Genomic DNA, 121,896 nt, shown 5'->3' with positions numbered 1-121,896 from the left:
TCTCACTCTCCCTCTCTCTGTGTCAAATAAATCAGATTAAAAAATGTTACAAAAAAAGCAGGAAGGGAAAAATAAACTAGCGAATATGCTGAACACATATGTCATTGTTTAGCATATTTTTACTCTCACTTTCAAGGTGAAGTTGGCTTTAGGATTGACCCATGAAACCCTAAGAAAGAAAACTCTTCAAGACGTACTGTGTAGATCATTAGCAATGTGCTGAACACAGACGCTGAGCCATCACCTCACCACATTTAATAACCACACAGACTTCCTTAGAAACAGTTTCTGGCAGAGAATTGGAAACCTGTAAAATGTCCTTGGAAGCAGTGAAGGAGCAAACACTAGACCATGGAGGCTGCCCGTGTTTGCTCTCATCGGTACCCCAGTCGCCCACTGCTTTCTCTACGCAAGGCAACTGGCCAAGTCTGCACGTTAACTCTGGACTGATGCGGAGGCGGTCTGAGGCTTGTCCATCATCTGAATGTGCAATGTGAGCAGATCGATCAAGGCTTCAGAGCCGCGGAGGCAGAGGGTCTGCAGGTTGCAAACAAATGGCCTTACTAGCCAGAGAGCACCCTGACACCTCTTCTGACAATATCACTCCCCTGCTTCAAGGCCAGGTAAATTGTAGTATTTAAAAATAAGTGTAGCTGGGGATGGAGGCGCACACCTTTAATCCCAGCTCTGGGAGGAAGCAGTAGGGTGATCACTGTGAGTTCGAGGCCACCCTGAGACTACAGAGTGAATTCCAGGTCAGCCTGAGCTAGAGTGAGACCCTACCTCGAAAAACAAAAACAAAACCAACCAACCAACCAAACAAACAAAAATTGATGTGAGCTGGAGAGATGGTTCAGTGGTTAAGGCACTTGTTTGCAAAGCCTCATGGTCTGGGTTTGATTCCCCAGTACCCACGTGTACAAAGTGGCACATGCACCTGGGATTATTTTTCTTTTTATGTTTTTTTTTTTTTTTTTTTTTTTTTTTTTGTTTTTCAAGGTAGGGTCTCACTCTGGTCCAGGCTGACCTGGAATTAACTCTGTCATCTCAGGGTGGCCTTGAACTTATGGCAATCCTCCTACCTCTGCCTCCCGAGTGCTGGGATTAAAGGCGTGCGCCACCACGCCCGGCTATTTTTCTTTTTAAAACTAATGTAATTTTTTTTTTAATTGACAACTTCCATAATTACAGACAATAAACCATGGTAATTCCCTCCCTCCCCTACTTTCCCCCCTTCGCAATTCCACTCTCCTTCATAGCCCCTTCCCTTCTCAATCAGTCTCTCCTTTATTTTGATGTCAAGCATAATTTTCAGAAGCAGGACTCCGCTCAGCCAGCTCAGGGCTTGGTCTGGGCCCTTGGAGGTCAGTTCCCACTCTTCCTGGGCTCACTGCTCCTGCGGTTACATAAGGAGGCAGGAGAGGCCCAGCAACCTGGCCGCTCTGCCTGGCTGGGTGGCTTCCGGATGTTGGCAAAGGGCTAAAGCGGAGTCTTTCTCTCGGGAGCTTTCGCTCCTGCCCCCCTTGACCAGCAGCCGAGTCTCTCTTCTGATGGTCACCTGATACTCCTTCAGCGGCCCCAAGAAATCTAGCCTTCTCCTCCAGTTTCTAGCTGCCAGTGCCCCAACTCTCATCTGCATGGCATTTTGTTTTGTAGATTGGTCGTTTTGTTTTGTTTGTTGTTTCCTTTTAAATATTTAATTTATTTATTTATGAGAGAGAGAATAAGCATTTCAGGGTCTCTAGCCACAGCAGACTCCAGACACACGCGCCACCTTGTGCATCTGGCTTACATGGGTGCTGGGGAATGGAACCAGAGTCCTTAGGTTTCAGAGCTCAGTGCCTCAGTGGCCAAGCCATCTCTCCAGCCCCTGATGTGTTTTAGAGACTGGGTCTTGCTGTAGATAGCCCTGGCTGGCCTGAAGCTCTGTAGACCGGGCTGGCCTCACTCATCCTCCTGCCTCGTTACTATGTTCTGTGCTCAGGTGGTACACAACCACTTCGTTTCCTAGGCTGCGGCCAACCTTACAACATCGAAAAGGAACTGCCTCACTTTTACTGCTTTGAGCCTGTCAGTCTCTTTATTCAGAGGTACAGATTTCGGACAGTAGCCAGCCTAGGTCTGTGTACATACCTTGCAGCATTGGACTGTAAGACTGGACTGTTCTAAAATAACAAATTTTAGGGTTAGGGAGCTGGCTCAGAGGCTAAAGGCACTTGCTCGCAAAGTCTGCAAGCCCAGGTTTGATTCTACACATAACACCGGGTGCCCAAAGTAGCACATGCATCTAGAGTTTGTAGCAGCCAGAGGTCCTGGCGTGTCCATAATCACTCATCTGCTTAGAAGTAATCATATACCATGACGGCAGCAGCCTGGCTTGCTAATTCAGGCTGTTTGTCTACTACAAAGCACCCGTTTTAGCTGGCATGGCAGCACATTACATTTCTATAGTCTCAGTCCTCAGGAGGCCAAAGTGGAAAAATTTCCAATCATAACCTGTACTGCATAAGCAAGACCTTGTCTCAAAAAAAAAAAAAAAAAAGAAAAAAAAAAAAAAACAGACAGTTAAGGCGTTTGCCTGCAAAGCCAAAGAACCCAAGTTTGATTCCCATGGGAGCCAGATGTACAAGGCGGCCCTTGCATCTGGAGGTGAACTGCGGGGCTAGAGGTCTTGGTGTGCCAGTTCACTCTCTCTCTTCTCAATCTGCTGCTTTCTTCCTCTCTCTCAAATAGATAAATAAAATGTCTTAGAAATAAAGACACAAGCCAGGCATGATTATAAAAAACATCCCATGGTTATTTTTTTATAATCATGGGAAATGCTAATAAAATTTTTTTTAAAAGTCCCATGGTAATACACTTCCTCCCCCCCCTTGAAATTCCTTTCCCCCTTGAAATTCCATCCTCCATCATATCCCCTCCCTATCTCAATAAGTCTGTCTTTTATTTTGATGTCATGATCTTTCCCTCCTCTTATGATGGTCTTGTGTAGGTAGTGTCAGGCACTATGAGGTCATGGATATCCAGGTCACTTTATGTCTGGAGGGAGCACGTTGTAAGGAATCCTACTCTTCCTTTGGCTCTTACATTCTTTCCACCACCTCTTCTGCATTAGACCCTGAGCCTTAGGTGTGATCAAGATGTTACTCGGTACTCTAGTCACTTCTTTCCAGCACCATGATACCTTCTGAGTCATTCCAAGGTCACTGCCATCTGAAAGATAAGATTCTCTACCCAAAGTGAGAATAGCATTAATATAAGGGTATGAATATTAAGAGAAGTGCTTACTGGGCAGTTTGATAAGCATAGTATATACACTTATCCAGACATCAGCAGATGTTACACCCCTAGGGCTCATGACAACCCCTGTTATAAGTTTTCAGATTCAGGGATGTATGCCCTCCCTTGGAGCAGGCCTCCAGTCCAATTGGAGGGCAGTTGGTGTCCACCATGACAGATGTGCCACTATTGCACCTGTTGGCTCATTTGGCCAGGCTGGCCAATTATAAGGCTTGCAGTGTCCACTGTTGAGTATCTTTGCTGGTGGTATCTCTTCCTCCCATTGAACTGCATGTAGAATGGCTTCTTCCAGCTTTCTGTCAGTTGGTCTACATGGAGGATGTTATCAGCTCAGTTCCAGCAGGATTTCTCAGTGGCCTTGCAGCCCAAGTATGTGGAGTCTTCAGCAATAGGTTCTTACCATCGATTCCTGGTAGGAAACCAAGGGACTTGGCAATGGCCTATAATGTTTTGGGGGCATCAGGGACCTCCCTGGCCAACAACTCACTGGAAGGTATCCCATCCCTGGCACTGAAAATTTTCTGGCAATGATCTATGGCTTCTGAGTGTTCCATTGTCCAAAATCGAGGATTCCATATGATTTATTTATATCCTCTTAGATTTTGATTAGTCTTCCCTCCACCTTTCCTTTACTCAATCTCCTCCCCTGACCTCAATTTGGGCCTTTTCACCCCCATTAATCTATTCTTCTACTTATATATATACAATATCAACCTATTAAGTACCCTCCTCCCTTCCTTTCTCTTCCCTTTGTATCTCTTTTTTAGCTTACTGGCCTCTGCTACTGAGTTTTTTCCTTCTCACACAGAAGCTCAATCATCTGTAACTATGATGAGAGAGAACATGCAGTGCTTGGCTTTCTGGGCCTGGATTACCTCACTTAGTATAATCCTTTCCAGATCCATCCATTTTTCTGCAAATTTCATAACTTCATTTTTCTTTACTGCACAGTAGAACTCCATTGTATAAATGTGCCATATCTTCATTATCCACTCATTAGTTGAGGGACATCTAGGCTGGTTCCATTTCCCAGCTATTATACATTGAGCAGAAATAAACATGGTTGAGCACGTACTTCTAAGGAAATAGGATATATGCCTAGGAGTGCTATAGCTGGGTCATATGGTAGATCAATCTTTAGCTGTTTTAGGGCTGGAGAGATGGCTTAGCGGTTAAGCGCTTGCCTGTGAAGCCTAAGGACCCCGGTTTGAGGCTCGGTTCTCCAGGTCCCACGTTAGCCAGATGCACAAGGGGGCGCATGCATCTGGAGTTCGTTTGCAGAGGCTGGAAGCCCTGGCGCGCCCATTCTCTCTCTCCCTCTATCTGTCTTTCTCTCTATTTCTGTTGCTCTCAAATAAATAAATAAATAAAAATTAAAAAAAAAATCTTTAGCTGTTTTAGGAACCTCCACACTGATTTCCACAATGGCTGGACCAGATTGCATTCCCACCAACAGTGGAGAAGGGTTCCTCTTTTTCCACAACCCTGCCAGCATTTATGATCATTTGTTTTCATGATGGTAGCCAATCTAACAGGAGTGAGATGGAATCTCAATATAGTTTTAATCTGCATTTCCCTGATGTCTAGGGAAGTAGAACATTTTTTTAGATGCTTATATGCCATCCATATTTCTTCCCTTGAGAACTCTCTATTGAGTTTCATAGCCCATTTTTAATTGGCTTGTTTGATTTCTTATTATTTAACTTTTTGAGTTCTTTGTATATCCTAGATATTAATCCTCTATCAGATATATAGCTGGTGAAGATTTTTTTTCCCATTCTGTAGGTTGCCTCTTTGCTTTATTCACAGTGTCCTTTGCAGTACAAAATCTTTGTAATTTCATGAGGTCCCAGTAGTTAATCTGAGGTTTTATTGCCTGAGCAATTGGGGTTGTATTCAGAAAGTCTTTGCCAAGACCAATATGTTGAAGAGTTTCCCCTACTTTTTCCTCTAGCAGTTCTAGAGTTTCCTGTCTGATGTTAAGGTCTTTAATCCATTTGGTCTTAATTCTTGTGAATGGAGAGAGAGAAGGATCTATTTTCATCCTTCTACAGATACATACCCAGTTTTCCCAACACCATTTGCTGAAGAGGCTGTCTTTTCTCCAATGAGTATTTTTGGCATTTTTATCGAATATCAATTGGCTATAGCTACGTGGACTTACATCTGGGTCCTCTATTCTGTTCCATTGATCTACATGTCTGCTTTTGTGCCAGTATCATGCTGTTTTTGTTACCATGGCTCTGTAATACAGGTTAAAATCAGGTATGGTGATACCACCAGCCTTATTTTTGTTGCTCAGTATTATTTTAGATATTCGAGGTTTTTTGTGATTCCAAATGAATGTTTGGATTGTTTTTTCTATTTCCATGAAGAAAGCCTTTGGAATTTTAATAGGGATTGCATTAAATGTGTAGGTTGCTTTTGGTAAGATTGCCATTTTCACGATATTGATTCTTCCAATCCAGGAACAAGGGATGTTTCTCCACTTTCTAGTGTCTTCTGCAATTTCTCGCTTGAGTGTTTTAAAGTTCTCATTGTAGAGATTCTTTACTTCCTTGGTTAGGTTTATTCCAAGGTACTTTATTTGTTTTGATGCAACTGTGAATGGGAGTGATTCTCTGATTTCATCCTCTGTGTGTTTGTTGTTAGCATATATGAAGGCTACTGATTTCTGTGTATTTATTTTGTATCCTGCTACATTGCTGTAGGTTTTTATCAGCTCTAACAGTTTGCTGAATACCAAGTATTTTTATACAATGGATTTTTGTTTATGTTGATAGTGCATTTTGTTTATGCTATATAAGTGAGGGGAAGTGGTTTTGTTCCTGGAGCTGAGGAGATGGCTTAGTGAGTGAGGTGTCACTGCATAAGTGTAATGACATCATTTGAGTCCCCAGAACCCAAGGGAAGCCCGAGAAGGTGGGGGTGTCTGTCATCTCAGCTCTCCACTGGCACTGTGAAGTGAGAACAGGGGAGTCTTGGGAGCTCCTAGGCCAGCTAGACTGGAGCATGCAGCAGTGCACCAGAGAACCCGCCTCAGATGAGGCGGAAAGTGAGCGCCAACACGTGGGGTCGTCTTCTGGCTTCCTCACACATTCTACGACCCGTGCACACCCTCACTCACACACATGAGCACACCAATGACACAAAAAAGCATAATTTAAAAGATGTTCTTAATGTACTATTCATCGCATATATTTTGAAAGTATTATCATTTTTATTATTTTTTAATTTTTTTGTTTATTCTTATTTATTTGAGAGAGACACAGAGAAAAAGAGGGGGAGAGAGAGAGAATGGGTGTGCCAGGGCCTCCAGCCACTGCAAATGAACTCCAGATGTGTGCACCCCCTTGTGTATCTGGCTAATGTGGGTCCTGGGGAATCAAGCCTCGAACTGGGGTCCTTAGGCTTCACAGGCAAGTGCTTAAGGGCTAAGCCATCTCTCCAGCCTGCATTATCATTTTTTAAAAGGAAAAAAAAAAACCCAACTTACCTTGGTTTTCTGGTTTTCTCTCTGGGCATTCTAAGTAAATCTTCCAAATGTTTGTTTCTTTCTTCCAAACTGAAGGAAGAAACAATTGCATTCTATAACTGAAATGGACTTTAGAGAGCAATGTTATCAATTTATTAGAGGCTTTGAGTAGATGCTATAAGAATTAGGAGCTAAGATTTTTATCTACAATAAAGCTACTTACCCTGCTATATATTTTATAACCAGATTTTCTTACACTACCATTAAATCTATAGTTAAAAGCTGGACATGGTGGGCACACACCTTTAATCCCAGCACTTGGGAGGCAGAGGTAGGAGGATCACTGTGAGTTCAAAGCCACTCTGAGAATACACAGTGAATTCCAGGTAAGCTTGAGCTCGAGTGAGACCCTACCTGAAAAAAAAAAATCTGTGATTAATCTATACTTTATCCATATATCTAGTAAAGGCTAGCTGAATGAAATACTGGTATGCCTTTAACTGAAAAAGTTGCCAAAATGTTTTCCAACGTGACTGACTATGCCGTATTAAACCCACATCCTTGCTGAGCTTGTTATTGTCTGGCCATGTAATGTCAGATGTCTTAATACAAGAAGGTAGTGGATCAGGAGGCTTGGGTTTGTATTTAACGATGTCTTTTCAAGTGCTTGTAGACCATCCAGATTTCTTTTTCCTCCCTCTTTTCTTCCTTTCTTTCCTTCCTCACTTTTTCCTTTGGACTTTTTACATATTTTAAAAATATTTTTATTTTTATTTATATTTGAGAGAGAGAGAAGGGGTGCACCAGGACTTCCTACCACTGCAAATGAACTCCAGATGCACGCACCACTTTGTATGTATGGCCTTATGTGGGTGCTGGGGAATTGAACCCAGGCCATCATGCTTTGCAAGCAGGCATCTTTAACTGCTTAGTCATCTAACTCTTTTTTTTTGGAGGTAGGGTCTTTCTCTAGCCCAGGATGACCTGGAATTCACAATGTATTCTCAGGCTGGTCTCAAACTCAATAATCTTCCTACCTCTGCCTCCCAAGTGCTGGGATTAAAGGTGTATGACACCACACCTGGCCCATCATTTATTCATTTATTCGTTTATTTTCCACGTAGGGTCTCGCTTTAGCCCAGGCTGACCTGAAATTCACTATGTAGTCTCAGGGTGACCTTGAACTCATGGAAATCCTCCTACCTCTGCCACTCAAATGCTGGGATTAAAGGTGTGTGCCACCATGCCAGGCTCAAACACTCTTTAAAAAAATATATTTAATTAATTAATTTATTTGACAGAGAAAGAGAGAGAGAATGGGTGCACCAGAGCCTCCAGCCACTGCAAATGAAATCCAGATGTGTGTACCCCCTTGTACAAATGGCTAACGTGGGTCCTGGGGAATCAAACCTGGGTCCTTTGGCTTTGCAGGCAAATGCCTTAACTGTTAAGCCATCCCTCCAGCCCTCGCTTTTTTTTTGTTTTTTGTTTTGGTTTTCCGAGGTAGGGTCTCACTCTAGCTCAGGCTAACCTGGAATTCACTATATAGTCTCAGGTGGCCTCAAACTCACGGTGATCCTCCTACCTCTGCCTCCCAAGTGCTGGGATTAAAGGTATGCACCACCATGCTTGGCTTCAAACACTTTTTAATCAAACCCAGTATTTTTAATTCTGTGGACTTGGGTTATAAAGAATGTTAAAAAGAAAAGCTATGGACTTGTACTCTGATTTTTTTGTGATTTCTGATTTAGTTTTGAGTGGAAGAGCTTTAAGGGAGATGGCCTGTGAGCAGAAACTAAGCACAGTTGCGGTGAAAGGGCCATGCATGAACTGTACCTGTGAATCTGGTATCTGTGGGAGGGAGATGTGGCATTGAAGGGATCTTCTGTGACTTAGTAGGCACTGTTTTGTATTATGAAGAGAAGTAAGCTAACATGGAGATGCATGGTGATGAGAGGCTTCGTGAGCCTTGGTCCCGGAGCACATGATGGCCAGGCATCATGACCCGATGTCTAGGGCAGAGTAGAGTTTGTAAGGAGGGCAGCCAGCGCAGCAAATGAGCTAGGATGTTCTCCTGAGAGCATTCACCTCTCACTAGGCTCATGTCATGGTGGAGAGGGGAATGAGGTAGAGAGAGCAAGTTCCAAATTTCCTAGGAATGTGTTCCAAAGCCAGGAATGTACGAGGCCAGACTCCCATTCCTAAAACGGACCACCTGATCGCAGATGTTAGCAAAGTAAATGCTATTTGGAAGACATGGGTGTGTAACCAAGAAAATCACTGTAGCACTGTGGAAAAGCTACCTAGCTCAGACTCAAAAGACAGCAAGTGGACCTCTAGGAAATGGCACTTGAGCAGAGAATGGAAGTGATGAAGAGACTGGGTATTGCTGTTCCCTATACAATATAGCACATGCTAAAGTCAGGAGGCAAAAGGAATGTGGTACATTTTAGAAACTTTCTTCAGTATTGCAAAAAAGAAAAAAAAATCAAGAGATAGCTCAGCAGTTAGAAGTGCTTGATTGCAAAGCCTGGCAGCGCAGGTTCGAGTCCCCAGTACCCACATTTGTCAGATGTACACAGTGGCACATGCATCTGGAGTGTGTCTGCAGTAGCTGGATGCCCTAGCATGCTCATTCCCCTCTTAGTCTCTCTCTGTTTTCTTTTTCTTTCTCTGCCTACAAAGGAATAAATAAAAATATTTTTTTTACAAAATCAAGGGGATAGTGAGATGAGATTGAAAAGGCAGGAGGTAGTCTGATAATGAAGTTGGCCATGTTAAGGATTTTTGCTTTTACCTAAAATGGAAAAAAAAAAAAAAAAACCAAAGTATTTTAATATACAAAATGGCATGGCCAGATTTATGTTGTAAAAAGATCATTCTGGCTGACTACATATACAACATGATCTTCACCAAATTCTCTTTATTTTTCAGAAAAGTTAAATTTTGTTAATGCCATTTGCAGTAGGCATATTTCTAAAGTTCAAGATATGCAAAATGAAAAATTATGGTTATAGCCAATAAATATATTTTAGGAAAAATACCTCAGCCACTACCAGATTTATTTATTTACTTTTGGTTTTCCAAGGTAAGGTCTCACTCTAGCTCAGGCTGCGTGGATTCCGCTGTGTACTAGTAAATGTGAACAGAGTCTATAGACTAGCACCATGTTGAAGAATCATTGCTCTGGGGTATGTGGTATGAAGCTCTTAATGATTTCAAAGACAACACACTATATTTAACAAAAATACACCTTCATGATTATATGACAGATGACTTGGTTTAAAAACACATCATGGGCTGGTCAGATAGTTTGGTGTTTAAGACACTTGCCTGTAAATCCTAAAGAACAGAGTTTGATTCCCCCAGAACCCACATAATTATTGCCAGATGCACAAGGTGGATCATACATCTGGAGCTTGTTTGCAGTGGCTGGAGGCCCTGGTGTGCCCATTCATTCTTTCTATCTCTATCTCTCTCTCCCTCTTTCTCTCAAATAAATAAATATTCCACCTGTGTGTGGTGACATGCACCTTTAATCCCAGCACTTAGGAGGCAGAAGTAGGAGAAACACTGTTAATTCAAGACCACCCTGAGATTACATAATGAATTCCAGGTCAGTCTGGGCTAGAATGAAACTCTACCTCAAAAAAAAAAAGTTTGTTTGTTTGTTTCCTTGTTTGTTTTGTTAGTTGGGTGTGGTGGTACATACCTTTAATCCCAGTACTCAGGAGACTGAGGTAGGAGGATCACTGTGAGTTGGCAGCCAGCCTGAGACTACATAGTGAATTCCAGGTCACCCTGGGCTACATAGACCAAAATAAATAAACAAATGAAATAAAATAAATGCATCACAATCCTAATAACTTAAACAATCAACTCACAGGATATCTGGTGAGGGTTCTTGACCTGTCAAATACTAAGATCAACTGGACAGTTTGTGAAATATACCAATGCCTAGTCATGAACTGGTATTTTTAATTAATTATTTATTTATTTATGTATGTGTGTGTGTGAGAAAGAAAGAGGCAGATAGAAAGAGACAGGGTGGGAGAGAAAGAGAGAATGGGCTCCTCCAGCCACTGCACACGAACTCCAGACACTTGTGTCACTTTGTGTGTCTGGCTTATTTGGGTCCTGGGGAATTGAACCTGAGTCCTTAGGTTTTGCAGGCAAGTACCTTAACCACTAAGTCATCGCTCCAGCCCTGAACTAGTATTTTAACTTATTTGATCTAGAAGTGAGGCCTATACATTGGTATTTTAACTTTTAAATTTTTCTGGCATTTTAATATTTTAAAAATTATTTTTATTCATTTGCTAGCAGAGGGAAAGAGAGATAGAAGAGAGACAGATAAAAAGAATGGGCATGCCAGAGCCTCTAGCTTCTGCTAATGAATTCTAGATGTATGTGCTACTTTGTGCATCTGGTTTTACATGGATACTGGGGAATTGAACCCCAGTTGTTAGGCTTTGCAGACAAGTGCTTTAACCTCTTAGTCATCTTTCCAGCCCAGGATTTTAATTTTTATTACTCTTTTTATTGAGTCAAGCCCAACAACTGTCCCCCACTTTTTTAATGGAAGAAAGCAAGAGAGAGAAAGAGAGAGTATAAATTGGCATGCTAGGGCATCAAACCATTGCTGTTAAACTCCAGACCCCATGCGCATGTGTGACTTTGCATGCTTGTGTCACTGTGCATCCAGCTTACGTGGGACCTGGAGAGTTGAACATAAGTCCTTAGGCTTTGCAAGTGCCTTAATGGCTAAGCCATCTCTCCAGCCCTGTCCCCCGCCCTCCCTGGAGGTAGGGTCTCACCCTAGCCAAGGCTGACCGGGAACTCACTCTAGTCCCAGGCTGGCCTCAGACTTACAGAGATCCTCCTGCCCTTGCCTCCCAAATTCTGGGATTAAAGGCATGTGCCACTACATCCTGGTTTGAATTAATTTTAACTCTGAGTATGCAAAATACAAACTCCAGAAAATGCTCATTTTTATCCTGTCATTTATAAATATGCAAAATAGAAGTTTGCTTAAATTTATTTTACATATTAAGGTAAGAGCCTACACAGAAACATATACATTTGTTCTGCTTAAGGCCTACTTAGGAATAAACAGCTGTGCAGATTATTGCACATCTGAAAGCACAGTGTGTAACAGACTGTATATAATCATTAAAGAAGTGAACCAAGCGTGTTTACCCAACTCGGTCATCAGTGTGGGTCAAAACACGAAGACAGAGTTTGCTGTTCAGAGCGGGCAGCTGCGGAGGAACCTTGCGGTTCTCACTGGGAACCTTTAGAACCGCGAGACTCAGCAAGGCTGCCATCAGGCTACTGAACATTTCCTGTGCCAGGTTTTCCTCCTCTTCTAACATTGGAATGGCTTTTAGAAGCAAAAGGAACACGAGGGCTCACTTATCGAATATAAACACAATTCAAGGGGATTCCCGTCTTCCCTCCTCTCCTCGTGGATCCTGCCTGTGCTAGGAGCTCCACAAAGTTTCAGCCACCCCGTAGGCATTTTCCACATCTAGGCTAGTCAAGTTGGATTTGGAATGAGAGAAGATTGGGTCTCAAATCCCATCTGTTCTTTGATTTTTGCCCACTGGATTCCTCCTTTCTCCTGATTGTCCACTCACAAGCTGACTTGCTGGGGACCTGACTGTGACTATAGCATTTGCCAGCTGTCTTCTCTCCAGGCCCTGTGGGATTTAAGTGTGTCTACCGTAAGGCGAGGAGCTGCACCTGTGACATGGGAAAGGCCAGCGCCTCGTGTGTCTGGCTGGTTCAGCTGAGCCGGGGAATTTCCACCCACGGTTGTGGCTCTCTCGGTGGTGAAGGTTTCATGTACCTAGGTGGGCTGCAGCTCTGCCTCCAGAGCTCTGTGTAAGTAGCCACACGCGTGAGTGGCTGTCCTCTTCCCCAGCCACAGCCCTTCTCCCCTCTGGCAGGCCGGGAGTCTGGGAAACAGAGCAGCAGGACCTGGACTGCATCTGGTCCTGCAGGGAGCAGGAAGCTGGGCCCCGGATGGGGATGCAGTCCTGAGCGTGTCAGTCCTGCTGCCCAGCAGTGCCCCAGGACCCAGCTCTGGGGGAGTCCTGTGGGGAGCTCCGGCCCCAGGGCAAGTCCTGGGGGGTTTCACCCTGGCCCAGACTGACCTTGAACTCACAGTGATCCTCTTACCTCTGCCTCCTGAGTACTGGGATTAAAGGCGCATGCCACTATATGTGGCTTATCTCCTTAATAAAAAGTTGGCTCATCAACATAAAATATCAATGTTTTGCCAGGGCTGGGCTATCTTCCAGTAAGTTGTTGGCCAGGAAGGTCCCTGATGCCACCAAAACATTACAAGCCATTACCGAGGCCCTTGGTTTCCCACCAGGAATAGATGGTAAGACCCTATTGCTGAAGACACCACACACTTGGGCTGCAAGGTCACTAAGAAATCCTGCTGGAGCTGAGCTAAAAACCTTTTCCAAGTAGACCACCTGACAGAAGGCGGGAAAAAGCCATGCTGCATGCAGTTCAATGGGAGAGAGAGAAATCACCAGTGAAGATACTCAACAGTGGACACTGCAAGCCTTAGATTTGACCAGCCAGGCTAAATGAGCCAACGGGTGCAACAGTGGCACATCTGTCATGGTGGAAACCAACTGCCCTCCAATTGGACTGGAGACCTGCTCCATGAGAGGGACTACATCCCTGATACTGAAAACCTACAACAGGGGTAGTCATGAGCCCTAGGGGTGTAATGTCTGCTGCTGTCTGGCTAAATGTATATACTATGCTCATTAAACTGCCCACTAAGCACTTCTCTTAATGTTCATACACTTATATTAATGATACTCTCACTTCTAATAGAGAAGCTTCTCTTTTCAGATGGCAGTGACCTTGGGATGACTCAGGAGACATCATGGTGCTGGGAAGAAGTGACAGGAGTGCTCAGCACTGCAATATCTCTATCGCACCTTCCAAGGCTCAGGGTCCATTGTGGAAGAGGTGGTGGAAAGAATGTAAGAGCCAAAGGAAGGGTAGGACTCCTTACAATGTCCTCCTTCAGACACAAAATGGCCTGGATATCCATGACCTCATAGTGCCTGACACTACTACCTACATAAGACTGTCATCAGAGGAGGAAAAGATCATGACATCAAAATAAAGGAGAGACTGATTGAGAGGGGGAGGGGATATGATGGAGAATGGAAATTCAAAGGGGAAAGTGGGGGGGGGGGAGGGAGAGAATTACCATGGGATATTGTTTACAATCATGGAAGTTGTTAATAAAAAATAACTTAATTAAAAAATATCAACTGTTTTAAGGAAATAGTTAATTCTAAGCCAAATGTGAGTAGTAGCAAGTTATCCTAAATAACAAGTACCCTCATTTTTCCTTTTTCCAAAGATCAGAGAAAAAGAATTCAGAAGCCAGAGAGTAAAATTAAACATTAGTGCATATTTACAAAATTAAAAGCTCATTTTTATCAGCTTACTGTGCAATCTGAGAATGGGATATCTCAAGTCTTTGGTCAGCACATTCGATAATTTCTTCATATGATGTTACCTAGAAAAAACAAGCCAAATTATTTTCTGGTAGCTTCTAGTATTTTATTTAATTTTTTATATTATTCTTTTTATATCTAAGTTAAATTTTAATTATTTGCCTATGATAAGTGAAAATTTTACAACAGGAGAAAGATCCTCTATTTTGAAATCAGGAATATGAAAAATAATAGTCAGAAACACTTGTTAGGCAAAAAAAAAAAAAAAGTGGAGTACCAAAAAAAAAAAAAAAATCATACACCTCCAGTGATCTCACTATGCTATCTTTTTTATTTGTTTGTTTGTTTGTTTTATTTTTCAAGGTAAGATCTCTCTGTCCCAGGCTGACCTGGAATTCACTGCGTAGTCTCAGGGTGGCCTTGAACTCAGGGCCATCCTCTTACCTCTGTCTCCTGAATGCTGGGATTAAAGGCGTGCATCACCACACTCAGTTTGACTAAGGTATCTGTGTAACAGAGAATGTAGTCTGTCTGGTTGAGGTTAATGCAATTTTCTCTCTAAATAGTTATGTTTATGCCACAATTAGTCTGCTCTCACCACCTGTCAGATGTTTCTTTTTGCAGTTGGGGAGATTCAAAATTTATCAAAGCGATGAGAATAAGTGACTGTTGAGGGATCGGTGCTAAAAGAGACATCTCTATTGCCTCCTCCAGGGCTCAGGGAACATTGCAGAAGAGGCGGGGAAGAGTGTAAGACCCAGAGGCCAGGGAGGTGCTGTGGCACCTGTCTTCTGGACATGAAGTGGTTGTTGCACTCACAACCTCTCAGAGGCTGTCCTTTCCTGCAAGACCGACCCCATACTGGGCCCATTTTGTCATGGATCGTGGAGGAAGGCAAGGGGGAATGGAGGGAGAGAGAGAAGGAAGGAAAACATCACAATAGAAGAGACTAGTTAAAAAGAAGAAAGACTGAGGGGGAAAGAGGTGTGATGGAGGGTGGAGTTGCAAAGGGAAAGTGTGGGGGGGGGGAATTACCATGGTTTATTGTCTGTAATTATGGAAATTGTCAATAAAAAAATAAGAGCCGGGCGTGGTGGCGCATGCCTTTAATCCCAGCACTTGGGAGGCAGAGGTAGGAGGATCCCTGTGAGTTCAAGGCCACCCTGAGACTACCTAGTGAGTTCCAGGTCAGCCTGGGATAAGAGTGAGACTCTACCTCACAAAAACCAAACCAACCAAACCAAACAAACAAACAAACAAAAAAGATCCAGAAGAAAGAAGGGGGGCCAGTGAAAAAGAAGGTGGGACCGAAGGTGGCAGAAGGGGATTATGCTCAAATACATTACGTACATGTATGAAAATTATCAATAATTTTTAAGTTAATGCAGTTTTTTAAAGAACTAGAGCTGGACCAAGCTTGGTCGAACGTACCTTATTTGGAAGACAGAGGTAGAAGGATTGCTGTGAGTTCAAGGCCAACCTGGGACTACAGAGTAAGTGTCAAGTCAGCCTGGGTTAGAGTGAGACCCTACCTTGGGATAAAAGCAAAAAACAAACTACAGCCAGGAATGTTGGCTCATGCCTTTAATCCCAGCACTAGAAGGCTGAGGTATGAGACCTGTGAGTTCATGGCCAGCTTGGACTACATAGTGAGTTCCAGGTCAGCCAGGCCTAGAGTGAGACCCTACCTCAAAACAAAACAAGAAACCAGGTGTGGTGGTGCATGCCTTTAATCCCAGCATTTGGGAGGCTGGGATAGGAGAATTACTGGGAGTTTGAGGTCACCCTGAGACTACATAGTGAATTCCATGTCAGTCTTGGCTAAAGTGACACCTCAAAAAACCAAAATAAATAAATAAAAGGGAAAAAGAGATTCTAACTTGCCTCCAACAAAATGGATAGATAGGACCAGGAGTGGTGGAACACACCTTTTTTAAAACTAACAACCTCCATAATCATAGACAATAAACTATGGTATTTCCCTCCCTCCCCCACTTCCCCTTCACAAACCCACCCTTCATCTTGTCCCCTCCTTTTCTCAATTTGTTTCTTTTTTATTTTTATGTCATCAACTTTTCCTCCTATTACATTGGTCGTGTGCAGGTGCTGTGAGGTCATGGTTATCCAGGCCATTTTGTGTAAGCAGATCCACCCTTCCTTTGGCTCTTACAGTCTTTCCTCCACCTTTTCTGCAATGGACCTTGAGCCTTGGATGGTGTGATGCCTCAGTGCTGAACACTCTTCTGTCCCTTCTTCTCAGCCATATGGTGTGGTGCACACCTTTAATCCCAGCACTCGGGAGGCAGAGGCAGGAGGATTGAATGAGTTCGAGGCCACCCTGAGACTACATAGTGAATTCTAGGTCAACCTGGGCTAGAGCAAAACTCTACCTAGAAAAAATGGGTAGACAGGCACACACAATGCTCCTTGCTGCTTCCGGCTAAGAGGGGACCCAGTGAATGCCACGATCAGTAAAAGGGCTCAATCTAACACACGTGTGACCTGGGGTACTTTCCACACCCAGGCCACCGCCCACATTGACAGGCGCTCGCGCTGAGCACGGCCCGCCGCGTGGGGCGCGGCTGGAAGCGGGACTGCGCTACCTTGTTCAGCAAGCTGCCCACGCGGCGGTGAAACTGGTCGTTTTCGTCAATGAGTTTGTCGCAGTGCTCTTCTTTGCACTCCAGCAGGCTTCCCAGCTTTGTGATCTACGGAGAAACGTCAGTGAAAATCCTGTGCGGGCCGGAGAGCGCCTGCAAGCTGCGAGGCCGGGATGGGGGCTCCGAGCCGCCCGGGAGCTGGTCCGCAGGCGAGTCGTGACACGCGGCGGGCCAGATCCGGCTTAGATGCAAGGACCTGTAATGAGGATTTCTCTTGCAACAACCTGGGTTCGATTCACCAGGACCCACATAAGCCAAACGCACAAAGTGGCACATGTATCTGAAATTCATTTTCAGTGGCTAGAGGCCCTGCCATGCCTATTTATCCATATTCTTTCTCTTTCTCTCTCTGTTTATAAATAATAAATAAAAATATTTTTAAAAATCCTTTAGAATATGAGAATAGAATTCTCTATCAAAAATTCTCTATCAAGGGGCTTAGCAGTTAAGGCGCATGCCTGCGAAGCCTAAGGACCCAGGTTAGATTCTCCAGGTCTCACATAAGCCAGATGCACATGGTGGCACATGTAGCTGGCATTTGCAATGGCTAGAGGCCCTGACATGCCCATTCTCTCTCTCTTCCCCTCCCCTCCTTATCTCTCTCTCTCTCTCATAAATGAAAAAATAAAAATCAGATCTTAAAAAATATCCTCCTGTCAAGGCAGGCATGGTGGAACATGCCTTTAATCCCAGCACTCCGGAGGCAGAGTTATTCTATCAATTCTGTCCTTCTAAAGAATCTTGAGTACACAATGTTATGTAGCAAAATGGATGGAACTGAAGGACATTATAGTAAGTGAGATAACCCCGGTGCAGAGGGTAAATCTCACATACTCTCTTTCTTATGGGGATACTTTACACGGTTGAACTGAATATGAAAGAGGTCACGAGATGATGAGGAGATTAGAGAAGAAGGAAAGGACGGGGTTTGGGTAGCAGGTGTCAGAACACAGGTGAGCGCAGAGAGATGGCTCAATGGATAAAGCAAGTGGGAGCAGCTGAGTATGGGTCCCCAGAGCCCACATAAAACTGGACGCTGTGCCGGGCGTGGTGGCCCACACCTTTAATCCCAGCACTTGGAAGGCAGAGGTAGGTGGATCGCTATGAGTTCAAGGCCACCCTGAGAATACATAGTGAATTCCATGTCAGCCTGGTCTAGAGTGAGACCCTACCTTGAAAAAAAAAAAAAAAAGAAAGAGAGAAAGAAAGAAAGAAACAACCAAAAAACAAAAAAACTGGACGCTGCAGAGTGAGCAAGTGGGAAGCAGAGATGTCACCCAGAAGCCTGTGGCAAATAAACTCCAGACACATGAACACATGAGCCACTTTGTGTCTGGCTTTACCTCGGTACTGGGAATTGAACCTAGGTTGTCAAGGCTTTGTAAGCAAGCACTTTTTTAAAAGTTTTATTTATTTATTTATTTTGTTGGTGTTGGTTATTTATTTATTTATTCATTTGAGAGCAACAGACAGAGAGAGAAAGAGGCAGAGAGAGAGAGAGAGAGAAAGAATGGGCGCGCCAGGGCCTCCAGCCACTGCAAATGAATTCCAGACGTGTGTGCCCCCTGGTGCATCTGGCTAATGTGGGTCCTGGGGAATTGAGCCTCAAACCACAGTCCTTAGGCTTCATAGGCAAGCACTTAACCGCTAAGCCATCTCTCCAACCCCTAAGTTTTATTTATTTATTTGAGAGATGCCAGGGACTCCAGCCACTGCAAACGAACTTCAGAACATGTGCCACCTTGTGCATGTGGCTTCTGTGGGCCCTTGGGGATTGAACCTGGGTCCTTTGGCTTTGCAGGCAAGTACCTTAACTGCTAAGCCATTTCTCCCAGCCCACAAAGTACATTTAACCACTGCACTCCAGCCCACATTGTATGAATACTATGAGCAAATTGTTTGAAGGTTAATCATTTCTTAAACTTGTTAATAAAATGGTGTCCAGTATGAAGATGATCAGAAAGTAACAAGAGCAATTGCAGCACCAGTGGAGACCGGAGCTCCGGCCCCAGGCGGGCGGGGCACCCCATGATCCCAGCCCTAAGCAAGGCAACAACACAAGGTCACTGGGGCTCTCTGGAGAGCCCTCGAATGAGGGAAAACGGGCTGGGGAGATAGCTTAGCAGTTTGCTTGCTTGCAAAGCCTGCCAGCCTGGGTTTCATTCCCAGTTCTCATATAAACCCAGATGCACAAAGTGATGCACGCATCTGGAGTTCATTTTGCAGTGGCACAGAAGCCTTAGCATTCTAGTACTCTCTCTCTCTCTCTGCTTGCAAATAAATAAAGAAAAATATTTAAAAGGGGTGGTAGAAAGATTGCTCAGTGGTTAAGGCACTTGCATGAAAAGCCTGATAACGGAGGTTTGATTCCCCAGTACCCACAAAAATCCAGATGCACAAAGTGGTGCATGTATCTGGAGTTTGCAGCAGCTGGAGGCCCTGGCATGCCATTTTTTTCTCTTTCTGTCTCTCTCTGCTTACAAATAAATAAATATTTTAAAAAACAAAGGAAAAGCAAGCTCTAGGTTCAGTGACTCCGTCTAAAGCAAATAAGGCAGAAGAGTAATAGAGAAGAACACCGACCCCTCCTGTGACCTCTCACATGGGCACGTGGGGTGCTGGCATCTGCACATATATGTGCATACATCACACACACATGATCACAATATAGCATGCTGTGCATACAACACACACATGCACGCACTCACGCATGCATGCACGAGGAGATTACAATACAACAGAAGGTCCTTCTTACCAAGAAATCAAGCTCCTCATTCAGACTGTGGTACGTCTCCAGCCTGGCTGTCAACACGAGAGGCACATCTTGGACATTCCCAGCATCATCTGCTTCCAAATCGGTGACCTGACATGAAATACACCTATGTGCCTCTTCAGCGCTTACCTGCCCTTTTACTCTAACACCTGACACTGGGAATTCTAACTTATCAAAGACAGGGCTGAGGGATGTGAGGCTGAACTTGCATAAGTGCAGAGTGTAGAGCTCAAAGACTCAATACATCTGCCAAGAGAACATGGAAGTCTGCAGCTGGACTTTCCCAGGTTGAGACAAAGTATAGCAAATGAACTCACCTCAGCGATGTGATTGCAAAATGCTTTCTCACTGGCAATCAGCTCTTTAAGGGTTGCAATTCTGTTTTTATGTTTCAATAGCTAAAGGGGAAAGCATTTTATATTTCAGAGAAAAAACAAAATTACCTTCCACAACACTTATGCTAAAGTCATCGACAATGCATGGTCCAGTCTCTTCTGAGGAAGAGTTCCCATGGTAGACCCAAGACTAATATACTTAGTAGAAGCAGCTAGCAAGTTTCCTGGGACCCCACCACCCCCACTCCCTATGGCTCACTGAGCCAAACCCATTCGTCCACAGCATGTGGTTTAAACTGAACACTTGCTTGGTTTGGGTGGATGGAATTTTGGTACAGGCAGGGCAGAGGGGGTCCATGTGTACCACTCTCATAGAGTATGTAGAGAAATGGAAGGGTTCCCAAGATTCAGATCCTGTAACTGCTGCTGCGACCTCAGCCTTCCAAAACAATGACATGGCCGTTGGCCTCATCCTCCTGTCTCTAGAAATACTCTTGCCAGTAGTGGCAGCATGGCAGCAGCAGAAGTTAAGACCCCCTTCCTGCTCTATCTCAAGAAGCTTCAGATGGCATCTTCCGTGGGCAATGTGGCTGACCGCACAGAACCGATGAAGTGTATGCTTCCCTTCCCAGGGCTGGCTGAGTTGGTCCATCAAGGACGCCTGGCAGGAGATTCTGAGGCAGCTGAGAGACGCTGCATGCAGTGTGGAGACAAGAGCCTGGCAAGACTGATGGACTCAGTACTTCCATCTATGCACTTGCAGTGTCGAAGGCTGGACGGATCTGCTCACTTTAGCTCCTGGCAATTGAATAGAATCGCCTGCTAGCAGAAGCCTATTAGAATTGGGAAATGCGAGCCGGGCGGGTGGTGCACATGTTTAATCCCGGCACTCGGGAGACAGAGGTAGGAGGATTGCCGTGAGTTCGAGGCCACCCTGAGACTACAGTGTGAATTCCAGGTCAGCCAACTACAGTGAGACCCTACCTTGAAAGACCAACACAAAACAAAACAAAAAAGAATCTGGGCATGTGCATGAGGAGAGGGCAGTTGCAGGGAAATGACTCAAACCCGATTTCATGGATGCTTGTATTAATGTGGTGGCAGTGCTGGTGGCCGCAGGTGACGTGGAAGCAGCAGTGTAAGCGTGCGTCTCTGCTCTTCCCTGCAGCCCTGATTTGTACTGGGTTCACAGTGACCTGGGAACCTGCTCCAAGCCTTGGGTCACTTGGAGGAAGCCAAGGTGCCATGGGGGTGAAACCTCCTATTCCATGTGCAAGGTGCCTCCCTGAAGGGAGCTCCAGGCCAGACCTAGGGCAGACACACCACCTCTACCTCCTCCAGCAAAAAATGCACCAAAGTCACATGATGAGAAATACAGTAATAGGTTTTGTTTATTTATTTATTTTTATTCATTTGAAAGTGACGGACAGAGGCGGGGGAGAGAGAGAGAGAGAATGGGCATGCCAAGGCCTCCAGCCACTGCAAGCGAACTCCAGACATGTGTGCCCCCTTGTACATATGGCTAACATGAGTCCTGGGGAATCAAGCCTCGAACCTGGGTCCTTAGGCTTCACAGGCCAGCGCTTAACCGCTAAGCCGTCTCTCTAGCCCGGTAATGGGTTTTAATTGACACAGCAAAAACAATTTGCCTCCATGCCCGAATATTCTGTCTTATGGCTTCAGAAACAACTTAAAATAATTTTTCAAGGGTTGGAGAGATGTGTTAGCGGTTAAGGTGTTTGCCTGCAAAGCCAAAGGATCCCAGTTTGACTCTCCAGGACCCAAGTAAGCCAGATGCCCAAGTTGGTGCATGCATCTGGAGTTCGTCTGCAGTGGCTGGAGGTCTTGGTGCACCTGTTCTCTCTCTTTCCCTCTTTTTCTCTCTCAAATAAATAAATAAACACATTTTAAAAATAATTTTTCAAGAGCTGGTCATGGTGGCACACACTTTTAATCCCAGCACTTGGGAAGCAGAGGTAGGAGGATCATCATGACTTTGAGGCCACCCTGAAACTACATAGTGAATTCCAGGTCAGCCTGAGATAGAGTGAAACCCTACCTTGAAAAACCACAACAAACAAACAAAAAAAAAACAACAATAATAGTTTTCAAGCCAGGCGTGGTGGCACACACCTTTAATTCCAGCACTCAGCAGGCAGAGGTAGGAGGATGGCTATAAGTTTGAGGCCACCCTGAGACTGCATAGTGAATTCCAGGTCTGTCTGGGCTAAAGTGAACCTACCTCAAAAAAATAAAATAAAATTATTTACAAGTAAGTTATATAAGAGAATGTTTTACACTATAGCCACAATTTGAAGATAAGTAGATGTTAATAAAGATATTAAAAAATATTAGAGAGGGCTAGAGAGATGGCTTAGCAGTTAAAGTACTTGCCTGTGAAGACTAAGGACCCAGGTTTGATTCCCCAGCCCCCACATAAGCCAGATGCACAGGGTGGCACATGCATCTGGAGTTCGTTAGCAGTGGCTAGAGGTCCTGGCCCACCCATTCTCTCTATTTGCTTCTTTCTCTCTCTGTATCAAATAAATAAATTTTAAAAATTACTAGAGATAATTTACTAGTTAAAAAAATGTGGAGCACTGATCTCTGCTGAGCTTGCCTTGCAAATGACCCCTCATGCCTGGGGCGACAGCTCAGTGCTAGGGACTAGAGTGCAGGTGGCATGACTCCTTCTGGACTCCTGGGAGCCCACTGGCTTCCTTCCGCCTCTGCCTTTTCCTGGCTGATTTTGCCATAAGAATTCCTTTTGCTATAGTAAATCCTAGCTGGTGTAACTGGATGCTGAGTCCTTGGGGTCCTTTACCAAATTATCAGACCCAGCCTTGGGAGTTCAACTGTTATTACATTCAGGCTATGAAAATTCTTTTTATCCCCTAGAACTGGAAAGTCGAACCCAGGGCCTCATACATGCTAAGTAAGCCATCTAACACTGAACTACTCCAGCTAAAAATTTTTCTTTAAAGAGAAAAAAAGGGGGGGGGGGCTGGAGAGATGGCTTAGCAGTTAAGTCTCTTGCCTGCAAAGCCTAACAACCTGGGTTTGATTCCCCAGTAACCACTTAATGCCACATGCACAAAATGGCGCATGCATCTGAAGTTCATTTGCAGCAGCTAGAAGCCCTGGCGTGCCCATATTCTCTCTCTCCTTGCAAATAAATAAATAAAAATATTGTTAAAAAAAGACAATTTCGGGCTGGAGAGATGGCTTAGCGGTTAAGCGCTTGCCTGTGAAGCCTAAGGACCCCCGTTCAAGGCTCGATTCCCCAGGACCCACGTTAGCCAGATGCACACGAAGGTGCACGCATCTGGAGTTTGTTTGCAGTGGCTGGAAGCCCTGGCGCGCCTATTCTCTGTCTCTCTCTATCTGCCTTTTTCTGTCTCTGTCTGTCACTCTTAAATAAAAAATAAAAAAAAGACAATTTCATCTGGATACAATTTATAATTCTTATTTATTCCTATACTATTATAATAATAAATAGTCAATATTCAAATTCTCCAAATACTAGTGAGGCAGACTGCATTGCATAAAATATTTATTATGAAATGTTTCTAATACTTAAAACGAAGAGTGAAAAAAATTGAGTGGATTCCCATGTAACTAACACTTGGCTTCAACAATTAACAGGCAATGGCTCTCTGTGCAGACGCTCAAGATGCCAAAGTACAAGCGGGCCCTGGAGGAGGAGGAGGCCTGGGCTTGTGCTGTTGAATGAAAAAGGCCAAGAAGATGGAGTCCCATTTGGGAAAAGGCCTAAGAAATTTGGTGCCTGACCAACCACCATCCAGCTTCAAAGGATGGCCGCCAGACCTAGTGGCCAAGGGCTCTGATGTCAGTGGCTGAAGGCGCCACAAGCTAGCCCCAGTCTGAGCTGCTCCCACAGCGGACTGGCTGCTCAAGCTGGTCCACAGGGCAGATCAGAGACACATCAAGAGAAGCAAAAGGCCAGGCAAGGTGGCGCACGCCTTTAATCCCAGCACCTGGGAGCCAGAGGTAGGAAGATCACCATGAGTTCAAAGCCACCCTGAGACTACCGAGTGAATTCCAGGTCAGCCTGGGCTAGAACAAGACCCTAGCTCAGAAAAAAAAAAAAAAAAAAAAAAAGGTGCAATTGAGTGTTTTGTTATTACCTTCTTTATTTAACTTACTCTTAATTTTATCCCTCAATCCCTATACTACCACACCAAAAAAGAAAGGAATAAACTCTGGGAACCCCTGGTCTGACATCCAACAATCTGTTTGAAATGTTTCCACCATCCCAAGTGACAAGGTCTGAAGTCACTTCCGGCCTCAGGGGCCAGGGGAGCCATGGAAAAGTGAAAAGATGGTCCCATCAGAATGTCTGTAGCTCACTACGGCTTCCTGCTATGGATGAGTGATGCGTTAGATATCCATTTGCTTATCACGCGGCAATGGGAAAGCTAACCAGTTCCCCAAACAGCTCTCCAGTAGGTGTAAATCTTAGGAGACTGGTCTGTGACGCTGCCGATGAGACACGTTTTGGAGTAAGGAATTTCCTACCTCTTTATCTAAATCCTTCTTTTTCAGCTGAAAGCTCTTGAGTTGGAGCAACGCTGTGTCGGCAGCTTTCTTGCTTGCTCTGTCGTGTTCAGAGTCAGGACTGCTGCTATCCTAAGGGCGATAGTTTGAGGAACTAGATTAAAAGATTTTCTGTGAAGCTAAAATGAGTTAAAAAAAAAAAAAGGCAAATGAGGGGCTGCAGAAATGGCTTTGCTTACAAAGCCTGACGGTCCAGGTCTGATTCTCCAGTAACCACTAAACCAGATGCACAAAGTGGCACAGATGTCTGGAGTTCGTTCACAGTGGCAAGAGGCCCTGATGCATCCATTCTCTCTCTCTCTCTCCTTACAAATAAATAATTTTTTTAAAGACACATGAAACAAGCCCCTTTGAAGAAATAGGGGTTCAAAGTAAAGGAGATAAAATCATAGTGAACCCCAGTCTTCAAATGTTCTTCATACATCCCATAGCCAAATGGAAAGACAGCATACTCATTCACACTTCTACGAAGATGTTATGAAGACAGAGTCGTGTAATGGCCAAGATGTCACTACTCATCTGTAGTAATTATCCATGCTTACACAGTCACAGGTATAACTGCCCCTTCGTCTAGCCAGTTTATATATCTAAACTTTAGATAGATGGCTTGCTTGACACCTCAACAACTCAGACATCCTCAACCATACTGAAACTAGGTATTTCAATAGTAGCCACAATTAAAATAACTGACCAGTTTAACCTAGGAGTCAAAGATGTAAGAAGCTGGGCTAGGGAAATGGCTTAGTGGTTAAGGCATTTGTCTGCACAGCCTAAGAACCTCAGTTTGAGTCCCCAAGACCCACATAAGCCAGATGCACAAGTAGGTGCATGCACCTCTGGAGTTTCCTTGCAGTGACTGGAGGCCCTGGCATGTCCATTCTCTCTTTCTCTCTATCTGCCTCTTCCTCTATCCCTCTCTCTCTCAAATAAATAAACAAATAAATAAAATATCTTTAAAAAGGGCTGTATTTGAATTCTACTACTTAACATATATGACACTGTGGACAAGAAATTCAAGTTTTTTGGTTTTCTGAGGTAGGGTTTCACTCTAGTCCAGGCTGACCTGGAATTCACTATGTAGTCTCAGGATGGCCTCAAACCCACGGCGATCCTCCTACCTCTGCCTCCCGAGTGCTGGGATTAAAGTTGTGCACCACCACTCCGGCTCAAGACTTTTTTTTTTAATTATGTATTTGCAAGCAGAGAGAGAGAGAGAGAGACAGAATGGGCACAACAGGGCCTTTTACCACTGCAGATGCTTGTGCCACTTTGTGCATCTGGCTTTATGTAGGTACTGGGGAATTGAACCCAGCACTCAGACTTGGTACGCAAGTGCCTTTAACCACTGAGCTGTCTCCCCAGCCCATGCTCAAGTCTTCCACAGCTTGGTTTGTACTTCTGCGTTAAGAATAAAGCCAGCAGGACAAAGAACAGCGTGTGGGTGAGCAGGACACTCCAGCATCCTTGGGGACAATAAATAGGAGTGCTTCATGGACCTGCTGAGTCAGCTAACACTTGCTGAGAGCTCGTTCTGAACATGTGAAACACCAAGTCTTTGGTCTCGAAGATTCTGCTAGCTGGTGGGGTGGAAGAATCAGCATAGGCCAGCTGAAATCTTCTGGGATTAGTGTGCCTGCTGCAAGAGCTGAGGGACAGAGGGCACACTACCAGGAGTCTGCAAGAGAAGCAGCCAGTGGATGAGCCTGGAAGTGAAGAGCAGCCTCGCAACAGGAGAAGCCCGTGCACACTGGAGAGCAGCCGCGGCCAGTGAGGACGGCGCAACAGGGCAGACGGAGCCGCACCGACAGCCGTCTTTCCTGCAAGCCGTGCGCACATGGGCCTCCGCTCTGCATCCTGCGTCCTTCAAAGGCTTTGCCTAGTTTCTGGCACTCAACAACTGTGAATGCTCCACAACCTTGAGTGAAATCAAAGCGGACACAACAACAACAACAAAAAAGCACACACTAGTTCTGCCCTGGATCAGGAACATGGCTTCAAGCTATGCCTATAGATTTCAGCTTGGATGAGTGTGCTTACGACTGAAAAACTGCACGAGAGGGGAAAGGTTAACTTGACCATCGAGCAAGTGCATGCCAGTTCAATATTTTCCTGGTAAGTGCAGTGCTTCCCAGTACAGAGGGGGTCTTACCCCTGCTGAAGACTGGAGACTGAGGTGAAGAAAGGCCAAGTCACACTGCCAGGAGCAGCAAGGCCAGAATTCCCACTCACTGACACTCCATTCTTCACTCTATTGATGTACACAGCTCCCTTGGCCCCAAACTGTTTGGGTTGTGGTTTTTGGTTTTGGTTTACAAGGTGGGGTCTCGCTCTAGCCCAGGCTGACTTGGAATTCACTCTGTAGTCTCAGGGTGGCCTCGAAATCATGGTGATCCTCTTACCTCTGCCTCCTGAGTGCTGGGATTAAAGATGTGCTCCCAGCTATTATGGCCTGCTCCCCCAAACTATTTTTTATGAGACTGACACACTGCCTATTATGCTAAGGAGGCAGATCCCAACTATTTCTTTTTTTTTCTTTTTTTCAGTTGTTCAAGGTAGGGTCTCACTTTAGTCCAGGCTGACCTGGAATTCACTATGTAGTCTCAGGGTGGCCTCAAACTCATGGCAATCCTCCTACCTCTGCCTCCTGAATGTTGGGATTAAAGATGTGGGCCCAAACTATTTCTTAAACCAGGTAAACAGCCCAGTAATACAGTCTCATCACTATCAGCAGACTGACAATCGCTCTGACATGTACAAGTGCTAAGGAAAGGGTCACTTGATAGTGTTACCATGTGTCATTATATCAGTATATTTTACCTTCCTGTGCACTTGTGGGAATTAGACATTAAAGGCAGATATATATAAGAAACAGTGAGGGAAAGGAAGGGCTGGCTGGCTCTCAGGTCTGTATTTTGTCTCCTACTCTCTTTTCCCCCATAGTTTAACGCCAGGATATTTCACTGCCTCTCTTGGGTCAGTCTAACCCCTCTGAGGAATCCGAGTGCCTTACCTGACACATGAGAAGTCCCACCATCAGAGCAAGAAGGTTGTGCACTTCAGAGGCCCGTGGAAAGGTCCTCTTCACAGCTGGGGGATCCAGGCTTTCTTCATCGTAAGATGAGCGATTTAGGAACAAGCTAGAACGTGTTGTCTTTAAACCCTATGTGTACAAAATTTAGATTTGTCATGATAAATTCAAAGAATATGAATTATCTCAATCACACCTTCCAAGGCTCAGGGTCTAATGCAGAAGAGGTGGCAGAAAGAATGTAAGAGCCAAAGGAAGGGTAGGACTCCTTACAATGTGCTCCTCCAGACACAAAATAGCCTGGATATCCATGGCCTCACAGTTCCTGACACTACCTACACAAGACCTTCACAAGAGGAGGAAAAGATCATGACATTAAAATAAAAGAGAGACTGATTGAGATGTGAAGGGGATATGATGGAGAATGGAATTTCAAACGGGAAAGTGGAAGGAGGGAGGGTATTACCATGGGATATTTTTTATAATCATGGAAAATGTTAATAAAAATTGAGGAAAAAAATAAAGAAAAAATTTTTAATTTAATTAATTAATTTATTTGACAGCGAAAGAAGCAGGTAGAGAGCATGGGCATGGCAAAGCCTCCTGACACTGCAAACAAACTCCAGATGCACACACCACCTTGTGCATCTGGCTTACGTGGCTATTAGGGAATCGAACCTGGGGTCTTAGACTTTGCAGGCAAGTGCCTTAACCATTAAGCTATCTCTCCAGCCCCATGTTTTTTTTTTTTTTTATATGGATGTTAGGGATTGGATCAGGCTCTCATGCTTGCATGCAAGCTCTGAGCCATTTCCTCAGTCCCGGGGACACTTTTATATTCTTAAAAATTATTAAGAAAACAACAAAATAAAAAACCCATAAAATTATTTAGGACCATAAAAAGAAACTTTTGTTAATAGAAGGCTATTGCTACATATATATATATATATATATATATATATATATATATATATGCGCTAGATGTGATGGGTAATCTTGGTTGTCACATTGGTAATATTTAGAATCACCATGAGAACACATATCTTGGCATGTCTGTTGGGGATTTTCTAGATTAACTTAATGAAGGTGGGAGGGCCCTCCTTATCTGTGGGCAGCACCATTCCATGGACTGGGGTCCCGGGCTGGATAAAAAGGATATGTACATGCATCTGGTGTTCATTTGCAGCAGTCGAAGGCTCTGACATACCCATTCTGTCTCTCTTCTTTCTTTCTTTTTAATATTTATTTTTGTTTATTTGAGAAAGAAGAAGAAGACAGAGAGAAAGAATGAGCACAACAGGGCCTCCCTCTGCTGCAAGCAAACTCCAGAGACGTGCACTACCTTATGCATTTGACTTATGTGGGTACTGGGAAATTGAACCTGGGTCCTTAGGCTTTGCAGGCAAGTGCCTTAACCACTAAGCTATTTCTCCAGCCCCTTTCTTTCTTATTTTTTTTAAAAATTATTTACTTATTTATTTTGGTATTTTGAGGCAGGGTCTCACCCAAGTTCAGGCTGACCTGGAATTCACTATGAGTCTCAGGGTGGCCTCGAATTGATGGTGATCCTCCTACCTCTGCCTCCCAAGTGCTGGGATTAAAGGTGTGCACCACCATGCCCGGCTTATTTATTTATTTAAGAGAGAGAAAGAGGCACAGAGAGAGAGAGAGAGAGAGAGACAGAGAGAGAGAGAGAGAGAGAGAGAATGGACACACCAGGACCTCTAGCCACTACAAACAAACTCTAGATACATGTGCCACTTTGTGCATCTGGCTTAGGAGGCTCCTGGGGAATTGAACCTGGGTCACAGGCAAGTGCCTCAACTGCTAAGTCATTTCTCCAGTCCCTTTCTTTTGGAAGTATTTATTTATTTGAGAGAGAGAGAATGTGCACGTCACTGCAAAAAAACTCCAGACGCATGAACCACCTTGTGCATTTGGCTTACATGGGTACTAAGGAATCGAACCTGGGTCCTTAGTCTTTGCAGGCAAGTACCTCAATAGCTAAGCCATTTCTCTAGCCCTACCTCTATTCTTTCTTTCTCTCTGCTTGCAAATAAATAAATAAATATTTTTTTTAAAAAGAAAGAAAATCCTTTCAGAGATCGCTTGTAAGGATGCTTCCTAGGACTGTCCATGGACACCCACAAAATTTCCAGGTTGGCCCCTCAGCACAAGAAGCCAAGAATTGGAGCCGGGCGTGGTGGCGCACGCCTTTAATCCCAGCACTCGGGAGGCAGAGGTAGGAGGATCGCCAAGAGTTCGAGGCCACCCTGAGACTACATAGCAAATTCCAGGTCAGCCTGAGCCAGAGTGAGACCCTACCTTGAAAAACAAACAAACAAACAAAAAAAAGAAGCCAAGAATTGGGCTAGAGGATGGCTCGGCCATTAAGGTGCTTTCCTTTAAAAAAAAAAAACTGCTCAAATTCGATTCCCCAGGACCCACGTAAAGCCAGATGCACAAGTTGGTACACGCACAGGGAGTTTGTTTGCTGTGGCTAGAAGCCCTGGTGCATACATTCTCTCTCTCAAATAAATAAAGAAGATATTTTTGCTGGGCATGGTAGGCACATGCCTTTAATCCTCACACTTGGGGGGAAGAGGTTGGAGGATCATTGTGAGTTCAAGGCTAGCCTGAGACTACATAGTGAATTCCAGGTCAACCTGGGCTAGAGCGAGATCCTACCTTGAAAAACCAATACATAAATAAATAAACAAATAAAATATTATTTAAAACGCCAAGAATTATTGAGTGCTCATGCATCAAAAGAAACTTCTCTAATCCTGCGAGGCGTTTTTCCTGTTTCTCTTTTATTTACTCTTTTGATGAACAAGTGTGTCTGGGTCATGACCATCACCACGCTACTTCACCTGGGGAGGTCTGCTAGACACTCGAACAGCATCGCTACCTGGGCACTGCCTGGCTCCACCATCCCTCCCTCTGAAGGCTCCTTTGGCTGCGTGCCCAGGCTCGGGGCGCCGCGCTGCTGGCTCTTGGCCACCTGCTGCTGAAGGGCGCAGTTCTCGCTGGTCAGCTCCGCGATCTGCTGCTGCAGTTTGGAATTCTGAGCCCTTTCATTTTCACAAGTGAGCAGGACATTTTTAACTTGAATAATCAATTTCTCAACTCTCGATTTCAATTTTCGTCTTTCTTTCAGGCTTTCCTTCTCGTGTTTCTGAAGCTCTTCCTGAAAAGACAAGAATTCTTGTTCTCGGGTCTCTTTTTCCCTTTCCAGCAGTTCCGAGGCAGAAGCCGAGGTCTTCTCCAGCTCTCGGTTGCGCCGCTGCAGCCTTTCCAGCTCCTCACCTCGCTTGCTCAAGAGCTTCTCCATCTCTGCACGCTCATTTACAGATCGGGTTTTCTGCTGCATTTCCATGACATATCTTTCGTGCAAACGGATATAACTGACCTTCACCTTTTTAACACGTAATTGTAAGGTTTCCATCTCTTTCCTGCATTCCTGAAGGCTGTGTTGGCTGTTAGCTAAAGAGTCTTGTGAATCCTGAAATTTCTTGCTGATATCGTTCCTCTCTAGAATTAAGTTGTATTTGTTTTCAATTAATTCCTCAATGTTTTCCTTCATCTTATTTATAATGTCAACAAACACTTGCTGTTTGGTGACCTTCACCTGTAGGTCTCTAACCTTGCCCTCTAACTGCAGGTTCCTGCGGTGGAAGTCTTGGATCTGCATTTCCTGTTGCCTGTTGGTGTGCTTTAGTTTCTGCAGGACTTCATTTAAAGCCATGTCCTCCTCCAGAGGGTCGAGGCTCGCAAAGCTCTGCTCCATGTCAGTCACCACGCCGTTCTCCTGAGATGCCCCGCCGCTCCGGGAGAGGCCTGCGGGGGACCAGCTCGAAGGAATCGCCAGGCTTTCCTCGCCTTCCTCCGTGGCCTCCTGCTGACTGACTGACATCTCGGGATTCTCCCCAGAATTCTGTATTCCTTTTGAAGAAACCTCGGGCTGCAAATTAAATAAATTAAATAGGTGTGAAAGAGTAGACTGCTGAATAAATGCCTTGCTGCTCCCAACAGCACAGTAGGCCACAAGCAGTAGGTATATAAAAGACATGCATCATATTTCCTTTGATGAACAATGTATTTTATGCCTATGGGTTTTGTACATACAGATGTGGACACACACACACACACATGTGCATGGAGGCCAGAAAGTTGAGTGGCTTTTAAAATCATTCTCCACATTATTTCTTTTCTTTTTTTTCCAGGTAGGGTCTCACTCTAGCCCAGGCTGACCTGGAATTCACTATGTACTCTCAGGGTAGCCTCGAACTCACACTGATCCTGCTACCTCTGCCTCCCAAGTGCTGGGATTAAAGGTGTGAGCTACCACGCCTGGCCTCCACATCATTTCTAAAACACAGTCTCTCACTCAAACCCACAGTGCACATGCATCTGGAGTTACTTTGCAGTGGCTGGAAGCCCTGGCACGCCCACACTCTCTGTCTCTCTCTCCCTTTCTATTCTTGCAAATAAACAAATAAAATATTTTTTAAAAAGAATTATCTTGTTGGGTGTAGTGGTACATGCCTTTAATACCACACTCAGGAGGCTGAGGTAGGAGGATCACTGTGAGTTCAAGGCCAGCCTGAGACTAATTCCAAGTCAGTCTGGGCTAAAGCAAGACCCTACCTCTAAAATCAAAACAAAACAAAATTATCTCGGGGTCCCCAAAGCTCTGCTATGTACTCTCGGTAGCTGGCCCTGCCCCCCCCCCCCCCAGCTCTTCTCCACATCCCTCCTTCTCTCCGACCCCTGAATCTCCCAGACACTTGGATTCCCTCGTGTCTAGTAGGTAGAGGGGTCCACGGTCCCCGCACTCACAGGGCACCCAGATGTGCATGGAATGCTCATGCACCCTGCTACCCAATGGACTGTTACTCATCCTTTTCTCTTTTTTCTTTTTCTTGTTAGTCTTTCAAGGTAGGGTCTCGCTCTAACTCCGGCTGACCTGGAATTCACTATATAGTCTCAGGGTGGCCTCGAACTCTTGGTGATCCTCCTACCTCTGTGCCACCTGGCTATTAGTCATCCGTTAGAGCTCAGCTCAAAGACCACTTCAGGAAAGCCTGCCCAGGCTCCCTGGCCAGGTAGGACCCTGAGCAGAGATGACCATCCTGCTTCTACATAACTCCTGTAATAGATGCAAATAGTCATTTACTTGTGATTATTTGATTAATGTCTGCTTCCTCTACTAGGATGGTATTTTCATATAGACAAGAAACTATGTATTTTTGTTTTTAAATATTACATAATCACACATAACAGGGCTTAGTACATATATAACAGATGTCTGAAAGTATCTACTGATTGGCTAAAGAAAAAAAAATGGCTACATGAACCAGGCGTGGTGGCACACGCCTTTAATCCCAACACTCGGGAGGCAGAGGTACGAGGGTCACTTTGAGTTCAAGGCTACCCTGAGATTAGTGAATTCCGGGTTAGCTGGGGCTAGAGTGAGACCCTACCTGGAAAAACCAAAAAAAAAAAAAAAAAAAAAAAAAACAACAAAAAAAAAAAAAAAAAAAAAAACCCCAAAACAGCTACATACAATGAAAACAAGAAGAAACAATCTTGAGAAACCCTAATTAAACAGATTTTCATAATGTTTTCCAGAAATCCACATGGGTAAATAAAGTTTTCAAATGCTGCCAGCTGCTTCCAAACAAACGAGCAATGGAAACTTTGCTTATGCTTATAAACATAATAGAAATATTTTTTATCAAACTTACATGGAAAAAAAGATTATACTACTGTTGGATTCTATCTCTTTGCCCTCACCAACTCAAAGCTTTCTTGGTTGGAGCCATTTAGAGAGTACACAGACTTTCTACTGTTGGTATCTTTGGGGTTTTAGAATAATACATGTGTACCCACAATCACACAATCAACTAAACTGAAAACAAACATGCACGCTTGCTTGTCCACTGATGTCCATCAGAGTAGAAAAACCTTCAGCTGGTCTCGTCAATCAACACCACTGCATACCTTCCTGTTCTCAGCCTTCCCCCACTGCAAACACGCTCAGTTCCAGCTAGTTTGGCCCAACATATATAAAAATGGATCGTACTTAAGGCACATGTAGATACTATAAAACATGAAAAGATGAATAGAGGGCTGGAGAGATGGCTTGGCTGTTAAAGGTGCTTGCTTGTGGGCTGGAGAGATGGCTTAGCAGTTAAGGCATTTGCCTGCGAAGCCTAAGGACTCTGGTTTGATTCCCCAGGACCCACATAAGCTTGATGCACAAGGGGGCACATGCATCTGGAGTTTGTTTGCAGTGGCTGGAGACTCTGGCACAATCATTCTCTCTCTTGCTCTCTACCTCTTTCTCTCTCAAATAAATAAATAAATAAATGTGGTTTTTTTAAAAAAAGGTGATTGCTTGTAAAACCTGCCAGCCTGTGTTGATTCCCTATCACCCACATAAAACCAGGTGTGCAAAATGGCACATAGTGTGGCTTGATCTCAGATGTAGTGGTAAGAGGCCCTAGTGCATCCATTCTCCTCTCTCTCTCTCTGTGTCAAGGAAATATATGTATTGTTTTTTCAAGATAGGGTTTCACTCTAGTTCACTAGAGTGAATTCACTAGGCTCAGGGTGGCCTCAAACTCACAGCGATCCTCCTACCTCTGCCTTCTGGGTATTGGGATTAAAGGTGTGTGCCAACATGCCCAGACTTTATTCAGTTTTTTAAAAATTAATTAATTAATTAATTAATTTATTTATTTATATGACAGAAAGAGGGAGAGAGGGAGAGAGAGAGAGAGAAAGACAGAGAGAATGGGCGCACCAGGGCCTCCAGCCACTGCAAATGAACTCCAGGCACATGCACCACCTTGTGCATCTGGCTAACATGGGTCCTGGGGAATCGAACCTGGGTCCTTTGGCTTTGCAAGCAAATTCCTTAGCCACTAAGCCATCCCTCCAGCCCCTCTATTCAGCTTTTTATAAAATATTTTTATGTAGCCGGGCATGGTGGCGCATGCCCTTTAATCCCAGTACTCGGGAGGCAGAGGTAGGTAGATCGCTGTGAGTTCAAGGCCAGCCTGAGACTACATAGTGAATTCCAAGTCAGCCTGGGCCAGAGCGAGACCCTGCCTCAGGAAAAAAAAAAAAAAAAAAAAAAAGACAAGTAGAGGCTGTGCATGCTGGTGCACACCTTTAATCCTGATGCTCAGGAGGCTGAGGTAGGAGGATCGCCATGAGTTCAAGGCCACCCTGAGACTACATAGTGAATTCCAGGTCAGACTGGGCTAGGGTGAGACCTTACCTCAAAAGTACACACACACACACAAGATGAATAGGTCAGCCTGGGCTAGAATGAGACCCTACCTTGAAAAAAAAAGATGAATAGGCCAGGCATGCTGGCGCACACCTTTAATCCCAGCACTCAGGATGGCAGAGGTAGGAGGATTGCCATGAGTTCAAGGCCACCCTGAGACTCCATAGTAAATTCCAGGTCAGCCTGGACTAGAGCGAGTGCCCATCTTGAAAAGCAAAACAAAACAAAAAGCTGAATAGGACAGTATCCTAATTCTTACAGAAATTACCATTTGTTCAAGACAATCCCCAAGCATGGACCTGAATTTATTAGAAAAATTGTGTAAGAATTGGTTCAGATCTTAGGATGCTTCTTCTCCCAGGATGTAAAGTCCCCTGTACTGATTTGATGATTTTAGAGTATTTGGAGACATCTCAGATTATGTACATAAAAGCCCCTTACATCCCTTGACGCTCCACAGGGCTTACTGTCCATCAACAACCTTACCTTCTCTGCTTTATAACCTCCTCTCAGATCATGCGGGTCAAAGTTACTATCGTTGTCAAGTGCGTTCTCATCATTGCTGGAGATACTTTCTCTGTATAAGCTTTGACGTTGATGAGGGTTGAGCGCAGAGTCGGCAGTAATGTCTCTAGCCAGTGACTTTTCCATGAGTTCCACCGTCTCTCTGCTGTAGTAGGTTAGAGCTGGACTTCTGGATCCTCTGACACACTCATGAACAGGCTGGTCTTTACGTACTGGAAGGTGAGCTTCCATCACATTTTCCTCCTTACAGGAACCATGCTTCATGTTGGTGTCTTTTGCGTCAGTATACACTTGGCTTTTTAATTCTGGTTCTTCTGGGTAAGAAAATCCTCGCATCAGGTTTTGAAATGCCATTTCATCATGACATGCTTGTATCTGGTGAAATTTGCAAGTAGGTTCAAATTGTCTCCAGGAAGTATCGGTGTTAACTGCTTGAATCTGCGCATTCCCTGAGTAACTCTCGATGTTCATATCCTATTATAAAGAGAAAAGCAAATGAGTTGACCATAAATTCATGTGGTAATTGTTTTATGTTTAAGAAATAAACTTTAGGGCTGGAGAGGTGGCTTAGCAATTAAGGCCGTTGCCTGCAAAGCCAAAGGACCCAGGTTTGATTTCCCAGGACCCACGTAAACCGGATGCACGAGGTAGCGTATGTGGCTGGAGTTCATTTGTAGTGGCTGAAGGTCCTGGTGTGTCCATTCTCTTTCTCTCTCGCAAATAAATAAATAAATAGTGTGTGTGTGTGTGTGTGTGTGTGTGTGTGTGTGTGTAATAAAATAAACTTTAAGTCTTTTAAGAATTATATAGTATCTTAAAAAAGACCTTCTTCCCTTTTTTGTGGGGGACTTTGATATGGGGTTTCACTATGTAGCCCAACACAGCCTCAAATTCATTGTCCTCCTGCCTCTACCTCTGTGTGCTGGGATTCTAGGCATGTACCACCATGACTGGCTTAACACAACTTCTCACATGGAGGAAAGACATCCCCAGGCAATGGCTGCAAAAAACCATAGTACAGATCATTCTGGTCAAATGCTATTATAATAAATTCTAAAATATCCTTAAAATGCAATTTAAAAACATTTGAATCTTAAAGTGTTTCAAACAAATACAAAAGTACAAAACTGTACTGTGATTGCAAATACATGTAAACATGTTTAATTTTACAGGAATCCCATGACATTGGTCTATTATCCCCCCTATTTTATTTCTTTAATAATTTATTTATTTGCAAGGGGAGGTGGGAGAAGAACAGGTGTCCCAGGGCCCCTTGCCACTAATATCAAATTCCAGGTGCATGTGCCACTTTGTGCAGCTGGCTTTATGAAGGCATTGAGGCATCAAAACTAGGCGGTCAGCCTTTGTAAGCAAGCACCCTTAGCCACTGCACAATCTCCTCAGCCCTATTTCATAAGTAAGGAAACTGAACTACAGTTGCGTCATTTGTTAAAGTTGCGGAACAGCTAAGCAGTGAAATACTTCCAAGAGCAATGCCCCAATGCTTCTCCATATGACAAATTATCCAGAGCTAATATATTTTAATTTTCTTAAAACCATTCTTTTTTAAAAAAATTTTATTTATTTATTTATTTGAGAGCGACAGAGAGAAAGAGGCAGATAGAGAGTGAGAGAGAGAATGGGCGCGCCAGGGCTTCCAGCCACTGCAAACGAACTCCAGACGCTTGCGCCCCCTTGTGCATCTGGCTAACGTGGGTCCTGGGGAATCGAGCCTCGAACCAGGGTCCTTAGGCTTCACAGGCAAGTGCTTAACCGCTACGCCATCTCTCCAGCCCAAAACCATTCTTAAATAATTTATTTTTTTATTTATTTGAGGGAGGGCAGGGAAAGAATGGTCATGCCAGGGCCTCCAGCCACTGCAAATGAACTCCAGGCTCATGCACCACTTTGCATCTGGCTTACGTGGGTCCTGGGGAGTTAAATCTGGGTCCTTTGGCTTTGTAAGCAAGCTCCTTAACCACTAAGCCATCTCTCCAGGCCCAGAGTTAATGCATTTTAAAACTCAGATGCAGATGGCTGTTCTGCAGCCTGAGGGAGGCAGTGCCACACCACCAATGGCCTCGCTGAGCCAAACAACCTCCACCCCACTGCCCATCCCTGAGGGTCTGGCCAGGTGTTGCTCACATGACACACCACTATATTTTGCATCAATATTTTGATGTACATTCTTTTTTTTTTGTTTTTGTTTTTTAAATTTTTTTTGTTTATTTATTTTTTTTAATTTTTATTAACATTTTCCATGATTATAAAATATATCCCATGGTAATTCCCTCCCTCCCCACCCCCACACTTTCCCATTTGTTGATGTACATTCTTTGTAGACTTGCTTTTAAAAAATATTTGTTTATTTGACAGGTAGAGGAAGAGGCAGATAGAGAGGAAGAGAGAATGGGCACGCCAGGGCCTCTAGCCACTGCAAATTCCCGACGCATGTACACCATTGTGCTGGCTTACATGGGTCCTGGGGAGCCAGGGTCCTTAGGCTTCACAGGCAAATGCCTGAATCACTAAGCTATTTCCCCAGCCCTTTTTTTTTTTTTTTACATGTATAGACAATGTGTAAATAGCTTGCCATTGTTCCCCTTCTGGAATGCCAGTGCTATGCCCCTGTTCCTCTCAGTCCAGTTCATTTGTTTCTGTATCTGACTCTTGCATTTTTTGAATCTAGATTTCTTTTCTGTAGTATTTTTTTTTTTAATAAATAAGTATTGAAACTTGGAAGGAAACAAGACAAAATGTAACAAAGTGTTGGACGATGAATGACCCTCTACCTTTCCTCCTTCTCTCCAAACACAACCACTGTATCGAGCCCACAAGAATGTCTTCCCCCATGCTTAATGTGCCATAAACACACCAGTTTCCTACACTTCCGCGTCTTATGACTGTGGAATGTCTCAGTAAAGTTTTTCAAAGCACCAAAATAAACCATTCCATTTACTTAGTTAAACCCAAACAAGTTAGTATTTGTCCCAACAACTCGTTATCTCTCTGAAAATACACATATGCTGAAAGAAAAACACTGGCTTCATTTTATCTTTACCAACCATATTGACTACTTGAATTGGCACTGCTGATCCCCCAGTACAGCATCCCAAAGCGTGGAACCAGACTGAACACCGCCACCCTTACGTCTTCTCACACACTGAACACTGCCACACTCACTTCCTGTCAAACACTGAACACCGCCACCCTCACTTCCTGTCATGCACTGATTTTCATGTAGCATTTAGTTTTTACCATAGCAGCCTCCTAAAGCCTATCTTTGTGATGTGACAGCATAGGACTGAATTGCTTTGAGCCAGCCATGAATGAGGCCTGACAGACGACAGCAAGAGACAGCCCCCGATTTCAAAGTCCCTGCATCACTCTAAGCAAACTAGGAACATGCACTAGAATATGTTTTAAATTTTTTCACAAATAGTGATACTAGATCTACTTTGTTTAAATATTTTTATTTATTTGTGAGAAAATATGAATGTGTGTGCCATGGCCTCTTACCACTGCAAATGATGTGTGTCTGGTTTTCCATGGATAGTAGGGAGCCCAATCCAGGCTGCCAGGCTTTACAAGCAAGTACCTTAACCACTGGACCATCTCCACAGCCCACTATATTTATTTTTATTTATTTATTTAACAGAGAGAGAGGGATGGAAGGAGGGGGGGGTGAGGGAGGGAAGAAGGGAAGGAGGGAGAAAATGGGCAGAGCCTCCACACACTGCAAAAGAATTGCAGATGCTGCACTCCTTGCGCATCTGGCTAACATAGGTCCTGGGGAATTAAACCCAGGGCCTTTGGTTTTGCAGGCAAATGCCTTAACTAGCCATACCTCCAGCCCTACATTTTAGTCTTTTGAGACAGAGTCTCATGTAGACCAGACTAGCCTCAAACTCACTATGTAGCCAAGGCTGACCTTGAACTCCTGATTCATCTGCTTACACTTCCCAAGTACTGGAATGCATGATAGGTGTGTGCCATCATGCCTTCCCTCCCCTCACTCTCCCCTTTGAAACTGAATTCTCCATCATATCCTCTCCTCCTCTCAATCAGTATCTCTTTTAGTTTGATATCATGATCTTTTCCTCCTATTATGATGGTCTTGTGTAGGTAGTATCAGGCACTATGAGGTCATGGATATCCAGGCCATTTTGTGTCTGGGGAGAGCATGTTGTAAGGAGTCCTACCCTTCCTTTGGCTCTTACATTCTTTCCGCCACCTCTTCCACAATAGACCCTGAGCCTTGGAAGGTGTGATAGAGATATTGCAGTGCTGAGCACTCCTCTGTCACTTCTTTCCAGCACCATGATGCCTTCTGAAAAGAGAAGATTCTCTACCAAAAGTGAGAGTAGCATTAATATAAGGGTATGAACATTAAGAGAAGTGATTACTGGGCAGTTTGATAAGCATAGTATATACATTTAGCCAGACAGCAGCAGACGTTACACCCCTAGGGCTCATGACTACCCCTGTTGTAGGTTTTCAGTATCAGGGATGTATTCCCTCTCATGGAGCAGGTCTCCAGTCCGATTGGAGGGCAGTTGGTTTCCACCATGACAGACATGCCACTGTTGCACCCGTTGGCTCATTTGGCCTGGCTGGCCAAATCTAAGGCTTGCAGTGTCCACTGTTGAGTATCTTCACTGGTGATTTCTCTCTCTCCCATTGAACTGCATGCAGCATGGCTTTTTCCCACCTTCTGTCAGCTGGTCTACATGGAGAAGGTTATCACCTCAGTTCCAACAGGATTTCTCAGTGGCCTTGCAGCCCAAGTATGTGGTGTCTTCAGCAATAGGGTCTTGCCATTTATTCCTGGTGGGAAACCAAGGGCCTTGGAAATGGGGGCATCAGGCACCTACCTGGCCACAACTCACTGGAAGGTATCCCATCACTGGCCCTGGAAAATTTCTAGTAATAATCTATGGCTCCTGAGTGCTCCATTGTCCAAAAAAGTAGGTTTCCATATGATATATTTATATCCTCTTAGATTTTGATTAGCCCTCCTTCTACCTTTCCTTTACTCAATCTTTCCCCCTGACCTAACTTGGGCCTTTTCACCCCCGTTAATCTATTCTTGTACTTACATATGTACAATACCAACCTATTAATTATCCTCCTCCCTTCCTTTCTCCTCCCTTTATATCTCTTTTCTAGCTTACTGGCCTTTGTTACTGAGTTTTCTTTCTACTCACACAGAAGTCCATTCATATGTACCTAGGATCCACATATGAGAGAGAATATGTGACACTTGGCTTTTTGGACCTGGGTTACCTCACTTAATATAATCCTTCCCAGATCCATCCATATTCCTGCAAATTTCATAACTTAATTTTTCTTTATCGCAGAGTAGAACTCCATTGTATAAATGTGCCATATCTTCATTATCCACTCATCAGTTGAGGAACATCTAGGCTGTTTCCATTTCCCAGCTATTGTGAATTGAGTGGGAATAAAAATGGTTGAGCAAATACCTCTAAGGTAATGAGATGAGTCCTTAGGATATATGCCTAGGGGTGCTATAGCTGGGTCATATGGTAGATCAATTTTTAGCTGTCTTAGGAACCTCCACACTGATTTCCACAATGGCTGGACCAGATTGCATTCCCACCAACAGAGTAGAAGGGTTCCTCTTTTTCCACATCCTTGCCAGCATTTATGGTCATTTGTTTTCATGAAGGTAGCCAATCTGACAGGAGTGAGATGGAATCTCAATGTAGTTTTAATCTGCATTTCCCTGATGACTAGGGATGTAGAACACTTTTTATGCAATTTATATGCAATCCACATTTCTTCTTTTGAGAACTCTCTATATAGTTCTATAGACCATGTTTTAATTGGCTTGTTTGATTTCTTATTATTTAATTTTTTGGGTTCTTTGTATATCCTAGATATTAATCCTCTATCAGATGTATAGCCAGCAAAGATTTTTTTCCCATTCTGTAGGTTGACTCTTTGCTTTATTCATAGTGTCCTTTGCCATACAAAATCTTTGTAATTTCACGAGGTCCCAGCAGTTAATCTGTGGTGTTTATTGCCTGAGTAATTGGGGTTGTATTCAGAAAGTCTTTGCCAAGACCAATATGTTGAAGGGTTTCCCCTACTTTCTCCTCTAGCAGTTTCAAAGTTTCAGGTCTGATGTTAAGGTCTTTAATCCATCTGGACTCAATCTTTGTGTGTGGAGAGAGAGAGAGATGAATCTATTTTCATCCTTCTACAGATACATATCCAGTTTTCCCAGCACCATTTGCTGAAGAGGTTTTTCTCCGATGGGTACTTTTGGCATTTTTATTGAATACCAGGTGGCTATAGCTACTCAGACTTACATCTGGGTCCTCTGTTCTGTTCCATTGATCTACATGTCTGTTTTTGTGCCAGTACCATGCTGTTTTTGTTACCATGGCTCTGTATCATAGGTTAAAACCAGGTATGGTAATACCACCAGCCTTATTTTTGTTGCTCAGTATTGTTTTAGATATGTGAGATTTTTTTTTAATTTTTTTGTTCATTTTTAAATTTATTTATCTGAGAGTGACAGACACAGAGAGAAAGACAGGTAGAGGGAGAGAGAGAGAATGGGCGCACCAGGGCTTCCAGCCTCTGCAAACGAACTCCAGACGCGTGTGCCCCCTTGTGCATCTGGCTAACGTGGGACCTGGGGAACCGAGCCTCGAACCGGGGTCCTTAGGCTTCACAGGCAAGCGCTTAACCGCTAAGCCATCTCTCCAGCCCAGATTTTTTTTTTTTTTTTTGTGATTCCTAATGAACTTTTGGATTGTTTTTTTCTATTTCTGTGAAGAATACCACTGGAATTTTGATGGGGATTGCATTAAATGTGTAGATTGCTTTTGGTAAGATTGTCATTTTCACAATATTGATTCTTCCAATCCAGGAACAAGGGATGTTTTTCCATTTCCTAGTGCCTTCTGCAATTTCTCACTTGAGTGTTTTAATGTTTTCATTGTAGAGATCCTTTACTTCCTTGGTTAGGCTTATTCGAAGGTACTTTTTTTTAATGCAATTGCGAATGGGAGTGATTCTCTGATTTCATCCTCTGTGTATTTGTTAGCATATAGGAAAGCTACCTACTTCTGTGTATTTATTTTGTATCCTGACACATGGCTATAGGTGTTTATGAGCTCTAACAGTTTGCTAGTGGAGTCTTTAGGGTCCTTTGTGTATAGAATCATGTCATCTGCAAATAATGATAACTTGAAGTCTTCCTTTCCAATTTGTATCCCTTTTATGTGTGTCTCTTGCCTTGTTGTTATGGCTAAGACTTCCAGTACTATATTAAATAAAAGTGTGGACAGTGGACACCCTTGTCTTGTTCCTGATTTTAGTGGAAAAGCTTCCAGTTTTTCCCTACTTAGTAATATGTTGGCTGTAGGCTTGTCATAAATAGCCTTTACTATATTGAGATATATTTCTTCTATTCCCAGTATCTGTAGGACTTTTATCATGAAGGGGTGTTGGATTTTGTCAAATTCTTTCTCTGCATCTAATGAGATGATCATGTGATTTTTGTCCTTCAGTCCATTTATATAATGTATTACATTTATTGATTTGTGTATGTTGAACCATCCCTGCATCTCTCAGACAAAGCCTACTTGGTTGGGGTGAATGACCTTTCTGATATATTCTTGTATTCTGTTTGCCAATATTTTGTTGAGAATTTTTGCATCTATGTTCATGAGGGAGATTAGTCTGTAATTTTCTTTTTCTGTTCTGTCTTTGCCTGGTTTTGGTATCAGGGTGATGCTGGCTTTATAGAAGGAGTTTGGTAGGATTCCTTCTTTTTCTATTTTATGGAAAAGCTTAAGAAGCAATGGTGTTAGTTCTTCCTTGAAGGTCTGGTAAAATTCACCAGTGAATCCATCTGAGCCTGGACTTTTTTTAGTTGGGAGATTTTTGATAACTGCTTGGATCTCCATCCCTGTTATAGATCTATTTAAGTGATTAATCTCATCTTGACTTAATTTAGGTAGGTCATATAAGTCAAGGAAATCATCCATTTCTTTCAGATTTTCATACTTAGTGGAGTATATGCTTTTATACTATGTCCCTATAATTTTTTGATTTCTCTGTACCTGTTGTGATGCTGCCTCTTTCATCTCTAATTTTATTAATTTGTGTTTCTTCTCTCTTTCTTTTGGTCAGATTTGCTAAGGGTTTATCAATCTTGTTTATCCTTTCAAAGAACCAACTCTTTGTCATTGATTCTTTGGATTAATTTATTTATTTGTTTGTTTGTTTGGTTTCTATTTCATTAATTTCTGCTGTAATCATTATTGTTTCTTCCCATCTACTGATATTTGGTTTGCCTTGTTCTTCTTTTTCTAAGGCTTTAAGGTGAAGCTTAGGTTGCTTACTTGAGACCTCTCTAATTTCTTAATATAGGCATTTAAAGCTATAAATTTCCCTCTTAGGACTGCCTTCATTGTGTCCCAAAGGTTTTGGTATGTTGTGCTCTCATTATCATTTGACTCTATGAGTTTTTTGATTTCCTTCTTTATTTCTTTATTGACCCATTCATCATTTAGTAGTGTATTGCTTAGTTTCCATGATTTTGTTTATGTTCTATAGTTTTTCTTGCTATTGAGTTATAGTTTGATTCCATTGTGGTCAGATAAAATGCAAAGAATTATTTCAATTTTCCTGTATTTATTAAGATTTTCTTTGTGTCCTAATATGTGGTCTATTTTAGAGAATGTTCCATGTGCTGCTGAAAAGAATATGTATTCTGCAGCATTTGGATGAAATGTCCTGTATATATCTGTTAGGTCCACTTCTTCTATGACCTCATTTAACCCAGATGCCTCTCTGTTTATTTTTTCCCAGGATGACCTGTCAATTGATGAGAGTGGGGTGTTGAAGTCACCACTACAACTGTGTTTGATGTTATCTGTGACCTTAGTTCTAATAGTGTTTGTCTGATGAAGTTGGGAGCCGCCATGTTAGGTGGATACATGTTTAGGATTGTAATATCCTCCTGTTGGAGAGTGCCTTTAATCAATATAAAATCACCTTCCTTATCTTTCCTAACTAATGTTGGACTGAAGTCTACCTTGTCAGATATTAGGATAGCAACCCCTGCTTGTTTTCTAGGCCCATTTGCTTGAAACACCATTTTCCAACCTTTCACCCTAAGATAGTGTCCATCCTTTGTAGAAAGATGGGTTTCTTGGAGGCAACAAATTGAGGGATCCTGCTTTTTAACCCAGTCTGCCAACCTATGTCTTTTGGTTAGGCCTTTGAGGCTGTTGATATTAAGAGATGTTATTGAAATGTATTTATTTTTGCCATTTTTTTTAGTTCTTCCTGTTTTACCTTTGCTCTTTTGTGTTAACTAGTATTTGAGTATTGTTTTTTCCAGGTTCCTTATATGTGTGCTGTTCTTTCTCTTCAGCATGGAGGATTCTTTTTCTTTCAAGTATTTTTTGTAGAGCTACTTTTGTCTTCAAATATTCCTTTACCCTGCTTTTGTTGTGGAATGTCCTTATTTTCCATCTAGTTGAATGAATAACTTTGCAGGGTAAAGTAACATTGGTTGACAGTTGTTATCTTTCAGAACTTGGAATACATCACTCCAAGCCCTTCTGGCTTTTAAAGTTTGTGTCAAGTAATCTGTTGTGATCCTGATGGGCTTGCCTTTGTAGGTAACTTGATTTTTCTCTCTAACTGCTTTCAATATTTTTTCTTTGGTTTGTATGTTTGGTAGTTTAATTATAAACATGGTGAGGAGAGGTTCTTTCCAGGTTTTGTCTGGTTGGTGTTCTAAAGGATTCTTGTATCTTCGTTGGCACCTCTTTCCCAATTTGTGGAAAGTTTTCTTCTATGATTTTGTTGAAAACACCTACTATGTCTTTGGAATGAGATTCTTCTCCTTCTACTATACCCTGAATTCTTATGTTTGATCTTTTCATAGTGTCCCAAATATCTTGAAATTCTCATTCATACTTTCCTATTAGTTTCTTTCTCTTTGTTGAACTGTATTAGGTCTGCCACATGGTCTTCTAACTTAGATATTCTGTCCTCTCCTTCATCCATTCTGCTGGTGAAATTTTCTACAGTTTTTTATTTCATTAACTGTGCTTTTCATTGCTAATAATTCTGACTGATTTTTCTTTATTATTTCTATTTCCTTATTTATGTCTTGTATTGACCTCTTCATTTCATTAAATTGGTTTCCTGTGTCTTCTTTGATTTCCTTTTTTTTTTTTTGAGGTAGGGTCTCACTCTAGCCCAGGCTGACCTGGAATTCCCTATGAAGTCTCAGGGTGGCCTTGAACTTACAGCAATCCTCCTACCTCTGCCTCCCGAGTGCTGGGATTAAAGGCGTGCACCACCATGCCTGGCTTCTTTGATTTCCTCTTTGACTTCTTTGAGCATATTTATAATTATTCTTTTGAAATATTTCTCAGGCATTTTCTCTAACTCATTCTCACTGGAGGTCATTTCTGATGCATTAATACTTTTTGGTGGATTTTTATTGTCTTAATTTTTGGTGTTTCTTGTGTTATAATGTATACATGTTTGCATCTTGGATTAATTTAGTGCTTGGATTTTCTAGTAAGCTGCAGTATTATTAGATGTATAAATCAATCTGATGTTATATATCTTCAGGGCAGGAGCTTTAGGTGCTAGGTGTGGCTCTCAAAACTCTCAGAGTATCTACAAAAGTGACCCTAGGTGTTGGGTTTGCCTGCCATGAGAGTATTCAAATAGGCTGAGTGGAACAAAATACAGGCAGATTCTAAAATTTAACTGAACAGTGTACACATTCAATGAAAAACAGCACAGAATATTTATATAAGAGTAGGTATTATGACAACCAGTTTCTCTAACAAAATCATTGTTCCTTAGGGTGTGTGGTGCCCCACACCCTTAATCCTGTCAGTCAGGAGGTTAACATTTCTGGTCTGTTGAGGGTTCCAAGTCAGGTTGTGATCAAGTGAGACCTTTCCCTAATGAACAACAGAAGAGGAAACAAAGTCACTATAAATCAAGAAGCAACAAATAACAAGCCCAAAATATAACTTACTTAAGAATGGCAAATCTGACCGTCCATCAGATTTAACACCTAATTTATCCTGATATGGAAGGTGCCATTAGCACTTCTAGTTCAGGCCTATATACCTAGCTTATTCGGCGGCTACTGATCTGGTGTAATCCCAGTTACCTTTTGGGATGGATTTCATCTCAGTTATGCTGTGCTCCTGCTTGGGTCCCTCTTTGGTGCACTGTGGGTTCAAGTAGGCTGGCTGGGCCGTTGGATTGCTGCTCCGGTCACCGGTGCTGGGTGCTGTGATCTCCCTTCCCCTGGTCTCTAGGTGCTTGCTGGTGCTGGCAGTGGGGGAAGGGAGGCTACGGATGGTGGCCCTACTTCTTCCACTGGTCCATGTGATCCTCTACCTCATGATCTGCTCCTCCACTGTTCAATGCAGTTCTCCATGTTTCTTGTGTTTGCGAAGAGCTCCCGTGTGAGTGGAAAACCCCCTCACCTGGCTTTTCCTGTGGCTCAAGCTGAGCCTTTTGGCTGTGGCCCTGTGGACCTGGTGCCGCCACTGCATGAGCCGCTTCTGCCGGCCTGTGCGGGCTCTGGCTGCTCTGGGTCTCTCCTACTTCTCTGCTGCCATTGGTAATTTCTTATACACCTCACTTTTTAGTAGAAGAGTGTATCTTGTTGGGGATTTTTTGGCTTTTTCTCCCCTCGGCTGCTTTGGCGTGTTTCCTATGCAGCCATCTTAACCAGAAGTTTCACTTTTTTTTTTTTTTTGAGAAATGGTCTTTCTATATAGCCTGGGCTGGCCTCAAACTCATGGTAGTCCTCCTGCCTCAGCTTCCTGCGAGCGGGGACTGCAGGCATGTGTCAACACAACCAAACTGTATTTTTCACAGGGTTTGCACCCTCCCTGCTGGCAGGAGTGGAAATGTGGATCCGTTTCTAGGTTCTCCATGACCACTGCTACCAAGTCCTGCCTGGCCGTCATTAGAAACGTGTGCGCATGACCCGTGCTTTGTTGCATCTTTGTCCCCACAGGTTTATGACAGGCTCAACTGCCAGGGGATGGGAATGGGATGTCCAATTATACTGGATTCAAACCTCTCGACTTGACATTGGAGATCTTAAATAAGTATACATCCAAACAACCTACCCAGTACTACCTCACTCCAGTAGATCAGGCTCCTTTCCCTGCAAAGGGTATGCTGTCAAGTCCTCCAGCAATCTGCACTGGCATGTGTTTCTCTCTTAGAACCCATTCATCCAATTAAAAAATTCCCATGAGATACCTTCCAGTGACTTGTTGGCCAGGGAAGTCCCTGATGTCCTTGAAATATTACAGGCCATTGCCAAGGCTCTTGGTTTCCTACCAGGAATAGATGGTATGACCCTATTACTAAAGACTCCACATACTTGGGCTGCAAAGTCACTGGGAAATCCTTCTGGAACTGAGCTGAAAACCGCTTCCATGTAGACCAGCTGACAGAAAGGGGGATAAAGCTATGTTGTATGCAGTTCCAGGGGGAGAAAGAAATCACCAGTGGAGATAAATAACAGTACACACTGCAAGGCTTAAATTTGGACAGCCAGGCCAAATGAGCCAATAGGTGCCTCTTTGTTATGGTGGAAACCAAACCGCTCTCTTATTGGACTGGAGGTCCACTTCATGGGAGGGAATACATGACTGACACTGAAAACCTATGATAAGCCCTAGGGGTGTAACATCTGCTGGTGTTTGGCTGAATATACATACTATGTTCACCAAACTGTATGGTAAGCACTTCTTTTAATGTTCATACCCATGTATTAATGCTACTCTTACTTCTGGTTAGAGAAGCTTCTCTTTTCAGATGGTGGTGACCTTGGGATGACTCAGAAGGCACCACAGTACTGAGAAGTGACAGAAGAGCATTCAGCACTGAAACATCTATATCACACCTTCCAAGGCTCAGGGCCCATTGCAGAAGAGGTGGTGGAAAGAATGTAAGAGCCAAAGGAAAGGTAGGACTCTTTACAATGCACTCTTCCAGACACAAAGTGGCCTGGATATCCATGACCACATATTACCTACACAAGACCATCATAATAGGAGGAAAAGATGATAACATCAAAATAAAAGAGAGATTGATTGAGGGGGGAAGAGGTATGATGAGAGTAGAGTTGCAAAGGGAAAGGGGGAGGGGATTACCATGGTTTATTGTCAATAAAAAAAATCTTCCTGCCAGGTGTGGTGGCGCACACCTTTAATCCAGCACTTGGGAAGTAGAGGTAGGAGGATTTCCGTGAGTTCGAGGCCACCCTGAGACTCCATAGTGAATTCCGGGTAAGCCTGGGCTACAGTGAGACCCTACCTCGAAAAAAAACCACAAAAACAAAACAAAACAAAACTTCCTCTGAGCATAAAAAAGTAAAAAATTCCTGAGATGTAGATGTCTCAACATCTCTCACAACTTAGCAGCTATTTACTATTCTAAGGGTGGTACTGTGGTTGAATTTTCAAGTTAGAATTATCCGGTGTCCCCAATCTGAGCAAAGTATTTGAAGCAGTTTTCATGTCATGGCCAGCCTGGTATGATGGATTGGCAGTGCAAAGTGTGCATGCTGTGCGTTCAAAACCAAGTACTAAGTCTGAAAGGGAACTCGCCCACTATAGCAAGGGAGATCAAGGACAGAAGAGCATGTTTGATTTTGTTGTTTGTTTGTTTTTTTTGAGGTTGGGTCTCTAGCAGAGGCTGACCTGGAACTGACTCTATAGATCCAGGTTAGCCTTAGATTCAGTGATCCTCTTACCTCTGCCTCCTAAGTGCAGGGACTAAAGAAGTGTGCTATCATGCCCAGCTGCACATTTGATTTTGAATTAATTTCTGATCACTGTGCACTGAGAAACTTTTCTGATTCCCAGCATTCAAATATGTGACCCTAAAATGGGTCATGACCAACAGTTTAAGCAGCTTTAGTCACAGTAAATATTGAAAATAATCCTGCACTCTAACGATATTTCTATTAAATTCTGTCAATCAGTACCTACTAGCCTGGATGACAGCTGATCCAGAGTTAACCTGAAGATCATCTTCACACCTCTGTCATTGGGAACCAAGCAAGCAGACATAAGTGCTCAAAGACCCAACTTTACGCTCACCTGTCCTTTCCTTTCTTACAAATAAATGTGGCTAAATCCTTGGCTTGTTTTCCAAATGCAAAACCCTGAAACGGCTTGATTTCTTTCTTTCTTTTTCTTTTTGGGGATCTGTAACTTCTAATTGTATAACTTTTAAGAATTTTGTTCATGCCGCCTCTGGCCCTACACAATCTGCCATTTAATTTAAAAAGAAACTTATTTTATTCCCCCTCCCCCATTTTCCCCTTGCTCCAAGCAGACTTATGCCAGGTTTTTAAAACATTTACTCGAATGTTGGGATAACTATTTCATAAAATTTAAGACAGACGTTAAGAGATGTCACGGAGTACCTATAAGAAAAAGAAAAATCTAAGATTTTCTACTTTTTTTTTTTTGTCGTATGGCAAGTTTCAGCCCAGGCTGACCTGGAATTCACCATGTTGTCTCAGGGTGGCCTCGAACTCACGATGACTCTCCTACCTCTGCCTCCCGAGGGCCAGGATTAAAGACTTGCGCCGCCATGCGCGGCAAGCTCTAACTTTTAAAAAGACAGTATCGATTTCATTGTTTTTCTCAAAGTCAAGAACCTAACTTTTCTAAGAAATGCTCACTTTCATGATCCATAGAGTTTCTGTGCCCCAGGCTAAGGATCTGAACGCCTTTCAACCGCATCCACGAGGGCTTTTACCCAGCGGCGGCCGGGGCGCGGGGACGGGCCGGGCGCGGGGACGTCCGACATGGCGGACGCACCGGGTTCGCAGAACAAGGTCGCCCTGGCGGACTTGCCGGGCGACGGAACCCAAAGCCCGCGGTAGCGAACGAAAACCCCGGGCCGGAAAGACCGACACACGGCCGCTCCACAACGGCGGAACGGTTTGCTAGGGCGCCCTGCGGTGCGTACTGTGGCAGCGCGGCACCGCGTCGGGCTGGACTTCCGGCAGCCACATTTCCTGCAGAGGACTTCCGGTCGGGAAGGAGCCGGGTTTGCGGATGCCGCGGACCTTGGTTCCGGGGCGCACGAGGCCGGCGCTGTCTGCCCGTGAGTCTGTGCACGGTTGGGGAGGCGGAGAGACGGTTGGGTCGCCGTTGGGGAAGACCGTTTCCGATCCGAGCCGTTCCCGCGGCCCCGTGCGTCATGGACTACCGGCGGGTGCTGATGAGCAGAGTGGTCCCCGGGCAATTCGACGACGCGGACTCTTCCGACAGGTGGGTCGTCGTGAGTGCTGAGATGCCGGCCGGGAGACGACGCTCGGTGCAGGGCCGCGGTCCCAGGGAGCTGCCCAAGAAACGCAGGTGTTTTCGGTTTTATTTACTTAAACATTTATGTGTGTGTGTTAGAGAGAGAATGGGTGCGACAGGACCTCTGGCCACTGCAAACGAACTCCAGGCGCATGTGCCACTTGGGTACTCGGGATTCGAACCTGGGTCCTGAGGCTTTGCAGGCAAGTGCCTTTACGCCATCTCTCCAGCCCGATGTTTGCGTTTTTACCACATTCTGCCTTCCACAAATGCTAAAGAGCACTTGTGTCGAGACTTCTTGGCTGCAGATGGTGGTGAACAAGGCAAATAGGTTCCCCACACGAAAAGGAAGGCAGACCATTATTATTATTTTAAAAGCATAATCAGTACTTTGCACATAAAGTAGGCTGGTATGTAAGTAGTGATCGGGGGAAACCGGCTACGGTTCAGATTTAATGGCTGGCATGTAGCTAACTGCTGAACACCTGCCTATCTTGGGTCTCTAGGAGTGGGCGCTACAGAGATGTCTTAATGCATAAGACCCCTGCCCGCAGAGCCTAAGGACCCTGGCTTGACTGCTCAGAACCCCTGTAACACTGACGCACATAGTGGCACTTGCTACTGGAGTTCGTTTGCAGTGGCTAGAGACCCTGGCACACCCATTCTCTCTATCTGCCTTTCTCTCCCTCTCTCATAGATAAATAAGGGGTAGAGAGATGGCTTAGCAGGTAAAGGTGGTTGCCTACAAAGCTAAAAGACCCAGGTTCAAATCCCCAGGACCCATATAAACCCAGATGCACAAGGTGGCACATGCGCCTGAAGTTTTCAGTGGCAGAAGGCCCTGGTCTGCCCATATTCTGTCTCTCTCACTCACTCAGATAAATAACAGTAAAATAAATATAAAATGTAAAAGAGAGCCATAGCCTCAGAGGCCCCCAACACCTCAGCACTGAAGCAGACCAAAAATGAACCCAATATGGCTTAGGGAAATCTTGCGGAAGAGGGGGCGGAAAGAATGTCAGAGTTATATGTTGGGTCATGATTTGCAGAGACATTTATCATACTAATAACTGGGGGCTAACTCCACAATGCACGACCCATTTTCATTAACAAGGAGGGTCTAATGGGAGGGGGTAGATCACAGATGAGCCTAAATAATGGTACCAAACTGCCTGTATTTACTGAAAAGAAAACTAATAAATTAAATTTAAAAAAAAAAAGATATTTAAATAAGGGCTGGGGAAATGGCTTAGTGGTTAAGGCGTTTGCCTGCTAAGCCTAAGGACCCCAGTTCGATTCCCCAGGACCCACGTAAGCCAGACGCACAGTTCCTTTGTAGTGGCTGGAGGCACTGGTGCGCCCATCCTTTCTCTCTGCCTCTTCCTCTCTCATAAATAAATAAAATTTTAAAATATTTACATAATAATAAGGAGCAGAGGCCTAACATTTCAGCCCAGAGGACAAGGAGAGTCCCAGTGGACTCCTCTTGGTTGGGGAGGGATGAGTAGAAGGTCAGTGTCTCGAGCCCCGTGGAGGTGATGAGAGAAGCATGACTGTAAGGAGTTAAGGCGTTGTTTAAAGCCAGCAGAGCCCCGTGGAGGTGATGAGAGAAGCATGACTGTGAGGAGTTAAGGCGTTGTTTAAAGCCGGCAGGCATTTTTGCAGGGACAAGGAGTTACTGAACGTGGGTGGTAATGGAATCATTTCATCATTCCACCATGCAGAAGATGGTCATGGAGAGCAGGAATGAGAGAGAGACCAGTTCAGAATAGGTGGGAAATCAGGTTCGGAAGTGAGGAGCACTCCACCTAGGATGCTGCGTCTAAGATTGGAAGGTAGAAGTGGCAGGGCTTGGGGTAGATTGGATGGCTAGTCTTGTAACTGGAATCCTAAAGCTCATTGCTGGCTATCACTGCTGCCACTGAGCAGGGACCAGAATTAAATGTTTAAGACTGCTCTTCAGAGAGTCAGCAATCTAGCAGTCTGACGAGACAGTGGATTGACCTCGTGAAAGCCGTGCATTATTAGGTTAGCACATATACACTGATTGTACCCATCCAGTTATATGGAATGACTTTTTCTGGGGCTCATTCTTGCCTCTCTGGCCACGTGGTCAGCTACATTTCTTTCCTGTTTTTAGTTGACAGGGATTTTTAAGTATCATTCATTCTGCATTTTTCAGATACCACGTGTTTTAGTTGATTTTCACCTCCCCTCCTCTCTCCAAGCCCTTCCACTTCTCCACCCCAGTATCCTCCCCTGCTCCTAATGTAGACACACTTCTAACTATGGCACATCTGGTGTTAGGTGTTAGGGATATATTGATAAGCACCTCTGTCATTGACCCAGAGCAGGTGAAACTGATATTACATAATAAGGTAACTTATTTGTTTTAGAACTGGACAAGAAACAGAAATAGGAAAAAACATCTCTGAGCAGGTGATAGCAAGCCACTGTGAGTAGGGGTGTAGGGGTTAGGCAGAAAAATGAGAGGGATTTCCACCCCCTTCCCAAAGTAGAGTCTTATTCTAGCCAGTCTGACCTGGAACTCTGGCCTCACAGTAATCCTCCTCCCTCTGCCTCCTGACTGGCATTAAAGGCGTGCAGCTTGGCTGGGATTTCCTTTCTTCTGGCTACTCACCAGTGTAACCAAAGACCTTACAGAAGAGCTCAGTGAGAAGAAGAAACAGCCCAATTGGCTAGTGAATATGTAATAGCAATAAGAATGCACCAACTTCTTTCCCTCCTTCTCCACAGCCTGTAAAGAGAGTGAACCAGGGATTCTCTCCTGGGTGTGACTTTTGTTACCCATACTACCAGAGAGACTTGGCCATCTTAACATCACAGCTGGGGCTGGGGGCAGGTGACCGGTGGTATCTGGCCGGTCGGCCGGTGATGCTGCCTTGTAAAGCACAGTTTCATTCCGCAGAGGACTGATTGCCAAGCTGAGGTTGGGAGCCTTGCCAAAGCTGTGAACTTGGACATGATACTGGTAATTGAAGGACTGACTTCTGGGTTATATTTGTGAAGCCCTAGTAAAATGCAGGTGTTTGGTTAGTGATCATCCCTTCCTTCTGTTATGCTCATGGCCATCCAGAGCCTGGGGAGACATGACCGTTAATAAGGTGGGCTTGATCGCTGAGCTTAGACAAGTGGGAGTCCTCTTTACATAACACATGTTACAAGTGTTTTGTTTGTATGATTTCTGTCCTTGTTCTCTATGTAAAGGCAGAACTGGCAGTCCCTGTATTAACTCTGGCTTGCAGCTGTTCAGTTTGGGATATTCAGTGCTTGATAAAACCTGATCCTGTCAGTTCTGTGGAAGATTTTACTTATTTATTTATTTTGTTTTTTCTGAGGTAGGATCTCACTCTAGCTCAGGCCGACCTGGAATTCACTGTGTAGCCTCAGGGTGGCCTCGAACTCACAGCCATCTTCCCACCTCTGCTGGGATTAAAGGTGTGCCCCACCACACCCGGCTTCTGTGGAGGATTTGATATAACCACCTAGAATTCTGGCTTCTCTGCAGGAACTAAGACAATCCAGTAACTCAGGGTCTGAATTCTTACATGGGAAAACGAAAAAGACCTTGTTAGGGCCTTCCTTTACCCTGGGCCTCTTCTTTCCTGCCTCCTTTCCTGTGCTGAGCCCTTGTGTGCTGAGGTGTGCTGGGTTCACTGATCCACCCTCGACTCAGGAGGAAGCTCACATCAGGCCCTGGTGTTGTGTCCATAGCCGGGCTGCTGTAGATGTATTTCCAGATTTTGTCAGAAAGATTTCATTTTCCTCTTAAAGTGGCTCCGTGGATGGTCAGAGTTGGTTCACTCAGCAGAGATGACATGTTCTGACGTCCCCTGTGGCACCAGTAGGTCCGGTGTGTGACGTGCTTCTTGTGTGCTAGGAGCAGGGCATGGGGATTATCAAACAGGTGGAGGAGACCTGAGACATAGGAGGGTTAAGAAGATGGAGCTTATTGGGAGCTGGATGGGAAGAGAACCTCTAGACATGTCAGAATACATTTTTATGAGATCACCTATATAAGTCCACTAGAGGATGTCTGAGCATGCCAAAACATTATTTCTAGTGAAAACAAAGATTTGAACAGAGTCGAAGCAGAAGATGACATTTTGTTTGAAAACCTTCAACATCGTGTGACAGTCAGGAATGGCGAAGGTGAGATGGAGGAGGAGGAGGACTTCGATGATGACGACGGTGACTGGGACTGGGATGACGGAGCTGGTAAACTCACCAAGGGCTGCGCCTGGCATGGAGGGAGCAACTCACAGGTAGTTGAATGATGCTGTACGTCTGTGTATCATAGTCTCCCTGTGTGTTTTGTGAGCGATTCTCCATGTCTTTGTATCATAGTCTCCCTGTGTGTTTTGTGAGTGATTCTACATGTCTTTGTATCATAGTCTCCCTGTGTGTTTTGTGATTCTACATGTCTTTGTATCATAGTCTCCCTGTGTGTTTTGTGAGTGATTCTACATGTCTTTGTATCATAGTCTCCCTGTGTGTTTTGTGAGTGATTCTACATGTCTTTGTATCATAGTCTCCCTGTGTGTTTTGTGAGTGATTCTCCATGTCTTTGTATCATAGTCTCCCTGTGTGTTTTGTGAGTGATTCTACATGTCTTTGTATCAGCCTGTGTGTTTTGTGAGTAACTCTGTACGTCTGTGTATCATAGTCTCCCTGTGTGTTTTGTGAGTGATTCTCCATGTCTTTGTATCATAGTCTCCCTGTGTGTTTTGTGATTCTACATGTCTTTGTATCAGCCTCCCTGTGTGTTTTGTAACTCTGTACGTCAGTGTATCCTAGTCTCCCTGTGTGTTTTGTGAGTGATTCTCTAAATCTTTGTATCACAGTCTCCCAATGTGTTTTAAGGTTCTAGAATGTGTCGTTGAAGGATTTTCTTCAGGTTTTCTTTTTCTTTTTTTCTATTTTATTTGACAGAGAAAGAGGGAGAGAGAAAAAAAAATATGAGAATGGGCGCACAAGGACCTCCATCTACTGCAAACAGACCCCAGATGTGTGCACCCCCTTGTGCCTCTGGCTAACGTGGGTCCTGGGGAATTGAATGAGGGTCCTTTGGCTTTGCAGGCAAACGTCTTAACTGCTAAGACATCCCTCCAGTCCCACGTTTTATTTTTTTGTAGTCCCAGCCTTTTTTGGTTGATGGTCTTTGTTTTTTCCATATTTCTCACAATTTCCTACATTTGGATTCTTTTATACTTGGTGTATGTTAAGAGTTATTGGAGTGTCATAAGATTGTGAACTTTAAAAATGTGCATAGTAAAGGACATGAATAGTCAATTAACTGCCAATCATGTAAGAAATAGAACAGGGGCTGGAGAGATGGCTTAACTGTTAGGGCGCTTGCCTGCAAAGCCAAAGGACCCAGGTTTGATTCCCCAGAACCCATGTAAGCCGGGTGCACAAGGCGGCTCATGCATCTGGAGTCTGCAGTGGCCAAAGGCCCTGGCACACCCATTCTCTGTGTATCTGCCTCTCCCTGCTGTCTCTCTCTCTCACATAAATAAATAAAATAAATTTTGAAAAAGAAAAGGTTAAGAAACAGAATAGGGACTGGAGATGTAGCTCAGCAGTAGAGTGTTTGGCTAGTGTGCACCAGGCCCTGGTATCTGTCTCAAGCATAGTGGTAATTGGTCGTCAAGCAGTCAGATGCAGTTATTTGGAAGATAAACTGGTATATCATACAAATGCTTGGTACAGAAAAATCTAGGTGACAAGACTTAGTTACAAGAGTGATTCTCCAAGGTTGTTACTTATTTGTCATAAAGAAGCAGAGAGAGAGAGAGAGAGAGAGAGAGAGAGAGAGAGAGAGAGAGAGAGAGACAGACTGAGCATGCCAGGGCCCCTGGCCACTGCAGATGAATCCCAGACACCTGAGCCACTTTACATTTGGCTTTACATGGGTACTGGGCAATCGAACCCAGGTACTTAGAATTTGCAGGCAAGCTCCTTAACCGCTAAGTATTCTCTCCAGCCTCCACATGGATTTTTTTTTTTTTTTAATCTCTGGCAAATTAGTTTGCTTCTTTCCTTTCCTGAGAATTCTGTAAGTCCTGATGCTTTAATAACTGAACGAGGAGGAAAGCATGTGATGATAACCCTGAGGTCTGCACTGACATCTAGTCCTATATCGAAGCTAATTTCTTGTAGGCAAATCGACAGACTTCTAACTACAATTCAAGCAAAATGTCTACTCCAACTGACAAAGTCTTAAGAAAATTTGAAAATAAAATCAATCTAGGTAAGTTTAATGATTTTATGTTATATAATCATGTATTAAATTCTTCAAAACAGTGTAAGGTATTAATGCATCTTTATTGGCTCAGTGCTAATGCTTAAAGCAAAAGCTTTTAGTGGTTTAAAATCACTCCAGTACTTGGTTTGATTCTTGGTTTTTTCATATTTGGGAATATAAAGATAAAGATATTCAGGCTCTTATGTGTTCTGTATTGGGTTTTGCAGTAGGGTCATCTTGTGGTAGTATGATGAAAATGCTGTTTTGTTTTACTAGAGACATGTCGACATTAATCATTTTAGTGTGCTCTTGAATGCAAGGCTGAGAATGCTGATTTGAACTTTAAAACTGCAAGGCCATCATTCTCTCTCTCTCTCTCTCTCTCTCTCTCTCTTTAATGTAGGGGCTCACTCTAGCCCAGGCTGACCTGGAATTCACTCTGTAGTCTCAGGGTAGCTTTGATTCACAGCGATCCTTCTATCTCTGCCTCCCGAGTGCTAGGATTAAAGGCATACGCCACCATGTCCAGCCATCATTCTCTTCTTTAAAAAAATATTTTATTTATTTATAAGAAGGAGAAAGATAAAGAATGGGTGCACCAGGGCCTCTAGCCACTGCAAACTGATTCCAAATGCATGTGCTACCTTGTGCATCTGGTTTTATGTAGGTATTGGGGAATTGAACCTGGGTCCTTTGGCTTTGCCAGCAAGCACCTTAACAGCTAAACCATCTCTCTAGCCCCATTCTCTTGAACTCCTTGACTCCTTTACAAACCTAGCACAGTCTCTCATACAAGCTGTCTGTAAATGCCCAGTTAGTGTAATTATTATTATTAGTAGTAGTAGTAATAGTATTTTATTTATTGATTTGAGAGAGCTGCTGTAAACGAGTGCCACCTTAGGCATCTGGCTTACATGGGTCCCGGGGAATTGAACTTTGGTCCTTTGGCTTTGCAGGCAAGTGCCTGAACAGCTAAGCCATCTCTGCAGCCCAGAGTGAAACTATTTTAAGTGTCTTCTTCTCTATCTTGGACCTATAACGTGAAAAGAAATTGACATTTTCAAAATTAAACTTGGAAGTCAGGCATTTGTATTACCTGATATGCAGTGTGCAAATAAGTATCTAAGGTTAATTGGCAGGAACAGTGGCTTGGGCATTTTCTGTATCCAGGAATCTAGAGCCTTTTGGCGCAGTGGTAAAGGAGAACTTGCTGTGAAGGAGTCATGATGCTTTGCTCGCCTTCATGGTTGCTGCACTGTTTCATGAGTCAGGCATCTCAGCTGCAGCAGAGCATTGAGGAGGAGGAGACAAGGAAAAAGGGAGGGGAGGAAGGTGTACTGTGTAGGCGCTGCTAATGTATTCATTCCTGTCATGGTTTTACATTTGTGGGTTTTTTGTGTTTTTAGATAAGCTCAATGTTACTGATTCTGTCATTAATAAAGTCACCGAAAAATCTAGACAAAAAGAAGCAGATATGTAAGTAATATTTTCATCATAAAACATGGATATAGGTACTAATGTCTAAATAACTAACATCATCATTTTGCAAAGGCTATTCATTTCAATGCTTTTTGGTTTTTAGCTTAGAGTATCTTATACCTTTGCAAATTGCAAATATTAACTAAGTCTAAAACTACCACTTGTGAAATTCATAAATGTATTTTCATGGGAATAATTATTTGAAGATTTGAGTGTAGACTAAATATCTAAAAAAATTTCCTTTTAGAATTTAATTGTGTCCTTCCATAAAACATTTTTCTTTTTTAATTCAAGGGAGAGGCTGGAGGCTGGAAAGATAGCTCAGTGGGTTAAGTACTCAGGTTATAAGCATAAAGACCTTAGTTCCCAGGTAAAAGTGTCAAGCTTAGCTGCGTCATGCAGTGCTGGGTAGCACCGAGAAGGCGGACAGGCAGATGCCTGAGGCTCACTGCCACTCAGTCAAGTGTCATTGGTGAGGTCTAGCGAGTGTGAGGTCCCACCTCAAAAGAAAGAGGGACCGTGACCCTGAGGATTACTGTGAGGCTGCCCTCTGGCCTCCACGAACACTTGTACACCTGTGCAAAAAGAAGTGGAGACTTAAAAACTGCATGGGATTAACAAAAAAACAAAGCTGAGAATGCATTCCTTACACTTTTGTTCAGAAAGCCAGTTCTTTAAGATCTTGTTTACAGGCTTCACCACCACTGTGTTCTAGAAAATGATGTTAATATAACATAGCTAGCAGTGTTAGAACTGAGCATCAAAACCAGACCTCCTCTGGCTTATTGCTGTGTCTAAGGGGCACTAGCTGTTTTTGTTTTAATATATTTTATTTATTTGAGAGAGAGAGAAAGAAAGGCAGATAGAGAATGGGCGCACGAGGGCCTGTAGCCATTGCAGACGGACTCCAGGCGCATGCACTGCCTTGTGCATCTGGCTTTACGTGGGTAACTGGGAAATCAATCCTGGGTCCTTTGGCTTTGCAGGCAAGTACCTTAACTGCTAAGCCATCTCTCCAGCCCCTGACACTAGCTTTTTGAGAAGCAGCATAGTCACTCATTTCTTCACTGACCCGCCTGTCTGATTCTTTGAGTGTTTATTAGTGTAGGTCACGTGCTAGATTGAGTTATCTAGTGTGAGCTTTCAAATCAGAGGCCGCCTAGAAGCGGCCTTGTAAGAAAATAAGCTTTTCTGTGTTAACAGAACATTAAAGGCCAGTGCCCCAGACTCGGCTCTCTTGTCATGTCACTCCAGTTGCTCCTTGCCTCTTCAACATGAGAGACCGCCCCAAAGTACATGGATCTGTTTATGCAGCTGGTGCCCTAGAGAATGGAGTTGCGTGCTCAGTGGGAATGAAGCTTCACTGACTAAGAGTCTGGATTCAAATCATGAAATCTGTTGTGAAAGAAACCTGTATAGTTTTCACAAAATTGTGTACACCTAGGGGCCCTATTGAGCCTCTGTCTTGTTGAATTCTAAGTGTGCCGACGTACTTTTTTTGTCTCTGGTTAGGTATCGCATTAAAGATAAGGCCGACCGAGCCACCGTAGAGCAGGTACTGTGTAAACGTGTGCAAGCTCTTCCTCAGACACTCCGCCCTCGCGATTGCGCTTTGCTTCGTCCTTCTTGCTTGGTGATACTGGTACTCAGAGTCGTCCCTTTGGAAATCATTCTTTGCTGTCCGAGCGTCGGGCTTGGCGTTTTGCTCTGTGCTGGCAGCACTACTGGATGAAGTAGGGTCGTGGTCCTGCCGTAGGCCTGGAAGCCACCACGTAGTGCTCTCACTTCTCAGGGACCACTGCACTGGAGTCCTGTCTTCAGGAAGGTCTCTAGGAGTGTGGTTAGCTAGTTTTTCCAAAAAATAACTTGAGTATCAGCTATGCAGCAGGGGCTGTGAGAGGAAAGAAAGGGGTGAAACCTTCGAATTTCTTACTAGACAGCCCTGTCTTTAGAAATTTTGTGTGCTGTATTAGTTCTTTAAAGGAGTTTGGAGAAATTGGGTCCTAAATTTTTGTTTGTTTTTGTTTTTTGAGGTAGGGTTAGTCCAGGCTGACCTGGAATTCACTGTTTAGTCTCAGGGTGGCCTTGAACTCAAGGCAATCCTCCTACCTCTGCCTCCCAAGTGCTGGGATTAAAGGCGTGCGCCACCTCGCCGGGCTTGTCCTGATCTTTTCACAGGCAGAGGAATGTGAGTGAAGGTTAGCATTGGCTCAGATTTTTGGTGTGAAAAAAGTGATTAAAAGGGTCAGAATGTTGCTATCGTATATTATTCTCCCCTGCCTATACATGTGTATACAAATGAACATTAAAAAAATATTTTATTTATTTATTTATTTGTTAGAGAAAGATTGAGAGAGAGCGAGGGGGGAGGGAGGGAGAGAATGGACATGCCAAGGCCTCCTTTCAGTGCAAACAAACTCTAGACACAGGCACCACCTTGAGCATATGGCTTACGTGGGTACTAGAGAATTGAACCTGGGTCCTTGGGTTTCATAGGTAAGTGCCTTAACTGCTAAACCATTTCTGTAGCCCCTATAAATGAACATTTCAACATAGCACTCTCTTGACCTAAAGCTCTTGGCTCAAGGCTTAAACCCTGCCTCTGTCCTGTACCTCACAACCCCTCAGGAGCAGGAGCTGCTGGGGTTTCACCCCTGTGCAGCCAAGGGGCTGCTGTCAGACAGGCCAGGCCTGGGCTGAGTCCTTACTGTGTATGATTTCTGTTCCCTGCTTTGTTTGGGGAATTAACAACAAAGCATGCCTGGCTTTGAGAGATGAAGCAGCCTAAAAATAATTAGGAAATGCTGCTGCCTTCTTTCTAAATTTATCTTTATCTTATCTTATTATTATTATTTTATTTATTTATTTTTGGTTTTTCAAGGTAGGGTCTCACTGTAGCTCAGGCTGACACAATCCTCCTACCTCTGCCTCCCAAGTGCTGGCATTAAAGTTATGTACTCCCACACCCAGCTCCTAAATTAATTTTAAATGTTGGAGTGTGTACCTTATGTCTCAAGCTGTGGGTTTTTTTTTCTAATTTTTTTTTAACATTTAGTTGTTACTTAGTCATTTTTCCTGTTTTTTTCTTTATTTTCTTAAAAATTATTTTAATATATTTGCACACACACGTGTGTGTGGGTATAGCATGGCCTTTTACTGTTGCAAACAGATGCCAGATGTATGGTTCACTTTTTGTATCTGGCTTTATGTGGGTCCTTGGAAATAGAACCTGTGGTAACAGGTTTTGCAAACAAATGCCTTTAACCACAAGGCCATCTCCCTAGTCCTGTCTTTTTCTTTTTTTAAAAAATACTTTACTATTTATTCGTGAGAGAGAAAGACACACACACACACACACACACACACACACACACACATACACATACACACAGAGAGAGAGAGAGAGAGAGAGAGAGAGAGAGAGAGAGAGAGAGAGGGAGAGAATGGGTGTGCCAGAGCCTCCAGCCACTGGAAACAAACTCTAGACGCGTGCACCACCTTGTGCATCTGGCTTACGTGGGTCCTGGGGAATTGAACCGAGGTCCTTTGGCTTTGCAGGCAAGTGCCTTAATCGCTAAGCCATCTCTCCAGCCCTCTTCTGTCTTTTTCTGAAGCCATTTGGTTGGCTGCTCTTTCCTGTGCACCTTATTTACTCTGCAGAAGCCCAGGTCTCACATGCAGACAGCTCACTTCTCCTCTCAGCTGTCCTTTGCAGTGCAGAAGCAGAAATTAGAGTCTTCATTCTCCTCTTGAGTTGCAGTGGTTGTATTTTGGTATTTGAACCTACAGTCATCCAAGTTTATGTCATTCATCCTAACCTGAGGGTCTTGGTGCAACCTCCGCCACCTCATTTAAGATTAGAACCTAGGGCTGGAGAGATGGCTTAGCGGTTAAGCACTTGCCTGTGAAGCCTAAGGACCCCGGTTCGAGGCTCAATTCTCCAGGACCCACGTTAGCCAGATGCACAAGGGGGCGCACGCATCTGGAGTTCGTTAGCAGTGGCTGGAGGCCGTGGCGCGTCCATTCTCTATCTGCCTTTTTCTCCCTCTGTCTGTCGCTCTCAAATAGGTAAATAAAAATAAACAACATCATCAAAAAGATTAGAACCTAAAGTGTTGGTAGCTTTAGCCTGTTTTTAGTCTCTGACCTGGTGATACCCGAAGGGCTGCCTGAGCCCGGAGAGCCATGCCAGGGTCGCTTGAAACTGTAAACAAGCGTTTGAGACGTGGCTTCTCTAGAACAGCTTCGCATGGAAGGACCAAGGCGCCACGTGCTGAACTCCGTGCCTGCTTTCTGTTTGTTCAAGAGAGCTTTGCAGTCTGTGTACACCAAACTGGACGTGCTGTGAAGGAGGCCCTGCCCTCACCCGCGCACCTATTGTAGCAGCGGTCTCTGGCACTTCATGTAAAGACCAGCTGATAACTACTTCAGACCTCGCAGGTCATTTTACCTTTTGTTGAATAACTGAGTTTACTTATTTATCCATTTCTTATTTTTAGAATGCAAACACCATGCTTAGCTTTCAGGTTGTAGCAATATGTACTGTAGGCAGAATTTGGCCCATAGGATACAGACTGTTGAATCTTGGTTTAAAGCTGCCTGTCCAGTATAGTAGCTGCTGAGCATTTGAAATGTGCTCAGACTGACGTAGGGTATATACACAGACGTAAAATACCTTCAGAATAGTAAATCTTCAGTGTAAAAGAATGCTAAGTATCATAGTAATGACTATGTATTAATGTTTATATATACTGAATTAGGTAACATGCACTGAAATGATTTCACCTTTTCTTTTAATTGGCCACTAGGAAATGTTCTTACTGCATGTGGTTTACATTATTTTCTGTTAGCTAAGGTTGGTCTAGAGTCTGCTTCTCCTTTCTCGGGCTGGGTAAGCTTTGTTCCATGATTGAATGAACAGCTGGCTCCCTTGGCCTTCACCTCACGTCTTACTTAGTTCCTAAAAGTTAAAGGGAATGAAACATTCTAACAACTCAGGCCGTCATCCAGGGTAGCGTGGTGCAGCGCAGCACTTCAGGTTAATCGTTGTCCCATATCTCACTTAACATTCATTTTCTACATTTTATTTTGAGAGATGAGAAAGGGTGCTCCGGGGCCTCCAGCTACTGCACACGAACTCCCTATGCATGTGCCACCTTACGCATCTAGCTTATGTAGGAACTAGGGAATCAAACCTGTGTCCTTTGGCTTTGCAGGCAAATGCTTTACACTAAACCATCTCTCCAGCTCTAGTCATTGTCACATATCTTGAGAAAGGTTTGGAAAGCACCATTTTGAACATTTTTTTGTCTGAGTTTTTTTTTGCATTTTATTTTCAGGTTTTGGACCCCAGAACAAGAATGATTTTATTCAAGATGTTGACTAGAGGAATCATATCAGAGATAAATGGCTGCATCAGCACAGGAAAAGAGGCAAGGTTTTTCTCGAGATGATTGGATGATTTCATGTCAGTGCTCTTATTGCAAACACCAAGTAAAACTTACCTACTTAATGAATACATTTTTGTCCTTAAAAAGAGGAAAGAGAGCCAGTCGTGGTGGCACACGCCTTTAATCCCAGTACTCGGGAGGCAGAAGTAGGAGGATGGCTGTGAGTTCGAGGCCACCCTGAGACTCCATAGTGAATTCCAGATCAGCCTGGGCTAGAGTGAGACCCTACCTTGAGGCCCCCCCCCCCAAAAAAAAGAGGAAAGGGAGCTGGATGTGGTGATGCACACCTTTAATTCCAGCACTCGGGAGCAGAGGTAGGAGGATCGCCATGAGTTCAAGGCCACCCTGAGACTACATAGCGAATTTCAGGTCAGCCTGGGCTTGAGCCAGACTCTACTTGAAAATAAATAAATAAATAAAAAATAAAAGAGGAAAAGGGGGTAGGTCAAGAGAAGGTAGTAGAAGGATTACTTTCAAAATATGTATATATGTACATATAAGTGTATGTATAAAAATAGTCAATTTAAAAAATTTGAGGAAAACTAAGGTGTTCTTCACAGAGAAACTAGCTGTCAGATGAAATTTAAGCAGAAGTTATAGTACTGTTATGAGTTGAATGTTCATGAACCAACTATATATTACAGTGTTTTGAAGCAGAAAAAGGTGGTCACACCCAGTTCATGATGGCATAATAGTTTGTTTTTCTTTATATATAAACATAGCAAAAGGCAAACATGATTTTTTTTTTTTTTTTTTTTTTTTTTGAGGTAGGGTCTCACTCTAGCTCAGGCTGACCTGGAATTCACTATATAATCTCAGGGTGGCCTTGAACTCATGGCTGTCCTCCCACCTCTGCCTCCTGAGTGCTGAGATTAAAGGCATGCACCACCATGCCTGGCTTAATCATGATTTTTTCTTAAAATACATTTTATTTATTTGAGGGAGGGAAAGAGGCAGAGAGTGAATAGGTGCGCCAGAGCCTCCAGCCAGTGCAGACGAACTCTGGATGCGTGTGTCACCTTGGGCATCTGGCTTATGTGGGTCCTGGGGAGTTGCACCTGGGTCCTTCAGCTTTGCAGGCAAGTGCCTTAACCCCTAGGCCATCTCTGCAGCCCTGATTATCATTACTATTATTATATTTATTGAGGGAAGTACAGAGCCAAGGAAAGGCACCCATATGGCTAGAGATCCCATGTGGAGGGGCTGGAAAAAAAGCACAGAATGCAAAAAGAAAGTTCAAGGAGTCTTGCCATGTGGGGAGCTGGAGGAAATAAAGAACCCATGTTGAGACTAAGGGCTGGGGGGCTCGCCTGGGCCAAGCCAGCCCAGGCCCAGCTGAGGGAGAAACTCACCCATAGCTGGAAGTTCCCAAGTGGTCAGAGACTTTTGTTTTTTTAATTCACATCTTCAAAAAGATGAACATGTTACTTACTGCAAGGTATTTCAACATACTTGGCATTAACAACTATTTTTAAATTTTATTTGAGAGAGAGATTGAATGGGCACTCCAGGGCCTCTAGCCACTGCAGACAAACTCCAAAAGCATGTGCCACCTTGTGTATCTGGCTTACATGAGACCTGGGGAATTGAACCTGGATCCTTGGGTTTCACAGGCCTGCATCTTAATTGCTGAGCTATTTCTCCAGCCCCATACTTGACTTACAAGGTGAGAATTAACTGAAAAGTAAAACATGGTAGTTACTTAACACAAGTTTTATTTTCTTTGTTTTTTGACTTAAAATAGGCTAATGTATACCATGCTAGCACAGCAGATGGACAGAGCAGAGCAATCAAAATTTATAAAACTTCTATTTTGGTGTTCAAAGATCGGGATAAATATGTGACTGGGGAATTCAGGTGAGCCTGGGTTCTTTCATTTCCCTTCCCTCCAGTGCTAAAACGGAAATGCAAGGATAGAAATAATAAATGTTTTTTTCTTTTTAAGATTTCGTCATGGCTATTGTAAAGGAAACCCTAGAAAAATGGTGAAAACTTGGGCAGAAAAGGAAATGAGGAACTTAATCAGGTGCGCAGGTGTAAGGGGGGGTGTGTGTGCGCACGCGCTCGTTGCCAGCCCTTCCTGTTGTCCAGTCGAGGGACTTGTTAGTTTATTCGGCTCTACTGGACGTACTGAGCTAAACAGAAGGAGCAGTTGTGAACAGATGGCAGCTACCTGTTTTCTAAGCTTCTGTGGCAGAATTGTACCGTGACCTAAGGAGCCTGTAAGCCATGCGAACATGTAGACCATGGCCTGACAGCAACAAAGACCCGTCACAGAGCTGTGACAGTGAGTGACATGCTTGGTGATGGTAATGATGTCACTTAAAACGTTCCACTGGAGTTTTAGCAAGCTAGGCAAGAGACGGCTGTGGGTCAAGTGCATGCTGTGCTTGTGGGAGGACCTGTTGGAGCCCCGGAACCTGAGGAAGAAGAAGGCTGTTAGGTGTGAGTCCATTGACTTCAAGCATGTTTCAGGCTAATCAACTTGAAAGATATCTGGAGACATACCTATTCTATTTCATCACATTTTCCCTCAGTTGAGCCCCTCTGCAAGTGGGCTGGGATGAAATAGCTTACCCTCCAGTATCCTGATGTTCTTGGTGGTGTATAATGGTGGCTCAGCACCGTTGGGTTTTTAGAGTTGATGAGACGTCTTCGTACAGTTGAGGACGTGGTGCTGTTTCTAGCAGCGCTGCTGGCCGTAGCTGTGACTGTCGTAATTACGTAGGTGCCCTTTGACTTTCAGCCATCGTTTTCTCTGTTCTCCCAGGCTGAACACAGCAGCGATTCCCTGTCCAGAACCAGTAATGCTAAGGAGTCACGTTCTTGTCATGGGTTTCATTGGCAAAGATGACGTGTAAGTATAGAGAAGGCCAAAGAATTTCATGTCCAGAGCTTTAAATTAGATAATGTATGACTATTTTCCATGTAAATAGCTCCTTGCCCACCGTTAGTGAGAAAACCATAAACTGTTATAATTTACCAGTTTGAAATCTTACAATACTTCAGAATAACAACGTTAATTGTTTTATTAATGTGTTTTATTTAAAGTATCCATAATTGGCAATCTTGGAGTGGCCGACATCATCCCATGGATAGGTCACATGATGAGTTAGAGAGAAGGTACATGTGACAGTGTAGTATGAAGCCAGAAAACTTGTTCTTGGTCATTTTACCTTGCCTTGTTGTGTTTTCTTCAAGGCCCGCACCACTATTGAAAAATGTCCAGTTGTCAGAATCCAAGGCTCGGGAATTGTATCTGCAGGTCATTCAGTACATGAGACGGATGTATCAGGATGCCAGGCTGGTCCATGCTGATCTCAGTGAATTTAACATGCTGTGAGTGTGTATGTGTCTATGAGAAACTTCCCTTAAGTCCTTTCCTGTCCTTCAAAATTATAGGCAAATCACAGTTTACAAAGTCCTACTGCATCTTCAAGTTAGAAAGTTGCCTTTCCCACAGTAAGAGCTCAGCATGGGCCTTGTCTCTGGTGGCCTTGGCACAGAGCAGACCTGTGGGACTGATGACGTAGGTTGGCATTGGCGTGCTCATCTCACGTGGGTGCAGCCCTGGGTTCCGTCTCCAGCAGCACCAATGTGGGGACAGTACAGGACTGGGTTCATCGTTAGCAATTACGGGGCTTTAGAAATTTTCTCAGTTTTCCCAGATGCACACAGTGCGACGTTCATCTGGAGTTTGCAGCACCTAGAGGCCCTAGCATGACCTTTCTCTCCTGCTCCCTCCCTCTTCTCTTTATGCTTGCAAATAAATTAATTAAATGTTTTTTTCTCAAGCTGGGCATGGTGGCACACACCTTTAATCCCAGCACTTGGGAGGCAGAGGTAGGAGGATCGCTGTGAGCTCGAGGCCACCCTGAGACTACATAGTGAATTTCAGGTCAGCCTGGGCTAGAGTGAGACCCTACCTCGAAAAACCAAAAAAAATAATAATAATAAATTTTTTTCTCTGTTTTCCTTTGTTAATCAAGATGATCTTGATCATTTTATGAATTACTTATCTTAAGGTGAATTGTTGTTATTATTATACATATACAGATATATATTATATATATATATATACACACACATATATATAATATATATATATATAATATATATGTATATATATTTATTTTTTGCCAAGCATGATGGCATATGCCTGTAGTCCAAGCATTTAGCTGCTGAGGTGCTCAGGCAAGAGAAGTGAGGGTTTGAGGCAAGCCAGAGCTACACAGAAAAATCTTGTCTGAGCCAAGTATGGTGCACACCTTTATCGCTGTGAGTTCGATGCCACCCTGAGACTATATAGTGAATTTCAAGTCAGCCTGGACTACATTGAAACTCTACCTTGACAAACAAAAAGTCTTGTCTGGCGGGCTGGAGAGATGGCTTAGCAGTTATGGCACTTGCCTGCAAAGCCAAAGGACCCAGGTTCAATTCCCCAGGACCCACGTAAACCACATGCACAAGGCGGTACATGCAATTTGCAGTGGCTAGAGGCCCTGGCATGCCAATTCCTTTTCTGTTTTAAATAAATAAAAATAAAATATTTAAAAAGGAAAAGAAAAATTTTGTCTGAAACAATAGAAGTTTTTTAAACAAACAAAGCACTAGTACTTCATAGCCTGTGTTTCTGGCCCACAAGGTACCATGCTGGAGATGTGTACGTTATTGACGTGTCTCAGTCAGTGGAACATGACCACCCACATGCTCTGGAGTTCTTGAGAAAAGACTGTGTCAATGTCAATGGTGAGTAGAGTGAAATTTTCTAGCCGTTTGTTTGAGTTAGTTCTGTACTTAGTGAAGCATTAGATAAGAACACTACCTGGTGTGGAAGGCCCCGCCCTTGACCTGCAGCACTAACAGAAACATCACTGGGTTGCCCAGCACAGTGAAGCTGCCCCGTTCATTCTCGGGGTGGTGTGCACTTTCCCCTTTGCCGGGGCACGGCATAGTGGAGCACTGACCTTCCTGCCTCCGGCAGGTTTCTTTCAGAAGCACGCTGTCGCCGTCATGACTGTGCGAGAGCTCTTCGACTTTGTCACCGACCCTTCCATCACGCGTGACAACATGGACGCTTATCTCTCACAGGTAGGACGGTGATGTGCATTGGTGTGGCACTGGTGAGGGCCACAGGCACCCTCGTGTAGTTCACCCGTCTCAGCAGCCTCCTAGTTCATGGTGTAGCAAGGGACCAGTGTGAAGAGGTTTCTGGACATCACACATCTGCTGAGATTGCAGAGCTTGCCAGCCTTCAAGAGCATTTACTAAGAAAACATGGATGTTGGGTTTTTTTTTATTTTATTTTATTTTATTTTTTGTTCATTTTTATTTATTTATTTGAGAGCGACAGAGAGAGAGAGAGAGAATGGGCATGCCAGGGCGTCCAGCCACCGCAAATAAGCTCCAGATGCGTGCGCCCCCTTGTGCATCTGTCTAATATGGGGCCTGGGGAATCAAGCCTCAAACCGGGGCCCTTAGGCTTTACAGGCAAGCACTTAGCCACTAAGCCATCTCTCCAGCACTTTTTTTGTTTTGTTTTTCTTTTCTTTTTTTTTTTTTAATTGGTTTTTCGAGGTAAGGTCTCACTCTAGCTCAGGCTGACCTGGAATTCACTGTGCATTCTCAGGGTGGCCTCGAACTCACAGTGATCCTCCTACCTCTGCCTCCCCAGTGCTGGGATTAAAGGCGGGTGCCACCACGCCCGGCTGTTTTGTTTTTCTTTAGTTATTATTTTTTATTTTTTTATTTGAGACAGAGAGAAAGGCATACAGAGAGAGAGAGAGATTGAGTATTGGTGTGCTAGGGCCTCCTGCCACTGCAGACAAACTCCAAATGCATGCATCACTTTATGCGTCTGGTTTTTATGTGGGTACTGGAGAATTGAACCCAGGCCTTAACTTTCCAAGCCAAGTGCCTTTAGCCAATGAACCATCTTTCCAGCCCAAAACTTGGTTTTTTGGTCATTAATTTTTTTTTTTCTCTAGTGTTTCTCAGGGGCCATTTCTAAATTATAGTATTTTTTTAAATGCAGGTAGAATATACATTATGTTATGTACTAAGCATTGAATACATTGAAATTATTGTGCAAGCCACCATTTTTCATCTTCAGATCTTTCTTTTAATCATCGCAGACTGAAATTGAATACCCACTAACTGATCCCCAACCCCTAGCAACAGCTGTTCTCCTTTAAATGAATTCAACTGCTCTTGGTACTTTTAACAAGTGTAATAATGCACCATTTGTCTTTTTGGAGTTGTTTATTTTACTTAGCATGGTGTTCTCCAGGTTCATCCATACAGTAGCATGTGATAGGGTTTCTTCTTTCTTTTTTTAAAAATATATTTATTTATTTGAGTGAGAGAGAGAGAGATAATGAGCATGCCAGGGCCACCATCCACTGCAGAGGAACTCCAGACACATGTGCCCCCTTGTGGGTCTGGCTTACGTGGGTCCTAGAGAGTTGAACGGGATCCTTTGGCTTTGCAGGCAAACTCCTTAACTGCTAAGCCATCTCTCCAGCTGGGTTTCTTCTTTAATGCTGAATTATACTGCATTTTGAATATGCCCATTTTGTGTTTTGTCTGTCTGTGGACACATGGACTTGCTTCCACCCTTTTCTGGCTCTTGAGTAATTCTGCTGTGAACGTGAGCATATATAAATAATGTGTCTTCCAAGACATTGTTTTGAATGTGTTGCAGCCAGGTTCGCATTGCTGGTAGAAATCACCCAACCAAGAGCAGCTTCTGAGAAAAAAGAGGTTTATTTTGGCTTGCAGGCTTGAGGGGAAGCTCTATGATGGCAGGGGAAATGATGGTATGCGCAGAGGGTGGTCACCCCCGGCCCACGTCAGGTGGACAATCGCAACAGAAGAATGTGCCAAACACTGGCAAGAGGAAACTGGCTATAACACCCATAAGCCACTCCCAGCAATACAGTGCTTCCAGGTGGCTTTAATTTCTAACTGCCATCAGCTGGGGGACCTAGCATTCAGAACACCTAAGGTTATGGGGACACCTGACTCAAACCACTGCAGAATGTATGCTTTCCCCGAAGCTGAGTTGCTAGGGCATTAGTGTAATTTATCTACAGTTTTCAGGGACCTGTTGCTGACCGTATGCCTGAGTCCTTGTACAGCTCTGCCCCCTGTGGGCAGGGATTCCAGCTTCTCTGCATGCTGGTCAGCACTCCCTGGAGCATGACACAGGAGTAGCCATGCTAACGGATGTGAAGGGGCATCTCAGGGTGCCTTTGACATGCATTTCTGGAGTGGCCAGTACTGCTGAGCATCTTTTCCTGTTTGCTGTCCACATGGACATCTTAGGGAAGTTTTTTCGCATTCTCTTTGTCCACTTGTGAGCAGGCCATTGTTGGTTCTGTTGAGAGCGGTCACCCTTTCAGAGCTGTGAGCTGCAGTGCTCTGTCCCGTGCCCTGTGCTTTCCTGGCATCCTTTGATGCACAGATGCCTTTTATTTTGATGTAGTCCCATTTGTTTCCACTTTGATCCTCTGTGAGCCCATGGATCTTGAAGCAGTGGTGCATACGTCCGCACACGAGGCTCTCAGGGTTGGTCTTTGCCGCTCGTGCTCCCTGCTTCCCTGGGAGCACCTTCCCATCTTTGCTTTCATTCCTCTGGTTCTGCTTGCTGAACTCGATTTGTTCTTTGTTTTTTAAACAAATGTCTTAACCACAAAGCCGCCCCTCCAGCCCGATTTGTTCTTATTTTTGTGTGTAAGTGTGAAGAGTGGCACTTATGAAGATTGAAACAGGTTCATTACAAAATCAGGACTTGTATCTTCTCGAGATTGAACATGCAGGAACTTTTGTTTTCTTTCAAAGGCCATGGAAATAGCATCTCAACGGACCAAGGAGGAAAGGTCAAGCCAAGATCATGTGGATGAAGAGGTGGGTCTGTTGTTTCTTCACAGCCTCACACAGGGCACGTGGGGGCACGGGGAGCAGAATACATGACCAGAAGCAGCTTGAGGAAGGAAAGGGGTCATCTTCGTCTCCAGCTTCAGGAGACGTGGCCGTGACTGACTGGGAAAGCATGGCGGGGCAGCGGGGGCAGCGGAGTGAGAGGGGCGGGGCGGCCCTGCCCGCAGTGAGGGTGACTCTCCTCCCAGCAACGAGCCCGGCCCAGAGTCTCTAATGAGCTCATCAAGACACCGTTCCAGTGGTGGCTGAGTCGCGTCAGGCTAACCGTACAGCTGGTGAGGTGTCTTGTTTATGCTTTGAGACGGGGCTCCGTATGTAGCCCAGGCTGGCCTCAGACTCAGCATCCTGCTTGTGTCTCCTAAGGGCTAGAATTGCAGGCATGAGCCACCATGCCTACCTCACACACTCGTGGGGTCTTTGTTTTTGGTGATGCATATTAGATTTTATGATTTAGATTGCATGCTATAGAATTTGAGTTAAATTGTGTAATTTTCTTTGTAGTAGATTGTTCACTCAGAAATCTATTGGCTCATTGTACTAAGTAGTGAAATCTTTTTTTTTTAATACTTTATTTATTTGAGAGAGAAGCAGATAGACAATGGGTGCATCAGGGTCTCTGGCTACTGCAAATGAACTCCAGATGCATGGGCCATCTTGTGTATCTGGCTTTATGTGGTCCTGGGGAGCAAACCTTGATCCTGTAGCTTTGCAGCCAAGCGCCTTCACTGAGCCATCTCTCCAGCCTCATGTAAGGCAGGTTGGCTTCAAGCTCCTGCTCCTCCTGCCTCCACTTCCCAAATGTGCGGATTACAGACGTGCACCCCCTGCCTGCTTTATGTGTGCCGGGGCGGGACTTAGCCCTCCCACGTGCTGTGCCAGCGCTCTGTCCACGTAGCTACGTCCCCAGCCATGGAGAAAGTGTTCAAAGGGCTTCTGACATCTGTGAGTCAAAGGCCTGGTTTAGTTTGCAAGTGTGTGATTTTTTTTTTTTGTGCTCAAGCCATTTTATTAGACGGGAAGGCGGACAGGGGCCCAAGACATCGGCGGAGTGCCACGTCCTTCGCAGTGCCGATCTCCACGTCCCCCTCGTCGCTGAAAGGAGTGTGACATTGGTTTAAAAACTTAGGTTAGTCTAGGAAGTTAGGGCAAGGGTACTGAGTGCGTGTGAGAAGCACGGAAGAGCGCTTTCATTCAGGTTTGTTTTTCCCATCTGTTAGGTGTTCAAGCGAGCATATATTCCTAGAACCTTGAATGAAGTAAAAAATTATGAGAGGGACGTGGATATCATGATGAAATTGAAGGAGGACGACATGGCCATGAACGCTCAACAAGACAATGTGAGTGGCTTCATCAGTCTGTAGAAACACGTCAACCAAAGATGGGCACTGTCCTGACGGTGATCCTGGCTTTGAGCTAGGAGTTTGTTGGTGTTTGAGAGAGGGTTGACAGATTGGAGAGAAAAAGAAAGATGTATATAGATGCCTAGATTATAAATGTCTACTGGGTCTGTTAACCTGGATTTCATTAGCATATATACTTGAACATTACTTCTATTAAGGGATTATATGGTAAACACTTTGTAGCGGCACAGAAAACTGAACCATTTATTTAGGTTTTTATATAGTAACAGAAAAAAATGTGTGCCAAAGGATTATGCATGAAATTAAACGTCATTTAATAGTAATTGAACAATTTTTAAACAACTTTTTGTAATGTAGATGTACTACTGAGAGCAACAAGCATTTTTTCTCACTTAATGAGGTTCAAAGCTGGTCTTGGCTGCCAGCCGGTGCGATGCAGTGTTCACTGTGGGAGCCGCCCGATGGAACCCCGTCTTGCAGCTGAGAAGCCTGCTAGACAGGAGTGACTGCGTTGACTGCACGCTTTCACTATGTGCTTGCTTTGCAGAAGACACCAGTCACTTCCCTGCGTTTGATAGTGTGGTGTGTGCTGATCACTGTCTGCTCTTATGTTGACTGCTTACTTTTTCTTTTTGGTTACAAGATTCTATACCAGACTGTCACAGGATTGAAAAAAGATTTGTCAGGAGTTCAAAAGGTACGTTACTGTCTATACAAAAAGGAATATAAAACTTAAATTAATATTAGAATTAAGTTTGGCAGTTTATCTTTTGTTCTGTCCCTGAATTGTTTGTTTGTTCTAGGTAAGATTTTTTATTTATTTAAAATTTTTTGCATGTGTTTGTAAGTTCCATGTACGTATGGACATGTCAGGGCCCCTGTCACTGTGAAAGAACAGATGCCACTTTTACAGCCTGGCTTATGTGGGTGGCTTGGGAATTGAAGCTCTGCCAGAATCTGTAACTACATTTGGTTATGTTAATGAGCTCATCTTCATTTGTGAAGTTACAACTGATAGCTGTGTGCATTTTTTTTTGAAACTGTGTGTGTGTGTGTGTGTGTGTGTGTGTGTGTGTGTGTGTGTGTGTTTGTAGGTCAAAAGTTGGTTTGGGGTGTCTTTTTGACCTTATTTATTGACCCCATAATTCACTGATCCTCGTGTGCCAAACCAGCTTACTCCCTGGGGAACGCCTGCCTCCCAAGCACTGGGATTCCTAGCATGCACCACCATGTCCTGGTTTTTGTGGGTGCCAAGGCTCCAGGCTCAGGTCCTCACACCTGTGTGACAGGCACTTTTCCCATAGCCGTCTCCCCTGCCCACCATGTGCTTCTGGATGGTGGTTACAGTGGGTCTCATGAAACACTGGTCCTTTGCAGTATGTAATTTGCTGAATAACTCTCATGAACTCAGTAGCCCAGGCTGGCCTTAATCTGTAGCAGTCCTCCTATCCCAGCCTCCCCAGTCTTGATCTGTAGCAGTCCTCCTATCTCAGCCTCCCTAGCACTAGGGTTGCGTATGCATGATGCTGTGCCACAGTGGACTCAGACGTCTGGTTATGCTGTTCCTGTAGTTTTTTTATTTCTGTTTTAGATTTTAGAAGAGCAGAGGTTAAGTAATTCTAATAAAGGCATTTGTTTTTATAAAGCTTCTAAATTAAAGACTTAATGAAGAATCATGCTTTTTAAAAACTGGCTCTCGGGCTGGAGAGGTGGCTTAGGAGTTAAGCGCTTGCCTGTGAAGCCTAAGGACCCTGGTTCGAAGCTCGGTTCCCCAGTACCCACGTAAGCCAGGTGCACAAGGTGGTGCATGCGTCTCGAGTTCCTTTGCAGTGGCTGGAGACCTTGGCACACCCATTCATTTTCTCTCTCTCTCTCTCTCTCTCTCTCTCTCTCTCTCTCTCTCTCTGCTTGTTTCTCTGTCACGCTGAAATAAGTAAAAATAAGAACAAAAAAACTGGCTCTCTTGTAGGAAGAATTGAGTTAGGGCAATTTGTGTATTTTGTGCTTTTGAGTTAGAGATAAGTATTAGAGGAAGTTGCACTATGCATTTCACAGTGTGAATATTTTTGTCACAATAGCTAGCAGATCTTTTTGTACCGTTGCCTTTATAAAAACTATTTTAGGGACTGAGGAGATGCTCAAGTACTTGCCTCACAAGGATGAAGACCTGAGTGCAGGTCCCCAGCGTCTATGTAAAAATGCCTGCGTTCCTGTAATCCCAGAACTGGGAGGCAACAGGGATCCCAGCAGCTCACTAGCTAAATTGCCAGTAGCCACATTGGTGAGCTCTAGGTTCAGCCAGAGACCTCATCTCAAAATAGTAAGTGATAGAGGAAGTTACCCATTGTCGACCTCTGACCTATGTGTACACACACAAATACCTTTTTAGGGCTGGGAGATGGCTCAGCACTAAGCCTCTTGCCTGAAAAGCCTAATGACCCAGCATTGATTCCCCAGGACCCACGTAAGTCCAGATACACAAAGTAGCACGCACGTCTGGAGTTACTTGCACAGGCTGGAGGCTCTGGCACACACGTCTCTCTCCCTCTTACCTCTTTCTCTCAAATGCATAAATAAATAAAATAAAATGCCTTTAATAATATATTGTGGTTTTGCTTTTAGTTACTATTTTTTTAATTTACTTGCAAGCAGAGAGACAGGCAGAGCATGGACGCAAGGGTCTGTAGCTATTGCAAGCAAACTCCAGATGCCTGTGCCACTTTGTGCATAGGCTTTGTATGGAAACTGTAGAATCAAACTTGAATCTTTAGAGTTTGCAGGCAAGTACCTTAACTGCTGAGCCATCTCTCCATCCCTGTGCTTTGGTTTTGAACAGAGCCTCTGAAGTCTAGGCTGGCCTTGAACCCATGGTGATCCACCTAAGTGCTTCAGTTACAGGTGTAAGCCACCACCCCAGAAAGGACCTTAGAAAAGGAATCCTCACTTTTTGAAGAAACCTTCTTTCTGCTTTTACAAAACGCAGTTTACATGTCTGCAGTACTATATGATTGGGAAGCTGAGGCAGGAAGGGTCACTTTGAGCCCACAATGAGCAACATAGCTAGACCCTGACTCAAGAAACCTCATGAAGGCTGGAGAAATGGCTCAGCAGTTGAGGTGTTTGCCTGCAAAGCCTAAGGACCTGAGCTTGGTTCCCCAGTACCAATGTAAAATCAGATGTACAAGGTGGTGCATGTGTCTGGAGTTTGTTTGCAGCCTGTTGTCTTTCTCTCTCACACTCTCTCTCAAATAAATAAATAAAATACTTTTATTAAAGATTTATTTCTTTATTAGACACCCAGAGAGAGAGAGAGAGAAAGAGAATGGGCACACCAGGGCCTCTAGCCATTGCAAATGAACTCCAGATGCATGTGCCACCATGTGAATCTGGCTTATGTGGGACCTGGAGAATCAAACCTGGGTCCTTAGGCTTTGCAGGCATGCACCTTAACTGCTAAGCCATCTCTGCAGACTAATAAAATATTTTTAAGACCTTCATTAACCCCGGAGTGGGGCGCACCCCTGGAGCCCCGGCTGTCGGAGGACTGAGAGTGGTGTGAGCCCGGCCTGGCTACTTAGCTTATTGTAAAAAGTGTGTGAAGCACAAAGTAGGTTAGCTGACTAAAGGAGCCAAATTTCAGGGACAAGGAAAACTCTTAGTTAACTATTGTCACTTCTTAGATTTAGGTTAGCTTATTGTCATAAATGTTCCTAAGAAAAAAGCTGTGAAATTTCCCAAATAAATCTTTATTTCTCACCCCTGTACTTTGCCAGCTTCCAAATAAGCCCACTGCAAGAAACAGCCCAGCTCGATTGACTCAGGCCAGGTCACCCGTGGGGCCTTGGTCCTTCACTCGGGTACATTCTTGCGTCTTACTGGAGTTAGGGCGTGTGTCCCATCTTTGTCCTTGATGTCCATTCTGCTGGGTTTTTAAAAATACAGACAGACAGATTTGCAAGCAGAGAGAGAGGAGAGAGACAGAGTAAGAGAATGGGCGCACCAGGGCCTGGATCCACTGCAAACAAACTCCAGACACACGTACCGCTTTGTGCATCTGGCTTTATGTGGGTACTGGGGAATCAAACTTGGGTCGTTAGGCTTTGCAGGCAAGTGCCTTAGTGGCTGAGCCATCTTTCCAGCCCAGTTCTGCTATTTTGATGGTCGGTCACATGATGGTGTTTCACTTTCTTTTTATTGTTTCGTATGCATATGTGTGTTTGTGTGTGCGCATGTGGAGGCCAGAGGTCAAAGCTGGGTGTTTCCTTCCATCACTCTCCACTTTAATTTTTGGTAGACTGGCTATCCAGATAGTCTCTCAGAGGCCCTGTCTTTACTTCCCATTGCTGGGATTGCAAGCATGTGGCACCATGACAGGCTTTTACATGGGAACTGGGGATCTGAACTCAGGTTCTCTTGCTTGCTCCATAAGCACTTTGCCCATTGAGCTATCTCCCCAGCCCACATCATGTTGTATCTGCCAGGCTGAAGTCTAGATCCGTGCAGTAGCATGTTTAATAACTATAGGTAACTAATTAGCCTCAAGTAACATAGTTCTATAATTTTAAGGTACCTGCGCTCCTAGAACATAAAGTTAAGGATTCTGATTCAGAAGATGCCGGAAGCTCTGAGTGCTCTGATTCCGATGCTGAGGAACAGGGAGAGCGTGCCCAGTGTACAAAAAACACGCCTGGCCCCGACACCGATAAAAAGGTTAGTCAAAAACTTTCATTCCTCCTTTCTTCAGTGTAGTAGCTCTTACAGTAGGTGAGACATTGATACTACCTCTGATTATAATTTCTTATTATTTATTACTTTTATACTTTTAAAACATGTTATTTATTTATTTGACAGTGAGAATAGGAGCACCAGGGCCTCCAGCCTCTGCAAACAAACTCCAGACGCGTGCGCCCCCTTGTGCATCTGGCTAACGTGGGACCTGGGGAATCGATCCTGGGTCCTTTGGCTTTGCAGGCAAATGCCTTAACTTGAACTGATCCCTCCAGCCCTACTTTACTTTTTTTTTTTAGTTTCTTTATTATGTATTTTTTTGAGAGTGACAGAAAGAGAAAGAGGCAGATAGAGAGATAATGGGTGCGCCAGGGCCTCCAGCCACTGCAAATGAACTCCAGATGCATGTGTCATCTTGTGCATCTGGCTTATATGTGTCCTGGGGAATTGAGCCTTGAACCATGGTCCTTAGGCTTCACAGGCAAGCGCTTAACCACTAAGCCATCTCTCCAGCCCCTAAAATCTTTTTTGAGATAGGGTTTTGCTCTATAACCCAGGATAACCTGTAACTCAAGCAAGTGCCTTTAATCACTAAGCCAGCTCAAGCTGTAACTCACGTAACCAGGCTGTCCTTGACTGGGGGTTGAACGAGGCGCTGTTGTCCTCAGGTCCTGCTCCTGCCTGTAGTCATTTCCCGCTCTCTAGTTCATGTTTTTATCCTTTCACGTAAATCTGACTTTGTCGCAATCCTCTGAATGAGTGAAAATTATGGGGCCTTTTATTTGTAGGAAAGAAAAAAGATGGTCAAGGAAGCCCAGAGAGAGAAGAGGAAAAACAAAATCCCTAAACACGTGAAGAAAAGAAAGGAGAAAACAGCAAAGACCAAAAAAGGCAAATAGAATGAGAGCTGGGCGGAAGTCGCCCTCAAGTGGCAGCTGGAAAGCGGCTTCCTGTGGCGCTGCGTGTGAGGACCGATGTGGAGCGCCACGCGATTGTGTCGAAAGCCACACACCCCAGAGCTTCGTGCACACATCCAGTCACTGAGTGGTGTAGGTTTTATTTAAGGTACTATGTTAATGAAGAATTCTGTACATTTTTATTTTTGTATTTTTTTCTCCTGCAAACAGAAGCAAAGCATCAGTAATATTTAAATGTGATGGACATCCATTACCTCTGCGTGAGTGTGAAGGTACTTTGGATAAAACGTGGGTCAATCACTTTGCTTTCTCTGTGCATGCCAAAGTCACGTCCCCTGATTGGAAGGCCGTGTTAACAGAAGGGGAGTGTGCGCTCAGAAGAGGCGTCTCTGGGGCGCTGTTTGCGTGAGCCCCCGTGCCTGTGGGGTCGCACCCCGCTCGCCTGCGCTGTGAGGCGCGGTTCTCGGTTCTTGAGCTGCTTCTCCCTCGGCCACTGCTGTGTTTGTCGTCGCGCAGGTGTTGGAAGGGCTGGGCGCCGGCAGAGCACGAACATGACGTGACTTCTGTGGGTTCTGTGTATTCGTGTAAGGACATGGGACGCTGACAGAAGTAAAATTGTACCGGGGTTTATGGAGAGAAATACTGCGAAGCAAGAGTGCCTGCAGAGACGGCAGCTGTGACATGAAGTACTTTTTCTCTTAGGCCGCCCGGCGGTGTTACTTGAGGAAATAGCTGGAGAAGCCAAGTCGTGCAAGGCCTCCTGCACACTGAGGAGCCGTGCAGGATTGTGAGCTCACGCTGGCCCGGTACTTAGCAACACCCTGTCTCAGAAGACAGGCAGGCACCGCAGGCAGGCAAACGGCCGAGCGGTGCGCATGTCGAGGAAGCTCACTCCTGGCAAAGCCGGGCTGAGTGGCCAAATGCGCTCTGGAGCAGCGCAAGAAATCGGTTGTGAGCAGAGGGGCGATATGACCACACTTCTCTTTTAAAAGCCTTGCTCTGGCATCCGGAGAAGTGGCCAGGAAGCAAAGGTGGGGGGTGAAATTGTGTGTGCGTTGTCAGGTCAGGTGAGAGACGCTGGTGGCTTGGCCTGGGTTGCCCGCAGTGGATATGGAGAGAAGCGCTTGCTCAGGCTCCGCAGCAGGCGAGGAGGAGCAGAGTGACTCCAGCGTCGGCGACTCAGAAGCTCCTGAGGTCCCTGGAGTGGGAATGGACACGGTGTGGGTGGAATGGGGTTGGTATAGGAAAGAGGAGTCTCCAAGTATAGAAAGGAATTACTGGGTGCTTTTTTTAAAATACCATAGTCTTTATATTAGAAATGGTTGTTTTAACTATTGCATTCAGAAAGTATCCCTATATGAAAACCTTTCATTTCCATGTAAACTGAAATTTGTTTTTCCTTGTTTGATGGTGGTTATAAGGGTGAAATAACTGAGCTTTGAAAACTGTAAGTTTGATTTGCTGTGTTTAAACTATCATCCCTTCCTCCCTCCCTGACTTTAAAGCTGCGCGCGCGGAGGGCAGTTTCCGCGGGCTGCGCTGCTGAGAGCAGAAGCAGGCTCGCAGGCCTGTGCCGTGTGCGAGGCCCGAGGAGCAGACCGCTCTCCTTCCACCGCGGCTGGGAAGGAGCTGCTCCAAAGCGTCAGGACCTGCAGCTGCAGAGCCGTCTAAGCCAAGAAGCACTGACCGGCTCCCGCCCCTTGCTGCTGCGGCTTCCATTTGGGTTCTGGACTAGACAGCTGTTCACTGAGGTCTAGGCCCTGGCCGTGATCTGGCCAGACTTGTCTCAAGCTAGTGTATTAGTTACTGTACTCGTCACTGTAACTGCTCACGTGCTAAGGGGAGTAGCGGAGGAGAGCTGTTGGGTTTGGGTTGCGGGGAGAGCACGAGCCTGCTCGCTCACATTTGGGAAGATGAGGAGGAAGAGAGAGGAATGTGGCTACCCACCAGGCTTTCTCCTGCTCCTCTTTGTCCTCAGTAACGTGTCTGCCCATGGAGTGGTGCTGGCCATGTTTAGAATAGATTTTTCCCTGCTCAGTATGTCTCTGGGTAATGCTGAATGCAGTCAGGCTGAGAATGAAGGTAAGCCGTTGCTGTCCAGTTCTCGCGTGCTCCCTCCTCATCAGAAGGCTCCGCGTGGAGAGGTTATTGTGGGGTTATTGTGGCCCAGGGCTCCTCTGCTATGATTATGTTGACTTGCGGTGGCCTGACAAGTTTCATTGTTAATGAAGTATCCATTGTACAGTAACTTTCCTTTGGAACCATGAGGCTTTGGATCAAGAGCTGGGGACATAATTCTGTTAAATGTGTCTGATATTTATCCTGTTTTGGTGGTTTTCTCGTCTTTCCAAACAACACTGTTTCTTTCCAAACAACACTGCGGAATGGGTGATGTCTTTGGAAGACAGACTCGCAGCTCTTCGCTGTAGTGCTAGCGTTTCCTGTGTTCTGTCAGAAAAGCCGACAGCCGCCCGCGTCTGACGGCACGTCGTCTTGGAGTGAGGAGACGGAAGTAGCGAAAATCCGCGAGCTGTGGCTTCCTGCTGCTTGGCCTCAGAACTTGATACAGTCAGGCTGTCGCAAAGCTGTGGTCGGCACCCAGAGGAGGGCTAGGATGGCCGCTGCTTGGCTGAGGGCTTATCGTGTGGTGCGGTTGTGATTCCAGTATTCTTTTGGCCCATAAAAGGAGGAGATGAAATAAAGGGTTCCTTTCTATATGCTGGTAGAAGAACTACAACAACAACAAATAAATCCCTCAGGTTAAGGACCTATCAAATATCAGACCCTGAATGTCTTCTTTTTAAAAGACAAGCCCTTTTCATTTTCGAAGGCTCGTGGCTTCTCATCTTAAATAAAGGCCTCAGTCGTAAGTGCTTTGCCACAGTTTCTGAGGTTTATGTATTGATAATGGAAGAGTTACAAGGATCAGTAGATCTGGCAGGTTCTCAGGGATGGCTTGCTGAGAAGATTTTCTTGTGAGACGGAGAGTAAGAGAAGATCTCATGTTCAGGGATCCGCAGGTGCCCTCTGTAAGCTGTCCTTTGAACTGGGTCGGTGATCCCATTCATTCCCTGCACTGTGGTGGAGTTCCGGACTTCCTGTCCTTGGACTGGTGGTACCTCCCACACACGGGCTTCTGCAGGAAACCAGGCCCCCATACCGTCTCAGGTCGGACGAGTTAAGCCTACGGGAGGACTGTTACTTGCACCTCCAAACCTGTCAGCCCCGCTTGGTGGTCTTGAGGAAGCCTTTGAACTTGAATTTGGAGAACTGACTCCATTTGTGGAGTCTTGACCCTGGTGTTCAGGGCCGTCTCACGTTCTCTGCCACTCCACGTCCTCTGCTTTGACGCTCATGGGTCGTGCTTCGGACGCTGTTGCCCAGGACAGCTAGACCGGCTGTACTCCACACTGTCCTTTTTCTTGAAGGTGTCTTCTGGCTTGTGAGCAGACTTGTCTCCAGATCTCTGAGTAAGGCATGTTTCCATGTCCTGTACGGATGCTTCTTAGGGCCAATCATCTTTGGGTGACTTTTCTTCTGAATATAGCTGTCTGGGGTGTCATATAATTTGGTACTGCAAAGGCCCTTTGAGGCCAAAACATTGCTAGCATGCTTGTACATAAAGGAAAATCAGAATAGGTCAGAGTGGGGTGTTTAAAGATACAGTATGACGTTTCCCTTGTTGGGGAGTGGCTGGGGACAGCTCAGACTCAGTGGAGTGGCAAAAAGCATTGAAGAAGGAAAGGGCAGAGACAAAGGCGGGGTTGTGACAGAGTCATCTCTGTTACGACAGGCATGCTTTGAGAGTGCCAGGAGAGATGGGCTTAAGGTCTGTAGAAGTCAGAGCAAGCAGACCAGGGAGCAGGTGCCTGCGGCATGGAGGGCACGCGAGAGGCAGCTGACGAGGGCATCCTCAGAGAAATCAACGCCAAAGGGCTTCTTGCTGGTATCTGGTCACGAGCTCTGAAGGATCCCACAGGGAGGGGAGGAGGCATTTAAGAAATTTGAGGGAAGGTCTTCCTTCTTTGAGCTTAGGACAGACAGCTCCACGGCAGGGTCGAGTGTATCAGGTTCCTCACGCCCTGACACTCAAGGAGATGGTGCCTCCATCACAGGAGGGGACCCTGCGGGGAGGACCGGGCCGCGGATACCTGGCCCAGCTGCTCATTCATTAAAGCAGAACAGCCAGATACCTGGAAAGTCTCACGCTCCCACCCCGGCCTTGAACCTACTTGGTGTAGTGTCTGGATGTAACCCACAGTGTAGAGGCACAAGGTAGATGATTCTTGGGGCATACATTCTGTAAACCTGGAATGAAGGAGGTGCCATAAGGGAAAGTACAGGAGAGGGAACTGTTAGAAAATGCCCTGGAGGTCCAGGTGCACAGTTTCCTGATTTAGTCAGACCAGTTATAAATATTGGGGTAATTTTCTTTTCGCATATGAAGGAAAATTAAAAATAAACTAGGTATGTGGTGATGTTGGGGTTGCATCTTTGAAAATATCGTTGTGAAGCTTGGATTTTTTTTAAATGGTCTTCCTCCTCGAAGTGGCGATGAAGGAGACAGTCACCTGGCCATTGTCACTGTAAGGCTGGGCTCCTGGGCCTGTGGGGACTTGCTGTACCATTCTCGTCATTTTTGTGGGTAAAAGCCTGAGAAGGCGCTTTGTGAGAAGGGTGAAGCAAGGCCAGGCATGGTGGCACATGCCTGCAATGGTAGCACTCGAAAGGCGGGAGCAGGAGATTGTGAGTTCAAGCTCAGCCTGGCTACCTGTGACACTTGACTTGTAAAAATATATGGCATTTGAGATAAGGAATGTTGAGTGCTTAAAACGGAGCCTTTCCTAACTACCACTTACACAAGTATGTATGGTTTTTGGTCTTGTTGGCTTTGTAAACATAACTTCTCTTGCCTAGGCATCAAGGTTTAACCATGTGGGCTGGAAAGTCAGGTCAGTCGAGGCGGACGGTCGGTGTCTGCAGCCACTGGCTGAGTTGGGTGCCATTCATTTGAAATGCCTTGTGTGGTTTGTACCCTAAGTGTCCGCCAAGGCCTCGCGTTAAACGCATGGTCCCCAGCTGGTGGCCGACTTGAGCGGTTTGGAACCTTTAAGGCCTTGGGGCCTGGTGGAAGGAAGCTGGGTCTTGGGGACAAGCCTGTGATGGAATAGCAGGTTTCTTTCCTGTCTCTCCTTCCTGGTCTCCACGAGGCAAGCGGCCTCGCCGCACCACGTGTGCCCCAGGCTGACTCCTGAAGCCAGGAGCTAAGACGGGCATCTCCTCTCTTGAGCTGTTGATACCAGCTCAGTGCCAGGGAGCCCCACCAGCGGACAGCCCTGGAGAATGTGTGTTGTGCAGATGCTGTAACCCTGCCCGCACACACTGCTCCTCAGCTTAGAACCGTGCCACCCTCTGATACTGTGCTACGTGCGCGTCCCCAGGCCGGCAGCTCCCGTGCTCTCCCCAGGGCTGCTCGCTCGGCCCACAAGCAGAGCAGCTGGCGCACTGACTGACACAGCTGGTGTGTATCGGGTATGTTTTGTCGGCTGCCAGCCTCAGACCAGAATGTAAGCTCCGCAGGGGCAGGGGGTCCTCTTCGCTCCGTTCTCCATTCCAGCCCCTCGAGTGTGCTTCCTAAGCAAAGATAAGGCTGTCACGTCAGCATGCATCTTGTTCATAAATGCTAATGGTCCGTGTGAGCTGATGTGTACCCCCATCCTGCTCGGTGGCCACTCGTCCTTGTTTTCCTGTGACTTGTGTGAGTCTGAGCTAGGACACTGCCCGGCTGTGCCTGCCTGAGAGCCTGCGGTGCTGGTAAGTGCTTGGCATGGACAGTGTTCAAGCCAGTGGAATGGGAGCATTCTAAACTGGATTGAGATAACAGTAACGTGTTTATTTTGCTCTTGTAAGACAGTTCACCATCCTAAGGTGGATTCACTAGTGACCCTTTCATTGCAGTGCCTGCATTGACAGTATAGCAGACAGTCTGTTTACGCCTCCTCGCCACATACAGTTGTCAAGGTTTATTAGAAAGTGTGGTGATTTGAATCCCATGTCCTCCCAAAAAGCTCACGTGTTCTGAATGGTTGGTCCCCAGCTGGTACCCACTTGGGGGTTGGAGCCTTGTTGTAGGAGTTAGGTTTCTGGGGGCAGGCTTAGGGTGTCGTAGCCAAGCCTGCCCCATCAGAGCCCAGCTCCCTGTCCGCTGCTGTTGTCCACCTGCCGTGGCAGGGGTGATGACCAGCCTCTGTCATGCCAGGCTTCCCCTGCCGCCATGGAGCTTCCCCTCAAGACTGTAAGCCAAAATAAACCCTGTGCTCTCATCAGCTGCTTTTGGTCTCGTGCTTTGTCTCAGCAGTGAGGAGGTGACTACCACAGACGGGGGAGTGCCAGCTTCAGCAAACTCTTGGGGGGCAGTTCTCATTTGTACACTGTGGGACTTAACCAAATGACCATAAAATGTCATCTTGAAAATTTTGTCATTTGGAGCCGGGCGCACACCTTTAATCCCAGCACTCGGGAGGCAGAGGTAGGAGGGTCTCCATGAGTTCAGGGCCACCCTGAGACTCCATAGTGAATTCCAGATCAGCCTGACTAGAGTGAGATCCTACCTTGAAAATCAAAATTGTCATTTGTTTGTTTGAGACAGGGTCTTACGTAGCCAAGGATGACCTTGAGCTTCTGACCCTCCTGCCTGCAGCCCCATGCATTGAGATGACAAGCATGCCTCACCACAGCCAACCGCGGGCTTCCTGCTTGCAGGCAAGCACGGCACCAATGCAGGTGCGACCCTGGCTCAAAATTCTGTTACCTAAAAATGTGTCTCAAGGGGCTGGGGAATGGCTTCATGGGAAATGTGTAAGTGTGAGCAGCTGAGTTCCGATCCCTCAGCACCCTACAGTGAGATGGCTGGCAGAAACAGGGCTTCCCGGAAGGTTCCGTGCCAGCTACCATGGTCTGTGCAGCAGCAGTGGGCGTGTCTGCGAGAGGGTGTCTGCTGAGGAGTGCACACTCAGGCCTCACTCACATGAACACACAGATGCACAACACTTTCAGAAAGGTGTGTCACACCAGTGTTTTAGAATGCCCTCTTAGGCATCAGGGGACCAATTTGACATCTCCTCTTCCTCATTTATATAAAAAAAATATTTTTATTTATTTGCAAGCAGAGAGAGAAAGAGAAGAGAGAGAGAATGGGCATGCCAGGGCCTCCAGTCACTACACACAAACCAGATGCATGCACCATTTTGTGCATCTGGCTTCATGTGGGTACTGGGGAATTGAACCCAGGTCATTAGGCTTTATAGGCAAGCGTCTCCACTGAGCCATCTCCCTATGACCTTCATTTTTTTTTTTTTTAAAGTGAATGGGTTTAAAGTGCCACCTACAACACAAGTCATATTTAATTTTTTATTTATTTGAGAGAGGAAAAATGGATATACCAGGGACTCCACTCACTCTAGCCACTATAAATGAGCTCCAAACACATGTGCCACCTTGTGCATCTGACTTACATGGGTCCTGAGGAATTGAACCTGGATCCTTTGGCTGTGCAAACAAGTACCTTAATGCTAACTCATCTTACTAGCCCTGTTTGATTTTACATGGACCATAGTCTGAGACAACATTTTCTGTTTTTTGGGTTTTTTTTTTTTTTTTTTTTTTTTTTTGTTGTTGTTTGAGTAAGGGTTTCTGCTCTATCCAATGCTGACCTGGAATTCACTGTAACCTGTGGCCTCGAACTCATGGCGATCCTCCTACCTCTGCCTCCCAAGTGCTGGGATTAAAGGCGTGAACCACCACACCCAGCCTGTGTATTTAAAAAAATACATATATATTTGAGAGGGAAAGAGGCAGATAGAGAATGGCCACACCAGAGTCTCCAGCCACTGCAAACGAACTCCAGATGCATGTGTCACCTTGTGCATCTGGCTTTGTAGGCCACTAAGCAATCTCTCCAGTCCCTCATCTGGTTTTTATTTAAACTAAAACAAGTGGGTGTAAAGCGCCACCCGTGACACAGTCATGTTTGACATTTACATGGACCATAGTCTCCCCAGTGAGTGTTTTCTGTGTCCTGTTTTGAGAATGAGGGAGTGGTGGTCACTGTCCTTGCAATCACATCTGCTCCTCTAGAGGGCGACGTGCTCCGAGTTGCAGTGGTAAGGGTGTGCTGAGCAGTGTGACCCACACACAGAGCCAAGCTCCTCTCTTCCTCCTCCTAAAAGAGAGACTAAATAACGGACGCTGTTAATAGTGGGCATGTTTGGGGTTGGGTTTTTTGTGGGTTTTGTTTGTTTGTTTTTTGTTTTTCGAGGTAGGGTCTCACTCTAGCCCAAGCTGACCTGGAATTCACTATGTAGTCTCAGGCTGGCCTCAGACTCACAGTGATCCTTCTTCCTCTGCCTCCCAAGTGCTGGGATTAAAGGCGTGGGCCACCACACCTGGCTTTAGAACTGACTTTTTTTTTTTAATTTTATTTATTTATTTATTTGAGAGCGACAGACACAGAGAGAAAGACAGATAGAGGGAGAGAGAGAATGGGCGTGCCAAGGGTTCTAGCCTCTGCAAACGAACTCCAGACGCGTGCGCCCCCTTGTGCATCTGGCTAACGTGGGACCTGGGGAACCGAGCCTCGAACCGGGGTCCTTAGGCTTCACAGGCAAGCGCTTAACCGCTAAGCCATCTCTCCAGCCCTAGAACTGACTTTTTAATGTATGTTAAAATGATAAGAGTTCAGGCTGGGCACACTGCACCCCAGCTGAAACCACGGGGTAATTGGGGAAATGAGCAAGAGGGCTGCTTTCTCAGTGAGTCTGCTGTCAGCACGGGTGAAGGAGGCAGACACTGCGGACACTCCACACCTACCAAACCACACATCCAGAGGCTCCAAAGTGTTCATCACTGAAGCAGACTGAAAATGCACCCAACATGGCTCAGGAAATTTTGCGGAAGAGGGGATGGAAAGGTTGTTAGAGCCACAAGTTGGGACATTTTGCACAGAGACTTTGCCTCTCCCCCATAACTGATGCTGCCCCCCATAATGCATGACCCACAATCCCCATGGGGTTGACCTGCATCCCCAATGAGGAAGGCCTCTTCAGAAAAGGGGCAGGGAGGAAGGAAAGGATGGCACCAACACACGTTTACATACTAAATATGTCCATATCTAATAAAAATACATTAAAAAGAAAAGAGTTCAGGCTGGGGAGCTGGCCCAGCGGGTAAGGGCATGGGCCACAATCCTGAGGGCCTGAGTTCAATAACCCAGGACCCACAGAAACAGCTCATATAGTCACGTGTGCCCAGAACCCTAGTTATGGAGGACTCGTGAGAACGGCAACTCTGCATTTGCAGAGTGACCGTCCAGGAAATGGGTGGGAAACTGATGTCTTCTCTGGTCTTCGTGCACCTGTGACCATGTCTGCACACACATGTGCGTACACCACCACACATGCTTCCCTTGCAAAACAAATGATAATTTCACTGACTAAATCTATTAGCATTAATTTTACTCTTTTTTTTTTTAACTGTTGTTGGGGTAGAAATGTTTAAATTTATATAGGTATCTTTTGTAGACATGGTATGTACATAGGAAGAAATAGACAGGTTTTTCCCCACAAATTTGTGTAAACCAGTTCTCTAAAATTATTTTTCAAAGTTACTTATCCAGGAATTTGCTCACTAAGGACTAGAGGGTGACAGGAAGGTTAAGTTGCTGCTCCAATGATTTAAACACCGATTCCACGTGCGGGAGGTAAGACTTGAGAGTAACAGCTTTCGAAGCAGGTAGACTGTCTCTTGTCCAAAATGTTTGGGACTGGAAATGATTTTAAGACTTTAGATATTTGCATCAACTACTGGTTCAGCATTCCTAGCCTGAAATGTTCAAAAACTGAAAATTTTTGATTGTTGTGTTATTCATTGTTCAAAAAATTTCAGGTTTTAGGCCATTTCAGATCTTGGGTTATTGGATGCTCACCTGTACTCCCTCCTTTGTTACCTTCTAAACTTGCTCCTCAAACTCTTCTGCCAGAAATTCTTTTAAAAATATATATTATATCAGCCAGGCATGGTGGCACGTGCCTTTAATCCCAGCACTCGGGAGGCAGTGGTAGGAGGATTGTCATGAGTTTGAGGCCAGCCTGAGACTACATAGTGAGTTACAGGTCAGCCTGGACCAGAGTGGGACCCTGTCTTGAAAAAAATCTATATATATACATGTATTTATAATAATACATATAATAAAATATATGTATAAATATATATATGTGCAAATGTATATATTTGTTTATTTGAAAGAGAAGGAGAGAGAATGGGCACACCAGGGCCTTCAGCTGCTGCAAACAAGCACCACACACAAATATGTTACTGTGCATCTGTCTTACGTGGGTACTGGGAAATCAAACCTAGGTCCTTAGGCTTCACAGGCAAGCATCTTAGCCACTAAGCATTCTCTCCGGCCCTCTGCCAAAAATTCTTATTTATTTATTTATTTTTGTTTTTCAAGATAGGGTCTCACTTTGGTCCAGGCTGAACTGAAATTAACTATGTATTATCAGGGTGGCCTTGAACTCACAGTGATCCTCCTACTTCTGCCTCCCAAGTGCTGGGATTAAAGGCATGCACCATCATGCCCTGCTCAAGAATTATTTTTTATTTTTTGAGGTAGGATGAGAATGTGGTCCCAAGCTGCCTTCTATTCCAGGCGTGGTGTTCCTTTTATTTTATTTTTATTTATTTATTGAGAGAGAGGAAGAGGCACAGAGAGAACAGGTGTGCCAGGGCCTCCAACCACTGCAAATGAACTCAATACGCATGCGCCACCCTGTGCATCTGGCCATGGGTACTGGAGAATCGAACTAGGGTCCTTAGGCTTCGTAGTCATGTACCTTAACTGCTAAGCTGTCTCTCCAGCCCTGATGTCCCTTCTAAATCTCTTTTAGCTTAGAAAAAAGTCCATGTGACTTCCTTATTCTACTAAATAAATTCCTTTTTTTTTTTTTTAAATTTTTTATTTATTATTTGAGAGCGACAGACACAGAAAGACAGATAGAGGGAGAGAGAGAGAATGGGCGCGCCAGGGCTTCCAGCCTCTGCAAACGAACTCCAGACGCGTGCGCCCCCTTGTGCATCTGGCTAACGTGGGACCTGGGGAACCGAGCCTCGAACCGGGGTCCTTAGGCTTCACAGGCAAGCGCTTAACCGCTAAGCCATCTCTCCAGCCCCCTCCTTTTTTTTTTTTGAGTTAGGTTCTCACCTGGCCCAGGCTGACCAGGAATTCACTATGTAGTGTAGACTTGACAGGGATCCTCCTACCTCAACCTCCCTCCAATGGGATTAAAGACATGTGACAACCATGCCTGATCTGTGTTGCACCCTTTTATTTTCTAGAGTGTACTCTGCCTGACAACATAGTCACTTGTATTAGTTGAAAAAGCAAAGCTGTTCAGAGGAAAGTAGGCATTACTGCTGCAAAAACCTAGTAGGTTGATACACTGTGGCCTGGCTCAGTTTCCTGGATCATTAGGTAGAGGATCGACCAATGAGGTAGGCCTGGGAAGCCATGTGGCCCTTTCTACCAGCCTTCGCTCTTCTCCGTGGGGAGGGAGCTTCCGCCTGTGGTGTGGGGCCTCATGGGCAGAACCAACCTTCTGACCTCATCCCTTCAGCGGAAGTGGGGATGGGGCAAGGGTCAAAGGGGAACCCAGGAATCGTCCTGAATCCTTAGAAAACACTCAGGTCATGTTGGCTTCCCCAAAGAATTCACGAAGTCTGAGACAATTTCATTTTCAGCGTTACTCCAAAAATGAGTTTAGTCCGGGCTGAGGGTGTAGCCAGCTGGCAGAATGCGTGCCTAGGGCGAGGCCCCTGGCGTGGACCTCCAGCGCGGCACGAGGAGGCCTCCTGGTGCGCACCTCTGACTCCAGCCCTTGGGGAGTGGACGGAGGAGGAAGGATTGCCAGCTCTCGGTCATCGGCTAAAAGGTCGGCTCAAGATGCAAAAGACTCCTAAATAAACAAATAATCATGTTTTACCAAAAGAACATGGTTTGGCACTTACAAGTGGTCTTCAAGTTCTGACAACACGGCACTGGAAGCGCAGGAAGTGACAGTGACCTCCACAGACAACCAAGCCTGCGGCTGCGCAGGTCCTCCCGAGCGCCCTTCTCCCGCCGGGGAGTTGAGCCAGGGCCCTGCGCGTGCGCCAGAGGCGCATCGGGCGCCTTTCTGGTCGGAGACAGTCTCGCCACGTGGTGCAGGCTGGCCTTGGCCTCCTGATCCTCCTGCCTCAGGTGAGGTCACACTGAATTGTAAGCGACTCATGTACTCTGAGCTGATCTTGACACAGGGAAGGACGGTGGGAAGCCGGCAGGGGTGTGGTGGGAAGAGGAGGAGTCCCAACTCCAAAGCCACTGACTTCATAGTTTTCTTTGGGACCAGCCTGACCCTGGCTTCGTGTGGCGGGAGGAGCTGGTTCGCTTTATGCGCCACACATCTTGGAGAAAACCACTCCTGCACTGGAGCTTGTGTGTGACCTTGGGGGCTCTGCTAGGACCTTGTAGCCCTCGTGTAGCAGCTTGAGGGGGCCTTCTGTGGGGCAGAACCAAACATTTGTATGGGAGTCTGGGGGCTCCAGAGTCTTCTCTCATTTGGTACTCGAGGAGAGGAGAGCAGAGGCTTGTTTGGGGTGCGTGCTTGGCTCTGCCTACTTTATGACAGCCTCTGGAGCATCTAGTTGCCCAGCATCGAATAAAGGAGCAAACTGGGCCTCTCCCCTCTGTTGGAAAGCCCATCTCTGCCGAGGGTCCCCTTCCCTGTGACGTGATTTCTCTCCCTCCTGAGGTAGCTGCATTGCTGTCTCTATGAACCATGGCCATCTCTCAGTACCCGTGGGAGATGATTAGAAGCCCCTCCCCACAAGGACATGAGCATGCGCAGATGCTGACCTTCCTTCTGCTAAATGGTGTGCTTGCCCAGAGGGCTCCATCCTCCAAACACTTTACACCATCTCTACATGGCCACGTAAGTGCTCCATGAATATCGCTATGCATTTGTGTAGGCAAGAATGATGAAAACGTCTGTACATGTTCGGCGTAGATGCCACCAACATTGGTCTACAGCTGTCGCAGGACACAGGGAAACAGTGCTACAGGAATGAGAGCCGCAGAGATGGGAGCTGGGAGTCAGTGCTGCCTACCACTGCGTTCATGTGGGTTCGCTTAGGGTCCCACTGTACCCCAAGCTGACCAGGAATTCACTATGTAGTCTCAGGGTGGCCTCGAACTCATGATGATCCTCTTACCTCTGTCTCCCAAGTGCTGAGACTAAAGGCATGCGCCGCCACACCCAGCCACTTTTTGGAACTTTCTAGAATTTTTTTTTGGTATTATTTATTTATTTGAGAGCAACAGAGAGAAAAAGAGACAGAGAATGGGCACACCAGGACCTCCAGCCACTATAAACAAGCTCCAGATGCATGCACTACCGTGCATCTGGTTTATGTGGATCCTGGGGAATGAGCCTTAGCCAGGGTCCTTAGACTTCACAGGCAAGTGCTTAACAGCTAAGCCATCTCTCCAGGCTTTTTTTTTTTTTTTCTTTTTGTATTGTTAATCCGTGGCTGGTTGGGTCTAAAGACGCAGGACATATGGATGTGGAAGGCCAATTGTGTACCTTTTTGGCTTGCAGCTTTTGGCTATGTCCAGGGAAGAAAGTGCCTTGACCAAGGAAGGAGTGACTGACCACAGGATAGTAGCTGGATTTGGTCTTGCAGCACCTCTGAATACCTTTGACCTTGAAGAGTGGGTTGGTTCTTAGTCCCTGGGAGAAATTCTCCTGCCTCTGAAGGCTGAGGGTGGGAAGCAAGGGGAAGATGTTCTGGGGAAGCTTTCTGAAGGAGTCACAAAGAGGGGGGAGCTCCTCCTCTCTGTGTGGGCCTCCTGCAGACAAGACAGGCCTGGAAAAAAAATCATTCAAAACACCAGAAAAGCTGGGCGTGGTGGCGCACGCCTTTAACCCCAGCACTTGGAGGCAGAGGTAGGAGGATCGCCATGAGGTCAAAGCCACCCTGAGGCTACATAGTGACTTCCAGGTCAGTTTGAGCTAGACTAAAGTGAGATTCTACCTCAAAAAACAAAACAAAACAAACAAACAAACAAAAAACACCAGGAAGGACTGGAGAGATGGCTTAGTAGATCAAGGCACTTGCCTGTGAAGCCAAAGGACCTTAGGTTCGATTCTCCAGGTCCCACGTAAGCCAGATGCACAAGATGGCATTTGCATCTGGAATTCATTTGCAGTGGCTAGAGGCCCTGGTGTGCCCATTCTCTCTCACTCTCTCCCTTTCTCTGTCTCAAATAAATAAATAAAATAACAAATTTAAAAATAGTTGACGATTCAGCTGAGTGTAGTGATGCACACCTTTAATCTCAGCACTCAGGAGGCAGAGGTAGAAGGGTCACTGTGATTTTGAGGCCAGCCTGGAACTACAGAGTGAGTTCCAGGTCAGCCTGAGCTAGTGACACCTGACCTTGGGGGAAAAAAAATGTATTTATTTAAGTCAATATACAAGAAATATTAGCCCCTGTCCTTAATGTACTGTTTTCTTGAAAATTCCTCTCTCTCTCTCTCACACACACACACAACTTAGAGGGCTGGGATGGTCAGTGGGTAGAGTGATGGCCCAGCATGCCCAAAGCCCTGGGTCCAAATCTCCAACACCGTGTAAAATGGGTGTGGTGTCACCTGCCTGTCTTCCAGCTCTGGAGAGATGAAGACAGCAAGCTAAGGTTCCTTGGCTACATAGTGAGTTCGAGGGCAGCTTGGACTGCATAAGACCCTGTCTTGAAAAAGAAAAAAAAAAAAAAAAAAAGGAAAATCAAAGGCTTGGAGTGCTGAGCTGTGCAACACAGTGTACACTACCGATGTGCGCAGAAGACAGCCTCACGGATCGCGGAGTTAGGGACTGTCAGGCTGTGTGTGTGGAGTGTTACTGCGTGGTCATGTAATAAGATGTGGCTGTGAGACACATGTGGATGTGCACATGTGTGTGCCCTATGTGTACATATTGAGGCCAGAGGAGAAGAACATTGGGTGTCTTCCTCCGTTACTCACGTTTGCTTGAAACAGAGTCTCATTTTGCCTGCAGCTGATGTTTTTGGTCCCCACAATTCTCTGGTCTCTGCCTCTGATAGGGTATATGTGGCCATTCCCGGCTTTTTATGAGGTACTGAGAATTGAACCCAGGCCCTCTCTGGCCTTCATGCTTTTGTGGCAAACTCTTTCGGCTGAGCCACCTCCCAGCCTGGTCATTGGTGAAGGCAAGTCACCCACCGTCCAGCAAGCCCTGGCTCTTCACCTGCACCCACTCCGGGCTCCTCCCCTGATGCTCATTACCTCGGGAGCTGATTCTCATGCTTCCTTGCTGGTCCTTTATTTTCCAGTTCAAGGCACTGGCTTTGTGTTTCAGTTCTGGGGAACAGACCCAGGGTCCCGCATGATCTAGGCAGGTGCTCTACCAGAGCCACCCCTGTCCCAGCCCTGGTGATTATCTTTATTCTGTGAAAGTTGAAAATTTTAACTCTTGCTTATACATTTACATTTCAGTCCTCTTCCCATTTTCCTCGAGCAGCTGGCATTACGGTTGCAGTGGCAAGAGAGCCGGCACATCCATCCGTCCATCCACACACACACACACACACACAAATAAATAAATAAATATATTTAAATGTTTTTACTTATTTATTTGGAAGGAGAGAGAAAAAGAGAATGGGTGCCCAGGGCCCCCAACCTCTACAAATGAACTCTAAATGAGTGTGCTACTGTGCATCTGGCTTTTTGTGGCTACTAGGGAATCAAACCCAGGTCCTTAGGCTTTGCAGTGAAACGCCTTAACTGCTGAGCTACCTCTCCAACCCAAATAACTTTTCAGTTAGGCTTTATGTGCATTTCCAGTGTATTTATGCTAGTTTATCTGCTGTTCAGAGTGAACCCTTATAGTATGTTCCAATTTTTTTTTTTTATTTTTATTTCTTTATTTGACAGTGTCAGGGACAGAGAGAGAAGGAGAGAATGGACGTGCCAGGGCCTCCAGCCACTGCAAACAAACTCCAGACGCGTGTGACCCCTTGTGCATCTGGCTAACGTGGGTCCTGGGGAATTGAGCCTCGAACTAGGGTCCTTAGGCTATTCCAAATAATTTTTAACCCAAATTAACAATATCTCTCTGTCTTCCTTGCTCTCAAATAAATAAATGAAGATGTTTAAAATTTAAAAATATATACAATTATATAAATGTCTAATTATCAGCAAAGAAAAGAGAATCACTACAGGACAGGGACAAAAGACCAGAAGAATTCTCTGATTAACACTGTTTAGAATCCCAGTACATGAAGTAGGGCTGGGCAATGGTGCAGTCAGCGGCAGAGCTCACGCTTAGCGTGCACAGAGCCCTGGCCTCAGCCCCCAGCCCTGAAAATAGAGTCTGCCTACGCATAAGGTTCTGGACGCAGGGGGAGTAGCCATGGATCTGTTTTCATCTCACAGTCATCTCACACACAAGGCCACGCCCTACCCTGTGACACCCCTCTTCTTAGCACCCACTGTGCTGGGAGTCCTAGGGAAAAGAGAGCAGGTTTTAGATTTCAGGCAGAAAATGGAAGGTTTCTCGGATTTGGGGAATGTTAAAGCTTTCAGAAGCTGTAATAATTGTTCCTGACCATATTACTCTGTCTCTCTAAGATCCTGTGCGAATCTGTGCACTCCTGTTCATCCCGTCTAGTCATGCACCTAGCGTATACTTACCGAGAACCAGTCATGTGCTGGCCATATGCAAAGAGCTGAGGGAGCTGTTTGTTTCTTAGAGGCTGTCGTGATGGCTTAGCGGGTAAGGCACTGAGAAGCCTAAGGATTTAGGTTCAATTCCCTATTATCCGTGTAAACCAGATGCACAAGGTGGCACATGTGTCTGGAGTTTGTCTGTGAGGCCCTGGTATGCCCTTTCTCTCTGTATCTCTCTCTCAAATAAATTAATTAAATATAAAATGTTTCTTAGAAGTTAATCTGTTGTCTAGCTTGAGAGAGACATTGTGTGTGTGTGTGTACACAGTATGTGTGTGTGGCATATGGATGTGTGTGCAGATGTGTGCACTGTGTACGTGCCAGAGGGGAACTTCAGGTGCCCTTCTGTGGCTCAACCACGTGTAAGTTCTTTGTGATGGGGTGACCATGGGTCAGCAGGTTTCTGCAACTCTCCTGTCCCTGCCTCCCCTGCCCCACGGTCCCCCAACTCCCTGTGGACTGGGACTACAGATGAGACTACACCCAGTTTGTTTTTAAAAATAATTTTTTTAAATTTATTTGAGAGAGAGAAAGAGGCAGAGAGCAATCAAGAGAGAGAGAATGGGTGCACTACAAATAGCCACTGCAACCAACCATGCGTTCTTAGGCTTTGCAGGCAAGCACCTTAACCACTAAGCCATCTCTCCAGTCCCAGACCCAATGTTTTCCATGGCTTCTGGGGAGTCAAACTGGGCAATTTCTGGCCTGAAAGGCCTTTATGCTTAAGCAGCAAGTGTTCTTAACCACTGAGCAATCTCCCCAGCTCCTGATAGACATCATTTGAGGGGGGGGTTCAAGGTGGGGTCTCACTCTTTCCCAGGCTGATCTGGCACTCACTCCTTAGTCCTAGGCTGGCTCAAACTCACAGCATTCCTACCTCTGCTTCCCAAGTGCTGGGATTAAAGGTGTGCACCACCATGCCGGGCTGACTTCTTTTTAGAAAATACATTTAAAAAAATACAATATGGGGAGGACTAAGGTATAGCTCAGTGGCAGAGTATTGGGAGGCCTTGATCCTAGCACTGAAGGAAAAAATGAAAAATGCAATACAGGCACCATGTAATAAGTGGTGTAGAAGAGATTTCTACGGCTCAGAGGAGGCCCAAAGAGGAAGGAACTGATTTTGACCAAGGTCACCAAAGAAAACTTCCCATGGAGACGTCCCGACACCAGGTTCACTTCCACAGAGAATGGAAGTTTCTGTGAGGACTTGAGGTCATTCTATAATGTGGACATGAGTATAGACAAAGTGACTCAAAAATAGTTATATGGTGGGACTAACTGCAGAAGATTCCCTGGAGATACTGACCCAGACCATGTGCTCCCCAAATATCTACTTTTATTTATTTATATATATATATTTTTTTTCAGTTTGCCACCTCCATCTTTATCTCTTTTTTTTCTTTTTCTTTTTTAATTTTTATTAGCATTTTCCATGAGTATAAAAAAATATCCCATGGTAATTCCCTCCCTCCCCTTATTTATATTTTATTTATTTATTTGCAAAGACAGAAGAGACAGAAAAAGCGCCTGTCAGGGCCTCCCAACCCTGCAGACAAATTCCAGACACACATACCACTTTGTGCATCTGGCTTTATGTGGGTACTGGGGAATTGAACCCAGACCTACTGGTCTGGCTTTGCAAACAAATGCCTTTAACTGCTGAGCTATCTCTCCAGCTCCAAATGTCTACTCCTCCCCCCTCCCAGGTAGGGTCTCACTCTAGCTTTGGCTGAGCTAGAATTCACTATGTACTTTCAGGGTGGCTTTGAACTCATGGCAATCTCTGCCTCCCTGGGATTAAAGGCATGCACCACCACGTCCAGCTCCAAATGTTTCACCAGCTCCAAATGTTTACTTTTAAAAAGCTTTTGGGGGCTGGAGAGATGGCTTAGCGGTTAAGTGCTTGCCTGTGAAGCCTAAGGACCCCGGTTTGAGGCTCGATTACCCAGGACCCACGTTAGCCAGATGCACAAGGGGGCGCACGCGTCTGGAGTTCGTTCGCATGGCTGGAGGCTCTGGCGCGCCCATTCTCTCTCTCTCTATCTGCCTCTTTCTCTCTCTGTCACTCTCAAATAAATAAATTAAAATAAACAAACAAACAAAAAAGCTTTTGGGTGTGTGACATGGGCAGAAAAGGAAGAGCCTAGCAAGAGTCCCTGAAACCAAAGGACATGTAGAACCAGCAGGCCCGGTGGCCTTTCCCCCTCACCCTGCGCCGGTTCTGACAGCAGACAGCGCCGCAGGTCCCAGAAAGGAAGGGGAGGCAAGAAGAAGTGTGGGTCCCCCTCAATCATTATCAATCTCCTTGCAGACACCCTTAGTGCCGTCCTCAGTGCTCAGCAGCCTTTCCAGGCAGAGACAAAAGCCGAGGGTGCTGGAGGCCTGGGTGTGGCTCCACAAGCCTTAATTGCTGAGTGAGAAGTCTTGGGAGTACCTGGAGAGCCCGTTGGAGAGGCTGGGCTACCCCACCCTTCAGGTGAAGGCCAACTCAGTTACTTACACACTTACACATCTCCTCTGATTTTTGCAGCACACACCCAGTGCTCAAAGATCATTCTAGATTCTACAGAGGCAATGCCACAATAAAAAGGAAAAAAAGGGGGGATTCTCTCTAATTCGGTGCTCTCTACTGCTTGTATTTTGTTTGTTTGTTTATTTGTTTTTCGAGGTAGGGTCTCACTGTAGCCCAGGTTGACCTTGAACTCACTCTGAAGTCTCATAGTGGCCTTGAACTCACGGAGATCCTCCTCTGTCTGCCTCCCAAGTGCTGAGATTAAAGGCATGCCGCTTGTATTTTCATGTGTGTTCCATAGAGAATCTCACATGTTAGAGGAGGTTCAGAGAGACCCCTATTACCAGGTAAATAAACCTTATTCCATAAGCCTTTCCCCCAAACTAGTCATTTTCCTCAGATAGGTCCTGTCCTTGTGGGCCCCAGGGAGGCAGGCTGTCCAGCGCTCCTGGAAGGGGGACAGTGGCCAGCGCCGCCCTGGGGGCTGTTCTGTGACTTCCTTCCTTCACTTAGCTGGGCATTTTCACTGCCTGCCTGCTGTGCCTGTGAAACGCTGCCCTGCCCACGGGAACGCAGTGCCCAGCTCCAGAGCAAGTCGGAACCTGCTTGCTCCACTTAGAAATGCCAGCCCCAGGCCGGCTGCCAGGCTTGCCGGGGAATGCGCCGAGGAGCACGTGCTCTGCCAGCGTGGCCAGCAGCCGGGCGGGATGCGGGAGGTTCTGGGCAGAGGTGCCCTTGGAGGGTGGCTCACGAGCGGTGCCCGGCTGCCAGAGCGGTGGGAAGCCTTGGGCAGGGAAGCTGGCGCTCTGCTTCCCAGCCTGAGCCACTTCCTAAGATGGGTTACAGCTGCTCGGTGTCCTGGTCAAGGCCACCCCGGGCACCTGGTGGGGACCCTGTGAATGTCTGTTGAATGAGGAAGTGAGGAACGCCCCAGGCAGGAGCCTGGGTGCCCGGAGGAGAGTGGGTGCGCTGCTGGTTGGAACGCGAGAGGTCCGGGGCGGCAGGGCCCAACGGTGGCGTGTTCTGCATCCACGGAGCAGGCTAAGAAGTGGACTCTGTCCTGCGGGCTCCAGGGAGGCACGCAGCAGTGTGGGAGGAAGATCGACCTGTGCCCAGTGCGGAGGGTGGGTTAGAAGTCGTAAGGTAGCCGGGCGTGGTGGCGCACGCCTTTAATCCCAGCCCGCGGGAGGCAGAGGTGGGGGAATCGCTGGGAGTTCGAGGCCCGCCTGAGACTACACAGTGAATTCCACGTCAGCCTGGGTTAGAGCGAGACCCTACCTAGAAAAACCAAAACTAAATGAATAAATAGAGTGATAAAAGAGGTAAGACGAGAGCGTGGACAGTGCTCAGAAGAGAGCCACCACCACCCCCAGAGTGGGAACAGGAAAGATGCACATCTCTCCACTCCACTAAAGGGACGTTTTGGAAAACGGTGGGCAATGACATGTATGATTTATTTATTTACTTGAGAGAGGGGCAGTTGGAAAGTAAATGGTGTGACAGGGTCTCTAGGCACTGTAAACAAATTCCAGATACATGTGCCACCTTGTGCATCTGGTTTTAGGTGGTTACTGGGCAATTGAACTGGCTTTGCAGGCAAGCACCTTAACCGCTGGGCTATCTCAGTCTTTTCTCCTCCCCTCCCCTCCCCTCCCCTCCCCTCCCCTCTCCTCTCCCTTTCCTTTCTTTCTTTCTTTATTTGAGAGTGACAGAGAGAGAAAGAGGCAGATAGATAGAGAATGGGCGAGCCAGGGCCTCCAGCCACTGCAAACGAACTCCAGACGCATGCGCCCCCTTGTGCATCTGGCTAACGTGGGTCCTGGGGAGTCGAGCCTCGAACCAGGGTCCTTAGGCTTCACAGGCAAGCACTTACCCGCTAAGCCATCTTTCCAGCCCTCAGCCTTTTCTTTCTTTCCCTTCCTTCCTTCCTTTCTTTTTTTGCTTGTTTTTTCGACATAGGGTCTCACTGTGGCCCAGGCTGACCTGGAATTTACTGTGTAGTCTCAGGGTGGCCTCGAACTCACGGCAACCCTCCTACCTCTGCCGAGATGTATAATTTAAAAATACAAAAAGAATACAACCAAATAGTCATGGTGCCTCACACCTGTGATCCTGGCACTGAAGAAGCTGAGGCAGGAGGATTGCTGAAAGTGTGAGGCCAGTCTGGGTTAGATAGTGATTTCCAGGCCAGCCTGGACTACAGTGTAAACACCCCTTTCTCAAAAAATAAAATAGGGTCCTGGAGAGATGGCTCAGCAGTTAAAGGCACTTGGTAGCAAAGCGTGATGGCTCAAGGTTTGATTCCCCAGTCCACATGTAAAACCAGATGCACAAAATGTCTTATGTATCTGGCCCTACCATACCCATACTCACTCTCCCTCTTTCTCATGAATAAATAAAACATTTCATAGTAAAACAACCCCCCTACACACACCAGAATGGCCAGATAAGTCTGCTCATGTTCTGCTCAGGCTAGAGCAGAGCAGGCTCAGTGTCTGAGCAGGAACTGGCCTGTGGCCTGACCTTTCACCCCTCCTATGCAGCAGGAGGAAGTCTCCCTCCAGAGGAAGGAGAGTGGAGCCGGAGTCAGCCCTGTGCGTGGTGTTTACGTCCAGAAGAGACTCCTGCCAAGATGTCCCCGAAGGGCACACAGATGTGTGCGTGTGGATATGTGAGTGTGCTGTGCACATGTGCACCTGTGTATACGCACATCTGTGTGCACTTGTGTATATGTATGCAGGTGTGCACGGTTGCCCATGCACTTGTGTGTGCCTACGTACGTACACGTGTATGCCACACTCACATGTGAGGAGCATACATGCGCATGTGGGCGTAGGCATATGATTGTGTGTGTACATTTGCCCACATGTGCGTGTGTGTATATTGCATGTTGGGTGCGTGTGCCAGGGGCTTCTCCGGAGCTTATCTAGAGTAGGACATCATCCAGCAGCCGCTGCTCTCCTCCCTGCTGAGGGTGTCTCTGGGCTTAGCAGCCTGGCTATGAAAAGTACCCCAGCTTCACAGTGACCCGCTGTGGGAGACACAACTTGTTTCAACAAACCTCCTGCCTTGTAGGCAAAGAGCTAATGGCAAAAATGACTACCCAAGCACAGCCTGGGTGTGCCAGCTTTTAATTTTTTTCCAGGGTGAATTAATTCAGGAGTGATGACTATGCGTCTTGGCAAATGGGGGAAAATGAAAAAAAAAGTGCAGTAAGCAAAATAAATAAATAAATAAAGTGCTGGAGGGAGAGGAGGGAGGGAGAGGTGCAGCCAGAGGAAAAGGGCTTCAGAGGCAGGAGCCCAGACAAGAAGGAAGGAAAGGGGCAGGGCTCCAGTCCAGGAGTGGGGGGCACTTAGTTTCTGTGGGGCCCTTGCTTCCATCCCGAGCTCCACAGTGAGGAAATAACGAACAAACGAAAGGAAAAGCGCCGGGCGTGGTGGCGCACGCCTTTAATCCCAGCACTCGGGAGGCAGAGGTAGGAGGATCACTGTGAGTTCGAGGCCAGCCTGGGACTACAGAGAGAGTTCCAAGTCAGCCAGGGCATGAGTGAGACCCTACCTCAAAAAACAAACAAAAAATTTAAAAAAAGGGAAAATATGGAATGATGGGAAAGACCCAAAGAGAACGTGTAAGAGCTCTACAGAAAGGAAGAATTGACGCCAATGTAGTTCTAACTTCAAGTGGACAAGAATGTCGTGTAATTGTGTCCTGGAATATGTGCACAAGAGACGTGTCCTGTGACAGCACATGCTGCCCGCGGTGCTTTGAACTGGCGTCCCCTACACTCAGGGGTTCTAATTGCTAGGTCTGCAGCTCGTGGCAATTTGGGAATTAGAGCCTTGTCAGAGGAGGTGGGCTGTTGGGTGGGCTTATGGGTGTTAGAGCCAGCTCCCCCTTGCCAATATTTGGCTCACTCTCACGCTGTGGTTTCCACCTGCTGTGGCAGAGGTGGTGCTCAGCCTCTGCTCACGCTGGGCTTTCTCCTGGCATCACGGAGCTCCCCCTCCAGTCCGTGAGCCGAAATGAACCCCTTCCTCCCACAAGCTGCTCTTGGTCAGTGCTCTGTGCCTGCAGTGCAAAGGTCACTTCAGCGCTACCCAGTCCTTGCTGTGAGTATTCAGATACCTAGGAATAAATATGAGCTCAAATCCTCTCCCTTTCTTTAATTTTTTTTTCTCAAGGTAGGGTCTCACTCTAGCTCAGGCTGAGCTGGAATTCACTACATAATCTCAGGGTGGCATCGAACTCACAGCAACCCTCCTACCTCTGCCTCCCAAGGGCTGGGATTAAAGGTGTGCGCCACCACACCCAGCTTAAAATTTTTTTTCTTTATTTATTTGAGAGGGGCAGATAGAGAGAGAATGGGCATACCAGGGTCTCCAGCCACTGCAGACGAACTCCAGATGCATGTGCCACCATGTGCATCTGGCTTACGTGGGTACTGGGAAATCAAACCTGGGTCCTTAGGCTTTGTAGTTAAGTGTTTTAACTCTAAGCCATCTCTCCAAACCCCTCTCCTCTCTCTTGCTTTCTTTCTCCCTTCCCTTGTTGTTGTTTTTATAATTTTTATTTATTTTTTAATTTGAGAGAGAGAACTGGTGCACCAGGGCCTCAGCCACTCAAATTTAACTCCAGATGCTTGTGCCACCTAACGTTTGCCTCACCTTTGTGGGTCTGGCTTGCATAGGATCTGGAGAGACAAACATGGGTCCTTAGGCTTCACAGGCGCAACGTGCCTTAACCGCTGAGCCGTCTCTCCAGCCCTCGTTGGTGTGTTAAGAAAGGATTTTCCTATGTAGCCTGGACTGGCTTGGAACTCAGGAGCCTCCTGCTTCTGCCTCCCACATGTTAGAATTATAGACATAAACCACCACAACCAGCTAGAGGAAAAAAATTACAAGACAGTCCGGACGTGGTGGCGTACGCCTTTAATCCCAGCACTTGGGAGGCAGAGGTAGGAAGATCACCATGAGTTCGAGGCCACCCTGAGAATACATGGTGAATTGCAGGTCAGCCTGAGCTAGAGTGAGACCCTACCTGGAAAAACAAGACAAAAATTATGAGACAGGGTCTCATGTAGCTCATACTGGTCCAGAACTGACCTTGAACTTCTGGTCCTGCCACTTCCACCTCCCCAGTGCTGTTTATGTTTGTGCTGCTGGGATCAAACTCATGGCTTTGGACATGCTAACTAGGCACGCTACCCACCAAGCCACACCTCCAGCCCTGAAATGTTTTGTTTTTTTTTTTAATTTTTATTAACATTTTCCATGATGAAATGTTGTGTTTTTAAAGCATTATTTTCAGTAGTCACAAAGTACAAACAACCCAGATGTCTGTCCATGTGATGTGTGTGCATGCGTGTGCGTGTGTGCCTGTCTGTGTACTCACACAACCAAGATGAAAGATTATTCGGTTTTGAAATGCGTGAAGGGCTGATGCGGTGTGTGACCGACCATGCGGGTGGATCTTGGAAACATTAGGGAAGGGGCAGGTCTCCAAACAACACATGCCACATGATTCCATTGTCACAAAGTGTCCAGAATTGGCAAATGCTTTCACACTCAGCAGTCTGGAGGGGCCACCATGGACAAGGATGACTGGGGGCTGGGTGTTTCCTTTTGGGGTGATAAAAGAACAAATGTGCCGGGTGTGGGGGTGCACTTTTTTTTTCAAGGTAGGGTCTCACTGTAGCTCAGGCTGACCTGGAATTCACTATGTAGTCTCAGGGTAGCCTCAAACTCATGGCGATCCTCCTACCTCTGCCTCCCAAGTGCTGGGATTAAAGGCGTGCGCCACCATGCCTGGCCTGGAAACACTTTTAAGGTCGCCATGAGTTTGCAGCCAGCCTGAGACTACGTTGTGAATTCCAGGCCATCTTAGGCCTGCCTCAAAAAAACAAAAAAAAAGAACAGATGCATTTTGATGACTATGCTAGTCAATTTTTTTAGGCTTATCGTTTTTATTTTTTCTTCATAGAAATAGTACTATAACCACATGGCTTAAAATTCAAAAGAGAGCTAGAGAGATGGCTCAGCAGTTAAAGGATCTTTTTTTTTTTTTTTTTTTTTTTTTTTTTTTTTTTTTTGGTTTTTCGAGGTAGGGTCTCACTCTGGTCCAGGCTGACCTGGAATTAACTCTGTAGTCTCAGGGTGGCCTTGAACTCATGGCACTCCTCCTACCTCTGCCTCCCGAGTGCTGGGATTAAAGGCATGCGCCACCACGCCCGGCAGTTAAAGGATCTTGCTTGCAAAGTCTGGTGACCCAGATTTGATTCCCCAGTACCCATGTAAAGACAGATGTACAAAGTGGTGCGTGCATCTGAAATTTGTTTGCAGTGGCAAGAGGCCCTGGTGTGCCTATTCTCTCTCTCTCTCTTCCTGCAAATAAATGATATATAAATTTTATTTATTTTCAAGCAGAGACAGACAGAGAATGGGTGTACCAGGGTCTTCAGCCACTGCAAACTCCAGATTGATGTGCCTTTTTGTGCATCTGGCTTTACTTGGGCACTGGTGAATTGAACTCTGGTTGTTAGGCTTTGCAGACAAGTGCCTTAACCTCTGAGCCATCTCTCCAGCCCATAAATAATTTTTTAATAAAATTCAAAAGATATAAGAGGATAGCAAATAAATTATTTCTCTCATTCCCTTCCATTTCCTAGCTGCTCAATTCCTCTTCCCCCAAATACCAGTTTTTTAAAACAAATACAGACATTCACATGGCTCTGTATTTTGCTTATTTCACTACACCATGTATATTCATGCCCCACATAATATAGTTTCATTCATCAGTAGATCTGATAGACAATGGTGGTGACCTAAGATTATGTCACACCTTCAAAAGCATGCCCCCAGTGACCCAGTTCCTCCCAACCTGGCCTTACCCCTTAAGAGTTCATTCAGTAAGACTTCATCAGTGGATTTAACCCATAGATGATATCAGCACCCTCAAAGTCCGGTCACCACCAGCTGGGAACCAAGCATTCAGTGCGTGAGCCTTGGGGCCATTTTCTGGTCAAACCATAGCAGGTTAGCCCGGACAGGCTGGCTGGGAGCCTACCAGTTCAGTTAATGTGCAGTCTGTGCCCTGTGCCCATCTCCTGCTCTTTTATCTGAGAACAGGCCCATTGAGGGTTATGTGGCAATAGACTTCTCTCAGATTGCAAAACAAAGTCGTAACAGAATCCCCATGTCACTGGTGAGTATAGACTTATGTTTTGGGGTTTCAGTTTTAGAGGGGGAGGCAGGACTGGGCAGGGAAAAGACTCTAACCTATGCCAGCCTCAAACCTTGAATCATTATCAATGGAGACTCAATGAAGTCCATCACAGAATCCCCCTCTGCCTCTGTTTCTGTGATAGATGAACATTACATTTGTTTATGTATGTACGGATCTTCTGTTGCCTCCTCTGGGGCATCAGTTCAAATCCACACTGCCCAGCTTCCTCTGACTATAGTTCTGATGTTTGTTTTTCCTGTTTGAGCTATCGGTATCTCATCCTTGCTTCTGAACCACTCCCATTTTTCTTGCTGACCCTTTGCCAATCTCTAAAATGGTGAGGTTTGCAAAAGAAAGCTTATTTATGAGACAGGCAAGAGTGGTGGGGGCAGAAAGTCTCAGGTCTGCCTTGCCGAGGACAGGGATCAGGAGCATTCCAAGAACAAAGGAGCAGTGTGGTCTGAAGTGTGGGGAAAGCCGATTGGAGTTAAGGAAATGTGTTGTAATAGGTGCTCTGTGCACCTGTGGCCCAACCCTGGCTCTTGGTAGGGGTGTGTCCAGGGAACAGTAGTGTGATGTGCTGAAGGGAGGGTTTGAGCCCTCTCTCTTCAAAACGTTGCTCATCAGACATTAGTGCAAGCCCAGGTGGCTTCAGTGGGTTTGAGATTGACAAGAGTGGCCTTCAGGGGTCTGGGGAGATGGCTCAGTGGTTAAAGGCACTTGTTTGCAAAGCCCACAGGCCTAGGTTTAATTCCCTAGTACCCACGTAAAGCCATATGCACAAAGTGGCCCATGTGTCTGAAATTCATTTGCAGCGGCAAGAGGCACCCATTCTCTCGCTGTCTCTCCATATATATTTATATATGCATGAGATATTTGAAATATGTGTATATATTTGAGAGAGAAAGGCTTTGGGTTCCTGAAAAACAGTGCAGACAGCCCTGATTATTATGAGTCGTGCATCGGCGTCATCGGAGTCAAAGTACTGATTTCTTACTCGGCTGTGTAACTTCTGAATCTAGCCCAGGCTGACCTAGAACTCATTCCTATAGCCCAGGCTGCCTCAAACTCATGGTGAGTCTCCTACTTCATCCTGAGTGCTGGGATTAAAAGCATGAACCACCATGCCCAGATTTTAAAACTGGTGATTAAAAAACTCCAAAACCTGGTGATCTTCAAAAATCAACTACGAGCAAGTGCAGCATGTTAATTCAGTGCTTTATTCAGATTTCCCCCCATTTTCACTCTCAGTCTGGGCATCATTTTTGGTTCCTGTGGTAGTTTGGATAGATGGCCCCCAACATATTCAGTGTCTTATTACTTTGTAGTTTGCATGTGCAGCCACCTGGCTGGAGGCGGTGTCACTGGGCGGATCTTAACCTGTGGTGGTGGGTTTGAGATTTCAATCTAAAGATATGCAAAGTGTGCCTGGCTGGAGTGCCTGAAGTGTGCTGTGCTGTGTGGCTTTTGGTTTGTGCTTCTCTCTCTGTGTTTGGACCTATGAAGGCAGGCCAGCTTCTTCTGCCATTGTGGAACTTCCCTGGATCTGTGAGCTTCAATAAATCCCTTCCTCCGTAACTGTGCCTGCTCTGGAAGTTCCTCTCTGCAAACCTGAAGCTGTTTGCTACAGTTCCTCTTTCCTACCATCTTTTCTCACTCATATCCAGTTGCTTGTCAGAGCCTGGCAGGAACCTCTCTCCATCTATTCTCTCATCCCTGCCAGGAATTGGAGCATGGTATCCGCCCTCAGATGCTCTCACTCCTGAGGGCCCACCACACTGGCACCAGCATGGAGAGAGATCTTTTCCTGACGTGTGGCTCAGGTCACTACCCTCTCCTGAGGAACCAGCTTAGCCACACCTGATAGCACAGGCTTGCAAGCCCTGCTTACTTGGGAGACTGAGGCTGGAGGATCACAAGGCCTTCCTGGGCTACATCATAAGTTCAAGGGCAGCCTGGGGAACTTAACAAGACACCGTCACAAAATGACCAGTCAAAAGAGGGCTTGGAATCTAATAGCTCAGTAGCAGAGGGCTTGCCTAGCATGTGTGAGGTGTAAAAACAAAAAGCAATGTGTTGATTCCTCTAGGCTACAAAGAAAAGTCAACGTCTTTTCTGATTGGGGTCCCAGCTTCTTGTCCAAGTTTTCTTGTGGGAATCATCCTTCAGATGGAACCTTTGCGCGCATAATCACATAAACTCTGGGAATATTAGTTCTGTTGGTGATGTGCATTACAGCTTGTTTGTTAAGAGCTGACCCTGGGGCCAGGGTCAGCCCCACCACCAGCTCAGACGGGCATGTTTACCACCCAGCGGCCGAAAACACCGTGCCCTTGAGAAGAGCTGACAGGTAAGCCATTCCCAGGCTGCCAGGTGCCCCTCCTCACACCCAGAAAATCTTCACACTTGAGCAGAAGTCACTATTCGTTTATCCCATGGTGTAAAAGTGCCTGGGACGGGAACTGCTAATTGAAAGTATTTTTATTTATTTGTGAGGAGAGAGAGAGAGAGAGAAATAGAGAGAGAATGTATGGGTGAACGAGGGCCTCTTGCCACTGCAAACAAACTCCACTTTGTGCAACTGCCTTTACATGGGTACTGGGGAGTTGAGCGGGGTCTAACCGCTGAGCCATCTACCCAGGCCTGATGTTCCGATCTTTGCTGCTGCCACTTGCTTCTTGCTCTTCTCAGCAGGGCTGCCTTTGTCGCTTCTGCCGTGTGGGCTCAGGGCCCACCGCAATGTTCCTTTCCGCTGCCATTTCTTCTTTTAATTTCCCTTGCTATATCCCTAACAGACTCATTCATTAGCAGCCAAAAGTGTGAGTATTATGGATTATTTTTATGTATGGAATAACCCACTGTTTGAAATCTGCCAGATCATTATAGCAAGAAAGAGAAAAAAAGAACACGAGAAAAGAAGGGGAAAGGAATCTTTGCAATTCCAGCTAGACAGAAGTTCTTGCTGCAGCCTGAGCATTCCCTTTTGATTTGGAGGAGAGAAACTTGCTTTCTTAACCCTAGCGGATTCTAAGCTGGGGCTGATTCCTATGGACAAAAGACAAGTGAACACAGAAAAAGACTAGCATCTGTTCCCTGACCCTAGGGAGTTCTAGAAAGTAATTCTCCCTCAGAGCAGAGGCTTAGGATTCTGCCTTAAGCAGTAGGCTAACAATGTAATAAACCTTCGCTGGACAAGACCATGGAGGGCTGGAGAGATGGCTCAGGGGTTACAGTGCTGGCCTGCAAAGCCTAATGACCCAGGGTTGAGTCCCCAGTACCCACATAAGCCAGATGCACGAAGTGGTGCTTACATCTGGAGTGCCCATTTTCTCTCTCTCACTCTCTCCTTGCAAATAAATAAAATATTAAAAACAACAAAACAAACAAAGGGAGAGCCAGGCATACCTTTAATCCAGCACTTGGTAGGCAGAGGTAGGAGGACCGGCGTGAGTTCGAGGCCAGCCTGAGACTACACAGTGAATTCCAGGTCAGCCTAGACCAGAGCGAGACCCTACGTGGAAAAACCAAACCAAACAAATACACACACGCAAGAAAAGCAAAGGGACAAGAAGCTCCAGCTGTCAGATGTGGAAGATGCCGGGAGAGCCGCGCAGTGGCTTCCAGAGTCCTCAGGCGAGCGAGTGGCCCCTGGGCAGGGAAGCGTCTGTGCGCATGAGCTCCGACCTCTTCCCGAGGAGGGAGAGGGAAGGCCGCACCCCGACCGACCGCTCCCCTGGCAAACAGGAGCCACACGGAGTCCCCTCCTTCACAACGACTTGCTCCATATGTACACAGAGGCACTTTGGCTTCTGTCACCACCCACCTCACTCTTCGGGCCGTTTGGCCTGGAATGCTGTTCTGTCTTTGGTGTCCTATGGAAGCCTTCCATTTCTGACACCCCCACACACCCGCACCACCCCAAACACTACATGTCCCTTTTACACGAGTGCGCACACGTGCGTGCATGTGTGTGCGTGTGTGATGAACCCAGGCTCTCACGCAGGGTGAGCAATCACAGTACTTACTGAGCCACGACCCAGCTTCTCCTAGGTCTTTCCTGTACATCAAATATGATACCTTTCACACTGGTCTTCCTCCATGCCCTTATTTCTTGTACTTTATTTTTTAAAACAGACTTTCTTCCTTTCTTTCTGTTCATTATGTACACAGTGTATACAGTCATGTTGGTACCATCGTTAGCCTCCTCCTTGTCCCCCCCCTCTGCAGGGACCCTCCTTGTTGGGGAATATGGGTCGTGCATTGTGGGGTTAGCCATCGGTTACGGGTAAGAGGCAATGTCTCTGTGCGTAAAGACCCAATGTGTGGCTCTAACATCCTTCCCGACCCCTCTTCCATGAATTTCCCTGAGCCATGTTGGGCTCATTTTAGGTCTGCTTCAGTGATCTTGGGAGCCTCTGTGTCTCTGCATCTCTGGTTTGGTAGGAGTTGAGTGTTCTCTGTGTGGATCTCCTTCACCCTTGTGCTGGTACCAGGTTCACCAAGAAAGCAGCGCTCTTGCTCATTTCTCCGAAAACTCTTAGTTTCAGCTGGGGCCCTGGTGAGGTGTAGTGGGCTGGTTCTCACCTTAGAACCTGCGCTTATCTTTCTTTCCCCGGGAGGTGCCACGCAGTTAGGCGGTCGCCATCTTGACCAGAAGTCCTATTTTTTGTACTTTTAATGAAAGTCCTGTCCCTGCTTTTGTTTGTGCATAGATACATGATTTGCAGTACGGAGGCTGAAAGCCAGGGTTATGCTCCTCTACTGAGCTATGCCCCCACCCTCTCTTCTTTTATGGTTTTTGTATGTTTTTGACTTTTATGTTTTTTTATATTTATTTTTTAAAAATATATTTTATTTGTTTATCTGATAGAGAGAAAGAGGCAGAAAGAAAGGGAGAGAGAGTGGGTGCACCAGGGCCTCCAGCCATTGCAAATGAACCCCAGATGCATGCGTCCCCTTGTGCATCTGGCTTACATGGATACTGGAGAGTCAAACCAGGATCCTTTGGCTTTGCAGGCAAACGCCTTAACCGCTAAGCCATCTCTCCAGTCCTATGTTTCATTTCTATTTATTTATTTGAGAGAGAAAGAAGCAAGGAAAGAGAGAATGAGAATGAGCATGCCAGGCCTCCAGCCACTGCAAACAAACTCCAGATGCATGCGCCCCCTTGTGCATCTGGCTTACGTGGGTCTTGAGAAATCAAACCTGGGTCCTTTGGCTTTGCAGGCAAGTGCATTAACCCTAAGCCATGTCTCCAACCCTGCTTTTATGTTTTTAATACATTTCCACAATATGATTTCTCAATTTCCTTTCATTTAAAGTTTTATGTTGTGAAGGCTAATGATACAGCTCTGTGGGAGAGTGCGTAGCATGCATGAGGCCCTAGGTTCAATCCCTAGTACAACAAGTCACTGTTTTGAGACAGGATGGAGTCCAGACTGATTTTAAATTTGCGATCCAACTTGGGGAGAATGCTCAGTGGTTAATGACACTTGCTTGCAAAATCTGACTGCCCAGGTTTAATTCCCCAGGTCCCATGGAAAGCCAGATGAACAAAGTGGTGCATGCATCTGGAGTTTGTTTGCTGTAGCTTGAGACCCTGGTGTGCTCATTCTCTTTCTCTCTCTCTTTTTTTTTGTCTCTTTCTGTCTTTCACAGTTTTAAAAATTGTGATCTTCCTGCCTGAGCCTGCTGGGTGCTGAGATGACAGTTATTTGCCACCACACTCAGCATTGTTTTTTGATGGAAAAATGTAATTCAGTATTGCCAGTTGACCCCCCCCCACTTGCAGTGCTGGGGATCAAACCCAGCGTCTTGTGCATGCTGGGCCAGCACCCCGCCACTGAGCTATTCCCTCAGGCCTCGTGTGTACAGTTGCCAAAAGTAAGCAAAGTCTATATTACAGCCTAAAACAGGGCTGGCAGACGGCTTAGCAGTTAAGGCATTTGCATGCAGAGCCAAATGACCCAGGTTCAATTCCCCAGGACCCACATAAGCCAGATGTACAAGGTGGTGCATGCATCTGGAGTTTACAGAGGCCCTGGTGTGCTCATTCTCTCTCTCTCTCTCCCTCTCTTAAAATAAATAAATAAAAATACAAAAAGAATAAAACAAGCTTTATTCAGTAACTACTGACACAGGGGAAAGGCTGAGCTAGTTTGAGGTGATGGCCAGCTTGAGGGAGGAGGAGAGAGAAGGGCAGCAAGTGGGACGCCTGACCAGGCGGCCGTGTAGTATTGCTGGCCTTCGAATTGGCATTTACAAAGTCATCTTCCACCGCCAGAGCCTCAGAGCCCTGTCCTTCCTGGTGATGGCATTTAGAAGGAATGGCGGTCATTCTCAGCAACACATCCCTGGTTGTAACACATGTATCTGTAAAGGAGAGGAAAGATTTACAACTGTCTGTCTGCTTTCTTTTAATAAATGCACGGAGGGAGGGCCCATCGCTGGAGGTGACCTGGAAGAAATGGTAAATGCTGTCAGCGGGAGGGAGGGAACTCAGGGCCTGGATTTTGCCAGGGACCCTGGCTGGGTCTAGGAAGCCAGTTAACCCCAAAGCTGACTACTAGCTCTGGCTAGTTCTGTGGACCTCGTGCATGAAGATCCCCAGGTGTACGTTATATCCGTCAAGCTAGCACAGTCGTTAATCAGCTCTTGTGTTAACTGTTTCTAGCTCCAGCCAAAGCGCCCGCGTGAAGACCAGTGGTGCAGAGGGACTGTCCCTCCCCTAGGAACGGGGCCAGCCTGTGGCCTCTGCGTTTGCTCCGATCCAAGCAGCCTTCCCCGGTCTGGGGACTCAGCTGGGGATCAACACTTTCAGCATTGTGACTCCAGGGCCATGGGAACCAGAAAACAGAAACCAGGAAGGTCATCTTAGCAAGCATGGCAGCTTTCAAAAATGATGTTTTAGGGCTGGAGAGATGGCTCAGTGGTTAAGGCACATGCCTGCAAAGCCTAAGGACCCAGGTTCTATTCCCCAGTACCCATGTAAATCCAAATGCACAAGGTGGCGCATGCATCTAAAGTTTGTTCCTTGCTGCAGCTAGAGGCCCTGACACATGCATTCACTCTCTCTCTCTAAAAAAATGATGTTTTATTTATTTCTTTATTTTTATTTCTTTTTTTTTTTTTTTTTTTTTTGGTTTTTCGAGGTAGGGTCTCACTCTGGCTCAGGCTGACCTGGAATTCACTATGTAGTCTCAGGGTGGCCTCGAACTCTCCGTGATCCTCCTACCCCTGCCTCCCGAGTGCTGGGATTAAAGGCGTGCGCCACCACGCCCGGCTTTATTTTTATTTCTTTATTTTTTTTTTGAGATAGGGTCTCACTTTAGCCCAGGCTGACCTGGAATTCACTATGTAGTCTAGGGTGGCCTCAAACTCTCAGTGATTCTCTACCTGAGCCCTCCGAGTGCTGGGGTTAAAGGTGTGTGCCACTACACCTGACAAAAATGATGTTTTAAAGTAGGACCATAAAGGAAAAGGTTAGAAAAGTGAATGTGTTAAAATTAAAAACAATTATTTTCTCTATTTTAGTTAAAATGGTATGTTTTATATTGTTTATCTTATCACAATTTGTAAAGTGGAAAGACATTCTGACATTTCTGCAACAGAGGACTTTTTAAAATTTAAAGTTATTATTATTAATTGATTGAATAATTTTCATTTGTGCGTGTGCATGTACTTGGGTTTGTGCTTACTGTGACATGTGTGTGGAGGTCAGAAAGTAACTTCGAGGTATCTATGCTCAACTTTCTTTTTTTTTTTTTTTTAGTATTTTAAAATTTTATTTATTTGAGAGAGAGTGAGAGACAAAGAGGCAGATAGAGAGAGTGGGTGGGCCTGGGCCTTCAGCTGCTGCAAGTGACCTCTAGATGTGTGCACCACCGCCTTATGCACCTGGCTTATGTGAGTCCTGGGGAATTGAACCTCAGTCCTTAGGCTTCACAGGCAAGCTCCTTAACAGCTCAGCCATCTCTCCAGCCTTGTGCTTAACTTTCTGAGACAGCCCCCTCCCTTTTATTCCCCTGACATAGGGTCTTACTCTAGCCCAGGGTGACCTAGAATTTACTACGTAGTCTCACTCCAGGTGAATCTGAGGACATTGTGCTAAGTGAAGTAAGCTGAAAGCCAAGTGCTTGGACGTGGTGGTACACGCCTTTAATCCCAGAACTTGGAAGGCTGAGGTAGGAAGGTTGCTGTGAGTTCGAGGCCACCCTGAGACTACATAGTGAATTCCAGATCAGCCTGGGCTAGAGTGAGGCCCTGCCTGGGGAGGGTTATGGGGGAGCGAAAAGCAAAGCCAAGTGCTGTGTGATTCCATTGACACCGGTTCCGTGGAGTGGTCAGACTCGGACAGGAAGTAGAATGCAGGTTATGGTCTGAGAGTGAGGGGAGAAAGAAAGTCGTTTCATGTGCATAAAGTATCAGTTGTGCAAGATGATGATGTTCTGTGGAACATGTTGGAAAGTGGTCTTAGCTGACCTAGACGTAACCCCATGGAGACACACAGAAATGGTCAAAAAGGTAAACCTTGGCCTGGAGAGATGGCTCCGCAGTTAGGTGAGCTCCCTCCCCCAGCACGAGAGCCTGAGGGGGCCTGAGCCTGTGAGTTCAAATCTCCAGATCCCCCATAAGACAGCTGGGCATGGCCCCGAGCCTATCACCCCAGTCCTGCTGGGGAGCAGAGACCCAAGACTCTTCAGAGGCCTTCAAGCTTCAGAATTGGTAAGTAAAAGGAGACTGTGGCTCAAAACAAGACTGGGCAGAAGAGCAACGGAGTGGTCACCCCACATTCTACTACAGCGTCCTTGGGTGAGCAACCCCTAGTACAGGAGAGTATGGGGGTCACAAGGGTGCATATGTGTGTACACGCCACACAGCACGTTACACATGTGTATACACACATGCAAGAAACTCTCTCAAAGTCTAAACTCTATGAATGCATGTGTTATCACAGTAAAGAAAGGAGCTTAAACATACGATTAAAATAGACATGGATGGACATGGTGGTACATGCAGGAGAATGAAGGCTTTGAGGTCAGCCTGGGCCACATAGTGAGATTCTGGACTCTTTTCTCAAAACAAGAGAAGTAAAGGAAGAGAGTGGGGCTGGAGAGGTGGCTTAGCAGTTCAGGCGTTTGCCTGCAAAGCCAAAGGATCTTGGTTCCATTCCCCAGGACCCAAGGTGGCACATGCATCTGGAGTTCATTTGCAGTGGCTGGAGGCCCCAGAATGCCCATACTGTCTCTCTCAAATAAATAAATAAAAATAAAAATATAGCTGGGCATGGTGGCGCATGCCTTTAATCCCAGCACTCAGGAGGCAGAGGTAGGAGGATCACCGTGAGTTTGAGGCCACCCTGAGAATACAGAGTGAATTCCAGGTCAGCATGGACTACAGTGGAACCCTACCTTGAAAAACCAAAATATATATATATAGAAAGAGAGTGTGCTGGGCATGGTGGCACAAGCCTTTAATCCCAGCACTCAGGAGGCTGAGGTAGGAGGATTGCTGTGAGTTCAAGGCCACCCTGAGACTACATAGTGAATTAGTGAATTCTAGGTCAGCCTGGACTAGCGTAAGACCCTACCTCAAAGAACCACAAAAAAGAAGTAGAGACAAGAAAAGAAAGGGGCTGGAGAGCTGGCTCAACATCATAGGTACTTGCTTGCAAAGCCTTATGGCTCAGCTTCAATTCTCCAGTACCCGGGTAAAGCCAGATGCACAAAGTGTTGCATGTGTCTGGAGTTTATTTGCAGTGGCTGGAGGCCCTGGCGTGCTTATTCTCTTTCTGTCTCAAATAAATAAATAAACATAATTTTAAAAAAAGAAAGAGGAAGAGTGAAGGCCGGTGAGATGTCTCTGATTAAAAGCTCTTGCTTGCAAAGCCTGAAGGCTTAGGGTCAATCCCCCAGTACCCACATAAAGCCAGATGCACCATGAGTTTGTTGGCAGTGACCCTGGCATGCCATTCTCTCTTCTCTCAAAAATAACATGAAAGAAAAATATTTTAAAACAGAGAGTGAGAAAGAGAGAGAAGGAAGGAGGGAGGAGGGAAAGAGGGAAAGGGAGGAAGAGAAGAAGGAAGGATGGAAAGAGGAGGGGAAGGGACTAACAAAGGCTGAGCTACAGACTAGAAGATACCTGTTTAGTTTTCACGTCTACATTCATTTATCCAGCCTGGAAACACCAGATTTATGGGTCAGAGAACAGCTCAGTTAACTGTTCACTTGGCAGTTCTGCTGTCAATTCTCTGCACCTCAGTTCCCCACAGGGCAGGCGAGTGGGGTTCAGGCCGTGAGTGCCTCAGGGCAGAGCCTGATGCGGTGGACAGATCCCGCCTCCCCTTTGAGGAGGGCCGGAAGGACCTTTGTCCTCTAGAGTAAATATGGGATGTGCTGTGGAAAGGAGAGATGCCCCTGAGGTTTTATCATCCTTTGGAATGTGGGCAAATGGGTTGGGATTTATCAGGCTTTGAAGATGAAGTGAGTACAGCTCTGGGGAAAATGAGTCATTCTCTGTCTTTGCACCAAGTCAACATCTGTCCTTAAAGAGGCACAGACGCTGGACGGACACAGGAAGCACTGGAGAGGAGTCCTCACAACCATCTGCAGCCCCTGCCCCCAATGCTATATGATGATTTAACTAAACTGTAAGCAAGGGGAACACTCACAATTCTGTTGAAAACCAGAAAAAGGAACAAACGGGGGCTGGGGAGATGGCTCCAGCTTGAGAACCTGAGTTCTATCCTCAGACCCCATGTAAAAAGCCACCCATGTGCTTCTGTAATCCCAGCACCCTGAGGCGAGATGGGAGGCAGATGTAGGAGGATCGCTGTGAGTTCAAGGCCACCCTGAAACTACATAGTGAATTCTAGGTCAGCCTGAGCTTAGAGCAAGACCCTCCTCAAAAAAATAAAAATAAAAATAAATAAATAAATAATAAAAGAGGGGCTGGAGGGATTTCTCAGCAGCTAGCTCACTTGCCTGTAAAACCTAAGGGCCCAGGTTCGATTCCCCAGCACCCATATAAAGCCAGGTGCATAAAGTGGCACATGTATCTTGAGTTCAATTGCAGTGGCTAGAGACCGCGACATGCCTGTTCTCTGTCTGTCTGTCTGTCTCTCTCTGTGACTGTCTCTGCTTGCAAATAAATAAATAAATAAATAAATAAATAAATAAATAAATAAATTAATTAATTAATAAAATTCTTTTAAAAGGAAGGTAATGCCAGGTGTGGTGGCGCACGCTATTAATCCCAGCGCTCAGGAGGCAGAGGTAGGAGGATTGCTGTGAGTTTGAGGCCGCCCTGAGAATACAGGGTAAATTCCAGGTCAGCCTTTGTGAGGAGATGAAAAATATGACCTACTTACAGGAAATATGAAGCTATACACAGCTGGGTCTGGCATGGCGGTGCCCACCTATAATCTCCAAACTGAGGAGCTGATGAGTAAGTTAGAGATTTCCAGGCCAGCGCGGGCCTTTGCAGTAAAGCCCGGTCCCACCTCCTCCTGCCGGAGCCAGTGGTAGCACTGGAGGGGGAGAGGGCAGGAAGGCAAGGGGACAGATGAAAGGTCCAACCTCTCTTTTCAGGGTCGTGGAAATCTTCTATAGTAGTCTGTGGAGACGGATGCACAGCCTGAGAACACACCTTATGCCTCCATAAGACTGTTTTTTTTTTTTTTTTTTTTGGAGATAGAGTCTTGCTCTAGCCCAGGCTGACCTGAGATTCACTATGTAGTCTCTGGGTGGCCTTGAACTCATAGGGATCCTCTTTTTATTTATTTATTTGAGAGCAACAGACACAGAGAGAAAGACAGATAGAGGGAGAGAGAGAGAATGGGCGTGCCAGGGCTTCCAGCCTCTGCAAACGAACTCCAGACGCGTGCGCCCCCTTGTGCATCTGGCTAACGTGGGACCTGGGGAACCGAGCCTCGAACCGGGGTCCTTAGGCTTCATAGGCAAGCGCTTAACTGCTAAGCCATCTCTCCAGCCCCATAGGGATCCTCTTATCTGTGTCTCCCAAGTGCTGGGATTCAATTTGTACAGCACCACGCCCCTCATCAGGCTGTTTTGAAGAGGGGTCAGGCAGAGGCCCAGCGCGCGGCACGGTGACTGGCGACTCAGGCTGCGCACTTGTAACTTACTGAGAGCAGTTCTCACGCATTCTCACCACATACAACAGCTGTGAGTAGATGCTGGGGCGATGGATCAACCGACTAGGAGTGTTTGTTATGCAAGCAAGAAGACCAAGTCCAGCCCTCAGCACCACCTCAAATGCTGGGCTTGCTGCCCACACCTGTGACCCCAGTGCTGATGCTGGTGAAGAACGAGGGTTACTGGGGCTTCCTGATCAGCCAGTTCACCCTAAATCAGCGTGAGCTCCAGGCTCAGCAAGAAACGCTGTCTTGGGGCACGAAGGCAGAAGAGTAATGATGTGCTCTAGCCTCTGCACGTGCGCACAGGGCATGGGCACCTGCACACGCATGCGCACACACCACCCAGCCACTCCCCTGCCACACATCACATGTACTACTATGCACACCAGAAAATGCAAGGCTATGAAGTAACGAATGTGATTGGTCACTTCATAGTGCCTATGGATAACCAATTATGTTGCATACCTAAAGTATGTATTTTTATTTAAAAAAATTTTTTTTGTTTATTTATTTGAGAGTGACAGACAGAGAAAGAGGCAGAGAAAGGGGGGGGGGAGAGAGAGAGAGAATGGGCGCGCCAGGGCTTCCAGCCTCTGCAAACGAACTCCAGACGCGTGCACCCCCTTGTGCATCTGACTAACATGGGACCTGGGGAACCGAGCCTCGAACCGGGGTCCTTAGGCTTCACAGGCAAGCGCTTAACCGCACAAGTGGGCACACGCATCTGGAGTTTGTTTGCAGTGGTTGGAGCCCTGGCATGCCCGTTCTCTCTCTCTCTCTCTCTGCCTCTTTCTCTCTCTGTCACTCTCAAATAAATAAAAATAAACAAAAAATTTTAAAAGTCAATAAAAGAGAGAGACTGGTTGGAAAGAAGGGACCAGTGGAGGAGGACTTGGAAGGGGAGAAAAGAGGATGGTGGGAGGGGATTGTGATCACGATATACCGTTTATATTTATGGAAGTTGTCATTAAAAAGTTAAAAATAGGGCTGGAGAGATGGCTTAGCGGTTAAGCGCTTGCCTGTGAAGCCTAAGGACCCTGGTTCGAGGCTGGGTTCCCCAGGTCCCACGTTAGCCGGATGCACAAGGGGGCGCACGTGTCTGGAGTTCATTTGCAGAAGCTGGAAGCCCTGGCGCGCCCATTCTCTCTCTCTCCCTCTACCTGTCTTTCTGTGTCTGTCGCTCTCAAATAAATAAATTAAAAATTAAAAAAAAGTTAAAAATAACAAAAAACAAACAACGAAAAAAGGAAAGAAGAAAAGAGGGAGAGAGAGAAGGAAGGAAGAAGGGATGCTGTTGTAGTCAGCCCCGCTGTTGGGTGGACCTCCAGACCAGCCACAGCTTATGGGAAGAAGGGATTTGTCTTAAGTTTACAGATCCAGGGGAAGTTCCATAACGGCAGGAGAAGGCGGCCCCCTTTCACAGATCCAGCAGAGAGAAAAACTGCCACCTGCACCACAAGTAAGCACACATTGGGAACTTCAGGCAGAGCTCAAGATTTTGCCATACCTCTGGCTGGAATTCAGGTCAGCCCCCGGTAACACCTTAGGGCTGGACCCCAGGATCTGCCCACAGAGACACCTCTTACAGCTAGGAGGCTGGAAACCAAGTTACAGCTTTAATAAAACATCTGAGTCTATTGGGGGACATAAATTCAAAGACCACAGATACCATTTCCTTGTTATCCTATCAGGTAAAGTAGACTATTTAGCTAGTCTCAGAGCTGGAGAAGATTTAGGAGGCCATCCACTGCTAGTGGGTGAGTTGGTTTTGGTTGGGTGAGAGTGAATGAGCATGTAATATGATAGAGTGCTGCTCGGCAGGACAACTCCACTCCTAGGTAAACGTAAAACCAGGGGCTGGGGAGATAGCTTAGCAGTTAAGGGCATGCCTGGGAAGCCTAACGACCCATGTTCTTCTCTCCAGATCCCCACATTAGCCAGGTGCACAAAGGGAGGCAAGTGCAAGGTCCCACATGCCCACTAGGTGGCGCATGCACCTCGAGTTCAATTGCAGCAGCTGAGACCCTGGGGTACCAATTCTCTCTCTCTCTAATAAAAAATAAAATAAAAATTAGGATATGTTCACAAAAAGACAATGACATCTATATTCAGGGAAACCTTATTAATGAGAGTGAGAAATTTAAACCTCTCAAGTGTCCATTAATAAGAACATGGGTAAGTAATTTTTTTTTTTTTTTTTTTTTGGTTTTCCAAGGTAGGGCTTCACATTAGCCCAGGCTGACCTGGATTTCACTATGTAGTCTCAGGGTGGCCTTGAACTCATCTGCGATCCTCCTACCTCTGCTTCCCGAGTGCTGGGATTAAAGGCGTGTGCCACCACACCCGGCTTGTAATTCATTTTTATTCATACCAAAGAATGAAGGGGACAGAACGAAAGGAGCCGACAAGTCTCAGCAGGGGCACATCTCACAAACAATGCCAAATGACAAAGGTCATGTCTGCAAGCGCATGCATACACTATGCCATTTATGTAAAGACATGCAAAGCAACAGCATCTTCATAATCAAATACTATGTAAAGCATGTGAAACATGCATGAAGCTGACAAACAGTAAACTCAAAATAGTAGTTAACTCTGGAAAGAGGAGGAGAGAGCAGATAGGAGAGGTTCCCAGAGAATGACAACCACACTACCTCTTCAAGTCTGTTTGTTTAAACAAAATTTACGTTAGTATTTGATAAAGTTAACTTAGGCATATTTGCAGCATTAGCCGTGCTTTTCAGTATAACTAAACTATTTCCCAATACTAAAGAAAAAGCCAGGCGTGGTGGCGCACACCTTTAACCCCAGCACTCGGGAGGCAGAGGTAGGAGGATCGCTGTGAGTTCGAGGCAACCCTGAGACTACATAGTGAATTCCAGGTCAGCCTGGGCTACAGTGAGACCCTACCTCAAAAAAAAACAAAACAAAACAAAAAAGGAAAGAAAGAAAGAAAAAGACAAGGTGTCCTGGTGTTATGTCACCACAGTGTGCTGAATGTCGTCAGGCTGTGGGAATTTGTGGGGAGAATGGAACTTGCCTTGACACCAGAATCTAGATTAGACCAGAGCCCAGCCTTACCGCGCGCTCCCCTGCCACGCAAGCTCCGTCTCTGTCCTGGAGCGGAGCTCGGTGGATGCATTGGCAGCGTTGTCTCCAGCATCCCGCCACACAGACACATGAAGGCAGGTGTCAGTGGGCCTGAAGATGCGAACTTTGTCCCCAGGCTGGGGCTGCCGCAGCCGACATCTGGCCGGCCAGGGGAGCATGCACCAAAGCCTTCGTTGGTGATGGCTTGGGTGGAGAGGAGTGTGGGTGTACATGTGTGTGCGTGCGTGTGTGTTGAGACGGTGTCTTGCTGTGTAACATCTCAGGCTGGCCTGGAACTCACCACGCGGTCCAGGGCGGTCCTGCCTCAGCCTCTCTCACGCTAGGATTGTACCACCACACCTGGCCAGGTTGAGTTTTTGAGCTTGGGAAGGACCAGACCTTCCATTGCACCCTATTATTCAGGAATTGTGTCTCAGAGACTCACCAGCTCTGAGTTTATAAGGTGACAGACGGGGAGATTGCAATGAGGTCGCCTTGGTGACCCTGGTACTCCCGGGGAAGAGCTCTGGGGCTGGTTATCAGTGCTGCCATGACAACTGCAGAGCTCAGGAATACCACAGTGGAGGTGAAAGGTCATGCTAGGCGTTGATAACTTTAAGTTGCAAAACTTCTTAGGCGCCTGGACTATGTGCTTGAAATACTGGATGGCCGGTGTGAAAGATAATGTTTTTCACCGGCAAATAACCTCCTAGTAATTTTATTCCTTTTTCAGTCTATTGCATTGGAATGCTGCTTAGCAAACAATTATGTCTGCTGATACTCTTTGAAAGGAGCATGTCTATTAACTACATTAAATACAATCAGGGATAATGCTGGCTCCCTGGCTTGCACAGGCTTTTAAACAGCCATGACTGACTTTCTTACCTCCCTACAGCGCTGTGATGTGCTAACACTCGTGTGGTTTGCAAATTAGGTTCCGAAGTGTCAGAATAATTAAAGGCCCAGAATAATTAGCTCCCAGAAAGCTGGGGGTGAGGGAAGGGATGGATAAGTGCCAGCTGGCTTCTCCCTAAGAGGGGCATGGTCTGCAGGTGGTTCCTCACCCCAGCGTCTG

General features: G+C 45.6%; 2 protein-coding genes across 5 annotated transcripts; one reads left to right on the top strand and one right to left on the bottom strand.

The window, feature by feature from the left end:
• Positions 1-441: 441 nt before the first annotated feature.
• Positions 442-35,947, bottom strand: Cage1 (cancer antigen 1). The gene is made up of 10 exons (XM_045136375.1): positions 35,438-35,947; positions 30,560-31,612; positions 27,631-27,780; positions 24,582-24,692; positions 20,025-20,105; positions 19,690-19,797; positions 16,878-16,982; positions 14,266-14,336; positions 6,797-6,865; positions 442-537 (listed from the first exon to the last, which is right to left on the bottom strand). The coding sequence occupies exons 1-10, from the start codon at positions 35,945-35,947 to the stop codon at positions 507-509; spliced, it is 2,289 nt and encodes a 762-aa protein (XP_044992310.1). The 3' UTR covers positions 442-506.
• Positions 35,948-50,603: 14,656 nt separating this feature from the next.
• Riok1 (RIO kinase 1) lies at positions 50,604-85,317 on the top strand. 4 transcript variants are annotated; one of them, XM_004666154.2, is made up of 17 exons: positions 50,604-50,817; positions 54,935-55,136; positions 57,034-57,124; positions 58,525-58,594; positions 60,110-60,152; positions 63,937-64,029; positions 65,792-65,904; positions 65,993-66,073; positions 66,818-66,904; positions 67,249-67,386; positions 68,693-68,796; positions 69,032-69,138; positions 71,890-71,955; positions 73,206-73,325; positions 73,993-74,046; positions 77,916-78,059; positions 78,866-85,317. In XM_004666154.2, the coding sequence occupies exons 1-17, from the start codon at positions 50,747-50,749 to the stop codon at positions 78,974-78,976; spliced, it is 1,695 nt and encodes a 564-aa protein (XP_004666211.2). In that variant the 5' UTR covers positions 50,604-50,746; the 3' UTR covers positions 78,977-85,317. The 4 variants fall into 4 exon arrangements, with proteins under 4 accessions (XP_004666211.2, XP_044992266.1, XP_044992267.1 ...); XM_045136331.1 differs by having other exon boundaries at positions 50,605-50,650; XM_045136332.1 differs by having other exon boundaries at positions 50,645-50,817; positions 55,009-55,136.
• The last annotated feature ends 36,579 nt before the right edge of the window (positions 85,318-121,896 follow it).

This window comes from Jaculus jaculus, chromosome 17, assembly GCF_020740685.1.
Source record: "Jaculus jaculus isolate mJacJac1 chromosome 17, mJacJac1.mat.Y.cur, whole genome shotgun sequence".
NCBI classification, from domain to species: domain Eukaryota; kingdom Metazoa; phylum Chordata; class Mammalia; order Rodentia; family Dipodidae; genus Jaculus; species Jaculus jaculus.
This window is presented reverse-complemented; position numbering and strand designations above follow the sequence as displayed.

Coding starts and splice junctions, on each gene's coding strand:
- Riok1 (XM_004666154.2), top strand. CDS start 50,747: ATGGACTACCGGCGGGTGCTGATGAGCAGAGTGGTCCCCGGGCAATTC. Junction 68,797..69,031: donor AGACTGTGTCAATGTCAATG/GTGAGTAGAGTG, acceptor TGCCTCCGGCAG/GTTTCTTTCAGAAGCACGCT. Junction 69,139..71,889: donor TGGACGCTTATCTCTCACAG/GTAGGACGGTGA, acceptor TTTCTTTCAAAG/GCCATGGAAATAGCATCTCA.
- Cage1 (XM_045136375.1), bottom strand. CDS start 35,947: ATGAACATCGAGAGTTACTCAGGGAATGCGCAGATTCAAGCAGTTAAC. Junction 31,613..35,437: donor GAGGTTATAAAGCAGAGAAG/GTAAGGTTGTTG, acceptor TTTAATTTGCAG/CCCGAGGTTTCTTCAAAAGG. Junction 20,106..24,581: donor AGAAGGATTTAGATAAAGAG/GTAGGAAATTCC, acceptor TTTCCCCTTTAG/CTATTGAAACATAAAAACAG.